Source organism: Ascidiella aspersa, chromosome 2, assembly GCF_963924565.1.
Source record: "Ascidiella aspersa chromosome 2, kaAscAspe10.2, whole genome shotgun sequence".
NCBI classification, from domain to species: domain Eukaryota; kingdom Metazoa; phylum Chordata; class Ascidiacea; order Phlebobranchia; family Ascidiidae; genus Ascidiella; species Ascidiella aspersa.
The window spans coordinates 38,908,528-39,052,706 of record NC_139448.1 but is presented as its reverse complement, the minus strand read 5'-3'; the positions used below and the strand labels follow the sequence as shown (position 1 = coordinate 39,052,706).

General features: G+C 37.3%; 8 protein-coding genes and 1 pseudogene across 10 annotated transcripts; 3 read left to right on the top strand and 6 right to left on the bottom strand.

The window, feature by feature from the left end:
- Nucleotides 1-1,457: 1,457 nt before the first annotated feature.
- Nucleotides 1,458-3,484, bottom strand: LOC146165691 (uncharacterized). The gene is made up of 2 exons (XM_083381001.1): nt 1,513-3,484; nt 1,458-1,466 (listed from the first exon to the last, which is right to left on the bottom strand). Exons 1-2 carry the CDS (start codon nt 3,205-3,207, stop codon nt 1,458-1,460), a joined length of 1,704 nt encoding a protein of 567 aa, XP_083237127.1. The 5' UTR covers nt 3,208-3,484.
- A 46,048-nt stretch (nt 3,485-49,532) lies between these two features.
- Nucleotides 49,533-52,347, top strand: LOC146165690 (uncharacterized). The gene is made up of 4 exons (XM_083382682.1): nt 49,533-49,688; nt 49,916-49,986; nt 50,642-50,800; nt 51,075-52,347. The coding sequence occupies exons 1-4, from the start codon at nt 49,578-49,580 to the stop codon at nt 51,370-51,372; spliced, it is 639 nt and encodes a 212-aa protein (XP_083238808.1). The 5' UTR covers nt 49,533-49,577; the 3' UTR covers nt 51,373-52,347.
- A 14,698-nt stretch (nt 52,348-67,045) lies between these two features.
- Nucleotides 67,046-68,555, top strand: LOC146165689 (guanine nucleotide-binding protein G(I)/G(S)/G(O) subunit gamma-7 pseudogene; annotated as a pseudogene). Its single transcript, XR_014494561.1, has 2 exons — nt 67,046-67,107; nt 67,744-68,555. The product of XR_014494561.1 is annotated as a guanine nucleotide-binding protein G(I)/G(S)/G(O) subunit gamma-7 pseudogene (transcript).
- A 5,019-nt stretch (nt 68,556-73,574) lies between these two features.
- Nucleotides 73,575-87,051, bottom strand: LOC146165688 (protein NEDD1-like). Its single transcript, XM_083381431.1, has 13 exons — nt 86,926-87,051; nt 86,449-86,573; nt 85,942-86,013; nt 85,265-85,405; nt 83,842-84,031; nt 81,680-81,863; nt 80,852-81,044; nt 80,311-80,407; nt 79,778-79,852; nt 78,850-79,098; nt 77,632-77,952; nt 76,577-76,748; nt 73,575-75,559 (listed from the first exon to the last, which is right to left on the bottom strand). The coding sequence occupies exons 1-13, from the start codon at nt 86,936-86,938 to the stop codon at nt 75,382-75,384; spliced, it is 2,010 nt and encodes a 669-aa protein (XP_083237557.1). The 5' UTR covers nt 86,939-87,051; the 3' UTR covers nt 73,575-75,381.
- Nucleotides 87,016-88,667, bottom strand: LOC146165687 (putative tRNA pseudouridine synthase tag-124). The gene has a single exon (XM_083381432.1). It carries the CDS (start codon nt 88,643-88,645, stop codon nt 87,104-87,106), a length of 1,542 nt encoding a protein of 513 aa, XP_083237558.1. The 5' UTR covers nt 88,646-88,667; the 3' UTR covers nt 87,016-87,103.
- Nucleotides 88,668-89,639: 972 nt separating this feature from the next.
- Nucleotides 89,640-91,699, bottom strand: LOC146165686 (tRNA pseudouridine(38/39) synthase-like). Its single transcript, XM_083381568.1, has one exon. It carries the CDS (start codon nt 91,341-91,343, stop codon nt 89,640-89,642), a length of 1,704 nt encoding a protein of 567 aa, XP_083237694.1. The 5' UTR covers nt 91,344-91,699.
- A 107-nt stretch (nt 91,700-91,806) lies between these two features.
- LOC146165685 (polycomb group RING finger protein 3-like) lies at nt 91,807-95,327 on the bottom strand. Of its 2 annotated transcripts, none has more exons than XM_083381569.1 (5): nt 95,177-95,327; nt 94,249-94,404; nt 93,428-93,560; nt 92,912-93,068; nt 91,807-92,345 (listed from the first exon to the last, which is right to left on the bottom strand). In XM_083381569.1, the coding sequence occupies exons 1-5, from the start codon at nt 95,292-95,294 to the stop codon at nt 92,217-92,219; spliced, it is 693 nt and encodes a 230-aa protein (XP_083237695.1). In that variant the 5' UTR covers nt 95,295-95,327; the 3' UTR covers nt 91,807-92,216. The 2 variants fall into 2 exon arrangements, with proteins under 2 accessions (XP_083237695.1, XP_083237696.1); XM_083381570.1 differs by having other exon boundaries at nt 92,912-93,035.
- A 3,574-nt stretch (nt 95,328-98,901) lies between these two features.
- LOC146165684 (lysosomal alpha-glucosidase-like) lies at nt 98,902-116,391 on the top strand. The gene is made up of 23 exons (XM_083381000.1): nt 98,902-99,124; nt 100,988-101,152; nt 101,654-101,677; nt 102,237-102,287; nt 102,758-102,886; nt 103,176-103,279; nt 103,660-103,854; nt 104,580-104,728; nt 105,141-105,276; nt 105,828-105,971; nt 106,276-106,426; nt 107,174-107,412; nt 107,756-107,887; nt 108,164-108,277; nt 109,102-109,218; nt 109,748-109,832; nt 110,255-110,369; nt 111,053-111,221; nt 111,984-112,218; nt 112,758-112,914; nt 114,078-114,357; nt 115,379-115,522; nt 116,332-116,391. The coding sequence occupies exons 1-23, from the start codon at nt 98,902-98,904 to the stop codon at nt 116,389-116,391; spliced, it is 3,318 nt and encodes a 1,105-aa protein (XP_083237126.1).
- A 22,269-nt stretch (nt 116,392-138,660) lies between these two features.
- On the bottom strand, nt 138,661-143,709 carry LOC146165683 (origin recognition complex subunit 5-like). Its single transcript, XM_083381158.1, has 10 exons — nt 143,517-143,709; nt 142,964-143,146; nt 142,561-142,635; nt 142,084-142,195; nt 141,582-141,709; nt 140,772-140,911; nt 140,195-140,360; nt 139,436-139,597; nt 139,036-139,148; nt 138,661-138,807 (listed from the first exon to the last, which is right to left on the bottom strand). Exons 1-10 carry the CDS (start codon nt 143,706-143,708, stop codon nt 138,762-138,764), a joined length of 1,317 nt encoding a protein of 438 aa, XP_083237284.1. The 5' UTR covers nt 143,709; the 3' UTR covers nt 138,661-138,761.
- Nucleotides 143,710-144,179: the final 470 nt, after the last annotated feature.

The following is a 144,179-nucleotide window of genomic DNA, read 5'->3' as shown; positions in this document are numbered from 1 at the left end:
ATAGGGTGTATTTACCGCCGCAAGTTTAAATGCGAAATCTTAAGGCAGTCTACGCCTCTCTGTTAGCACCTGTCGTGCATCTTGCTCCAACCAGCATACTACCAACATCAGGCCTAAACATCTAGCAAAACTTTCGATTAAATAGTTTGCATATTGAGAACATAATAGTGTTTTTCATATTGTTTAAAACTACAGATTTAAAGCCTGTTTTAACAGTGATTGCTCGGCCCAAGCCATGGTAAAAAATTACCGAGTAAAAGTTTGCAAAAGTATAGCAAACCATAGGCGTTAAACCATTTTTAGTCTTCAAGAGAATAATAATATTTGCTTTACAAACACGTAAGCTGGTCAAAATTTAATAAAATGACCATACGCATTATCTACGTAAATTCTATTTATCAAATATATGTTTCGATCATTCCCCAAATTCTACGCCATATTTGAACCCCTTTCGCATCAAAGGCATAAGTTAAGTGGGGAAGTTTTCGGCCCATATCTGTTTTTGCTTGCAGAAACAAGTTAAGGAAAATAAAAAATAAAATATATAATATAAAGTACACAACACAAAATATTAAAAAAAAAAAATAAAATAAAGTAAAAATTGAAAATAAACACTAAGCCCTGAAAATATACCCCCTGACAAAATATACAACAACCGCTCCCCCGTCTAGTTCTTTTTTGGTTTCCTATGGTTTCCTATGGTATGTTTCAGACCGATTTTTGTACGAAGCTTTATAGAAAAAGTAGACATCGTAGAACCTTCAAATTTTCAGACATGGCGTAGAGTGGTATGTAGGTGCTTTGTAAAAGTTTATGAGGCTGCAACCCCAGGGGCCTTTGCTTGGGGGGTAAAAACCTGAAATATTGCGTTTTAGCACTTTGTAGCTAACGACTGCCATCTAGCAGCAGAAAAACTTTCATACAGAATTCGTTCATATTCGCTTGCTTTGTCCAGCTTGTGAAGTGACGAAGCGACTCACCGCCTGCTGCGCTTTATTGTCTCGCGCGTGAGACTTTCATTGTGCGAAGTGGCACGTCCTAAACTGGGCTCGTGCGACTTGCATTTTAAAACGAGGCTTCTCTTTAGTAAAATTACTTAATGCGGTTAAGAAACATCTTATTTTACCGCCGCAAATTTAAATGCGAAATCTGGTGGCAACTCTAATCCAACATATCAACACCAGGCCTACACAACTTAAAATTGTGTGTTGATATGTTGGATTGGAGTAACATACTATACAGGTGCAAATAGCAAATATTCTCCAAATACGATTTTTCCAATATTCTCCAAATCGTATTTCATCGTATTGTCGCGGTAATACACAAAGAGGTAAGGCCGTGAATAAAGTTTCACCCACCGTACAATTAACGGAGGGAAGCATTGCGAGTAGAGATGTTCAAAGCAGAATATCGGCGACTCATTTATAATGCTTGCTTTCAATGCGGCGTTAGTTTTTTTAACGTATCTGGAAGAGGTAGTGGATGTCGATGGAGTGCCAATTGGAGATTTACCGTGGCTGAGTAATCCCCGCAAAGTCTTAGCCGTGGCCTGTTGTGAGTTGACAACGGTGCTTTTCGAACAGGAACCATCGGTGTACCCCAGTCATTGAACTTGACTGGAGTCCAGATTCCTCGGGCAATTCCCGCGTCATATCCACGGGCAACATCTTCTTGTAGCGCAAATGGCACAGAACGGTGCTTAAAGAAAACCGGTTTAGCCTCCGCTTGAAACTTCACTTCAAGCTCTAAACCTTTCAAGCAACCCAGTTCAGGTTTGAAAATGTCTTTAAACTCGTTGCAAAGACCTCGGCAAGCATCTTGTAAAGGCAGATAGAGTTGGTCGCCCGAAGTAACAACGGAATTCACGCAATCTTTGGAAGATGAATGATGCAGTATGTCGTCAACCGAAATCTCCAAAGAACATATGGCATTGCGACCAAGCAAATTTAAGCATGGAACTTTCGTGACAAAGAAATCTTGATCAAAGACTCGACCACCATAAGTAGTTGGCGTCGTAAACATACCCAACAAAGGCACTGGGTGCTCTGTCGCAGAATTAAAACGTCGATCAGGAGCGCCAAGCTTAGGCGACCCGATTCTCTTCCAATCGTGGACAGACAAGAAATTTCCACTGGTTGCTGTATCCAGCTCAAATTCGCAAAATTTGCCAAAAAGTGATACCACAACCTTCAACTTGTTTAGTGGGGAACGAGTGGAAATTGACTTCAGCAAATGAACATTCGTCCTCGAATTGACCACATCGGACTTCTTCTTACGGCAAGCATCTTCAGTATGACCTATACGATTGCAATATCGACACGTCGCATTCTTGTGACGGCAAACCGGCGCAAAATGACCAGTTTTCCCACAGCGATAACACCGGGCAGCTTCTTTGGGCTTCTCATTCGGTGCGGATTTTGTAAACTGCTTCTTGGATCCGCGCACCATACGCACAGAACCGCTCGTCCCATAGACGGTTTCCTTGGCAACTTGCGCCGCATCCTCCGTCTGCATGGCAACCTCAATCGCACGAGAGAAAGTAAGTTCATCTGACTTGAGTTTGAACATGGCCTTCAACACCGCTTCATTGGATATTGAACAGATGAGCCTGGTTCGTAAAGCTTCATCCAACGGATCTTTGATAGAGGTGAAATCGCAAGTAGCAGCATCGTGACGAATACGGGCGGCTAATTCTTGCACCGTTTCACCTGGCTTGCGCTGCATGTTGCTCCAAAACCGAAACCTTTCGCGAATAATAAAACGCTTGGGATCAAATTGATCTTTCATGAAGCCTTCAATCTCATTCATTGTTAGATCGTTGACGTCTTTCGCTGGCGAACTTTGTCCTGCTAAATTGGACAGCAGCTTGCAAGTTGTCGTGGTTTGGTTCGTTAAAAACACTTGGGCAACCCTCTTCTCGGATATTGCATGAGCCTTCACAAATGTTGAGAAGCGAGACCAGTAGTCATCCCACAATTCTGTCGTAGAATCAAAGGGGTTAAAGCTAGGTGCAGCAACATTAGAATTGGTAACAGCGGGACCAGAAGACTTTTCCAACACAGACAGGATAAGATTCATTTGCTCTTCATGCTGTCGTTGTTGTTCTTCATGCTGTCGTTGTTGCTCTTCATGCTGTCGTTGTTGCTCTTCATGCTGTCGTTGTTGCTGTTTCATCTGCTTCTGCATCGTCTCCAATAGCTTCTCCATATTGACACAAACGTTGAGATTGAAACAAGTTGTTCAGTTGACCGATCCCATCCTCGTCGCCAAAAACTCTGTTGTGTTTTCAATCACGTTTGCGCCTTGCTTCTTTACAGAGTCCAAATAAGCACAGTTTGTTGTAACTTAAGTTGTATTCAGTCGAAATCAGTAAAATGGAATGGTAACGTAGTAGTAAGTGAACAGCCTTTTATAGGCTCACGAAGTAATTACAAACACACCAATTACATTCCTGCAGTAGGCACAAATCAAGCGCGTACACACACACAACGCATAGCAATTAAAATAATACAAGAATGCCTCGAGCCGCGTGCTCGGGAATAGCGCGACCAATAAAATAACACAAGAATGCCTCGAGCCGCGTGCTCGGGAATGGCGCGGTTGCGTTCCACAAGAAGAATAATAATATTTGCTTTTCAAACACGTAAGCTGGTCAAAATTTAATAAAATGGCCATACACATTATCTACGTAAATTCTATTTATCAAATATATGTTTCGATCATTCCCCAAATTCTACGCCATATTTGAACCCCTTTCGCATCAAAGGCATAAGTCAAGTGGGGAAGTTTTCGGCCCATATCTGTTTTTGCTTGCAGAAACAAGTTAAGGAAAATAAAAATCAAAATATATAATATAAAGTACACAATACAAAATATTAAAAAAAATAAATAAATAAAATAAAAAAAATAAAATAAAGTAAAAATTGAAAATAAACACTAAGCCCTGAAAATATACCCCCTGACAAAATATTTGTAATATGCGATACGTGAGACTTTCATTGTGCGAAGTGGCTCGTCCAAAACTGGCCGCTTTGAACAAATCTGTAGTGAGCTTGAAAAAAGTGTTGTTCAATTAGGAATTTCAAAGTATTTTTGTTAAATATTTCTTCTAAATGTAATATGCGTTTGGTATTTCCTGATAACCTTTGACCTGAAACGAGGCAAACATGATTCGACGAAAACACACCAGTCAGGAAAGTTGTGGCTAATTACCTTCGAAGTTTGGCGAACAAAGCGCAACTCGCTCCCAGCCTTAAAATACGTGCGTCAGCTGATGTCACTTGATACAACTGAATGGAGCTTGTCTCGCCATCCCATCGCATAGGAGCAGCTTGGAACGAGAATTCGCCCAACGCAACGCTTCTCGGCTTGTTGTTTACCCCTAAGGTTGATTCACATCAGGCGTGTTTTGCGCCTGGCCTCAGCGTCTGTTGTCAACGCTAGCGTCATTAAGTCCACATATTTTCGCCAAGTTTGGGTAAAAGCTTTAAAATAAATAAAAGTTTGACAAAATTACGGAAGCGACCTTTATGAGCTTTATGTATTGTCTCACACTGGGCGAGTTTTGCGTCCGGCGTCAAGCTAGCGTCACCCACCAGTTCACCCACAACGCGTCGCCAGCGTTAACGGCAAATTCTTAGGTGCTGACGTTTTCCGTTAACGTCTTGTGTGAGCTAAACTTTTCGCATTTGCAGGGTCAAGACCCAGCAGGTGGTTTCTTGCCGTCTCGGGCTCCGTTTCTATCTCGTGAAGTTGACTTTGCCCGACGGGTTCAGTCCTAGCCGAAGCTACATGTACATACTTTGTAGTAAATTTAACCTTTTAAATTATGTTTTTTTACCTTTTTAAAAAAAAGTCTCCGGCTTAGTTTGACCAAATATTTAACAAAAACACAAAGAATTCTTGCAGGAACTTGCCTTAAATCCTTGGTTCTTAAACTGGGGGCCGTGAAGGGTTTGCAATGGCAGACAATACAAGACAAATCAAGCTAGTCAAGCGTAACATAGCAGGTGGACTTTCCGCATATTCAGATCACATACCTCACGCATAAAAGGTCTAAATCAACAAACGTATTGCACGATTCATTATTGTGCACTTCGAAGAGCAACTTCTCAGGGAATTATGCAACGATATCCGTAGTTTCGCAGATAACCATGCGAGCATGTTTTCCCACTAATTACATGTTACGTACATAGGTTGTTTTACCAAACAAATAACGGCAATTTCACCCTTTCGCATTTAAAGGTGCGTCCAGGACAGCAAAGGGCAACAGAACGTAGGTGATTTATTTCTTACTGGGGTCGTAATTCTGTTGTATGGGCTCCGTTGTACAAGTGCAATTGTCGTGTACCGAGGCGTAGCTATAAGTAAACATTCTTTCTTAATTTTTTTCTTCTTAAGGGGCCGGGAGAACTATAAGTACGCCAAAAGTTATATTGTTTGGGGTCAATTTCCTTGCTTCGAAACCCCAACAGTTGTACGGGTTGTGCTGTATACCTCTAACAATACTCTGAATTCAAAGCACGTCTAAACATTGTAACTGTAGTGGTTTTATATAAAAGCGCTTGATACTAGATTGATAAATAACGACATTTCTAACCAGGACTGCGAATCGGAATCGGGACTCGAGTAAGACCACGTAAAAACAAGTGTGCGCATGCGCAGTACCAAATTTTGAAACTGATATGACTGCCAACTTTAAATTGTAAGTGCGGAATAGCGTATGGTGGGTATTTTCCAACCATGTAGTGTGGGTGGATGAATCATATGACACCCCTATCTGTGGTTTGCTGAATATTACTTAGTTACAAAATTAGCGAAATATATAGGCTGGAGAGTCTGTGCCGGACTCGGGACTCGACGGAATTGCACATTTGGCCGGAGTCGGACTCGGGTGTATTTTTTGGCCGGAGTCGGACTCGGGTAATTTTAACCGTCTTCGCAGCCCCAAAATGTGCGGCTATTAACAACTGGTAGTTTAGTCACTACATTCGCTAAAGCAAACGAAGAGAAAAAAATATAATTTAACTTACCAACACCATATAGGCTGCATTTGAATGTTAATGTATATTAGTAAATTCGTATACTTTTAATATTTTTCTGTACAATTATATTAACAATATAATTTTTAAGCCGGATTTTTCCATGCCTATTTGTGTGAGAAAATACTTTAAAGATTTTATTCTAATCGTTTTCTTAGTTCCAAAGGGTGCATTTCTGTTGAACCATTAGTGGGAAACATTTTTGTTAAAGCGACAGACTCCGACCATGTGGTAAGTATGACCCGCCTTCAGCATTCGGCAAAAATCCTGGATGTCAATCAAAACGCCCTCCCCTTAATTAGCATCTTACTTTTCGAACAAAGAAATCGCGCGCTCAGAATAAACGCACCGCGCGTCAGTTGATGTCACTCTACACAAAATAGAAGCGCTCGGGACGTTGGGATTGCAACAATTGGATCGCTGTTGTTCTTTGTGACGAAATAACGTTCCTTTATTGACGTTGGCGATGAATGTGCTAGCTTGGAACCCAATTGTTGGCTGAGCATGGGAAGGGTTGTCTTTGTAGCGTAACACACAGTACTTTGACGTCACAATCGCATCAAAATATTGCCGACTCACACGCCCCAAACAACGCTTGCAGAACTGACCAATCAGCGACGAGCGTTGTTAGGGCGACAAGCGGGCCGTTGCCTTCGAAACGACCGCGGAAGAACACCTTTTGTGCAGGAAATCTATAAAATGGCGCCAACTTTCAAAACTTTTTTAGTTTAAGAAAGTTATGCCTTAGAATGATTTTCTGTTATTAGATTAGGGTTTAATATCGGTTAAAAGAAATAAGTATTAGTTTATGCCAGTTATTAATATACTTATTGATTATACGATATACCCCGAGTTGCCCAGGTTAATTAGGTATTCACTAGTTCTAATATTACTGGGTGTTGTTTCGACGATATAAAATAATTCTGTTGCAATAAACGCGAAATTTTGCAAACTCTACCTAATTTTTCGGTGGTAAAACAAAGTTTAACTGCCAACCTGTGGACCCCTAATCACTTTTACATATTATTGTACCATGTGCGTGAAGTTTGTTGAAGCCTTGTGTTAATAATTAAAACAAGTGATTGTGACTCAAATAAAACCAAAAAATGTTACCTATTGCGTAATATCTTCGGTAGAGTGCTAAATAATTCATTAAGCAAGCGAATATGAACGAATTCTGTATGGAAGTTTTTCTGCTGCTAGATGGCAGTCGTTAGCTACAGAGAGCTAAAACGCAATATATTGCACCAACTTTTCCCCGCGCGTATCAAATTTGACTTTTAATTACATTGGCGTTTTGATGTAGTCTTCTCACACCAAAGGTGACGTGCGCATGACAACTATAAGCATAGGAAATTTTTCGTAGCATGAAACTCTCTAAAATCAATTTTTTTCAAATTAATTCACTGATGTATTATTTAATGATGAACATTAACAAAAAGAGCATAAGAAATATGTTTCGTAAATTTGAAGGTTTGCCAATCTAATCATTTTTTTTCGCGCTACGCCCGTTGCTTCCTTGTTGTAGTGTAACTAGACTCAGTTTCACTACGTCAAACATTTGGGTTTGTCCCTGATTAGGAGTTATTATATTAAAGTGCTTAGAGGCCACACGTTTTTCTAAAAAATTGTTAGCGGAAATTTAATACGGCCCGCCGAGAACTTGCTGAGTTTGGTCTGGTCCGCGACTTGGTAAAGGTTGTCGACCTCTGTCTTAAAATTAATATTGCCCTCTGAAAAATCCTTAGATGTGAGCCTTATAATATTGAGTTTCCTCAAACGATTGCGATGAGACGTTGGACATTTTTTAGTGATTCGCGCCAAAAAAAACATTACACACCTTGCCAGTAATTATTGCACTAAGAAGGCGCAATAGCGGACGCTTGTTGAAGGGGTTATGGCGGGGAATTGGTGGGGGCTGCAAGCCCCATATTGGTTGCTAAATCATATTTGTCATCTGAATGAGACATCAAAAGTAGTAAAACTCAAGGCTTCTTTTCAGTTGTGTTACAGAACCCTTACTGTTTAAAAACGCATAACATGTAGATCTGTCTTAATGAATGGAAACACAATAAATTACTGTTGTTTTTTTTAGCAAAGCTATTTTATTAAAAAAATTCGAAGTATTTGGGTCGCGAGACCTCGGTACTAGCAATTTTGGGTCGCACCAAAAAGTATTTGCGGACCCCTGTATTAGGCACATAAACTTGTTTTATATATTGATCGAGATGTAAGGCCGTGGATAAACTTTCACCCACCGTGCAATTAACGCAGGGAAGCATTGCGAGTAGAGATGTTCAAAGCAGAATATCGGCGACACATTTATAATGCTTGCTTTAAATGTGGAGTCAGTATTTTTTCGGGCGACCAATTACTTTGCGATAAGCTTCGCCTAATAATGAAATGTCAATAGGGTGTATTTACCGCCGCAAATTTAAATGCGAAATCTTAAGGCAGTGTATGCCTCTCTGTTAGCACCTGTTGTGCATGTTGCTCCAACCAGCATACCAACATCAGGCCTAAACATCTAGCAAAACTTTCGATTTAATGGTTTGCGTATTGAGAACATAATAGTGTTTTTCATATTGTTTGAAACTACAGATTTAAAGTCTGTTTTAACAGTGATTGCTCGGACCAAGCCATGGTAAAAATTTACCGAGTAAAAGTTTGCAAAAGTATAACAAACCATAGGCGTTAAACCATTTTTAGTCTTTAAGAGAATGATAATATTTGATTTTCAAACACGTAAGCTGTTCAAAATGTAATGAAATGGCCATACACATTATCTACGTAAATTCTATTGATTAAATATATGTTTCTATCATTCCCCAAATCTACGCCATATTTGAACCCCTTTCGCATCAAAGGCATTAGTTAAGTGGGGAAGTTTTCGGCCCATATCTGTTTTTGCTTGCAGAAACAAGTTAAGAAAAAAAATAAAATATCAAATATACAATACCAAATATAACATAGAAAAAATTAAAAATTAAGTAATAAAAAATATTACAAAAAAAAAATTGAAAATTAAAAATGAAAAAAAAAATAAACACCAAGCCCTGAAAATATACTCCCCGAAAAAAAAAATATAACAACCGCACCCCCGTCTAGTTAGCTGTGTTAAGCAATTAATCCATTGACGTTTGGTTCATGGATGAATTTTAATTGTCAGGCGTCTATGCTTATTACTTTAAAACGTCATCACAGCATTGTTTAAAAGGGCAGAACCTGGCCACATGTTGGTTGTATCTCGACTCGCTCTTCTCTGAGCCTGTGTCCGTAGAGCGACGGTTTTCTGAAACGTGATGCTACTTAAGATGAAGGTTGATTGAAATGAAACGATTAGTGCTTTATGACATCTCGATTGACAACATTTAGTATCAGAATGTCAGTTATCGAATACTAGGGTGGTATCGGAACTCGTCCGATACTAGGTTGGTATCGGTGCTCGTCCGATACTAGGTTGGTATCGGTACTCGTCCGATACTAGGGTTGTATCGATACTCGTCCGATACTAGGTTGGTATCGGTACTCGTCCGATACTAGGGTTGTATCGCTACTCGTCCGATACTAGGGTGGTATCGGAACTCGTCCGATACTAGGTTGGTATCGGTGCTCGTCCGATACTAGGTTGGTATCGGTACTCGTCCGATACTAGGGTTGTATCGATACTCGTCCGATACTAGGTTGGTATCGGTACTCGTCCGATACTAGGGTTGTATCGCTACTCGTCCGATACTAGGGTGGTATCGGTTCTCGTCCGATACTTTGTTGGTATCGGTAGTCGTCCGATACTAGGGTGGTATCGGTACTCGTCCGATACTACGGTGGTATCGTTACTTGTCCGATACTAGGGTGGTATCGGTACTCGTCCGATGCTAGGGTGGTATCAGTACTCGTCCGATACTAGGGTGGTATCGGTTCTCGTCCGATACTTTGTTGGTATCGGTAGTCGTCCGATACTAGGGTGGTATCGGTACTCGTCCGATACTAGGGTGGTATCGTTACTTGTCCGATACTAGGGTGGTATCGGTACTCGTCCGATACTAGGGTGGTATCGGTTCTCGTCCGATACTTTGTTGGTATCGGTAGTCGTCCGATACTAGGGTGGTATCGGTACTCGTCCGATACTAGGGTGGTATCGTTACTTGTCCGATACTAGGGTGGTATCGGTACTCGTCCGATACTAGGGTGGTATCGGTACTCGTCCGATACTTGGGTGGTACCGGTACTCGTCCGATACTTGGGTGGTATCGGTACTCGTCCGATGCTAGGGTGGTATCGGTACTCGTCCGATACTAGGGTGGTATCGGTTCTCGTCCGATACTTTGTTGGTATCGGTACTCGTCCGATACTAGGGTGGTATCGTTACTTGTCCGATACTAGGGTGGTATCGGTACTCGTCCGATACTAGGGTGGTTTCGGTACTCGTCCGATACTAGGGTGGTATCGGTACTTGTCAGATACTAGGGTGGTATCGGTACTCGTCCGATACTAGGGTGGTATCGTTATTCGTCCGATACTTTGGTGGTATCGGTACTTGTCCGATACTAGGGTGGTATCGGTACACGTCCGATACTAGGGTGGTATCGTTATTCGTCCGATACTTGGGTGGTATCGGTACTTGTCCGATACTAGGGTGGTATCGGTACACGTCCGATACTAGGGTGGTATCGTTATTCGTCCGATACTTGGGTGGTATCGGTACTCGTCCGATACTAGGGTGGTATCGGTACTCGTCCGATACTAGGGTGGTACCGGTACTCGTCCGATACTAGGGTGGTATCGTTATTCGTCCGATACTTTGGTGGTATCGGTACTTGTCCGATACTAGGGTGGTATCGGTACTTGTCCGATACTAGGGTGGTATCGGTACTCGTCCGATACTAGGGTGGTATCGGTACTTGTCAGATACTAGGGTGGTATCGGTACTCGTCCGATACTAGGGTGGTATCGTTATTCGTCCGATACTTTGGTGGTATCGGTACTTGTCCGATACTAGGGTGGTATTGGTACTTGTCCGATACTAGGGTGGTATCGGTACTTGTCCGATGCTAGGTTGGTATCGGTACTCGTCCGATACTAGGGTGGTATCGTTACTTGTCCGATACTAGGGTGGTATCGGTACTCGTCCGATACTAGGGTGGTATCGGTACTCGTCCGATACTAGGGTGGTATCGTTACTTGTCCGATACTAGGGTGGTATCGGTACTCGTCCGATACTAGGGTGGTATCGGTACTTGTCAGATACTAGGGTGGTATCGGTACTCGTCCGATACTAGGGTGGTATCGTTATTCGTCCGATACTTTGGTGGTATCGGTACTTGTCCGATACTAGGGTGGTACCGGTACTCGTCCGATACTTGGGTGGTATCGGTTCTCGTCCGATACTTTGTTGGATCGGTACTTGTCCGATACTAGGGTGGTACCGGTACTTGTCAGATACTAGGGTGGTATCGGTACTCGTCCGATACTAGGGTGGTATCGTTATTCGTCCGATACTTTGGTGGTATCGGTACTTGTCCGATACTTTGGTGGTATCGGTACTTGTCCGATGCTAGGTTGGTATCGGTACTCGTCCGATACTAGGGTGGTATCGTTATTCGTCCGATACTTTGGTGGTATCGGTACTTGTCCGATACTAGGGTGGTATTGGTACTTGTCCGATACTAGGGTGGTATCGGTACTTGTCCGATACTAGGGTGGTATCGGTACTCGTCCGATACTAGGGTGGTATCGTTATTCGTCCGATACTTTGGTGGTATCGGTACTTGTCCGATACTTTGGTGGTATCGGTACTTGTCCGATGCTAGGTTGGTATCGGTACTCGTCCGATACTAGGGTGGTATCGTTATTCGTCCGATACTTTGGTGGTATCGGTACTTGTCCGATACTAGGGTGGTATCGGTACTTGTCCGATACTAGGGTGGTATCGGTACTCGTCCGATACTAGGGTGGTATCGTTATTCGTCCGATACTAGGGTGGTATTGGTACTTGTCCGATACTAGGGTGGTATCGGTACTTGTCAGATACTAGGGTGGTATCGGTACTCGTCCGATACTAGGGTGGTATCGTTATTCGTCCGATACTTTGGTGGTATCGGTACTTGTCCGATACTTTGGTGGTATCGGTACTTGTCCGATGCTAGGTTGGTATCGGTACTCGTCCGATACTAGGGTGGTATCGTTATTCGTCCGATACTTTGGTGGTATCGGTACTTGTCCGATACTAGGGTGGTACCGGTACTTGTCAGATACTAGGGTGGTATCGGTACTCGTCCGATACTAGGGTGGTATCGTTATTCGTCCGATACTTTGGTGGTATCGGTACTTGTCCAATACTAGGGTGGTATTGGTACTTGTCCGATACTAGGGTGGTATCGGTACTTGTCCGATGCTAGGTTGGTATCGGTACTCGTCCGATACTAGGGTGGTATCGTTACTTGTCCGATACTAGGGTGGTATCGGTACTCGTCCGATACTAGGGTGGTATCGGTACTCGTCCGATACTAGGGTGGTATCGTTACTTGTCCGATACTAGGGTGGTATCGGTACTCGTCCGATACTAGGGTGGTATCGGTACTTGTCAGATACTAGGGTGGTATCGGTACTCGTCCGATACTAGGGTGGTATCGTTATTCGTCCGATACTTTGGTGGTATCGGTACTTGTCCGATACTAGGGTGGTACCGGTACTCGTCCGATACTTGGGTGGTATCGGTTCTCGTCCGATACTTTGTTGGATCGGTACTCGTCCGATGCTAGGTTGGTATCGGTACTTGTCCGATACTAGGGTGGTACCGGTACTCGTCCGATACTAGGGTGGTATCGGTACTTGTCAGATACTAGGGTGGTATCGGTACTCGTCCGATACTAGGGTGGTATCGTTATTCGTCCGATACTAGGTTGGTATCGGTACTTGTCCGATACTAGGGTGGTACCGGTACTCGTCCGATACTTGGGTGGTATCGGTTCTCGTCCGATACTTTGTTGGTATCGGTACTCGTCCGATGCTAGGTTGGTATCGGTACTTGTCCGATACTAGGGTGGTACCGGTACTCGTCCGATACTAGGGTGGTATCGGTACTTGTCCGATACTAGGGTGGTATCGGTACTTGTCCGATGCTAGGTTGGTATCGGTACTCGTCCGATACTAGGGTGGTATCGTTACTTGTCCGATACTAGGGTGGTATCGGTACTCGTCCGATACTAGGGTGGTATCGGTACTCGTCCGATACTAGGGTGGTATCGTTACTTGTCCGATACTAGGGTGGTATCGGTACTCGTCCGATACTAGGGTGGTATCGGTACTTGTCAGATACTAGGGTGGTATCGGTACTCGTCCGATACTAGGGTGGTATCGTTATTCGTCCGATACTTTGGTGGTATCGGTACTTGTCCGATACTAGGGTGGTATCGGTACTTGTCCGATACTAGGGTGGTATCGGTACTCGTCCGATACTAGGGTAGTATCGGTACTTGTCCGATACTACATAATATTGACTGATTACTGTAAAGGTATTACTTTTAGAAATTAGTAAGTTAATAATGAAATGCACGCAAGATTTCTAAAAAGCAAACTTTTTATCAAAAACCTGTGTAGTTAATTATCAATATAAAACCTAAAATGTAAGTAAAAAAGGCTTTATAATGAATCACGGATACTCTGGAAAAACTCTCAGGCAAGTTCTGATCGAAATCGTGTCGGACAGAAGCAACTATGTCATAGGCAAGGTTTATAACTTTAAATGGAACGAAATACTTTTGTTCAAACTGAAGGCAAGCCCAACAGATGGGCAGCCAGGCAACGGGATGATATCGTTCAATTATGGTGGAGACAAATGGTCTGCTCCGAAATGGAACTACCTTTTGAAACAGGCGTTGGTTGACGACTTCCCTGCTGTATATAAAGGTTTCTTAGCAAGTCAGACTTGTCCTGACTCAACCAATCCACAATTCCAGGCGTTCGTTTTGCTGCAGTTTGAAGTTGCTCGCAGAATGGATAGAGATCGGGATACTATACCGAGGAGAGATGACGTAATAAGTGCTATAGATATGGTGCTAGAAATAAATGAGGCCGGGTGTTATTCCCGCTTGGTAAATATGTTTCAAGGCGATAAACTCAGCGATGAGCGTCTAGAGGCTTTTAAGCAAATTAAGCAAATTTACCGAGATCCAAATAAAGCTGGTCTAATGTCAATGAAGGCTTTAGGAGACGCTCTCCCTAATATTAAAAAGTAACATAACGCTTTCTAAATTTCTTGTAAATAGTAATCCTGCACTTACAAATTATATCTTGTTTATTATCTTGTTCTACAAAGTAAAACTCTGATAATCTCTTCAAAAAATCTTTGGCATTTTATTTTTGACAAGTTTTTAACTTTATATATTTCCATAGTGATCTTAAGACCGTTTATTTATTAAAACAGATTCGAATGAATTAAGTGTTTCAGCTCATTTTCATAGTGTGTTTATTTGATGTTTTTGGCTTTTACTATGATCAAATTCGTCTGTTAATTACTGTGAATTCCTAATCATTGTAAAAACGAATGTTATACTTTAAGTCGCCAAATATATACAGAGTAAAGTTTTTCTGGGTACGCATGAAATGTCAGCAAGTTTAGAGACAAACTTAAACATCAGCTAATACAGTTTCAGGTATAAAAGGCATGTTGTTTAATACAGTCTCATTTATTTAAATTCGTCATATTGCGATACCGATAACCGATATATTTTTACAAAAATATCGTGAATCGATACGATACCAAATGACGTCATGAGAAAGGTCAAAAAAGCAAACTTTATGAAGTTTAAAGTCTTAACGGTTTTTCAAGGTTTTGTGACAAAAATTTTGATATTTTTAAAGACGAACTGTCAGAAAAAGGAAATTACCAACAGCCCGCTTGGTAAAAAGATCAAAGCAGAATATATTAAAAAAAACTTCATGTGAATAACAACTCCGTCAAGTTAAATGAACACAAAGGTTGCTACAAACTTTAGGAAGTTGTGAACAACAAGTAATTAAAAATTAAAAGTTATCTAATAAGGTAAAACTGAAGTCAAAACGTCAGTATTACCAAACGGCAACGCACAATGAGACCTACAAAGCAACAATACATGAAGCAGATCTTCAATACCATAGTATTAAGACCAACGACATAATAAAGTCATATACGCAGTAATATCTGCTTCAGAATAAGCTCTAAATTCTCTGAATAAACCCGTCGAAATAAAACTAAATTCATCGCAATAAAGCCAAAATTTATCGAAATAAGGTTTGAATGGCCAAAACAACTTCTGAAAATGTATTAAGAAGGTGGTTAGATCTTCGTTCAACTAGTACCACACTTGCCCTGACATAGAATACTTACAAACGTTCGCGGCGCACAAAAATATCAAGCTTCATGGTTGAGCGATCAAATGGCACGCTTGAGTGGTTGCATTGTATTAAAGCTTGGGTCGGATGGCAACACGCAAGGCAAAAATATACCAAATTATTAAGCTTTGCTAAGTGGATAAATTCAACCAGAAATCAAGAATATTTTCCTCTGCATGAATAACCCACAGCCCCCGTGCCATATTTAACAGTAAGTTGCTATAAATAACCAGGGACTCATTAAATCCTAGTAATGCAATTCGTTTTAGTGGAATTTTGCCAAAATCCCACCAGTGACATGGTTCGAGGTGAAATATTGCCGTGTTAACATAAAAAAATGGCATTTCTGGACTAATATCACAAAATAATGGCGTTGGAACAATTTTAGCGTAGGATTTCGGCAAAACAATCTTTGGCGGCCACAAATAATAAAATGCATTCGAGGTCAGAAAAGGACCGACAGTTTAAAGTAACCTGCAATCATTTCTGATTTTGGCACATTTTACAAAAAGTTTTGTTATTGTAAATGAATAAATATATACTTATTCATTTGTAATAATATCTTAAAAATAAGTACCGACATCTTGAAAAAAACAAGGTAACAAAATGACATCTTTAACATATTAAAATAAACATACACAGAATGCCTCTAAAACACAACTATATGCTTTACATTTGAACCGCGATTTGGCAAAACGAATGTGTTTAATTTCATTTAACTTTATCAATATTTGTTGTGCAAGTTTGATTTCAGGAAAATCGGGTTTTAACGCTCGAGAAACTTTTAAAGTTCAGAATATTCCTGAATCCGCTCTTGTTGCGTAACAACATTGTTTAAAAAAAAACGCAGTCGATGATAACACTTACTGTAGATTTAACAGCGGCCGCAAATCGTTAAAGTGCATACAACATGAATTTGATATCGTACCCTGTTGGTTTGCCGGCCCATGAATAAAAAAGGAACAAAATGTCATTTTTATTATGGTATTTTATAGTCTTTCAAATACATTCATTTATTTCAAAAGCTAAAAATTAAATATGACATGTTAAGTGCAATCATTGGCGAATAATATTTTTATGTTTTACAAAAAAGCATTAAATCACAGCAAAGCTTATGTTTGTGGAGCAGTGATTCCCAAACTGTGTGCCTCGAGAAATTGTCAAGTGTGCCGCGAAACTTTTTGTAATTTTGGAAAATAGAGTATTTGTATTACAAATAGGCACACGCGCAAGTATTTTAGGCTTAAATACGCACTATACCCATTAGAAATAAATCACATTGAGACATTTACATATAGTTTGTCAGGGCGATTGTAAAATGACTCTATTGTTGCTCTGTTAAAAGTGTGCCGCGAAATACTTCATATATTTTTAGTGTGCAGCGGGCGAAAAAAGTTTGGGAACCACTGTTGTGGAGTGACAAGACAAACACTTGGCAAGTTGTAACATGAATTGAGCTTGTTTGGCTCATTCAACATTCGCGAATGATCATTGTGTACAAGTTGTGGACAGGCACGCCAAACAATCGTTAATGAATTACGACTTTAAAGGGCGCATTTGTGAAATCGTAAAATACTTTGTTTGAAAGTCACAAGGATTTCAAGTTGCTCAAAAAAGCAAATTTTATTGGTTGTGCAAAATACTTGCTTAATGTTTTCTAAAAGTGACTGAAAATTTGATTTATTTTAATTTTTTAATTTACGCTGTTTAATTTGGTAAAAAAAGATAGTTTCCAATTGGAAAAAAGCAAACATTTTGACGGACCTGCAAAATTTATCCCGGTAGGAAGGTTAAGAACCACGGGTCTATACAATAAAACAAAGACGGCGTTTGGAATTACAAAAAACAAGAACTATTGTGCTGACTTGCCTTGGTAATGAGCCAACTCAAACTAGTTTAAGTTAGAATTTGAGTCCACTAAGGTTTTCTGAGTGAAAATTGTAATTTGACACAACCGTGAATACAGCCATAGTTGAATTTACAACCGACAACAATTAGTTCATTCCGGGGTAGACTTGTCCCAACCTGAACCCGCATGTTTGTCATCCGTTGACGTAAAGTCGTCAGTGTACAAATTGTGGCTCAGCTGAAGCGAGGTTTGATTAAATAAGGGTTTAAACAACGCTTCAGAAATGTAATCATTCGCTTACACGCTTTGCTTAAAAGACGCACCCAGGAAAGTTTGTGAAAATGAAATATAGTTTGAAAACTGATTTACAAATGTTTTCAAATTATTTACCAAGATTTTAATTTTTGCCTTTCATGGACCCCAAAATATATTCTTCTTGGGGCCATTGAACCGGTTTAAGAACCCCCGGTCTAGTGTGACGTAACATATGAAAATAAATTATATTTATGGTACAGAATCCTGCATATGACGTAACTATTGTCTTATTGTTTATAACAGGCCGACTAACTACGAGTATTGTTGTCATGGCAACATTGCTTCTGGTCGCTTTCTCGGGACAATGGTGGTGGAAGTGACGTAACAAACAGGTCCTTTGTTGGATTTATCGATGAACCTCTGCTGTAAATAAAACGCTTTTCGTTGATCTTTCTTCGTTTCTAGTTTAAAATGTTAGGAAAAGGGGATTGCTATCGTATTTTTCCCAGATATAAAGAATCACAAATTATTAGCTCTTTTGACCAATGTGAATTGACTAAAGTCATTGTGTCAAATATTTTGGTGTATGTTGCGTTTTTGTTATTTTTAGATGAGTTATTGCTTTTAATCGAACACATTCACCCATTCTAATAGTTAAACACTTTCTGTTTGAAAATAAAAAATCGTGGGTCGTCTTTACGTCAATAAACACACATTCTCTTAAACGTTTTGCGATATTATTGCGCATGAGGTTTGTAATATTTGTGAATTTATAAAATGCTATTTAGAAAGTCCTTTGTGTTCACATTCTTACAGAATTGATCAGTGTTTCAACGACTAAATCAATGACTAGATTTGCAAGTGTTTTTAAATGAGTATTTCATCTTCAAATTTCTGACTGGTAAGGATATCAAAGTCCATACAGAAGTAGGTTGCATTTTGAACGTTTCGAACATCTCTTTATTCATTTGCAACATCTGATACCAACAGTAGGTAGGGCAGAGGTCGGCAACCTTTCGTAAGCAGGTTGCCAGTTTATGAATAAATTCAAAATATCAACAACTGGCGTGCCAAACATTTTTTACGCTTGGTTTTGCGCTAGCAATCAGTGCTGCGGAGCCGGTTAAAAACAATCTTAGTCCGACTCCGTCAAATGAGCGATTTCGTTGAGCCCCGAATCCGGCTCAGACTTTCCAGCCTGTATCTTACCGATTTACGTAGGAAAAATAAGATTGACACTCATAGGGGTCATAGAAAATACACCATCATATGCTGTTCCACCTTAACAATTTAAAGTTATCTGCATTATCAGTTTCGAACTTTGGTACTGCGCATGCGCACACGTCGAACTCTGGTAGTTTTACCTGGTCTTATTCGAGTCCTGAGTGCGACTCTCCATCCCTGCTGTGATCTGAAATCTAATTTACGAATAATCTGATCTCTAATTTAAGCATCTTATGAGCAGCCATATTAAACCTAAAGTTAGATTCTGTAAAGATGCCCTAACCATGCTGAAAAAAAACGAACTGTCACGAAAATAATGTGCCCGCTATTTTAGAACATACTTTGGCTGTTTTCAGGTCGTTTTTAGCTTGCTTTTCAGTCGCATAAAAACACATATGCTTACTTTCAATGTAGAATGCCCTGCTTTCACACAGCGAACATCACCCCAATTTTAGGGTATTGTGACGTAATAGGAACGGTTAGTCGTAAACAACAAGTTAAGCGCTTACAAAATATAATGTTAAACACAACAGTAAGGACACTAATTTGTGACACAAACTGGAAATGTGCAACCATTTAGTTAGCGCTAGTGTTAGGGATGTATTAATAATGTTAATGATGTGGTAATGATGTAATGATTGCACTTTCTTAAGGTTATATAACGTGCGCGTTAAATCATTTGGTGTGCCTTGAAAATCATCTAGACGCGTGCCAGGGGTTTCCGGCCCCTGAGGTAGGCTATACCTACTTCTGTATAGGCTTCGATATTCTTACTACAAGCTCCAACTATTATGCTCTAAAACATTGACTACTTTCTAAAAAGAAACAATTCCAGGTTTAAAAACACAAACGGGTATGTTACGATATTATTCAACAACCTTGTGATGGTTAATGTTGTAAAGTTCGGTTAAGTTTACATTATTTTGATGAGCAATAAGTTTAAACGTTTGACAATTAAAACTCAATCATGAAACAAACGTCTATGGGTCAATTACTTACCACAGCTAATAAATAAACCTCATGATGTATTAACGTAACAATAGTGCGTTGGTGGTTCGACGTCACAATGCACCACGCGATTGTTCCTGTTGCTTGTGACGTTGCGATTTGTCATTGGTGCGTCATGTGTTTATCGGAATGGTGAAATGCTTCATGAGAGGACAAAATCAACTCTGTGACGTTGCGATTTGTCAATATCATGCGGTTTATTTATTAGCTGTGTTAAGTAATTAATCCATTGACGTTTGGTTCATGGATGAATTTTAATTGTCAGGCGTCTATGCTTATTACTTTAAAACGTTATCGCAGCATTGTTTAAAAGGGCAGAACCTGGCCACATGTTGGTTGTATCTCGACTCGCTCTTCTCTGAGCCTGTGTCGGTAGAGCGACGAATTTCTGAAACGTGATGCTACTTAAGATGAAGGTTGATTGAAATGAAACGATTAGTGCTTTATAACATCTCGATTGACTACATTTAGTATCAGAATGTCAGTTATCGAATACTAGGGTGGTATCGGAACTCGTCCGATGCTAGGTTGGTATCGGTGCTCGTCCGATACTAGGTTGGTATCGGTACTCGTCCGATATTAGGGTTGTATCGATACTCGTCCGATACTAGGTTGGTATCGGTACTCGTCCGATACTAGGGTTGTATCGATACTCGTCCGATACTAGGTTGGTATCGGTACTCTTCCGATACTAAATTAATATGGGTATTTCAAACCGCGATTTCAGAGGGTTTACGATAGAAGGCAGCTTTTTTCAACTTTGAAAAAGCAAAAAACAGTAAGTTACCAACCAAATGTAACCAAGATTTCTAAAAAGCAAACTTTGGCTTATTAACTTTATTATTTCGCACGTCGATTGAGTTCATTATTTGTCTACTTTCGGCAAAGGTCTGGACAAATATACCAACGTAAAAAAAAGGAAAACAGTTTAGCAGCGGCTGAAATGTCGTCGATAAAATGTCAGGAATAGTAAAAATCATAACGATTTAAAGACAAAAGTGTTTTTTTTAAGCTATACCAACTCTAGTGATAACGTGTTTTATAATCCAACAAAATACGCCAAAGGGATGGAACCAGCAGCTGCCGAATTGGTGAGTTGAACAACTACAAAATAAATCCCACACATACAATTGATTTAATCGCCACTCAAATAGGCAGATGGTTCCGCACCTCCAAATATTTTTGTGTGAAGTTTTTTAAAAAAAATACCGTTTCAATAGAAAATAATTTGTTTGGTTGATGATATTTCAAGTAACGTTCCTTGGAAGTTGAGTTGGGTGAGAATATTCTACTTTATCACTTCTAATCACAAGTTCATTGAAAAAAAAATCACAATAACATTTTTTTATAAAACAATAATTACAAAATGTAGTACATTAAGCACATAAACCGATGCTTCGCCATGTCTTAAGTAGAAACTTAATCTTCAAATCATTTGAAACTTTTAAAAGGAAACTTTCACGAGTTAAAAACACACTTGTCCACTTTGTAGCTTAGTGGGTATAGCTGAGAGGTAAAACTAAACCTGAACGGCGTTCCAGTAAAACAATATAATGTTGTTTATTTGACAATTTACCCCCAATAAAACAATCTCCTCGTCACGCAAATGCTTGTGCCATCTCCTACAATAAAAACCAAGGTTTTAGCAAGATCCCAGGTTTATTAGAGGGCAAATATTTTATTGCGTAACTTGGTGACGTCATCTATAAAAGTTTTGCGTTTCGGTGTAGAAGTTGCTCTATTTTCACCCACAAGAAAGTAACATTCCAGTTGAAGCTTGCCTCGTCTAATTTACCTTTGCATTTACGCAGGACTACAATGGAGCGACTCTTAGACAAGACTTCGTCAAAATCGTGTCTGACAGAAACAACTACGTCAAAGGCAAGGTTTATAACTTCAAATGCAGCGGAAAGGTTTTGTTCAAACTGGAGCCAGACCCAACAAAGTGGCAGCCAGGCAACGGGATGATATCGTTCAATTATGGTGGAGACAAATGGTCTGCTCCGAGATGGAACGACCTTTTGGAACAGGCGTTGGTTGACGACTTCCCTGCTGCATATGAAGGTTTCTTAGCAAGTCAGACTTGTCCTGACTCAACCCATCCACAATTCCAGGCTTTCGTTTTGCTTCAGTTTGAAAGTGCTCGCAGAATGGGCAAAGAATATAAAAAACCAAGTAGAGAAAACGTAATAAGTGCTATAGATATGGCGCTAAAAGTAAATGAGGCCGGGTGTTATTCCCACTTGGTAAATATGTTTCAAGGCAATTGGCGTCGACAGGCTTTTAAGCAAATTAAGAATTACAAAGATCCAAATAAAGCTGGTCTAATGTCAATGAATGCTTTAGGACAGTGTTTCCCTAACTTTTTTAACAATTAGGGTTTTATTAACAATTAGGGTTTTATTATCTTGAACAAGATAAGTGTTACGTCATAAAAGTGTGAAACCTCAAATTAAAGGTAACCAAAACGCAACATTACAAATTACCCAATCTTAAAGTTTTAAAAGTTGAAAGTTTTCGCAAATTTATACGTATGCTGAAGTTAGTCGCGTACCACCTAAAAGCCTCTCACGTACCACCGGTGGTACGCGTACCACAGTTTGGGAACCACTGCTTTAGGAGACGCTCTCCCTAATATTAAAAAGTGACATAACGCTTTCTAAATTTCTTGTAAATAGTATTGATCCTGCACTTACAAATTATATCTTGTTTATCAACTTTTCCCACAGAAAAGTAACATTTTGTTAATCTCTTCAAAATAATCTTTAGCATTTTACTTTTGACAAGTTTTTAACTTTATATATTTTCATAGTGTGTTTATTTTACGTTTTTGACTTTAACTATGATCAAATTCGTCGGTTTCTGATTTCAATCAATTCGTTTAATGTTTATCATTGTGAGTTGCTAATTATTGTGAGTAGCATTGTAAGTTTAACGAATGTTATTCTTTAAGTCGCCAAATATATGCAGAGTAAAGTTTGCTGGGTGTCACATGAAATGTCAGCAAGTTTAAAGACAAACTTAAACATCAGCTAATACAGTTTCAGGTATAAAAGGCATGTTGTTTAATACAGTCTCATTTATTTCAAAAATATATTTTTAAAACGTCATATTACGATACCGATAACCGATATATTTTGACAAAAGGTATCGACGATACCAAATGACGTCATGAGAAAGGTCAAATAAGAAAACTTAATTAGGTTTTAACGTTCAAATGTAATTTTTTCAAGGTTTTATGACAAAAATTTTATTATTTTTAAAGACGATCTGTCAGAAAAAGGAAATTACCAACAGCCCGCTTGGCAAAAAGATCAAAGCAGAATATATTAAAAAAAACTTCATGTGAATAACAACTCCGTCAAGTTAAATGAACACAAGGGCTGCTACAAACTTTAGGAAGCTGTGAACAACAAGTAATTAAAAATTAAAAGTTATCTAATAAGGTAAAACTGAAGTCAAAACATCAGTATTACCAAACGGCAACGCACAATGAGACCTACAAAGCAACAATACATGAAGCAGATCTATAATACCATAGTATTAAGACCAACGACATAATAAAGTCATATACACAGTAATACCTGCTTTAGAATAAGATCTAAATTCTCGGAATAAACCCGTCGAAATAAAACTAAATTCATCGCAATAAAGCCAAAATTTATCGGAATAAGGTTTAAATGGCAAAAACAACTTCTGAAACTGTAGTGAGAAGGTAGTTCGATCTTCGTTTAAACTAGTACCACACTTGCACTGACATAGAATACTTAAAACGTTCGCGGCGCAGAAAAATATCAAGCTTCATGGTTGAGCGATCAAATGGTACGCTTGAGTGGTTGTATTGTAATAAGGCTTGGATCAAGCAACAACAAGCAAGTTAAAAAAAGGCTCACCAAGTAAAGCTTTGATGAGTGGATTAATTTAATCAGAAATAAAAGTTGTTTTTCTCTACATGAATAACCCACAGCTCCGTTCTAATATTTAACTGATAGTTGCAATAAATAACACAGGGGTTATTATATATATATATATATATATATATGCAAACCTTCACGTGGTACCACTGTTAACGCTCTTGTGAGCAACTAATTGCAGCGCAACTTCTAGCAAGCTCAAGGGGTAATTAAATCCTATTTATTGCTCATGTTGTTTAATTTATTTCTACCGATTAACTGCTTAAGGGGTAAAAAACTAGATTTGCTGAGAGACAAATATAAACCAGTCAAAATAATTCTATACCTTTGCAGGAATAACACAAAGTTACCCTCTCAGTTCTCATATTTAACTAAACAAAAATTGTGGATTAACAATTTGCAATCAAAAATTAATTAAAACCGTCACCGCCTGATTCTAAGCTATTTACATTCACCCGAACACCAAAGGCAAGATTACATTCCACTTTCTTCTCAAAATATATTTTGCGTGGAATTTTGCCAAAAACTAACCAGTGACGTAATTTAGGGTAAAATATCGCCGTGTTAAAATAAAAAATGGCATTTCTGGGGTTCATATCGCAAAATTTTGACATAGAAAAAATTTCAACTTTGGATTTTGGCCAAAAAAATAGTTGGCGGCTACAAGTAATGGAATGCAGTCGGTGTCAGAAAAGGACCGACAATCGAAAGTAGCAGCTGTAATTTTCGTGGATAGGTTATTGCAAGCCAAGAGCGACCGGGAGTGTTTTAGCAGAGAGACAATTCTGAGATTTGCATAGTTGGCTGTGCGGCCCACATTTGGGCCGCGTCCCACAGTTTGCCGACCACTGGCTTAGTTTTATACCTAGTTGTGGGCCGCATGATAGCCGTACTTTCATTGCACTTTATTTTAAAAGTTGGTTTGTCATAGAATTTTTAAATTGGCTCAGCTTTTAAAGGCCCAGGTGTCTAATGTGGTCCAACAACCTTGTGATGGTTAATGTTGTAAAGTTTGGTTAAATTTACATTTTTTTGATGAGCAATAAGTGTAAACGTCTGGCCATTAAAACTCATCCATGAAACAAACGTCAATATATTAACAATAGGGTGTATCTTTATAGAATCGCCTACTCATTTATCCCAGTCGTGTTGCCTGCGAGGCTGTAGTGCTTTTCATTGCGTTTTTAGTCTATTATAATGTTTTAATATTTTATTGTTTACTTTTATTGGTTTGTTGATGGCTGCGCTCTGATTTTATTTATTTGTACTCTTACAGGAACTGATGATGCCACTTTGGCGAAATATATTTTCCTTTAAACAAAACGTCTGATCCTGTTTTTACTCATGTTTTTAACTATGAGTTTTACTTGTCAATATATTAATTACTTAACACTGCTAATCATCAGACCTCATGATGTATTAACGTAACAATAGTGCGTTGGTGGTTCAACGTCACAATGCACAGCGCGATTGTTCCTGTTGCTTGTGACGTTGCGATTTGTCATTGTTGCGTCATGTCTTTATCGAAATGTTAAATATTTCATGTGAGGACAGAATCAACTTTGTTGCAACGAAACTTTATAGCTTTCCTACAAGGCAACCTAACAAATACACAACAAGAACTCTGGAAATAGAAAGCAAATGTAACTAAACTCATTTTAAACCCCAACGTTTGTTCCTAAAACAAATTCTTCTAAAGGAATTGGTATAATTTCAAGTGTTGTACTGACTCCACATTTCAACAACTAAACATAAAACGTGTACAGAAAAAAACAGTTGAAAAAATAGAAAAATACATTCATCGGGCAACTAGTAGTGAGTTGTAGTGAGGTCAGCTTTAAGATGACAGTTTTAATCATGAATAAAAACATTAAAAACGAAGTTACCAATGTTAGCAGCTTGACTTGGACTTGAGTTATTTTTCAAAAGACCTGAATGGGAATTATTTCAAAATAACTTGTTTACAACACTGCCTCTTGATAAAAAACATGTAAAAATATATTATGTGGCACTGAGAGGTTTAAACCTGCAAAAAACGTTAAAATTAACAGATGTACATTTAAATAATTGCCCAGGAAACTTGAAATCTTTTGGTGTTATTTTAATCTCAGGTCGTATTATAACGAATAGGATTTACCAAAAGATTGATATTGACTCGTGTTGATTAGTGTGAAATACATGAAAAGGATGTATCTCCATGATTTCACAGATAAATTTACAGGAAGTTTCTGCTTGTCGGCACCTGCTTCGCTAATGCTTGATAAACAAGAAGGTACAACACCATTTTTGTTTTTTCATTTTTAGTTGTTGTCAATAACTTTGGTTTTAGTTCGCATAGTGCATAGTGTGCAATAATAATTTACCGGCAACCCCAGGCTTTGCAACCCTTGGCTATAGAAATGCCGATTTTCTTGTTTATTTGTTTGGCTGTCTTGTAGAAAAGCTATAAGTTTCGTTGCTCTGTTGGAGTTGATTTTGTCCTCTCATGTGCATTTCACCATTCCGATAAAGACATGACGCAACAATGACAAATCGCAACGTCACAAGCAACAGGAACAATCGCGCTGTGCATTGTGACGTTGAACCACCAACGCACAATTGTTACGTCAAAATATCATGAGATTTATTTATTATATGGGCCGAAAATTTATTTTCGGGACATATCTTGTTTTTGCCGCTATTTATATGGGCTGAAAATTTATTTTCGGGACATATCTTGTTTTTGCCGTTATTATATGGGCCAAAAATTTATTTTCGGGACATATCTTGTTTTTGCCGTTATTATAGGGGCCGAAAATTTATTTTCGGGACATATCTTGTTTTTGTCGTTATTATATGGGCCGAAAATTTATTTTCGGGACATATCTTGTTCTTTTTTGGTTTCCTATGGTTTCCTATGGTATGTTTCAGACCGATTTTTGTACGAAGCTTTATAGAAAAAGTAGACATCGTAGAACCTTCAAATTTTCAGACATGGCGTAGAGTGGTATGTAGGTGCTTTGTAAAAGTTTATGAGGCTGCACCCCCAGGGGCCTTTGCTTGGGGGGTAAAAACCAGAAATATTGCGTTTTAACACTTTGTAGCTAACGACTGCCATCTAGCAACAGAAAAACTTTCATACAGAATTCGTTCATATTCGCTTGCTTTGTCCAGCTTGTGAAGTGACGAAGCGACTCACCGCCTGCTGCGCTTAATTGTCCCGCGCGTGAGACTTTCATTGTGCAAAGTGGCACGTCCTAAACTGGGCTCGTGCGACTTGCATTTTAAAACGAGGCTTCTCTTTAGTAAAATTACTTAATGCGGTTAAGAAACATCTTATTTTACCGCCGCAAATTTAAATGCGAAATCTGGTGGCAACTCTAATCCAACATATCAACACCAGGCCTACACAACTTAAAATTGCGTGTTGATATGTTGGATTGGAATAACATACTATACAGGTGCAAATAGCAAATATTCTCCAAATACGATTTTTCCAATATTCTCCAAATCGTATTTCATCGTATTGTCGCGGTAATACACAAAGAGGTAAGGCCGTGAATAAAGTTTCACCCACCGTACAATTAACGGAGGGAAGCATTGCGAGTAGAGATGTTCAAAGCAGAATATCGGCGACTCATTTATAATGCTTGCTTTCAATGCGGCGTTAGTTTTTTTTCGGGCGACCAATTACTTCGCGATAATCTTCGCCTAATAATTAAGCGTCAATAGGGTGTATTTACCGCCGCAAGTTTAAATGCGAAATCTTAAGGCAGTCTACGCCTCTATGTTAGCACCTGTTGTGCATCTTGCTCCAACCAGCATACCAACATCAGGCCTAAACATCTAGCAAAACTTTCGATTTAATAGTTTGCGTATTAGGCACGTAATAGTGTTTTTCATATTGTTTAAAACTACAGATTTAAAGCCTGTTTTAACAGTGATTGCTCGGACCAAGCCATGGTAAAAAATTACCGAGTAAAAGTTTGCAAAAGTATAGCAAACCATAGGCGTTAACCATTTTTAGTCTTTAAGAGAATAATAATATTTGCTTTTCAAACACGTAAGCTGGTCAAAATTTAATAAAATGGCCATACGCATTATCTACGTAAATTCTATTTATCAAATATATGTTTCGATCATTCCCCAAAATCTACGCCATATTTGAACCCCTTTCGCATCAAAGGCATAAGTTAAGTGGGGAAGTTTTCGGCCCATATCTGTTTTTGCTTGCAGAAACAAGTTAAGGAAAATTAAAATCAAAATATATAATATAAAGTACACAATACAAAATATTAAAAAAAATAAATAAATAAAATAAAAAAAATAAAATAAAGTAAAAATTGAAAATAAACACTAAGCCCTGAAAATATACCCCCTGACAAAATATTTGTAATATGCGATACGTGAGACTTTCATTGTGCGAAGTGGCTCGTCCAAAACTGGCCGCTTTGAACAAATCTGTAGTGAGCTTGAAAAAAGTGTTGTTCAATTAGGAATTTCAAAGTATTTTTGTTAAATATTTCTTCTAAATGTAACATGCGATTGGTGTTTACTGATAACCTTTGACCTGAAACGAGGCAGACATGATTCGACGAAAACACACCAGTCAGGAAAGTTGTGGCTAATTACCTTCGAAGTTTGGCCAACAAAGCGCAACTCGCTCCCAGCCTTAAAATACGTGCGTCAGCTGATGTCACTTGATACAACTGAATGGAGCTTGTCTCGCCATCCCATCGCATAGGAGCAGCTTGGAACGAGAATTCGCCCAACGCAACGCCTCTTGGCTTGTTGTTTACCCCTAAGGTTGATTCACATCAGGCGGGTTTTGCGCCTTGCCTCAGCGTCTGTTGTCAAACGCTAGCGTCATTAAGTCCACATATTTTCGCTAGCGGCAAATACGAGCTAGGAGGTGATTTACCCTAAAATATGGTTACAGGCCGAAAATTGAAAACAAAAGTGCTGCTTAAAATACACCAAGATTGGGTAAAAACTTTAAAATAAATAAAAGTTTGACAAAATTACGGAAGCGACCTTTATGAGCTTTATGTATTGTTCACACTGGGCGAGTTTTGCGTCCGGCGTTAAGCTAGCGTCACCCGCCAAGTTCACACACAACGCGTCGTCAGCGTTAACGGCAAATTCTTAGGTGCTGACGTTTTCCGTTAACGTCTTGTGTGAGCTAAACTTTACGCATTCGCAGGGTCAAGACTCAGCAGGTGGTTTCTTGCCGTCTCGGGCTCCGTTTCTATCTCGTGAAGTTGACTTTGCCCGACGGGTTCAGTCCTAGCCGAAGCTACATGTACATACTTTGTAGTAAATTTAACCTTTTAAATTATGTTTTTTTACCTTTTTAAAAAAAAGTCTCCGGCTTAGTTTGACCAAATATTTAACAAAAACACAAAGAATTCTTGCACGAACTTGCCTTAAATCCTTGGTTCTTAAACTGGGGGCCGTGAAGGGTTTGCAATGGCAGACAACACTAGACAAACCACGCTAGTCAAACGTAACACCGCCGGTGGACTTTACGCATATTTAGAACACATACCTCACGCATAAAATGTCTAAATCAACAAACGTATCGCACGGTTCATTATTGTGCACTTCGAAGAGCAACTTCTCAGGGAAATATGCAACGATATCCGTAGTTTCGCAGATAACCATGCGAGCATGTTTTCCCACTAATTACATGCTACGTACATAGGTCAGATTTGTTTTACCAAACAAATAAATGCAATTTCACCCTTTCGCATTTAAAGGTGCGTCCAGGACAGCAAAGGGCAACAGAACGTAGGTGATTTATTTCTTACTGGGGTCGTAATTCTGTTGTATGGGCTCCGTTGTACAGGTGCAATTGTCGTGTACCGAGGCGCAGCTATAAGTAAACATTCTTTTGTAATTTTGTTTCTTCTTAAGGGGCCGGGAAAACTATAAGTACGCCAAAAGTTATATTGTTTGGGGTCAATTTCCTTGCTTCGAAACCCCAACAGTTGTACGGGTTGTGCTGTATACCTCTAACAATACTCTGAATTCAAAGCACGTCTAAACATTGTAACTGTAGTGGTTTTATATAAAAGCGCTTGATACTAGATTGATAAATAACGACATTTCTAACCAGGAATGCGAATCGGAATCGGGACTCGAGTAAGACCACGTAAAAACAAGTGTGCGCATGCGCAGTACCAAATTTTGAAACTGATATGACTGCCAACTTTAAATTGTAAGTGCGGAATAGCATATGGTGGGTATTTTCCAACCATGTAGTGTGGGTGGATGAATCATATGACACCCCTATCTGTGGTTTGCTGAATATTACTTGGTTACAAAATTGACGGAATATATAGGCTGGTGAGTCTGTGCCGGACTCGGGACTCGACGAAATTGCACATTTGGGCCGGAGTCGGACTCGGGTTTAGTTTTTTGGCCGGAGTCGGACTCGGGTAATTTTTAACCGTCTTCGCAGCCCCAAAATGTGCCGCTACTAATAACTGGTAGTTTAGTCACTACATTCGCTAAAGCAAACGAAAATATAATTTAACTTACCAACACCATATAGGCTGCATTTGAATGTTAATGTATATTACTAAATTCGTATACTTTTAATATTTTTCTGTACAATTATATTAACAATATAATTTTTAAGCCTGATTTTTCCATGCCTATTTGTGTGGGAAAATGCCTTAAAGATTTTATTCTTATCGTTTTCTTAGTTCCAAAGGGTTCATTTCTGTTGAACCATTGGTGGGAAACATTTTTGTTAAAGCGACAGACTCCGACCATGTGGTAAGTGTGACTCGTCTTCAGCATTCGGCAACAATCCTGGATGTCAATCAAAACGCACTCCCCTTAATTAGCATCTAACTTTTCGAACAAAGAAATCGCGCGCTCAGAATAAACGCGCCGCGCGTCAGTTGATCCAAATAGAAGCGCTCGGGACGTTGGGATTGCAACAATTGGATCGCTGTTGTTCTTTATGACGAAATAACGTTCCTTTATTGACGTTTGTCGATGAATGTGCTAGCTTGGAACCCAATCGTTGGCTGAGCATGGGAAGGGTTGTCTTTGTAGCGTAACACACAGTACTTTGACGTCACAATCGCAACAAAATATTGCCGACTCACACGCCCCAAACAACGCTTGCAGAACTGACCAATCAGCGGCGAGCGTTGTTAGGGCGACAAGCCGGTCGTTGCCTTCGAAACGACCGCGGAAGAACACCTTTTGTGCAAGAAATCTATAAAATGGCGCCAACTTTCAAAACTTTTTTAGTTTAAGAAAGTTACGCCTAAGAATGATTTTCTGTTATAGGATTAGGGTGCTTTAATATCGGTTTAAAGAAATAAGTATTAGTTTATGCCAGTTATTAATATACTTATTGATTATTCGAAATACCCCGAGTTGCCCAGGTTAATTAGGTATTTACTAGTTCTAATATTACTGGGTGTTGTTTCGACGATATAAAATAATTCTGTTGCAATAAACGCGAAATTTTGCAAACTCTATACCTACTTTTTCGGTGGTTAAAACAAAGTGTAACTGCCAAGCTGTGGCCTCTTAATCACTGTTACATAATTATGTTGTACCATGTGCGTGAAGTTTGTTGAAGCCTCGTGTTAATAATTAAAAAAAGTGATTGTGACTCAAATAAAACCAAAAAATGTTACCTATTGCGTAATATCTTCGGTAGAGTGCTAAATAATCCATTAAGCAAGCGAATATGAACGAATTCTGTATGGAAGTTATTCTGCTGCTAGATGGCAGTCGTTAGCTACAGAGAGCTAAAACGCAATATATTGCACCAACTTTTCCCCGCGCGTATCAAATTTGACTTTGAATTACATTGGCGTTTTGATGTAGTCTTCTCACACCAAAGGTGACGTGCGCATGACAACTATAAGTACGAAATTTTTCGTAGCATGAAACTCTCTAAAATCAATTTTTTTCCAAATTAATTCGCTGATGTATTATTTAATGATAAACATTAACATAAAGAGCATAAGAAATATGTTCGTATTTTATGTAGTGTGTGGAAAATGCGTCACGTCTCCTTGCAAATTTGAAGGTTTGCCAATTTAATCATTTTTTTTCGCGCTACGCCCGTTGCTTCCTTGTTGTAGTGTAACTAGAATCATTTTCACTGCGTCAAACATTTGGGTTTGTCCCTGATTAACAGTTATTATATTAAAGTGCTTAGAGGCCACACGTTTTTATAAAAAATTGTTAGCGGAAATTTAATACGGCCCGCCGAGAACTTGCTGAGTTTGGTCTGGTCCGCGACTTGGTAAAGGTTGTTGACCTCTGTCTTAAAATTTATATTGCCCTCTGAAAAATCCTTAGAAGTGAGCCGTATAATATTGAGTTTCCTGTAACGATTGCGATTAGACGTCCGTCATTTTTTAGTGATTCGCGCCAAAAAAACATTACACACCTTACCAGTAATTATTGCACTAAGAAAGCGCAATAGCGGACGCTTGTTGAAGGGGTTATGGCGGGAAATTGATGGGGGCTGCAAGCCCCATATTGGTTGCTAAATCATATTTGTCATCTGAATGAGACATCAAAAGTAGTAAAACTCAAGGCTTCTTTTCAGTTATGTTACAGAACCCTTTTTTTTTAAAAACGCATAACATGTAGGTCTGTCTTAATGAATGGAAATAAAATAAATTACTGTTTTTTTTTTAGCAAAGCTATTTTATTAAAAAAATTCGAAGTATTTGGGTCGCGAGACCTCGGTACTAGCAATTTTGGGTCGCACCAAAAAGTATTTGCGGACCCCTGTATTAGGCACATAAACTTGTTTTATATATTGATCGAGATGTAAGGCCGTGAATAAACTTTTACACACCGTGCAATTAACGCAGGGAAGCATTGCGAGTAGAGATGTTCAAAGCAGAATATCGGCGACACATTTATAATGCTTGCTTTAAATGTGGAGTCAGCATTTTTTCGGGTGACCAATTACTTTGCGATAAGCTTCGCCTAATAATCAAGTGTCAATAGCGTGTATTTACCGCCGCAAATTTAAATGGGAAATCTTGAGGCAGTGTACGCCTCTCTGTTAGCGCCTGTCGCGCATGTTGCTACAACAAACATACTACCAACATCAGGCCTAAACATCTAGCAAAACTTTCGATTTAATAATTTGCGTATTAGGCACATAATAGTGTTTTTCATATTGTTTGAAACTACAGATTTAAAGCCTGTTTTAATTTTGCTTGGCCCAAGCCATGGTAAAAAATTACCGAGTAAAAGTTTGCAAAAGTATAGCAAACCATAGGCGTTAAACCATTTTAATTCTTTAGGAGAATGATAATATTTGCTTTTCAAACACGTGAGCTGGCCAAAATGTAATAAAATGGCCATACACATTATCTACGTAAATTCTATTTATCAAATATATGTTTCGATCATTCCCCAAAATCTACGCCATATTTGAACCCGTTTCGCATCAAAGGCATAAGTTAAGTGGGGGGGTTTTCGGCCCATATCTGTTTTTGCTTGCAGAAACAAGTTAAGGAAAAAAATAAAATATCAAATATACAATACCAAATATAACATAGAAAAAATTAAAAATTAAGTAATAAAAAATATTACAAAAAAAAAAAATTAAAAAATTAAAAATTAAAAAAAAAATAACACCAAGCCCTGAAAATATACTCCCCCAAAAACAAAAATACAACAACCGCACCCCCGTCTAGTTAGCTGTGTTAAGCAATTAATCCATTGACGTTTGGTTCATGGATGAATTTTAATTGTCAGGCGTCTATGCTTATTACTTTAAAACGTCATCGCAGCATTGTTTAAAAGGGCAGAACCTGGCCACATGTTGGTTGTATCTCGACTCGCTCTTCTCTGAGCCTGTGTCGGTAGAGCGACGGTTTTCTGAAACGTGATGCTACTTAAGATGAAGGTTGATTGAAATGAAACGATTAGTGCTTGACAACATTTAGTATCAGAACGTCAGTTATCGAATACTAGGGTGGTATCGGTACTCGTCCGATACTAGGGTGGTATCGGTACTCGTCCGATACTAGGGCGGTATCGGTACTCGTCCGATACTAGGGCGGTATCGGTACTCGTCCGATACTAGGGCGGTATCGGTACTCGTCCGATACTAGGGCGGTATCGGTACTCGTCCGATACTAGGGCGGTATCGGTACTCGTCCGATACTAGGGCGGTATCGGTACTCGTCCGATACTAGGGCGGTATCGGTACTCGTCCGATACTAGGGTGGTATCGGTACTCGTCCGATACTAGGGCGGTATCGGTACTCGTCCGATACTAGGGCGGTATCGGTACTCGTCCGATACTAGGGCGGTATCGGTACTCGTCCGATACTAGGGCGGTATCGGTACTCGTCCGATACTAGGGCGGTATCGGTACTCGTCCGATACTAGGGTGGTATCGGTACTCGTCCCGTACTAGGTTGGTGTCGGTACTCGTCCGATACTAGGGTTTTATCGGTACTCGTCCAATACTAGGTTGGTGTCGGTACTCGTCCGATACTAGGGTTTTATCGGTACTCGTCCAATACTAGGGTGGTATCGATACTCGTCCGATACTAGGGCGGTATCGGTACTCGTCCGATACTAGGGTGGTATCGGTACTCGTCCGATACTAGGGCGGTATCGGTACTCGTCCGATACTAGGGTGGTATCGGTACTCGTCCCGTACTAGGTTGGTATCGGTCCTCATCCGATACTAGGTTGGTGTCGGTACTCGTCCGATACTAGGGTTTTATCGGTACTCGTCCAATACTAGGGTGGTATCGATACTCGTCCGATACTAGGGCGGTATCGGTACTCGTCCGATACTAGGGCGGTATCGGTACTCGTCCGATACTAGGGCGGTATCGGTACTCGTCCGATACTAGGGTGGTATCGGTACTCGTCCCGTACTAGGGTGGTATCGGTCCTCATCCGATACTAGGGTTTTATCGGTACTCGTCCGATACTAGGGTGGTATCGATACTCGTCCGATACTAGGGCGGTATCGGTACTCGTCCGATACTAGGGTGGTATCGGTACTCGTCCGATACTAGGGTGGTATCGATACTCGTCCGATACTAGGGCGGTATCGGTACTCGTCCGATACTAGGGCGGTATCGGTACTCGTCCGATACTAGGGTGGTATCGGTACTCGTCCAATACTAGGGTTTTATCGGTACTCGTCCAATACTAGGGTGGTATCGATACTCGTCCGATACTAGGGCGGTATCGGTACTCGTCCGATACTAGGGTTTTATCGGTACTCGTCCAATACTAGGGTGGTATCGATACTCGTCCGATACTAGGTTGGTATCGATACTCGTCCGATACTAGGGCGGTATCGGTACTCGTCCGATACTAGGGTGGTATCGGTACTCGTCCGATACTAGGGTGGTATCGATACTCGTCCGATACTAGGGCGGTATCGGTACTCGTCCGATACTAGGGTGGTATCGGTACTCGTCCAATACTAGGGTTTTATCGGTACTCGTCCAATACTAGGGTGGTATCGATACTCGTCCGATACTAGGGCGGTATCGGTACTCGTCCGATACTAGGGTGGTATCGATACTCGTCCGATACTAGGGCGGTATCGGTACTCGTCCGATACTAGGGCGGTATCGGTACTCGTCCGATACTAGGGCGGTATCGGTACTCGTCCGATACTAGGGTGGTATCGGTACTCGTCCAATACTAGGGTTTTATCGGTACTCGTCCAATACTAGGGTGGTATCGATACTCGTCCGATACTAGGGCGGTATCGGTACTCGTCCGATACTAGGGTGGTATCGGTACTCGTCCAATACTAGGGTTTTATCGGTACTCGTCCAATACTAGGGTGGTATCGATACTCGTCCGATACTAGGGCGGTATCGGTACTCGTCCGATACTAGGGCGGTATCGGTACTCGTCCGATACTAGGGCGGTATCGGTACTCGTCCGATACTAGGGTGGTATCGGTACTCGTCCAATACTAGGGTTTTATCGGTACTCGTCCAATACTAGGGTGGTATCGATACTCGTCCGATACTAGGGCGGTATCGGTACTCGTCCGATACTAGGTTGGTATCGGTACTCGTCCGATACTAGGGTGGCATCGGTACTCGTCCAATACTAGGGTGGTATCGGTACTCGTCCGATACTAGGGTGGTATCGGTACTCGTCCGATACTAGGGCGGTATCGGTACTCGTCCGATACTAGGGCGGTATCGGTACTCGTCCGATACTAGGGCGGTATCGGTACTCGTCCGATACTAGGGTGGTATCGGTACTCGTCCGATACTAGGGTGGTATCGGTACTCGTCCGATACTAGGGTGGTATCGGTACTCGTCCGATACTAGGGTGGTATCGGTACTCGTCCGATACTAGGGTTGGTATCGGTACTCGTCCGATACTAGGGCGGTATCGGTACTCGTCCGATACTAGGGCGGTATCGGTACTCGTCCGATACTAGGGTGGTATCGGTACTCGTCCGATACTAGGGTGGCATCGGTACTCGTCCAATACTAGGGTTTTATCGGTACTCGTCCGATACTAGGGTGGTATCGGTACTTATCCGATACTAGGGCGGTATCGGTACTCGTCCGATACTAGGGCGGTATCGGTACTCGTCCGATACTAGGGTGGTATCGATACTCGTCCGATACTAGGGCGGTATCGGTACTCGTCCGATACTAGGGTTTTATCGGTACTCGTCCAATACTAGGGTGGTATCGATACTCGTCCGATACTAGGGCGGTATCGGTACTCGTCCGATACTAGGGCGGTATCGGTACTCGTCCGATACTAGGGCGGTATCGGTACTCGTCCGATACTAGGGTGGTATCGATACTCGTCCAATACTAGGGTTTTATCGGTACTCGTCCAATACTAGGGTGGTATCGATACTCGTCCGATACTAGGGCGGTATCGGTACTCGTCCGATACTAGGGCGGTATCGGTACTCGTCCGATACTAGGGCGGTATCGGTACTCGTCCGATACTAGGGCGGTATCGGTACTCGTCCCGTACTAGGGTGGTATCGGTCCTCATCCGATACTAGGTTGGTGTCGGTACTCGTCCGATACTAGGGTTTTATCGGTACTCGTCCCGTACTAGGGTGGTATCGGTACTCGTCCCGTACTAGGGTGGTATCGGTACTCGTCCGATACTAGGGTGGTATCGGTACTCGTCCGATACTAGGGCGGTGTCGGTACTCGTCCGATACTAGGGTTTTATCGGTACTCGTCCGATACTAGGGCGGTATCGGTACTCGTCCGATACTAGGGTGGCATCGGTACTCGTCCGATACTAGGGTGGTATCGGTACTCGTCCGATACTAGGGTGGTATCGGTACTCGTCCGATACTAGGGTGGCATCGGTACTCGTCCGACACTAGGGTGGCATCGGTACTCGTCCGATACTAGGGTGGCATCGGTACTCGTCCGATACTAGGGTGGCATCGGTACTCGTCCGATACTAGGGTGGTATCGGTACTCGTCCAATACTAGGGTTTTATCGGTACTCGTCCGATACTAGGTTGGTATCGGTACTCGTCCGATACTAGGGTGGCATCGGTACTCGTCCGATACTAGGGTGGTATCGGTACTCGTCCGATACTAGGGCGGTGTCGGTACTCGTCCGATACTAGGGTTTTATCGGTACTCGTCCGATACTAGGGTGGTATCGGTACTCGTCCGATACTAGGGTGGCATCGGTACTCGTCCAATACTAGGGTTTTATCGGTACTCGTCCGATACTAGGTTGGTATCGGTACTCGTCCGATACTAGGTTGGTGTCGGTACTCGTCCAATACTAGGGTTTTATCGGTACTCGTCCGATACTAGGTTGGTATCGGTACTCGTCCGATACTAGGGCGGTATCGATACTCGTCCGATACTAGGGCGGTATCGGTACTCGTCCGATACTAGGGCGGTATCGATACTCGTCCGATACTAGGGCGGTATCGGTACTCGTCCGATACTAGGGCGGTATCGGTACTCGTCCGATACTAGGTTGGTATCGGTACTCGTCCGATACTAGGGCGGTATCGGTACTCGTCCGATACTAGGTTGGTGTCGGTACTCGTCCGATACTAGGGCGGTATCGGTACTCGTCCGATACTAGGGCGGTATCGGTACTCGTCCGATACTAGGGCGGTATCGATACTCGTCCGATACTAGGGTTTTATCGGTACTCGTCCGATACTAGGTTGGTATCGGTACTCGTCCGATACTAGGGCGGTATCGGTACTCGTCCGATACTAGGTTGGTGTCGGTACTCGTCCGATACTAGGGCGGTATCGGTACTCGTCCGATACTAGGGCGGTATCGGTACTCGTCCGATACTAGGTTGGTATCGGTACTCGTCCGATACTAGGGCGGTATCGGTACTCGTCCGATACTAGGGCGGTATCGATACTCGTCCGATACTAGGGCGGTATCGATACTCGTCCGATACTAGGGCGGTATCGGTACTCGTCCGATACTAGGGCGGTATCGATACTCGTCCGATACTAGGGCGGTATCGGTACTCGTCCGATACTAGGGTGGTATCGATACTCGTCCGATACTAGGTTGGTGTCGGTCCTCATCCGATACTAGGTTGGTGTCAGTACTCGTCCCGTACTAGGGTGGTATCGGTACTCGTCCCGTACTAGGGTGGTATCGGAACTCGTCCGATACTAGGGTGGTATCGGTACTCGTCCCGTACTAGGGTGGTATCGATACTCGTCCGATACTAGGTTGGTGTCGATACTCGTCCGATACTAGGGCGGTATCGGTACTCGTCCGATACTAGGGCGGTATCGATACTCGTCCGATACTAGGGCGGTATCGGTACTCGTCCGATACTAGGTTGGTATCGGTACTCGTCCGATACTAGGTTGGTATCGGTACTCGTCCGATACTAGGGTGGTGTCGGTACTCGTCCGATACTAGGGCGGTATCGATACTCGTCCGATACTAGGGCGGTATCGATACTCGTCCGATACTAGGGCGGTATCGGTACTCGTCCGATACTAGGGCGGTATCGGTACTCGTCCGATACTAGGTTGGTATCGGTACTCGTCCGATACTAGGGCGGTATCGGTACTCGTCCGATACTAGGGTGGTATCGGTACTCGTCCGATACTAGGGTGGTATCGGAACTCGTCCGACACTAGGGTGGTATCGGTACTCGTCCCGTACTAGGGTGGTATCGGTACTCGTCCCGTACTAGGGTGGTATCGGAACTCGTCCGATACTAGGGTGGTATCGGTACTCGTCCCGTACTAGGGTGGTATCGATACTCGTCCGATACTAGGTTGGTGTCGGTCCTCATCCGATACTAGGTTGGTGTCAGTACTCGTCCCGTACTAGGGTGGTATCGGTACTCGTCCCGTACTAGGGTGGTATCGGAACTCGTCCGATACTAGGGCGGTATCGGTACTCGTCCGATACTAGGGTGGTATCGGTACTCGTCCCGTACTAGGTTGGTGTCAGTACTCGTCCCGTACTAGGGTGGTATCGGTACTCGTCCCGTACTAGGTTGGTATCGGTACTCGTCCGATACTAGGGCGGTATCGGTACTCGTCCGATACTAGGGTGGTATCGGTACTCGTCCCGTACTAGGTTGGTGTCAGTACTCGTCCCGTACTAGGGTGGTATCGGTACTCGTCCCGTACTAGGGTGGTATCGGTACTCGTCCCGTACTAGGGTGGTATCGGTACTCGTCCCGTACTAGGGTGGTATCGGTACTCGTCCCGTACTAGGTTGGTATCGGTACTCGTCCGATACTAGGGCGGTATCGGTACTCGTCCGATACTAGGGTGGTATCGGTACTCGTCCCGTACTAGGTTGGTGTCAGTACTCGTCCCGTACTAGGGTGGTATCGGTACTCGTCCCGTACTAGGGTGGTATCGGTACTCGTCCCGTACTAGGGTGGTATCGGTACTCGTCCGATACTAGGGTGGTATCGGTACTCGTCCCGTACTAGGGTGGTATCGGTACTCGTCCCGTACTAGGGTGGTATCGGAACTCGTCCGATACTAGGGTGGTATCGGTACTCGTCCCGTACTAGGGTGGTATCGGTACTCGTCCCGTACTAGGGTGGTATCGGAACTCGTCCGATACTAGGGCGGTATCGGTACTCGTCCGATACTAGGTTGGTGTCGGTACTCGTCCAATACTAGGGTGGTATCGATACTCGTCCGATACTAGGTTGGTGTCGGTCCTCATCCGATACTAGGTTGGTGTCAGTACTCGTGCGATACTAGGGTGGTATCGGTACTTGTCCGATACTTGGGTGGTATCGGTACTCGTCCGATACTAGGTTGGTGTCGGTCCTCATCCGATACTAGGTTGGTGTCAGTACTCGTGCGATACTAGGGTGGTATCGGTACTTGTCCGATACTAGGGTGGTATCGGTACTTGTCCGATACTTGGGTGGTATCGGTACTCGTCCGATACTAGGGTGGTATCGGAACTCGTCCGATACTAGGGTGGTATCGGTACTCGTCCCGTACTAGGGTGGTATCGGTCCTCATCCGATACTAGGTTGGTGTCGGTACTCGTCCGATACTAGGTTGGTGTCGGTCCTCTTCCGATACTAGGTTGGTGTCGGTCCTCTTCCGATACTAGGTTGGTGTCGGTCCTCTTCCGATACTAGGTTGGTGTCGGTCCTCTTCCGATACTAGGTTGGTGTCGGTCCTCTTCCGATACTAGGTTGGTGTCGGTCCTCTTCCGATACTAGGGTGGTGTCGGTCCTCATCCGATACTAGGGTGGTGTCGGTCCTCTTCCGATACTAGGTTGGTGTCGGTCCTCTTCCGATACTAGGGTGGTGTCGGTCCTCATCCGATACTAGGTTGGTGTCGGTCCTCTTCCGATACTAGGTTGGTGTCGGTCCTCTTCCGATACTAGGTTGGTGTCGGTCCTCTTCCGATACTAGGTTGGTGTCGGTCCTCATCCGATACTAGGTTGGTGTCGGTCCTCATCCGATACTAGGTTGGTGTCGGTCCTCATCCGATACTAGGTTGGTGTCGGTCCTCATCCGATACTAGGTTGGTGTCGGTCCTCTTCCGATACTAGGTTGGTATCGATACTCGTCCGATACTAGGGTGGTGTCGGTCCTCTTCCGATACTAGGTTGGTGTCGGTCCTCTTCCGATACTAGGGTGGTGTCGGTCCTCTTCCGATACTAGGTTGGTATCGGTTCTCATCCGATACTAGGTTGGTGTCGGTACTCGTCCGATACTAGGTTGGTGTCGGTCCTCTTCCGATACTAGGGTGGTGTCGGTCCTCTTCCGATACTAGGTTGGTATCGGTTCTCATCCGATACTAGGTTGGTATCGATACTCGTCCGATACTAGGGTGGTGTCGGTCCTCTTCCGATACTAGGTTGGTATCGATACTCGTCCGATACTAGGTTGGTGTCGGTCCTCTTCCGATACTAGGTTGGTGTCGGTACTCGTCCGATACTAGGTTGGTATCGATACTCGTCCGATACTAGGGCGGTGTCGGTCCTCTTCCGATACTAGGTTGGTATCGATACTCGTCCGATACTAGGGTGGTGTCGGTCCTCTTCCGATACTAGGTTGGTGTCGGTCCTCTTCCGATACTAGGTTGGTGTCGGTACTCGTCCGATACTAGGTTGGTATCGGTTCTCATCCGATACTAGGTTGGTGTCGGTCCTCTTCCGATACTAGGTTGGTATCGATACTCGTCCGATACTAGGGCGGTATCGGTACTCGTCCGATACTAGGGTGGTATCGGTTCTCATCCGATACTAGGTTGGTGTCGGTCCTCTTCCGATACTAGGTTGGTATCGGTTCTCATCCGATACTAGGTTGGTATCGATACTCGTCCGATACTAGGGCGGTATCGGTACTCGTCCGATACTAGGGTGGTATCGGTTCTCATCCGATACTAGGGTGGTGTCGGTCCTCATCCGATACTAGGTTGGTATCGGTTCTCATCCGATACTAGGTTGGTGTCAGTACTCGTCCGATACTAGGTTGGTGTCAGTACTCGTCCGATACTAGGTTGGTGTCAGTACTCGTCCGATACTAGGTTGGTATCGGTACTCGTCCAATACTAGGTTGGTGTCAGTACTCGTCCGATACTAGGTTGGTGTCGGTCCTCTTCCGATACTAGGTTGGTGTCGGTCCTCATCCGATACTAGGTTGGTATCGGTTCTCATCCGATACTAGGTTGGTGTCAGTACTCGTCCGATACTAGGGTGGTGTCAGTACTCGTCCGATACTAGGGTGGTGTCGGTCCTCATCCGATACTAGGTTGGAGTCAGTTCTCTTCCGATACTAGGGTGGTGTCAGTACTCGTCCGATACTAGGGTGGTGTCGGTCCTCATCCGATACTAGGTTGGTGTCAGTTCTCTTCCGATACTAGGGTGGTGTCAGTACTCGTCCGATACTAGGTTGGTGTCGGTGCTCGTCCGATACTAGGGTGGTATCGCTACTCGTCTGATACTAGGGTGGTATCGGTACTCGTCTGATACTAGGGTGGTATCGGTACTCGTCCGATACTAGGGTGGTGTCGGTCCTCATCCGATACTAGGTTGGTGTCAGTTCTCTTCCGATACTAGGGTGGTATCGGTACTCGTCTGATACTAGGGTGGTATCGGTACTCGTCCGATACTAGGGTGGTGTCAGTACTCGTCCGATACTAGGGTGGTGTCGGTCCTCATCCGATACTAGGTTGGTGTCAGTTCTCTTCCGATACTAGGGTGGTGTCAGTACTCGTCCGATACTAGGGTGGTGTCAGTACTCGTCCGATACTAGGGTGGTGTCAGTACTCGTCCGATACTAGGGTGGTGTCAGTACTCGTCTGATACTAGGGTGGTATCGGTACTCGTCCGATACTAGGGTGGTGTCAGTACTCGTCCGATACTAGGGTGGTGTCGGTCCTCATCCGATACTAGGTTGGTGTCAGTTCTCTTCCGATACTAGGGTGGTGTCAGTACTCGTCCGATACTAGGGTGGTGTCAGTACTCGTCCGATACTAGGGTGGTGTCAGTACTCATCCGATACTAGGTTGGTGTCAGTTCTCTTCCGATACTAGGGTGGTATCGGTACTCGTCTGATACTAGGGTGGTATCGGTACTCGTCTGATACTAGGGTGGTATCGGTACTCGTCCGATACTAGGGTGGTGTCGGTCCTCATCCGATACTAGGTTGGTGTCAGTTCTCTTCCGATACTAGGGTGGTATCGGTACTCGTCTGATACTAGGGTGGTATCGGTACTCGTCCGATACTAGGGTGGTGTCAGTACTCGTCCGATACTAGGGTGGTGTCGGTCCTCATCCGATACTAGGTTGGTGTCAGTTCTCTTCCGATACTAGGGTGGTGTCAGTACTCGTCCGATACTAGGGTGGTGTCAGTACTCGTCCGATACTAGGGTGGTGTCGGTCCTCATCCGATACTAGGTTGGTGTCAGTTCTCTTCCGATACTAGGGTGGTGTCAGTACTCGTCCGATACTAGGGTGGTGTCGGTCCTCATCCGATACTAGGTTGGTGTCAGTTCTCTTCCGATACTAGGGTGGTGTCAGTACTCGTCCGATACTAGGTTGGTGTCGGTGCTCGTCCGATACTAGGGTGGTATCGCTACTCGTCTGATACTAGGGTGGTATCGGTACTCGTCTGATACTAGGGTGGTGTCAGTTCTCTTCCGATACTAGGGTGGTGTCAGTACTCGTCCGATACTAGGGTGGTGTCGGTCCTCATCCGATACTAGGTTGGTATCGGTCCTCATCCGATACTAGGTTGGTGTCAGTTCTCATCCGATACTAGGTTGGTGTCAGTACTCGTCCGATACTAGGTTGGTGTCGGTCCTCTTCCGATACTAGGTTGGTGTCGGTCCTCTTCCGATACTAGGTTGGTGTCGGTCCTCTTCCGATACTAGGTTGGTGTCGGTCCTCTTCCGATACTAGGTTGGTGTCGGTCCTCTTCCGATACTAGGTTGGTGTCGGTCCTCTTCCGATACTAGGTTGGTGTCGGTCCTCTTCCGATACTAGGGTGATGTCAGTACTCGTCCGATACTAGGGTGGTGTCGGTCCTCATCCGATACTAGGTTGGTGTCAGTACTCGTCCGATACTAGGTTGGTGTCGGTCCTCTTCCGATACTAGGTTGGTGTCGGTCCTCTTCCGATACTAGGGTGGTGTCAGTACTCGTCCGATACTAGGGTGGTGTCGGTCCTCATCCGATACTAGGTTGGTGTCAGTACTCGTCCGATACTAGGTTGGTGTCGGTCCTCTTCCGATACTAGGTTGGTGTCGGTCCTCTTCCGATACTAGGTTGGTGTCGGTCCTCTTCCGATACTAGGGTGGTGTCAGTACTCGTCCGATACTAGGGTGGTGTCGGTCCTCATCCGATACTAGGTTGGTGTCAGTACTCGTCCGATACTAGGGTGGTGTCGGTCCTCATCCGATACTAGGTTGGTGTCAGTACTCGTCCGATACTAGGTTGGTGTCAGTACTCGTCCGATACTAGGTTGGTATCGGTTCTCATCCGATACTAGGGTGGTATCGGTTCTCATCCGATACTAGGTTGGTGTCAGTACTCGTCCGATGCTAGGGTGGTATCGGTACTCGTCCGATGCTAGGGTGGTATCGGTACTCGTCCGATACTAGGGTGGTGTCGGTCCTCATCCGATACTAGGTTGGTGTCAGTACTCGTCCGATACTAGGGTGGTGTCGGTCCTCATCCGATACTAGGTTGGTGTCAGTACTCGTCCGATACTAGGTTGGTGTCAGTACTCGTCCGATACTAGGTTGGTATCGGTTCTCATCCGATACTAGGGTGGTATCGGTTCTCATCCGATACTAGGTTGGTGTCAGTACTCGTCCGATACTAGGTTGGTGTCAGTACTCGTCCGATACTAGGTTGGTATCGGTTCTCATCCGATACTAGGGTGGTATCGGTTCTCATCCGATACTAGGTTGGTGTCAGTACTCGTCCGATACTAGGTTGGTGTCAGTACTCGTCCGATACTAGGTTGGTATCGGTACTCGTCCAATACTAGGTTGGTGTCAGTACTCGTCCGATACTAGGGTGGTATCGGTACTCGTCCGATACTAGGTTGGTATCGGTACTTGTCCGATACTAAATAATATGACTGATTACTGTAAAGTCATTACTTTTAGAAAATTGTAAGTTAATAATGAAATGTACGAAAGATTTCTAAAAAGCAAACTTTTTCTCAAAAACCTGTGTAGTTAACTACCAATATAAAACCTAAAATTTAAGTAAAGAAGGCTTTATAATGGACCCAACAATACCCCTCGGATATTCTGGAAAAACTCTCAGGCAAGTTCTGATCGACATCGTGTCTGACAGAAGCAACTATGTCATAGGCAAGGTTTATAACTTCAAATGGAACGAAATACTTTTGTTCGAACTGAAGGCAAACCCAACAGATGGGCAGCCAGGCAACGGGATGATATCGTTCAAAGATGGTGGCTGGTCTGCTCCTAAATGGAACTACCTTTCGAGTCAGGCGTTGGTCAACGGCTTCACTGCTCCATATAATGTTTTCTTAGCAAGTCAGACTTGTCCTAACCCAACCGATCCACAATTCCAGGCTTTCGTTTTGCTGCAGTTTGAAGTTGCTCGCAGAATGGGTGGGGAACAGGAAGGTATACCAAGTAGAGAAGACGTAATAAGTGCTATAGAAATGGCGCTAAAAGTAAATGAGGCCGGGTGTTATTCCCACTTGGTAAATATGTTTCGAGGCCATGAGCGTCCAGATGCTTTTAAGCAAATTAAGGATTACGTATATCAACAAGCTGGTCTAATGTTAATGAAGCCTTTAGGAGACGCTCTCCCTAATATTAAAAAGTAACATAACGCTTTCTAAATTTCTTGTAAATAGTAATCCTTACTTACAGATTATATCTTATTAACTTTTCCAACAGAAAAGTAACATTTTGTTAATCTCTTCAAAATAATCTTTAGCATTTTACTTTTGACAAGTTTTTAACTTTACATCTTTCATAGTGTGTTTATTTTACGTTTTTGACTTTAACTATGATCAAATTCGTCGGTTTCTGATTTCAATCAATTCGTTTAATGTTTATCATTGTGAGTAGCATTGTAAGTTTAACGAATGTTATACTTTAAGTCGCCAAATATATGCAGAGTAAAGTTTTTCTGAAGGGTCGCATGAAATGTCAGCATAGTGTTCAAACAAACTTAAACATTAACGAAAAAGTATAGTTTCAGGCATAGAAGGCATGACGCTTAATACCCTCCCGTTTATAACGGCTTATTTTTGAAAGACGAACTGTCAGAAAAAGGAAATTACCAACAGCCCGCTTGGTAAAAAGATCAAAGCAGAATATATTAAAAAAAACTTTATGTGAATAACAACTCCGTCAAGTTAAATGAACACAAGGGCTGCTACAAACTTTAGGAAGGTGTGAACACCAAGTAATCAAAAATTAAAATGATCTAATAAGGTAAAACTGAAGTCAAAACATCAATATTACCAAACGGCAACGCACAATAAGACCTACAAAGCAACAATACGTGAAGCAGATCTATAATACCATAGTATTAAGACCAACGACATAATAAAGTCATATACGCAGTAATATCTGAAACTGTAGTGAGAAGGTAGTTCGATCTTCGTTTAGACTAGTACCACACTTGCACTGACATAGAATACTTACAAACGTTCGCGGCGCAGAAAAATGTCAAGCTTCATGGTTGAGCGATCAAATGGGACGCTTGAGTGGTTGTATTGTAATAAGGCTTGGATCGAACAACTACAAGCAAGTTAAAAAAAGCTCACCAAGTTCATTAAGCTTTGATGAGTGGATTAATTCAAAGAGAAATGAAAGTTATTTCCTCTACATGCATGACCCACAGCTCTGTTCTCATATTTAATTCTTATATTTTTTTCTTATCTTAGTTGCAATAAATAATTTGGGGTTAGCAAATCCTTTTTATGCAATATATGTTCATTAAACAGGTTGCTCATGTTGTTCAATTTATTTTGACCGATTAACTGAGTCAAATTATGAACTGGAAATAACCTGCATTTACCTAAATTAGTTTCAATAAAAATGTTAAAACGTGGTTAAAACTATTACCGCACTTGCACTGGCATAGAATACTTAAACGATCGCGGCGTTAAACAAGCTTCACGGTTGAGCGGTTAAATGGTACGCTTGAGTGGTTGTATTGTAACAAGGCTTGGACCGGGTGGCAACAAGGCTTCAGTCAGATCACAACAAAGTAAATTAGGTTCTACAAAGTCTAAAGTTTAATTTATCCAGGAAAATAATTGCTATTAGGTTGAAATTTTCAATAGTTATTCAGAGTGACAGTTTATAGTTTTAGCAACAGCAAAGTCAAATAAACATTGCAGCTAAATGATTAAAAGTTGTAGTTACTATACCAAAGCCCAGCATTTTAAACGTTTGATATAAATCTTAAGGTAATGGCTTAAGGTTATAGTTAGACGTAGAATGAAGGTAGTAATTTCAACGTTTCGAGATGTTGAAAATGAATAACGAAATATTCGAAACATTCAAAATGCTACCTACTTCTGTATGGGCTTTGATATTCTTACAAAGCCTTTGATATTTCTTCTCAAAACTTTCCTAATATTGAGGAAAGCTATAGTTTTTACCCTAGCTGTAATATTTACATCAGTCATTTTACGCTTTTTGTAAATCCGATCATCGATTAAAAGACAGTCCTGATGGACAGAATTGTTTAAGGAGGGAGGCGTTTTGCACACTTAATACGCTAAATTACTTGTTATTATTTATCGAACGCTTTAGAGTTTATTTGAAAAGCAATCATGGAGGTTCTTGAGTGCACTATTCACGGATCTGTAATGTAGCTTAAAATCCAATTAAATGAAGATGATACAATTGCATCACAACGTTTGAATCAAGATGATGTCGATCTGTTCGGCCCTTTTGGCTTTGCAATTCATATCAAGCTATATTGCAGTTCTTTCTGAAGCATAGCTTAAATACAACGCTCTGCAAAAATAATTACACAACTTCCGTATTACGTCACAATTCAATTAGGTTTATAACACAGGAAGTCAGTAAGCAACTTAACACGGTCACCGTAACGTCAAATAGTGTCGAGTTTGACGTAACCTTACAGTGGCGTGGTTCTCGAGTTAATTTCGTAAAAAAACACACGAATATTTACAAAATTACGACAGTGGTGTATTTTGTTCCCAGATCAAATGGTAAACAATTGGTTCAAAGCACTTTACTACCTTTTAGAAATTTCCTTAAACACATCAGCGCCAAGAATTGCAGACTAACCCACTGTGTTAGTGGCAGGGCTGCGGAGTCGGTTAAAATAAACCCGAGTCCGACTCCGGCCAAAAAAATAAACCCGAGTCCGACTCCCGAGTCCCGAGTCCGACTCCGGCCAATTGTAAGATTTTGTCGAGTCCCGATTCCAGCTCTGACTCTACAGTAGGTCTACCATATGTCCTCTTTTGGGAGGATGTGTCCTCTTTTCTCAAGAAAACTGAATGGTCCTCCGAGGACGCTCAAAAATGTCCAAATGTCTTCTCTTTTCGCATTTCGAGTTAGTTGCATATACTTTTTTTTTGCGCTAGCTCTAAGTTAATATTTAATATTTGCAATGATTCTAATGGTTTCGCTGTGTTGGACAGTGTACACCACTGTTAATGCGCTGTACAAACTCTGTTTTTGCCAACTTTAACATTAAAACGACAAACTTTTTCGCGCGAATCGATAATGTTTTTGCAATATTGCTGCTGTATTTGTGTGTTATCACATCTTTCGAAACACGATAACGCAAAGTTTAATTTTTGCGCTTAAATTTTTATTAGCGCTGACATCGCAGCCTCACAATCGCAGCCTCACACAAGCCCACACGACACGTTTGTCAAAATCATCTCGTGCACGAGCAATTTGTTGTGTGCCCAATGCTAAAATCCTCCTGAATTTACAGTTTAGCGCCAATTAAACCCAATATTTTTCGCGCTTTGCGCGACCGACGACAAACGTTACTATTTTCAAGTTGTCTCAGTGATATTTAATTAAAAATGCCGAAGTGCTTTTCGTAGAGAGAGGAGGCGCAAGGCATGGGAAAATTACCAAGGGGCACACGGCTGAAAAAGATTAAGAACCACTTGTCTATGGCATCAGGTGGTTCTCAGCAGACGCTTTCTTTAAATTTAGACAACAACAAAGCAAAATATAAGCTATACATTATAATGCTGAAAAGGAAAACTCTGTTTACTGGTGAGTACGCCAGAAGTATCCGTGTTTCAGAAAAGGACGTGTTAATTTCAAAGCTGAATGCAGTACTTGGATATGGCACGTTTTTCTCAAACGTAACAATTCTACTTTCGTTTTACTTGCAGGCAAGAAAATGTCCTCTTTTAAGGTGCTGAAAATATGGTAGCCCAACTCTACAGCCTGTATTTTTACCCATTTACGCAACTAAATTAAGGTGGATTTTTTCCAATCCACTCATATTGATGTCATAAATTATCCACCCGCGCGCATTACATGGTTAAAAGATATTTTACCATTTACTATTAGACTTTTACAACTTTCATTTTGCCGCCTTAACAGTTTTAAAATTTGAAACTGCGCATGCGCACGTCGGACTCGGGACTCGGGTAGTTTTACGTGGTCTTACTCGAGTCCCGAGTTCGACTCCGACTCCGCAGCCCTGGTTAGTGGTGGCTTAAATTCAAATTTAAGAGGTTATTGTTTAAATACCAGGTGGCACGACAACAAATTGCATTGAAGTCTAGACAAGCGTCCGCTCAACTTCACCAGGTCGAAGTAGTAAACTGAAAACTCAGACAAATCGGGCCGTGGTACCACTCATAAAACTTTGACCATAAAAGCACTAGATTAAACACGACTAGTCAACAAAATAGGGTTTAAATATTCGTGTTTTTGTTGCAGATACCAGGACACGTCCATCTTATTATTTTAGCATTGTCATAGTGATAAGATGGCTCCAAGGTCACAAAAGGTCAAGGTCAAAAGAGCGAAAAAGCCCAAAAGCAGCTTGGGCAAAATCACCAAAACGAAAACAGAAAAACTCCCAAAAGTTTCCTGCAGGGTAACATAGAAATCAAACAAATATTGTTGTTTATTATTTGTCCGCATTTTGTACATAAACAATTCCGTAGCTTTATTGCAAGGTTTGTAAACGTTTTCAAATAAATAATTCCGATAGTATGAAGCTATCCAATAGCAAACCTACATTGTGCATACGTAATTTGGTATCGAACCAAGTGGTAAAATCGGAAACACATACGGTATCGTAAAAGTTTAATTGTTGTTTAGAGCTACACGCCCTTCTGTGATTGGACGGGAGAAGAATTCGGGGAGGGTTTGTGTAAAGATACTGACAATGAGTAAGTTTAACATATGTTTAAAAAAATGAGCACACCTAACACATATCTGCGTATAATCCGTATAGAGGACGGATTAAATGCGAAAAAAGGCGCGGACGCAAAATGTGTAATATAACAACTATACTCTTGCTATTAGCTTATGCATCAATTGTAATTTTTCTGCAATATCTGTTTTAGTTAATGAATTTACTGACGTTTTAATAAGATATACAGGAAATGTTTATAAGGAAAAATGACGTTGCAGTTAACAAGGTGAAAAAATATAGCATTAAACAATAAAGAAAACGTGGAACACGGTTTACAAGACGAGGCGGGAAATACGCGATAAAGTCTACACCAGCACGTGTTCGATTGTGTTTTTCTTTATTGTTTTTTGACTGCTATATATTTTTTTCGCCCAATTACAATATCATTGCTCTGATGAAGATTACCTAAATAAGTTTTTTTTTTTAAACGTCGGTGCATTTAATGCAAAAAAATTGCCGGAAGAACAATTTTACAATTGTAATATAAGGTGATAATTCACAAATGCAGTTATCCAGTAAAATATACGACCAAGCTTATTCGAAAGATGAACATTTTATAATTTGTTTTTTTTTTTTGGTACATAAAGGCCTAACTTACATTGTAATCCATGCATATAAATATTCTCCAGCAACTGGCATTGGAAAGAACGCACAGCATTCTACTTTTGCCTCCAGCCAATGATTCCCTTGCTGGGGATTTATGTGGTGAAGAAAGATAAAGAACCCAGAAGCGGGATTGTTGTGTTCGGAAAGGAAATAAGACCTACATGGGACGACCTGTTTGACAGGTGGGAAGTAAATTCCGACGCCATTTTGTGTCTAACTAGGTCGTTTTAAAACTAAATGATTTGTATTTGGAGGCAAGGTTTGAACTTGGTCATAGCGTGAAATTGAAAGCGCTGTTAAGTGCGAGTTATAATTGTTAAAATAGGTTGTCAAAGATTTTCATTTTTCAAGGGTACGAAGAGACAAAAAAAACACGTTATTTCTAGATTTTGTGGATTTTTGTAGAATACATGGGGATTTACTTTCAACATCCCCAATAATAAATGCACCTTACAGCAACATACTGGCGCCTGGATTCGCGTCAAAGTACCAGGAGATATTGAAGAGCAAAGTGTCGGACCTCAACATGGGAGTTAGGAGCAAAGTCCTCCAAGCGTTCACCATGATCCAGTTCGAGATTGCCCGTAGAGTGAAGAGGGAGAATCACAAGAAGTTTCCCACCAGGGAACAGATCAGGGAGGCTGTGGAGGTGGCTATAGAGAAAGACAACGTAGAAGTTTACAGGAAAATGGTTGAAGTGTTTTGCGGGGAGAAGAGGATTAAAGCTCTTAAAGAACTCATGGACGAAAAGTGAAGGATGTAATTCACTGGGAAAAAGTTGATGTAGGGAGTTTCGTAATTTTGGAATGTTAGAATTTCGTATTTTACCTAACAGGTCACCTAAAGATGTTTACCTATTTTTTTTTTGCAAATGCTTTAAAAATACTGAAAGTGTTTTGAGCCCTAAATAGAAAAATCGTTTTAAATTTTTACTTGACCTAAATTTACTTGTTGTCTTCTAAACTTAAAACAACAGAAAATAATCGATATTTTTTGAATGTTTTTTACGTTGGGTAAATAAAAAGTGTAATTTTTACGTACAGCGAATTAATGGTATCGTTTGCTCCTTTTGTATTTTTTTTACACTTTTTAATTTAATTCGTGATTTCAACGGATGGGAAAAATACAAGTTATGTTACAAATCAGGAAACTACTTGTTGTTTTTACTCAATTTATCAACTTTTACTCTACTTTCATTTACTTCGCTGTTTTCTTTGATGATTTTTGTTATTTTCTGTTTTACTTAAAACCGTGAAGTTTTTTGTTTTCTATATTTTTTACCTTGTAAATATCTAACTTATGCTTTATACTGATCTTATATATTTTCAAAGTGCTTGTTAAATATTTCTTATTTGATATTTTATTTTTATTATTATTTAGAGTTTCATTAAATAATATACGAACCAAACAAACAAAACTGAATTTTTATAAACCCATAATACCCGGCTACTCGGCTAGGTTTATTTTACCAATAGGATTATAGATACAAGCAGCCGATATTATAGCTCTTAATTTGCTTTTCATGTGTTTTTTATCTTAATATGTTTTGTATAAACTTTTGATTATAACGAGACGGTTTTATTTTAACATCAGTTGCACTAAATAAAAGATCTTGATTGCAACCCACACAAATAATATTTTCATTATGAAGTTTAATGTGTACATTTGGGCATTTGTTAAGAACTTGAAATGTTACCAAGCTGCCATATAAAAGCTTGATTTTAGTCTTCTCGCCAAATATAAATCGCTCCTAGAATTGACTGCTTAGTTTTATAATCAATTCGTAGTTTGAATCAGTTTCCTACTTCGAACGGGGTGTTTTCTTGATTTACAGAAGATATCAGTTCAGTAATCAAACAGAAATGGGTTAGACACTGAATAAATATCAAAGCCCATACAGAAGTAGGAAGCATTTTGAACGTTTTAAATAAATCTTAGATAATGGCTGAAGGTTGTAGTTAGACGTACAATTAATTTTAAAGCCCATATTGACGTTGATGGCATTTTGTAAACGTTTACTTCTGCATGGACTTATCCATTATAGGCCTACGTCTAACTAACTATATATATAGTGACTAGAACCTTCAGCCGTTATGCTGCAAAAATGGTTGGTTTTAAAATCTCGTTTCCCGCAGCAGCGTGTGTGATGTTCGCCTGCCATATGCGTGCCTCGAATTACGTTCCCCTGCTGAATTATTGATGCGACGCTGCATTGAGATTGTGGTGCTGTGGATGCCTCTCTATACTGAGGTTGTCTGCTGCAAGCATCAAACAAGAAGGGCGAGGTTTAGGCTGTCTCGTCTCTTGTTTAGGGAGGTTATGTCGTGCAATGTAGGATGAATCAATTGTTACACTTAGTAAGAATTTACAGAAGTAGGATCATTTTAAACGTTTCAAATATTTCTTTAAAATATAAATATTAAAAACGTTCAAAAATGCTACCTACTTTTGTATGGGCTTTCATATTTGTCCTATGTCTAAATACAACCATTATTTTATGGTTTATTCGTAATTAAAAGACATTTCAATACGTAAATCAATTCAAAGATGTTTAAAGACTAAAAGGTTTCTAATGATTCAAGACTTTAATGCAACCCTGCAAAGGTGTGTACGAAGCAGCCAGTTATATCACGTTATACGAGGCTGTGGGTTGCCTGGCGTTGGTTTGTAATTGATGGCTTCCTCTGTGCTTCTGATTAATATAAGAGAAGTGCTAGACAGGCGTTTCCTAAGCTTGAAGCATTCATCAACTAGCTGTGCGTATACTGCGCTGTGTAAACCTCATGCTGGTGTTTAATAAGTTAAAGCAGAGCTACAGGATATTTGTACTACATACCAAGCGTCTAAAGGTAAAAAAAATAGTCGTTTGAATGTAAGGATTGTGTTTTTTATGGCTAGGCACGTAGTTAAAGGCGAGACTCGTAAAGCTAACTGTTTAAGCGATCACGTACACTATGCATGGATCTGTAATGTAGCTTGAAAATGAATGTCAAAGCCAAATGAGTCGAGTAAATCGACATCATCTTGATTAAGACGTTTCGATACGAACTTGATACAAGTATATCTATAGTCCTATTTGGCTTTGACTTTCATTTTAAAGTTTAGTTTAAGCAAGCTGAAGCAAAGTTGTGGTTTTATTGACGTGGCGAGTTTTAGTAGATTTATATTACCCGCTGATAGAAACTAATGGCGATACTTTTGTTGTGGTCATATCTCCACTATTCCAACTGTCATTGAAATTTTTTAAATCAACTTAAAAATAATGGAAACCAAAAAGTTTCGGCCACAAAAGTTAAAGGTGGTATTGATGGTGTTGGGTTATATAAGTTAAACAAGAAGCCTGATTTAAGTTAGTGGCTTAATGCTAATAAACACCAGACATGCAAAGATAATATTAACTCATAAAACAATTAACCTGAAGCTTTAAGGTTCTTGGTGAGTGGGTGTACAACAACTGAAACACACCAAGCGTTCGGAAATAAATAAACTGAACTTTTAGGGCAAATGTTGTGTTTTTAAATGCTACAGATAAACCATATACGACAGCCCTTAAATCTAATACGCTTAAAATCTAACACACCCGTCGCCCAATCGCCCATATAGAAGTAGGTAACATTTTCGTGCGTTTAATTCTGTATGGCCTTTGACGTTCCTACTGCGTCCAAATTAAACCTCCATCTATTACCTTTGTTTATGCTAGAAATAAAGTAGTTTGTCAAATTAAGTAACTTGTAGGGGCTATAAGACGAACACATTTATTAAACAATTGTAAATCATTTCATCTTATTTGTAAATATAAAGCTAACACTTAACCAGGCGATTTCCTAGTTTTATTTTCTTATATAAAAATGCTTGCTTAATGCGAACAGTTTTGCAAAAGTCGATAAACATCTCCCATTCAGCAAACTAGCATAAGTAGATTTATTAATATGCCAAAATGAGCTTCTTCCTTCAAGTTACCTGTGTTGTTAAGTATAGAAGGTTTAAGCCCGACCTTTCAGCACGACAGTGATGCGACTCGAAAGCTGTCAGTTTTAACGGGAACATGTCGTACTTGTCCGAGTGGATTAAAACCATCCTGTGCATTATACCTGGTCTATATTGGGCGCGATGCATTATACATGAAGTCTGAAGTCTTATTGGGTGTGGGTCAGGCATGGAAGGTCTTATATAGGGATGTGCTAGGACAGAGCTTCTTATACTTTTTGCCGCACAAAGCAAAGAGGCGCTTGAATGTTAAACCGGCAAATTTTGCGAAAGTTGTTTAATAACTCTGGTTTCACATAAGTAGGTATCATTTTGAACGTTTCGAATAACTCTTTATATTGAAAATGAATAAAGAGTTATTCAAAACGTTTAAAATGCTTCCTACTCATATATGGTCTTTGTTATTTTTACTACGTCTAACTACAAACTCCAACAATTATTCTTAAACCTTTTGTTTTGTCCAGCTAACTAAACGTTAGTTTGGAAATGTAAGTATGTCAGCATCTACATATATTCAGTTGTTTAATATGTCACAAATACGAATTGCATTTAAGTGGCAGATTGTTAGGTGCAAATTCATTGACGTTCAAAAGCGAAAAGTTAATTTGAAAAGTTAATTGATTGCATTTCCAAGGTTATACGTTTCAGACAAAGTAAAACTTCATATGATCAGCAATTGAATTCAGATTTTTTTTCTAAACTGCTAAAGGTAAGCGTTCTCTAAGACAGGGATTCTCAAATTGTGCGTGGCGATGCCCGTTTGTACCTAACTTTAAGAGCGGTTATAGAATGCTTACAAATATTAATATTCCAAAACTGCCGAAAACTGAATAATTTTAACTGACAAACAAATAAATAAATTGGCTTTGATGTAGGAATTTAGTGAAATTTCTATTATTTGGTGCTTCGCAAGTCCAACAACGTTTAGCAAAGGCGAAAAAAAAGTATAAGCAACTGCTCTAACACGACTTTCAGGCCGCGCAAAATATTAGCAAGTAATAACGAATCCATTGGGCACCTTTCACCAGAGACCAATAATAAGTGATTGATGAGCCCCATTTGAGCGAAATAATCAATACTTTGACCCGAAATGGACAAAATAGCGGCGTCTGGTTTGAGCTTGGGCAATGCCAATTTAACCGGGATGTCCATTGATTTTGTTGATCAGTGAGGGCAGATGTTCGGCTGATAAGGTGCGGTGGTTTGTGTTCTGCCATTTACAAGCTGCTAATTGCTTATCCATTGGAAGGATTACTGTAATAAGGTTATACGTTTCATCAAAATAATTCAGTGTTTCCCAAACGTCTTTTTCTGGAGACGCATTTGGAAACGTTTTGTTGAACTTTCGACGCATCTATAGCGATAGGAATTTTATCAGAAAACCTTATCAATTTTGTAATAATAAGCAAGAATGTACATATCAAGTGGCATTTAAAACTTGAAAGCTTTTTATTACCGCACTCATCAGAGCATCTCTTATCTCTTACTCAATAAATACCTTAAAGCCAGGATCGACCGACAATTTACACTGGAGCTAATAAGCAAGCATATACAATCAACGGAAGCCTAATATATGGGGCAGGTGTTGGGGATTGGTGACAAACCAGCTGAAATACAACTATCCCAATATATTGAACCGCCTGGCAGGTGTATATAGGACGTAGGTCGTAGGTGCATTGAGGATTAATAACAAAACAGCTGATTCGGGAGAAATGTGGCTTTACAAAGGTAGTATTTAAAAAGATTCGTAACACCAGCTTGTTTTGTAAAGTTGCTGCAAGAACTTAAAATGACCAGTTAATTGCAGAGAATTCAGGGTTTTCAAGAAATTGACTTTAGTTTATTAGATATTTAAAAATATTCATTGACTTGATTTATTGCTTCTGTTACTTGTTTTTAAGGGTGCATTTTTTACCTAATTTTTAACACGAAAAATAGTTTGTCTGTAAAGTGGCAAATGTTGTAACGACCTCATCTAGTTCACTGTTTTCAAATTGTCATTCGCAAAAATGGCGTGACTGGATTTGTAGCAATAAGTGGTATTTTGATTGATTTAACATGCCTAATTATTGCTACAGATTTAATGTTTTTGTTACATAGATTTTAAGGTTGCATTTTTGACCTAAATTTGACTGCTAAAACAGTTTGTTTGTGTTATCTATAATTTTTAAAACTTTTCAATGCAACTCGGTCACTGTTTTCAAACTACTTTGTTTGACTTCATTTTGTTGAAAACTGACTTGATTGTAACTAATCGTCTCTGTTAAATAATTTATTTGGCAATCTTGGCTTTTTTTTGTTATTTTCCTCCACGTCAATCAGTTTGCTTAATATATTGGGTTTGAGACTTGGTGTTCTTACTCAGAAAATTATCAATTTAATTTGACGTTTATTTTTATTGACATTTACTTGCATCAGCAATGACCTTGAATTAGACGTGATTTTTATTAAAAACGATTTGCCTGGGTCTTAAATCACTTAAAATTGATTTGTTTGTCACTTTAGGTTGTAGCTTTATTGAAATAAAGTTAGTTCAGTTGTGAAGTTGCTTAAAACAAGGTACATTTGCATGTTATCATAAATATAGAGGTTCAACGTTTTCCAGTACTATTAGCTCCATATTTTTTCTTCTGTTATTTTAACTCAATCATCTACAGGACAAAGCGTCCAGCGTTCTGCATAAATAGTGTCGGAATGTTGTTTAAGGCCAAGGCTAGAAAACAAATTGGCCGTATTGTTTCTTTTTAAAGTTTTTTTTTTTTAATTTTGAAATGTTAGCGGGAAATGTATTGAATGAACAATTTTACGTTAAAATGAGAACACACATATAAACGTACTTCGAGACAATATTTATTGACTTGATTAAAATTGTCGTAAAATGTAGAAAAATACATATTTATTTAACAAAACCCAGAGCTTTAAAAAACTGTTGTTCAGTTTAAAATTTCACCAAAATTTAATTTTCCGACAATATTCAACCGGATTTTAAGTTCATTAGGGCAAAGTGCGGCGAAAAATTAACCGTATTTATTCCGTAAAGCTTAGTTTGCCCTTCAGAGTTCTATAAGTTTGTTGTACGTTATAACATCTGGCAATAATGCGTGCTTGTAAAATTTAACGCTTTAATTCGACGAATTTTTGACGGAACAAAATTTCGCAAACGTTTTCTCCTTCAGGCGAATTTTAAATAAGCGGGAAATTTTGACAACAAATATTTAAATCGGCCTGGTCACCCAGTTGTTTAAGAGGAATAAAACATGATTTGTTATATTTCGCGCTGAGAAACTTTGTAGGTAAATAAGTGGGCGCAAAATAAATTGTTTAAAAAACACTAAACATAAATCGAAAATTTATTGCGCTAAGCCAGGCCTAATAATAATCGAAGGACAGCTCTGGTAATTGTATTTCCTCTCCAACGTTTCGGCAACCTATTTAAGTCGCTTTATTTAGGGTGAATGACGTCAAACACTGTTTAGAGCGACGAAGCATTGGAGCACAAAAATTATTGCCAGTTGGCTGTTTTGATCACTAAACATAAAAGTCAAATATTTGCTTTAATAATTGAACTAGAGAATAATGGCTGGAGGTTGTAGTTAGACGTAGAATGAATATCAAAGCTCATACAGAAGTAGAGGTAGCAGTTTGAAGGTTTGGAGTTAATCTTTATTCACTTTCAACCAATGCATTTAATTTGTTGTACTATTTCTGATATTATCTTTATGTGTTTATAGAGTGCCAGAAGATAATACAATGCGTAAATCAACTGCGAGTCTAACTTTCAAGATAAACTCGCGAATAAGTAACTAACAGCGTCGCTTTATTTCACATCCGATTAAGAGCCCGGTGTCGATTGTTGTTCAAACAATGTCTGTTTGTTAGCAATTATTACGTCACTGTTTGAAAACAAACAGCGAGCTAGAAGCGCGCGAGGCCTAGATTTGACTGACGCGAGAATTTAAACTTAGCTGAAGTTGCTTCTTAGCAAAAGTTGTGGCTACAAAAGCAAGAACAGGATTTGAGGCAATTGGAATTGTTTGGCCGTAGAAGGAAAATCAAGGCATATGAAGCAGTTTGCATTTAGTGTTGAAAATTAAACTGGGCTTTTGATATTCTCACTCAAACCATTATCTTAAGTTTATTTATTCACAAGTACTACTTACTTCTGTATGGGCTTTGATATTCATTCTACGTCATACTATAACCTCCGACCATTGTGCTGTCAAGAATGTGTTTGTGTTGGTTTTGAGCTGCTTTTAGGAATTAAGTTTCAGGTCAATTTAGCAAACTGTGCTGACATTGCGTGGTAGATATTTGTGGGCAACGCCTGGTTTTGACTTTGCCATGCGTTGTCATATCACAATCATCACAATCATATAAGCGCAATTAAACTTGATCTGAGCTAGCTTCTCCACGTTTAATTCCCTTTTTAGCTAGAGAATTTAGCTAAGGTAGTTATTAAATTTTACTTCATTACCCTGTCTCTAACTCACACATGTAGGCAGTGTTGTAATGACTTAAGTCAATATATTAACTTAAGTGCACTTAAGGCACTGTTTTCATATGATTTTGACTAGGACTTGAGTCATTTCAAAATGACTTCTTTACCAAACTACAATGTTAGTCTTAAGATTTTTTTGTTATTTTTATTTGAGTTATTTATCGTATTCGTACGAGTTACTGATTTAATAACGTTTTATTATGTTAATGACTTGACTAAATTTGACTTGGACTTGACATTATTTTTTGCAAAATACTTGACTTTGACTTAAGTAATTTTGCAAATGACTTCACACTGCATGTTGATCGTAAGAATTTAAATGATATGAGCCCATTTTTTACCTCGTTTTGAACTCGCTTGTTTAGCAGCAGACCAACAAAACCACCTCGGTCGTTTTTGATTTGTATTGATTTTAAATGGGGCGAATAGAGCGCCAGAAAGTGGATCCGAAAAGTCAATACACGCTGCGAGATAACAGCAAGTAAGCATTCGTGCAGAAGCTAGCGGTGTTACAACTAGCAGCTCTGCTACATCCTGTCCCTACTGTGATGTGGGCTGCTGACAAATGCTCGCTTCCTCTGTGCGCAGTTGTTGCTGTTTAAGGTTGCAACAGACGTAATGCTGCTGCTGTAGGTACAAGTTGGGCGGGGTTTGGCATGTGCGTGTGATTGTGTGTGTATGTGTTAGCTGTATAGTAAGGTTCAGAGGTTCAGAGCTAGTACTCTTGACAATTAGCTAAGGTGAAAAATGCAAAGTCATGTAAGGTGTGCAAAAGACTCAGTTTTAAATAAGGGACACCTTTGTAATTTATAAAGTCAAAGGTTCGATTTCATAATTCGAATGAGTTTTGTTACTTCTTTTGCATAAAAGAATCAACCTTAGTACGAATGGTGAAAAACAAACGATTTGGGTTGCACATCAATGATGAAGTTCGGACAAAGTACGCAATCGAAAATTATTTTGTTTAGATGTTAGGATTAATATATTTCACTGTCGATGAGCATCATGGGTTTAAATTTAAAAAAAGATTAATTCGTTTAAAGTTTTGCGCTATAGTTTTAATAATGAGCAAAATCGTTAAATACAATCAAATATAATCAAATATTAGGTAACTCAATCACAGCTAAGCACTCCGCTACAAATATTATGTTGGCTTAGTATTGTTAAATGATATGTGCAGTTTGTAAATAAATGTTGAACCATATAACACGATCTCGCGTTTAGTTGCAACGCCTGAACACTCGCAACCAGTCAATGTAGTTGGAGCATCAGCTGCATCTGCTGGTATTAGGTTTCAGGTTGTTTTGAATAGAACGCCACTTACACACAGTAGAGTGCTCGCAATGGCAGCAGAGGTTGTTTTTAGTTGCTTGGTTTTACTTACTAAGTGGTAATAATTTTACTGGTTTTATTTATTGACGCTGCAACATAATGGCTGGAGGTTGTAGTAAGACGCAGTAAAAATGTCGAAGCCGTTTCGAACAACCCTTTATTTATTTTTAACATAGTAAGGAGGAATTTATTCTAAGACAAAGTTATTCAAAGCGTCCAAAATGATACTTCTGTATAGGCTTTTATATTTATTGGCTTGTTTGTAACATAAAAAGAAATCAATCGCAATATTTTTTTGTACCAATGCTTGCTTTAAAATGTACATATCAGGAGGCAATAATATATTTGCAAGCATTTCCTTACTTCAATTAGGTTTAAATAAGAAACGTAACTATCGTGCGACGCCCTTGGAAATTAAAACGAAGCACAGCTTGAGAATCTCTGTTTTAAATTATTACATCGTTAAGCGTTCTGGACAAAAAGTTGAATGTACTAAAATAATTTGGGTGCAAATGCTCGGCAAACATATTGTTGTACAATATATTGGTAACTGTATAAAAAGTTTATGGATCAAATAGCGGAGATTGAATCTGAACAAAAAGAAGTCGATTTGGGTTTTCTAATAAATGACAATGGCTTAGCAATGGGTTTGTAAAACTTTTTTAAAAAAACGATGCCCACTTAAATCGTAATAATGCTGAGTCACGATACTCAAAAGTTTAAACAAAATATACTTTATAATAAATCGCAAAAAGTGCCTAAATTCTGCCGGTGACGTCACAACATTATGTTAGTGACGTCATAGTCTAATATTGTTGACGCCATTACAATATTGTAAATCCGAAGTAATTTTAAATATAGGGCTAATTTCTGAATGAATTTCCTAATCAATATCTTGTTTAAATATATTTAACAACTTGTCAAAAGAAAAATTGCCCTATAAGGTTAAAGCGGTTGTCATTTGTGAAAATGTCGCCTAATTTACAAATATTTGTATAGCGACATTATTTTGGAGTTTTTAAATATAAAGGTCCGGCCAGATCGAACTTTCGAAAGAATAAATAGAACCTTATACGTCTGCTTACCAATGGTTAAAGTTTGCTTCCAATTGAGAGTACTTCAGCCTGTCTCGCCACTATACAAACAAAATTATGCGAAAAGTTTCCGGTTAACCGGCTGGTGCAAGTTTATTGGCAGCTTCCATGTGTAAATAAGGCTGTTGTAGTATAGTGAGGTTGTATGTATATAACTTACAATGTTACTGACGGATTAAAATTGTAGCACAATGGCTGGATGTTGTAGTAGGGCGTAGAATAAATATCAAAGCCCATACTGAATTTGATATTATTTTGAAAATGTTTCGAATAAATCTTAAGATAATATTTGGAGGTTGTAGTTAGGCGGAGAATTCATATCAAACTCTATACAGAAGTATGTAGCATTTTGAACGTTTCGAATAAATCTTAAGTTGATGGCTGGAGGTTGTAGTTTGATGTAGAATGGATATCACAGATCATACCGAAAGGTGTCATTTTGAACGTTTCGAATATCCCTGAATACAGAGATACCTACTTCTGTATGGGCTTTGATATTCATTCTACGTCTAACTACAACCTCCAGCCATCAACTTAAGATTTATTCGAAACATTCACAAAATTTATACAGAAGTAGGTATCATTTTGGACGTTTCGAATAACTCTTTATTCATTTTCACATCGATGTTGAAAATGAATAAAGAGTTATTCGAAACGTCCAAAATGATACCTACTTCTGTATGGGCTTTGATATTCTTATTACGTCTTACTACAACCTCCAACCATTATGCTCCAAAATTCACAAAATTATTCTTACTTCGGTATGAGGTTTGGTATTTCTACTACGAATTAAGATCGTGTTGAGTAAGAATTTAAACCCAATGTTAAACTAGTATTTTTTGTTAAAGTTATTAAATGATAAAATGATTTAATGAGAAACCCGTATAATATATATTATTAACACTGGGAATCAACCGTTGAACGACGGTTTGTATCAAATATTGACGAGCTTTGGCGCAACCGTGCTTTATCAGGTCGGAGTGGCTTGTAACCAAATTATTAAAATTTGTCGCTAAACAATTCCACCTGATTTCAGGTTTAGGATTAGTTAAAAACGGCTACAATCAAAGATTTGTGTTTAACATTGGAGTAGTGTTATTAGTGCATTGGTCGAAAGATTGATTACATGTAATACTGAGTTGTTGTCGTCATATATTTACAATTGATTGGCTTCAAACATTCAGTATTTGTGTTTAATGGATAAAATACCATATTTCATCTCGTTGACCTGTAATTTGCAATAAAACTTTTTTTTTCCGTCCAATTTGATTGACTTGTGTCGCCTGCGGGCAATTATAGCTTAGAGCAACAGTCGTACGAAAAATCAATTATATTTAATGAAAATAGAACTGCACAATGCGTCTGTTAAAAGCATCATCGTCTATTCAACTGACAGATATAATATCGAACTGAATGCTTATCAAAATAAATCACCTTCCCGTTTGCGAATAAATTACGACCATGGTTTGAATTGAAAGGAGTGACATTTTAGACTGAACTAAAACTTATCAATTTTATAACGTAAGACAAAACAAGCTGAAATACTTCCGGAAGTTAGGGATCTCCCGCAGACAACAAAATGTAAAAGAATATTCCTGCTTTCGTATCAGAATGTTAAGACTAATTTAAAAAAAAAAACAGGAATAAAACAATAATTTCTTAAAATTTTACAGAAATGTTCGAAACAAGAAACTGATGATGCCTATTTCTAAGGCGAAATATATATTTCTGTAAAAATTTAAAAAAATGATCGTACGTTTTATACCAGTTTTTATAAACAGTCTCAGAGTCGTATGACAAAACATGCAGAGAATTGCACTGCTTAGCCCAAATGACTTTTTGGGTCATTTATTTAATGTTGTTTTTCTATTAATTTTCGTGTATAGGGATATACTGCATGTTAAATAATAGTATTTATTAAAGGCTTGACGAAATAACCGTTCAGTTTGTTTTCAGTTTGTTTAACGTCCTTCCTTCAAATTACTAAAAGTATATATACAACGCTTTTTTTCATATTTTGAGGACGATTTCTAAATCAAACGCAACTTGGTGCTCACTAGAATCAGTGCAATTAAAATATAAAAAACGACAGTTTTCCAGCTAGCTTTCAACAAACATACCGTAACTTGTTTGACTCACGGCAGAATTAATTATTAAAAATAAAATTTTGTTGGATGTTTTGTTATAAAAAAACAGATTTTAGAAGCTAGACTTGAAGTAAACTTGATTTCGACCAAAAACAGAATTTGTGGAATTCGATCAATTGGTTGATGAAAGTATAGATTTAATGGAAAACAGAATTTGTGAGTTCGCTTTAAAGCAAATCATAACTCATTTGATTATACAGTTTTTAATACGTAGATAGATAAAATAGAATTTGTGGAATTCGATCAATTGGTTTACTAGAGTAAGAATTTAAAAAAAAAATTGTGAAGCTATAAGCAATTATGATCCGATCATATGTTTATGGTTGGTTCGTCGCAACACGGACCTCGCGGTCAAAAGCATTTGCGGTCGTTTCAAATTCGCTCGTTCGCTGTTTGATTGACGTTTCGCCAAACAGGTGCTCGATTAAACGCGAGCGCTGCATTGTGACGTCACACGCTGGCGGGTGTGACGAAACGAACGGGCGATTATTTGGAGGCGCGAAGGGAAATGAAAAAGGGAAACGGCGTCAGCGCGATTTATCACACCTGCTGCGCTTTGCATTAAGTTGTGGCAGCGCAGTTAGAAGTGGGCGTCGTTGTCAAACTGAGTGCCTAGAGAGAACGACTTTGTGAGAATATCAAAGTCCAAATAAAAGTGGGTGGCATTTTTAACGTTTCGATTAAGTCTTAAGATAATAGCTGGAGGTTGTAGTTAGACGTAGAATGAATATCAAAGCCCATGCAGAAGTACAGTATTTATGTATTTATAAAGATTTATTCTAAACGGTCACAAAATGTTACCTACTTGCGCATTGGTATATTGCCTATCTTGTGGTGATATATAGTAATAGTATAGATGCTGTGTTCGCAACTTAATACGTTAAATGTTTGCTGTTGTGGTCCAACATATTTACTTCCCAGATGGCAGAATAAAATTGCATTTAAGTGACTTGTGGATAATTTTCATCTTCTTAATAAAGTATATAATTTCCCGAAAGTATACAGCAAAAATAGGAATAAACAAACCAGCGAGGCGATGCCCTAAGACACCATTCTAATAAAGACGTTTTTACGTTGTTGTATTTTTATATTTGAGCGTTTTGTTTCTTACGTTTATTGCTTTGGTGAGAGCATTTAACAGGAAATTGACACTTCAGCTAGAGTATTACATTGCGCAATATTTATTTGCAAATGCCCAGTAAAAATGATGGAAAACGGAATGATTAAATCGTGCTTTTACTTCGTGCCGATAAAATGGTTGCTGTTGGCAGGAAGATGATTATTCTACTTACTCTGTGGGCGACTAACAATTAGTATGTGACGAATCCATTTGCCGACAATTATGGATGCATTACCAGTTTAGAAAGCTTTGGATGTGAATATAATAATGAGATATTTGCTGCATAGGATGGACCGTAATGCATTTGCAATGGTAGAACTGCTGTTGTTGTTGACCAAAGTGGTTGTCAGCTGAAGCGGCAGCAAGTTTAGTAACTTTAGTTTAATTTTTGTAAGTTATGAGTTTTTCTTCCAAATTAAGTGAAGTGACGACAAATATTGGACAGATTATTGCGGCTAATAAACCATCAATGCTAATGTACTAACTTTTTAATAAGATTTTACAAAATATCGTTAACAGTAAAAGTTGTGTGGTTTAACACAGGGCGAAAATGATATAATTTATTTAATTTATATAGAACTTTTTTAGTTATTTTTGAAAGTTTTGTATTTTAATAAGTTCCTGTAATTCACTAACAATACTTTTTAAAGCCGTATTTGTGTCATTCTTAACCTGGAAAACAGGTGGAACGGTTCAGCGACAATTTTATTGCAATGTTGACAAACTTAAGTCAATTGTCTGTTGTCTGATAAAGCACGATCGTGCGAAAGCGTGTCAACATAGTATATAATTTATCCTTAAACAGTGGCACCTTATTTACTGACTAACCAAATGGCAAGAGTTTTGCAGTGAAAGTATTTGAAAAAATTAAAATAACTGCTTCAAACATAAAAACAAAATTATGCGAAAATAATATTAATTAAAAAAACGTCGAAGCTTTTAATGCCTGAAACGCGCAATACAAGGTGCTAAGAAAGCCACTGTACGCTCACATTGACAGACATGTGTCAGTATAGAATCCAGGCGGTAACGTGAATGACAATTATAAATAATGTTGAAAGCCTGTATCCGTCATCCAGCGTGCGATACACTGCACATTTTGCCCCATAAATAATAGTTTGGTGGGCTTGGAAAAATAATAATATGTAAATTATTCGAACAGTGCACAGTAACTTTCCGAACACCTCCTAATATCGGTTCGCGCAGGGCTCGAAACACTAATTAAGCTGTCATTTCGAACCCTGTCTCCAACCACTAACACCTAGAACCACCGACGTCGAGCGATCGACCTTGCGTGACGTCATAAAGCCCAATTTTGTCTGACAGGGAAGGGGGGATCGATAGGGGAGGGAAGGAGCAATTCCTTGGGGTGCGAATTGCGGATGGCAGATGGTTGTTGTAAGAAAGTGACAGCAGTTATGGGAATATTCTTTACATTGTTAAGAATATCTATTTGTCTTTATACATACATATGATTGTTTTTGTTTTTTTAATGAATTTCGAAGCCAAAAAGATCGTGTATATCAACATTATCTTGATAAAAAAGTTTCGATACGAACTTGTATCCTCATCATGTAATGTGACTCAATATATCCAAACCTCACTTATAAAAGGTAGAGCGCATATTACAGTCTGTGCATAGTGTACCTAACACTTCTGTAACATGATTGACAACCAAAAAAGTAAATACTGTAATTTCTATATTTGAATAAAAGCAAAATTTTATAAGATGGTTAGACGTGGTTGGCGAATAATTTTTGCTGCAATGTTGTTGTTTTTGTAACAGTGATGTAAGACTATCAACTTCAAAAATAATTTGCGCATTACGGTTTTGTATGATGTGTTGTGTGTATTGCGATCTGTTAGAGCCATTGTAGCGGATTATGTGGAACACGAAATATTGCGCACATGAGTCGTGGTTTATCACTTATTTGATGGACACAAAATGTTCTTTTTATCGTGGTAGTTATATTTCTAAATATACAATACCTAGTTTAGCAGGGCTATATCACAGTATATGCCCATATGCATTACCTGTAAATATGCTGTTGCTACCAGGCATAGTATATTTAAAATCGGTTTGTCTGGCATATATTTCTCAAACCATCGTTTCGGCTTACTATACGGCAAGCCTTCGTCAGGGACTGACACACAAAGCCAACAGGACGCTTATTACCTGTGGGTTACATGTCTCAGTATACAAGTACACAATCCCTCTTAATGGATTACTAACAGCGTTTCTATTGTTTAGGATCTAGTTGTTAAAATTCTGTTTTTATGGAATAAAGCCGTACCGGACCAAATTCACAAGGTGAGTGGTAAAAACTGAAACTTTTATAATTTGAGCCAATAGTTTTAAGTAAAACGCAGTACGGCATGGGTTGCTTTTAATGGCTGAAATACCTATAATGATTGGTATTGGACAAGAAATGACCTGATTCGATCCACTGCCCCATTTCTCTTCGAATATTGACTAAACATTGCATTTTATAAAAAAATATTCGAAGAGATTTATAAAAAACTTTGTAGGCTTTTGAAGACATGAACAGTATAAATGTCGTGGTTAACAATAGTTTTAAGACTGTCTTTTAACGGAACTTACTAAACACACACAAGCTTGACTATTTTTCGCAGAATTCTGCCACAAATCGAACTATGTAAATTATGTTTGGCCTAACCTCACAGAACAACTTGTAAATAACTCAAAAAACAACGTTTTTGCGGAATTGCAGTGCAAATAAAAGGATGTAAAACAAGTTAGGCCGGGTAAAGCAAGTCTTCTTAAAAAAAACTCAAATATCAACTTTTTTCCGCCGGAATTCACTACATTAAATAAACAAATGTAAAATATTGGTCGAATAAAAGACATGCCAACTCAAAAACCCTCAAAAATGCAACTTCGCAGGATTCTAGTACAAAAGGATCAAAAACAACCTTTTTTACGCAGGATTCTACTACAGCAAATGGCCAGCAACAACAAAGCAATGAGAGACCTCGAAAAACAACTTGAACAGCTTCGTCAGGAGAACAGCACCGAACGCATCCCGGTGTCACAGTCGTGCAAGGAACTGCTCAACTACTGCGACTCGCACATCAATGATGACTACTTCCTCTGCAAGACGGAGAAGACAAACCCTTTCAAGGACACCAAAGGCCCCTGCATGATCCTGTGAACTTTTTTCATGACTCATTGGCACTATACTTTTTGCTGACGCGCCATTTTTACGTCACTATTTGGTCCCCGTCGGTATTTTGTGAATTTTTTTCGTTCTCGTGTAAAAAGGACCGCGTTTTTTCAGGTTGTGTTATATTGAACAATGTTTTTTTTTAACTTGCCCCCATTTCAACATTTTACGAAGTTTAGATCGAATTAACACTTCCCATTAAAATTAAGCTGTTATCCCTTATAACTAAACAGTGCCACCTTATTTCCACATTTATAATTAGGCAAATACGTCAATCAACAAAGATTACTAAAAGTAAATATCTTTGCAGTTATACAAGTTTCTACGTTTTAGAAAAAAGCACGGCGTTTTTTTAACATTCATCTTTTCTGTGTACTTAAAACCCGTCTTATTGTAACTTAAAGACCCCAACAAATGTTTCTTCAAGATGTTTCTATGATTTCCACGTGCTTCTTGATGTTCGTGTTTATAAGGAAACTTGACCAAGCTACAAATTTGCACTTTACAATTCCGCGTTTTGTTTTTTAGACTTCCGTTACACAGAATCAGCAATAAGTTTAACTACAACAGTAATACTCCAGTTCCCTGCGAATGATTATTGCGCTTGTATCAAAATTAAACAAAACTAAACCTAATCTGTAACAAATGTAAACTTTAGAAAAGACAAAATGCACTCATATAGTTCTTAGAGAAGATACACAAGACCCAAACTCGAAAAAAGATAACTAAACTAATAAAACGCTTAGAAAAGAAAATCTATATTTATACTTATTTCTTAGAGTAAATAATCTCAACTTCTTTTAGAGAAGAAAAACATCGATCAACGTCCTGTGAAAATTTATTTCGTTTAAACCCTTTTAGCAAAACCAAACAATAAAGAGTCTCATAAAATCTGTAACAAACAAATCTAAACTTTTAATATCTTAGAAAACAAAAACTAGACTTACGTAATTTCTAAAGAAAAAACAGCCTTTAGCTTTGGTACTTCAAAGTAGCAAAATAAAATTAATAAATAGGCAGCGAAAGGTCGCACGATGGACACTTAGAGTGCCAAAAGCAACCCTAGTGAAAACTTTAAGAGTGTACAAGCAGACTTATCTACGGATGTGTTATTTTGGATTGGCTGTTAAACTATATTAAAAAATCTAAAATTTAAAAAACAAAAAGGTGCCATAATGTTTCGGGCGTAATGATTTTGACACCGAAGATATTTTTCTGTTTTAATAGGCGAAATGTTCACCCCTCAATTAAAACATGCAAAACGTTCACAATGTTTACAAAATCAGACGCAAATTTTACTGAAGCACTTAATTAGTAAAGCACCAAAGTCAAATTCGAAATATATTAAAACTGTAGGAAAAATGACAAACTACTTGTACTTGCTCAACAGCGCCACCTTACGAGTGATCACAAAATCGTTATAGCGCCACCAAGCGACGACATTGATTACGCCCATTTTTATGAAAAGTTAAAATTTTGCCGGTTGAGGAGGTCCATAAGCAAATAAACCACTTGGAATGTGGCTAAATTTAATTACCGCTAACTTTTCATTGGACCACTAAGTTCATATCACTTCAAGCAAAACAAACCGGATCGCGTTGATACGACAATTTGGTCTAATTAAACCAGGTGTCCCAACCTGCGGTTCGCGTACAGCTGGTGGTACGAGAGGGTTTTCAGGTGGTACGCGAGTAGCTTCTGATTTATTTCACAAAAAAATGGATTCACAACTTTATATTTTATTTATCTGTTTTTTTACAAAAAAAATTTCCCGAAGCCTATTCATTGTTACGTAACTATCCCTGTTGTTTCGTACCATTACGATCTTAAAATACAGGTCACTGAGGTCATTTCAATTGTCAACAAGGAGCACAGTTGCTTTAAAAAGCTGTTTAACGCTGTGGCGTTAAATTTGTCAAACGTTTGCTCTTGATAAATATCATCAACTGTTTGATAGCTTAAGCTACAAATAGCGTTACATAATGCTATTCTAGGCTAAAAATAGATCGGAGTAAAATGTTCAATAACAGTTACATGGATGGTACGCGAGATCGTGAAAAGGTTGGGCACCCCTGAATTAAACAAATGTGTGTACCTGTTTATTGTTCCAATAATTAAAGTGTGTATTGTCATGATACCTAGTGATATGCCAGAAAGTACTACAAAATATATGTTAAAATACGACATTACTGTAAGAAAACTTAAAATCTACACAAACAATTGACTTTTTAAGTTAAATAACAAAAAAACATGAAATTTTAACCAGTCTGCAAAAAGCTAGGCTGCTTTTCGTTGCTAAAATGTGAAACAAAACAGCTGGCTCCGTGTTTAGGTCAACCGTTTTAACGTCCTGTCGCAACAATAATCTTGTTAATACACCCCTGACCTGCCTATAATTGTTAGCGGAACCCCAGCAATCACTTTATAACACAAAGACCGCGACAGTCTTCGCGTTTATTTATCATATTTCTTATTACAGATATTTCGGGCTAAAAATATATATATTTAAAACATACTATAGTGACCGTTTTTTTATTATACTTAAACTGAAACTGCTATGTTCATTAGTAGCAAGGTATTTTATAAACACATTACATGACAAATAACTACAAATTGTCGACAAAGGTACTGTGCAAGGAAAAAAACTAAAATACAAATTACAGTTAATTAAAAAAGAAATACCAGGTGTAATTAGTACACCGAAAAGCCATCGCAGACTCACCGAATCTGTCGATCAATGATGCAAGCAAGGCAGGCTAGAAAAACAACTATACTATTGATACGTAGCCATACTCGTAGGCCAGAGAACAGCTTCAGAAGGGCTAGATTGTTACACACTTATGTGTATATATATAGTGGGTATATCTTGCACAAGGTATAATTGTAATATTTGTGTTGTAAATTAAGCGCAAGCCAATTAGAACAGCCCGCGGAAGCACTATGCGTGTATTAGGTCGGTTGTACTGAGTGGCAGGCCACACACAGAACACCCGGTCATGCTGCTGTTTTGGCAACCTGGCATACTAAAACCTTCTTCCCTTGGATGTGTGCGATCGATAAGAAGCGAAACACAGCACAGAGAGACGTTTCTAACCTGCGGCTCTTCTGCCCGATGTAAGGCTGTCGCGTTGTTGAGAGAAGGTATGCAAACATTATTTTGGAGTCACCAGTCAAGGCTGAAACTGTAAAGTTAGTTTTTTTAAACCTTGTTTTTCTTAAATTTTGAGTTAATTTTAAGCGTACGATGATGTTGCTTGAATAGTTTGTAAAAGTGTTACGTTTTATCAAGGGTGTATTCTGTAAAGAAGGTATTTACAATCTACCAACATTAAATTGGAGTCAACAGTAAAGACAAAAATGTTTAGTTACATAAAGGTATTTTTTATCTAATTAAAGGTAGTCTCTGATTTGTCGTTAATTTGTAGGTTTTTTAGGCGTACTATATTGTCGTTTGTTTATAAAACTGTATCAGTGGAAGTTAAATTATTTAGAGAATGCATCTATAGATATTAAGTTTTGAGGAGAAATGTAAAACGCAGTAAGTTAACAAAACATTCTTCACAAAGATCAGGACTAATGTCAAAGTTAGATATACTATTGGATGTAAATACGTATATTCCGCTTGTAATTACATCATCAGTGTTGCATTTCAGTGAATTTATTGATTGTCGTCATTCAATTAAAAAAAACAAAAAAAACAACAACATTTTATAAACATTCACTTCTAAATGTTTTTTTGCTGTTGTATTGAGACCTTACCTTGCTTTTCTTGATTTTTCAGGTTCTTGTGCGGGTGCAATAATGCTGTTAATCTATTGGTTTGATCAGTAAACGCATTTTCGCTTTAAATTGTATAAACAGAAGCAGAAGCCAAATCTACTGATCCATTTCTACAGCAATTATTCAACAACAACTGGCAAACAATCCCATTGTTATTGAACAATCAGCGCTGATTGTTGCGTCATGGAGGCAAGTAATAATGAGGGCGGGAAACGTGAAGGACATGGACAGAGACCAGTAAATGGCGAAATTGAACTGATTAGTACAAGTCAAGCTTGCAAGGATTTAATCAACTATTGCCAAACTCACGCACATGAGGATTATTTGTTTCACCGAACTGGCACCAACCCGTACAAAGAAAAACGAAAGATGTGCAGCATTTTGTAAGACTACAAGAACCAAAACTACAACGCCAGGGTGTTTTAAAAATTTTATCACGCTAGCGTTGCCCTGAGGCTATGTGTAGTTTGATTTTAAAAGTACATTCCAGTAGTCGCGACATAAATTGTAGGTTGGCCGCCCAACACATCTCCAAAGGCTTCTTCTTGCTGACTTATCGGCAAAATAATCGATATGACTTAAATATCGATCGGTGATTAGCAAGGTCTCTGATCAGTCAATGATAAGAATTTCGCAATCTTAAAGCCAACTTATTATATCCCTTTGAAATGTGCTGTCTGTATGTATCATTTCTCGACTGGCGTTGTTTAATTTTGTTTTGAATATTTTGAGCATTATTTTAAGATTTTATCGACTGTTTTTCGCGTTGCAGTGTTTTACCATCTCAATGTATTGTATTTGATTCGTGAGCGTTTTTTTTAAATCAAATAAAATCCATGAGTAATAACTTGCCAACAATATAACTTCAAAAAAATCTGCACTCAGCTGCTGGTTTATTTCCAGTAGTTTGCAGGACTTTTGGAAACTCTTACAGTTTATCCACGTTTAAAGTATTCCGTCAGTGACAATATGACTCACGCCGTCCTTTGTAAATTATTTATACTTGTTACAGGGAATAGAGCGAATATTACGACGGCATATTCATACCAGCATATTCCACATTACTATCATACCACATTGTATTTTAGTTTTGAACTGCGTGTAATTTTACCGACGTTTTAAATGCATCTGTTATTCATTTTATCGCCACTGCTAAATAATTAAAAAGCAACTGGACTGTACTTTTAATGGAATTGTTGACCGAAATGACCGTGCATTAAATATTAAAGCTCCAAAAATGGATGTCATTTACTTTTTGTGTTGTTTTTGGTGATAGAACCAGCAGTAATTTCACTGTTAGCCTAATAAACGTAAAGCTCATATTTTTTGGAATAAGCAATATAAGAATTGCCCCATATATTTTATAAGGTTTTGACTTTATGTAACCCGAACAACAATAGCAGGTCTACTTTGTAGCTGTTAGAAGGTCCACTTTTATTGCGTGTTAGTTTCTTGTGGTACAGAATATGTCGAAGTCAAATTAACTGCTATTTTATTCGGACTTTTTGCGCCTTTTAACAAATGATTTACTTCTCCTGTTACTGTAAAGACTGTTTTTGCAGACAAAATGACAAAATTAGAAGCTATTGTGCGCACAATATATTTATGTCTGCTGGGAGAAACAAGACAGACGTTCCTGTGTATTTAGATCTCGTAAACCCAATAACCATCTCGCGCCATATTTGGAAGCAGCTTTACCATTTCCCGCCACTTTCCATTGTCCACCTTTTAAATCATAACAACAATTATGACGTCACTTTCAGGAGGCACGCTTTTAAATTTTTCAAATTTAATTACAAAAATGCGACGAAATAGAAAAGGATAAAGACACTTTCAAGGCAAAAGGCACAATCGCGTCGCGAGCACCGTAAACGAAGGCCACTACGTCACAATAACAGGCTGTTACGTCATAAAGCACTACCATTGATAAGGCGCTTAATAATGCGATGGGTGGTAATAAAGCGGGGGTTAAGGTCATGGAAAGGTCACAACAACTGAATGAGGTTGTTGTGTGGGAACGGTGTTACCAGAAAGCACAGGGCATGTTTAAAGCAGCAAATATGAAGTTTGTGCGAAGATTGTGAGCAGTCGGACTTATTATTTGTGCAAAATGTTTAATTTAAGTTAATCCAATAAAAAACATTCCGCAAAGATGTAAACAAAAAGTTAAGAAAGAATTTGTATTAATTAGGCATTTTTCTAACGTTAATACCGCTCTGTTGTATTATTTCTCACTCATAGGAAATCACTGTGCTTGGTTAACCAGTGAATAGGGCTGTAAATTTCGCAGTCACAACCAAACCGGACTTTGTTAAATTACGAAAATGATCGTACATATTTATGCAACTTTCACATTTTAGGCGAACTTGGACCACACTGTGTAACGTTTAGAGAGTTAAAAAACGAATATTTGAGATTTTTAATCAAACTCATTGTATTTACCGAGATTTTAAAAAGAATAAATAAGGAAAAATGTGCTTTAATGCCAAACACTTTATAAAACGCATCTAGAAGCCTGTTTTAACAGAACCTTGTGTAGCACAGGCCTGTTCAATCAACAAAGCAACAATAAATCGATAATGTGATCACAATCCGCATTGTGACCATTCTCCGTCACAATGCTCGCCTCTCTACGTCACAAACCACAGGCTTGTCACCAGTTTATGACGTCAAGCGTGGCGGCCAACAATCGAGTTCTAGAATGAGGCGAATGGGATTATATTATTATTATGACGAAATAATTGGATTGTTGTGTTTTGGAACTTGCGCAAAATTAAACAATATACCCTGTTACGTCATAATAAGCGCCCGAATAATGCAAACAATGGGTCATTTTTTGAACTAAAAAACTTGCATTTATTAATGGATATAATTTTAACCAAATTAATGATATATTTAGATTCACATAACTAATGTGGTGGCCAGTACATTTTGTCTGAATACAACTTTTTTCAGTGTTTTTGAAAAATGTTTGAACCAGGGCTTGTGAAACTGAAGGTCACTCAACTAGGTCAACAATAAATCGTACTTTTTCTCCATTTATGGTCGTCATGAATACTTAAGGCAAAATTTAATCCATTCTACCATAATTGAGATTTGAAGATCGTGAATTCCTGGTTTAAACAACAACGCGGTTTCACATTATGGTAAAGAGGTAAAACATTTGTAAAACAAGTAGGGATGTCCGATAATATCGGATCGGAACCGATACCCGATGCCAGTGGAAGTATCGGTGATCTTCCGATAATTGTTTTATTTGTGCATTGCGATTCAATTTAGAGTTTTTATCAAAAGGTAAATTTTTGAGATTAAATTACATTTAAATTTAATAAATAGGCTTTCCAACGCAAAAGCAAATATCGGTATATTCTATAAAAAATAGATTTTATTAATTCTATGAAAAAATATTTATTTCGCTTATTTGACCATAGTGATGACGTCATGGTTTATCGGATCATTTTGCGCAAAATTTCGGGTTTCGGGAAAAAATACCAAGTATCGGATAACCCTTGTGACTTGCTACAACCATGTGAGCTAACTCGACCAAAAACACATCAAAAAAAACGACAACTGAAAGACCCAAAATGGCGACCAAACGAGCGACCACCGCGTGCGACAACCTAAAACGTCCTCCTTAGTCTTTCGTTCTCCTCCTTCAATCTTTCGACCTCCTGAAGAAGTTGCTCGTTGATCCCGCATCTTTGCTCCTGGATCAGAGTCCGGATGGTGTCTTCCTGCTGGAGGAAGAGCTTCACCATCACAGTCATCATCTCGTTCGTCTGGGATCGAAGCTCGTCACTAGAGGGAAGCAAAAGAGCAGTGATGGGATTTTGATTTAACTCAATTCGCGGTTTAGAAAAGTTGCTTAGAAACAGCTCAAAATTCACCCCTAAGTACATCACTAACTGTCCAAATAATTTCAACCCTAGCCCATTTTCTAATCCCACCCATTACCCACCAATAACCTCAAACAGAGTATAACGGTCTGGTGGCAAAACAGCGGCGCCGTTAGTTCCTCGACACCAAAACGGCCGATGCGAGGCCGATGGCCCCCAATCGACCCATACCCTCTCCATACAGTTTCAGGCGTTATTCTGGCAATTTAGGCTTTTTTTCTGATGAATTTAGGACTTTTCCGACATGCTTATGTCTTATTCCGACGATTTTAGTTCTGATTTCGTCGTAGATATTACTCCGTATATGTCGTTGGCCTAGAGGCAAATGACTTACATTAATGTTAAATGTTTTATTCAAAAACATTTTTGTAAAAAACATTCTTTACCTCGATTATATTTTTGGGGGGTTTTTATGCAAATTATTGCTTGGAAAAGAATAAATTTAGTAATTTCAATAGTAACATATATGTTTAATACCAATGACTTGACTTGGACTTGACTCGTAAATACAAACGGCTAGCATTTGTGCAGCAGTTTTTATCTTTTGTTTTTTACGGCTTGCTCTTAAGAAATCTCTTACTGCTTGCGCAAAGATGTTGGTTTCACTAGAGATTTTTCTATTTTATGCCACAATTTTTTTTGTTCAGCATCATGCAAAATTAATATGCAGAAGAAAAGTTAAAAAAGTATATATAGGTGGGTAAACTGAAGTGTTATTTGGATTTTACTTTCTATTAACTTAAATTATTACTTTATTTCAGCTATTTAAACAATCGGTATCGATTATCGGTCGGTAATAATATAAAAGTGTATCGGTCAAAAAGTATCGGTCGATTTCTAATTTTAGCCTTACCCTTATAAAAACAACTTTATCGCGCTTTGAAGCGATCCGATACATTAATTATCGGACACAACTCACCCCATCTCGTCGACAAGTTCCTTCACCGTATGACGTAAGTACTCGGCCTGGTACTGGAACGCTGTGACGTCACCACTGTTGCCGCCAGCAACCGCCGTCGACACGCTCGACTGGTCGCCGACGGATGAGAGCTCGGTTTGTGTGACGTCAGATGGAACGCGCGAAGCAGAGTCTGTTATGCATTATGACGTCATATAAATGCCATCGGTATTGTAATAGTTGTCGTCTTATTATATATTTATTTTAAACATTTTAAAATTGTTGCTGAACTTTGTTATGCAAGTGAGAGTTAACGTTTTAATGTAAATAACTCTTGCAACTAATTCTGTATTTTTAAAGACATTCTATTGCTTATTTACCAGTTTCTATAAGAGGCGTTATTATTGTAATGGCTGCAGTTATATTTTCATCATTTCAGAGGTCTTTAAAAGTTTTATTAGTTTTTAATATTTTAAAATTGTTACTTGACTTTAATAAGGAAGAGTGGATGACAGTTTTAATGTAAATAACTCTTGCAACTAATTCTGCATTTATAAAGACCTTTACCTTTGGTAAAAACGGGGCCCGCCTCTACAGCCTGTATTTCTTTTTCTCTAGAGCAGGTCTTTTTTTTCCTTTAATAAGTTGGTCGTAGGGGTGTCATACAACTAATCCACCCACAATACGTGGTTGGAAGTATTCAACCACATGCTAGTTCACCTTGACGTTTTACAGTTTGCGGCCTTATTAGTTTCGAAACTTGGTCCTGCGCATGCTTACTCGAGTTACAAACCCGACTCCAGTCTAATACACCGACTCCTTTAAGTCCTCTTTGTAAATGGTCGTATTTGTCCTGTACTAAATAGGTTATTCAGATGGCACTATATAAAGACAAAATGTTTTAAAATTTTGCACAACCGTGCTTTTACATTTATTATTTCTACTTTGACCTGATGAAGCACAGTTGTGCGAAAGCTTGTCAAAAACTTAATACAATTTGCCTTCATACAGTGCCACCAAATTCTCCATTAAATACAACGATCGCAAATCTCTGTTTCCACCACAAATGTACTCACTTGCATCTGACGGGGTCCTCCGTTGTTGAGCGACTTTTGGAACAGAGAGAGTAATAGAAGAAGAAGAGGAAGGAACAATGGGATCAACATCCACAGGAGGCTTCTGCAGTGGTTGCCTGGCAACAGGAACATCCGGGGCGAGCTTGTTCTTGATGACCGGCATCTTCGGATCCTTCTTGCCAGGGGCGGGCTCCTGGGGGAGGTTGTTTGATATTCTTAGGGGGTGCGGGGAGGTGCGCGTGTTGCTCTGCACCCCTGCTGCCACTGGAGTGCGCTGTTTCACACCTATCTTACTCGAAGCGGCGACCGGTGATAGCAGATCTGGGATGCAACGTTTTAAAATTAAGATATTCGCATAAATCTTAAGATATGGCTGGAGGTTGTAGTAATACGTAATAACAATATCAAAGACCTTACAGAAGTAGGTATCATTTTGAACGTGTTGAATGACTCTTTGTTCATAGAAGGTATTGATTGTAAGTGTATATATACCGCTGAGGCAGACGTCCGAAGACGGAAACAAAGAGAAATACACTATCTAAACCGGGTTGTGCGGCGATTAGTAATATTTTTGTTCAACCATTATGCTCCAAAAAATTATGAAAATAAATGTTTTTTGTTGCTTAAGTAACTTTTTTGATGGAGACCCAAAAAGTTAAAAGTTTTGAACACCGATGTACTTTTGTTGGTGTTGAGACACATGTTGGCACCTTAATACACGGTAAAAGTCTGTACTTTATTAACACGTTTAACAAGTATCATGTTGTTATTGATTCAAATTACATTAGACCGATGTTTAATGACCTTTTTATTTAATTCAGACGCATTGGTTAAGAAGAGTGCTTTAGGTACTAACAACAAAATAAATAAATGAAATCATATTGCATCAAAATATATAATACTTTTATTAATTTATATTGCTGTTTATGTTCAAAAAATTCAATAAATAACGACTAAAGTAGGTATTAAACATAAAAATATTTAAAATGCAAAAATATTCCAGATTTAGTAAAAATATCGCCCATATAGAAGTAGGTAGGTTTAAAACCTTTTAAATATCTCTTTATTCATTTTCACAAAACATTTATCTACATCTGTATGGAACCACAACCTCCAGCCATCATGCTCCAAACTTGTTTCCAGACTTGTTAATGAACCAGTTAATCACAAACCTCTCTTGTATTACAGTTATTATCTTTTATTAAAAACACTTCTCACCATCGCAATAAGACCCAACAGTGTCCCTTGATGAAGACAGCACATTCCCGGTGAGATTTGAAAGATGCTGACCCTCTTGTGACATCACAGACATGTTTCCGAACACGTCATCGCGCACAGGTGATATGAGCCCTCCAAGGTCGTCCACATTGTGGTAGTTGAACCTTCCAGCTACACTTGGCGTTGAATTAACGTACTTGGGGGCTGGCGCTGGGGTCTTGCTGTCCAGTGGGTAACCGTTGCTTGGTGCTACAAGTATTTCAAATTGTTACAATCGTTTGCAATAAATGACTGAGGTTTTAAAATAGGTAAAAAACAATAAGGTTTTGCAAAAAGTAAACATTATTGAAGTTTTATAAAAGATAGAAATCATTCAGGTTTTGCAGAACGTAAAAATAATTTAAGCTTGGTGAAAAATCGTTATCTGCGGTAAAAAAGGTAAATAGTTATTCTTTTACAGCAACACTTTTACAGTTAGATTTGAAATAAAATGCAGCGTTTTTTAGTTAAAAGATACCAGACTTTTAAAATACAGCCAAATTTTATGCCTGAAATATAAAATGCTGTTACAGAAACCAAGGTATTTGACTTTGCAAGTCATACATAGACCATATAGATTTACATAATGTTGGCCACATCATAATATGCGCTTTAGGAATTATTTACATATTACATAAAAAATATCTCTATGATTAAGCAATTCACTAACTTAACCAAAATTTTGCATTACTACAAAATAAAAATAAAATTATCCCTTAATTTGAAAAAAAGATTTATGTAATTATAAATATAGAACTGTTTAACAAAACCAAAAATATGTTTGAAAATAAAACGTTTGAACAAAACTAGAGATTTTGGTGTTAGTCTTTTTAATAATACAAAGCTTTTTATTGCAGTAAAGTAGTAGCTGACGAGCAATTGTACCAACCTCCATTTATTTGTTGTTTTTGTGTAGCTGGTGTTTCCATGATTTTAGGTTCAAAATCACCCCTTCCATGCCGTTCTGCAGTAATACAATGGAAAAATCAAAATCTGACCCAAATAAGTAGCGATACTATCACTTGGTATTGGGTATCGGTGCTAATCCAATATTATTATTAGGCACCTCTGGTTGCAATACAGCAAACATAAAACTTTATTAGGACTTTTTATGTTTATTAGTTCCAAACTCACATGCAAAGGATTAAAATACAGACTAATACAAATAGTATAGTGTAAAAAAAAATATTAATTAAATATTGATTAACAGACAGGCCAGTGGTAAAAATAACAAGTATACCAAGGAGTATTTACTACTGCCACAAAAATTTGTTTATTTAAGCATTAAATCATATTCCTCTAGCATTATTTCCTAATTTTTCATGAAACTGATGGCAAGAATTACTATTACTTAAAAGTAAATCATTTGAGTGGCATAGTGTTAATATAAACATATTACTTTATTTGTTAAAAAAAACTTACTGTCAGTATTTACAGCTTTTCTGACCAAAGGCGTTTCTTCCCCGATTAAACGTGAATCTTGTCCGTTTTGGGTTTTGCGACTTTTGGATTTTTTCACCTTAAAAAAATTAAAAAAAATTAGGTCCAGTGTAGAGTATAAACAACAAACCAATGCATAACACAGTGACATTGTTTTAATGTTCTGATTAAACAATATTATGCTTTGTTGATATCACAATGATTTGGAATTAAAAGTTAAACATTGTTTAACAGTAGGATTTGTGTGTAATTTCCTATGTGAAAAAAGGATATAAATCACAATATAATTAAAATATTTTTTTTTGTCATTTTTTTTGGTATAGTATAATGGATTTATTGCATTAAAAAAAGTTAATAAAAGGTTGCCAAAATACAACCATACAATTAAGAGAAACAACATTAAAATATTGAACAAAAAACATCTTTTAACAATGATTTAGTTGCTCTCTGAAAATAACTCAAAATGTTTTACGTATTTATAAAATATTCATAAGCAAATAGTAGATGAATGCTTATATCTTACCTTGATAATATTTTCACAGACAAGTTTTTGCACCGAAGTTGTGTGTGCCGCAACGTCCTTGACTGCATGACTCAGCGAACGAAGGTCAAACTGGTATATTTTGCCGAGCGATGACCCAGCAAAAAGTGAAACTCCATCGTGGACAAAAGTTACTGAGGTCAAAGGTTGATCTACGACGGTCTTGTTGATAACTCTGTATCAATATAAAATAACTGATTATCTGCTAATTAAATCTATATAACTAAAAACAATCAAGACATAAATGTACTCGGAAAACATCACACATTACTTTCAGTCACACCATTTGTAACAACTGTTTCTTTCTTTTGTTCTCAATATTGCATTTATTTAATTTTAATGTTTATCTTCTTGCCTAATAATTTTTATTAAATTTATAAAAACTTAATATTTTTCAGGTTTATTCAGAGGAGATGCACCAAAAAACATTGATTAAAACCTTATCTATAGAAATTACTGCAATTTTACGATTTTCAATTTTTTGTATCAACATCGGACTTCTTAAACTGAAGCTAGCATGCAAGATGCGTGGTTATAAACCAAGTTAATGTTACAAAAACAATTTATAAGAAATAGCTGTAATGAATAGCATAGCGATAAAATCTATCACAGTCAATGCTAAACTGTTACTTTTCTGTGTGTACTTTAAAGTGGTAAAACTAATCACGATTTTGTAAACCACATACTTTGACTTTGGTTAAGAAAATGATGCTACTTTAAATATTATCGGGGACAAATTTAAATCGTTATATAAAAACTGGTGTTAGGTAAGAGTTAAACTCACGCCCTTCGTAACTAGCCACCACTTACTTGTGTCTTTTAACGTCATAAACAACCAGGTGTTTATCAAGTCCTACAGAAGCGAAGATTAGATCGTTGAAGTGGGAAAATGAAAATGACATTGCCGGTGCTTTGTGGACTTCAATAAAGTTGTGGTAAGTTGTTTGCTGCAGTGAGTCCCATAATGTAACACTTCCATCGTCCAATGCCATCCCTGTGTATAGTATATACATTAAATTTTTAAGTCTGCTTTTTGTAGGTGTTAAAAGTACAGAACATCGAGTAGAGAGAGAATTATTTAAATTTTGCAATGGCGCTTTTATAGTGAGCCCTCAAAACCATGGGAATACCCAGGACTGGGGAACTGGGCCTTGCAGAGTACTACATTCAGAACTGATAATAGCCGACAGTGAGATACTTGCTAACAATTTATTGTGCGTTTATTAATTATATCACACAAATATGAGTGGATTGCTAAATATGCACACTATTTTGGTTGCGTTAATGGGGAAATACAGCCATGAGGTTGGAGCCAGATTCCGGATTCCGAGGTCGGATTTACCATTAGATTTTGTCCAGAGTCGGACTCATTTGTTTTAAATCAACTCCGCAGCTCTGGTCTTAACAAAAGTTAACATAGCCTTGCTTGTTATATGGCTAAGTATAGTGTATCTTAATGGCTAAAATAATATAAATTTGTGGTTTAATATTGATTGAATCACAAATTAGCTTAAAACTTGTATATTTACTTTAATGCAGGGGTTCTTAAACTGGGGTCCATGAACCACATGGGGGTGCGTGAATCAGTTTTAGTGGGTCTACAAAGGCCTAATTGAAATATTAGTGTAAATTTAAGAAGTAATCATTTTTTCAAAGAAAGCAGTTTAATTAATAACTAAACGACTTTGCACTGAATGTATTTAGACTCCATTTCACTTTCACATTTTTTTAGACCGAAATCAACAGATTTATAAAGTTCATTTGTATTGTGACGTCAATTTATAACGCCATTTTTTGAAAAAAATTGCCTATCTGGTCCACGCAACGTCAAAAAAATTTTAGGGGTCTGCGGTGAAAAAAGTTTAAGAACCCCTGCTTTAATGTAAATAACAATATTTAATTCGGAACAACATGCAAAAATAATCTCATTTACTTATATAAAGCTAAAAAAAGTTTTTTTTTCTAGTTAAAAAAAAGATAATTAATAACTGTCAAAGTTATTTTGTAAAAGCAACTGCGTTTTAATTTGTAAATAATTTTATCAATTTGTACATTTAGTGTGAACTCATCTGTTTAAATATGAAGAAAACCAAACAGAAAACGAACTATCGGCAGCACATAAATATGTATGTGCTTGGTAATAGGTTCACTATTTAGAGGCTTATTACTGTACAAACAAGTTTAACAAGCCATTCACAAGATCCAGCCTATAACAACAATACATTATGAATAGATGGTTAACCAAGGACAGATTACTAGAAGAAGATTAACTGCATTTATAAATAGGGGTAAAGTCACTTTGTTGACCAAAATAAGGATGTCTGAAAAACCAATTCCAACAAAACATTTACACAACAACATATTGTGAGATGTAGGTAGACCTTCAATATACTGAAAAATCTTGGAAATAAGGACGCTATGGCAGCCCTTTTTATCTTACATTCCTAAAAATTGGTAAAATAGTAAGATTTTTAATATTTTTATTTAAAATAACAGACAAGAAGTAAATAACAAGTTTAAGTTACTAAAAACATTTGATTTAAACAGTCAATAAAACAGGAACACAATTAATTCTTTTATAAAATTGCGTTCTTTTGATCAATTGTGTTTCATCAGGACAACGCAAGTAAAGCAAAAAATTAATTAGGTTGCCAATTGTGCAGCTTTGTATTAAGCTTTAGAGCAGGGGTTCTTACATTTTTATGTTGCATCCATTTGACATAAATATTGAAACTTGCACCCCAATTTGCTTTCACTGTCAATTTCAAACATAGAATGGCCTGCATTAAATATCCAATTAGCCAATGTGTCATGTTAATATAAATATGAAACTGACAATACAAAGGGCTCAAAATGTAGGTAGTTAGGTATTTTAAGTCCATTGTGCCCCCTCGCTTACCTCCCAAACTCTGCTTTAGAATGAGATATCTTTACAGTTATCAAAAATATTAATAAGCTTTAAATCTGTTTACCCAACAGTGAATGTTTCCACGGTGAGAAAACCATCGACCTGACTGCGTGACCTTTTGAACTCATCTGGGGTTGCATTGTGACATCAGAATTAAGGTTCCTTATCACTACACTGCCTTTGTTGCTACCACTTGCGATGTACGTCTCTGTGTCGTTTAAAGCGATGCAAGTGATCGGGTTTTTATGAGTGTCCTGAAAATCACAACAAAATAACATTTAAATATTATAAAATGTGATGAGAAATATGATAGTTAGTATTTTTTAGGGTTGGCAAGCCTGTCAATTGACCGGCCAAATACAGTCCGGTCAATTGACCGCGCTTTATTTAACCAGTCAAATACTCATATTAGATTCAATTGTTGTAAATTTGAGTTTTTAATAATCCTGGTTATAACTTTTTATAACAATTTAAATATGAAATGGTAGGTTTACCTGATGCAAACACATGTTCTGTGGTAATAAAGTGTTTGTAATAGCAAAGTAGATTTATTTATTTAGAATAAATGCAGGTATATGAAGAATCGCGTTTGTCATAAAAGAAAATACTAGTTGGGGTATACCACAATCTGAGGCAACCTAGAAATTTAGAAGAACCAAATGCTTTATCTCCTATGGACCCTGGTGATGATTTAGAACAGTGTGGTCCAACTGCAGGCCCTTGGCCCACGAGTTACGTTTTTTTGGCCCGCGAACTGATAGTCAGCTTTGCTTCCATCTAGCAATATCACTTCAATATTTGTTACTGTAATTGACAAAAAAAACTTTATGAATGATCCTTTGTGATTTGTAGCACCACTAAGCAAAAGTGTATAGTACATATAGTTATTTTGAAACCTTACGGTTAACATTGCATTGATTAATTTGAAGTGGATTGGAAGAAAATCATCATTTATTGAATTAAAAAAGCTTCCTTTTTTTTAAATTATGTTATTAATTTTAAGATTAATTAAAAAAATAACTGAAATTAGTTGCAAGAGCAAATAGTTTAGTTTTGTTTACTTTTTAGTTTGCAAGACCACACAAATTAGGCAAATAGTACTCTGTTACCAACTCATTTAAACTATTTTTTTATTAAACTGTAAGATAGCTTAACCAGGTAATTTCTATAACCAACATAACTAGACAATACAGTTTGTAATACTGTATTTCCGCAGGTCATTTTATTTGTATTCAAGACTACTTTTAAAAATTTACAACACAGGTGGCAGGTGAAATGCGAAACTGCGCGCATTAAATCACACATGGTCTTTGGTATTTCGAAATACTACATTACAAATACAGTCGTGGTTCAAGACCTAATCATTTTAGAAAGTCAAGATTTTTTCTGTGTAAATTTGTACAAATTCCACAACTTTTCATGCTTGTTTAAATATTTCAACGGTTATTAAACAAGTAAAAAATTGGAAACTGAGTAATTTTTTTCACCTTGTATGCTTTGCGTAGCTTTCCACTTTCTCTGTCCCATACATTTACATCTCCAGCGACGCCGGCCGAATAAATCTTCTTTCCACTCGGAGATAATTTCACACAAGTTTGACTTTCACCCAACGCACACTCACATACAACCTGAGCAAGACACAGTTGTCACATTGGTTAGGGATTTTAAAATACAAGGGATTCATTTTAAGTATTTGTAGTCATTTACAAATAACCAATGAGAAGCACTAAATGGATTTAAATCATACTGTTATAAACTATAAAAAAAGAATACATAAATGGTATCCTTACCTAATTATTAGCAATTAAATGAGGTTTAACTTGAATAATTAAAAAAAAATGACATTTTTTGCAAAAGTTTAAATTTAGTATTTTATAACAATAATAAAATACACTATATATTGCTTAATAAGCCCTTTAGGGTAAATCCCCACCTGTTAAGAAACATTGATATAAGGTTTGCCAGGATAAGCTTGCAAAAACACATAAAAAGGTAAAAACTTATTTGCATAATTTCTCTACTTATCAACCTTATAATAATTTGTTTTAGTTTCAAAGCAGCCTTCAGAAAGAAAAATATTTGAACTAATTTAAATTGGTTAAAACTTAACAAATCAGTAATAGTCTATTAAATACGGTAATGTCTTTAACAATTAGAAGTTTACCTTCGGTTTGTCAACATGTTTCCAATCACAGACTGAAACTTTATCCCCAACAGATGAGGTGCTGCAAATTATCTGCAGCAATAAAAGTACAAAGTTATACACTTGTTATGTATCAGATTTAACATGTAACTTTAATCACCAGTTAATTTATATTACCATAAAATTGGACTTGAGGTTAAATAACTTGAAATACAACATTAATACGATGCAAGATATTACCAGCAAAATAGTTTTGTTTTATAGTTTATTTCATAAAAAAATTAGCACAAAAAAATTGCCAAGAACTAGTATATTATTTATCTAAAAAATAGTATATACTAACAGCATATCTTTGTCATAGTAATTTGTTTTTTAAAATATAGCACAGTTTATGCAAACACCTATACCTTTAAAAAAAGGATTAAATTTTTAACCAAAACCGACTTATAATACTCCATATAAATGTATATATATTTATACATTAATTTTTTGTACACATACATTTCAAACAAACTCATGCATTATTACCGAGTTATCGCTCGACCAGCAAACATCCTTCACATTTCCCTTATGGTGGTTGTACTGCTTTACAACTTGTAATGTTGAAGCATCCCATAACTTTATGTTCTCACCAGCCGATGCAAATATTGTTCCTGTGAAAACGAGATAATAAAATTCCCAACAACCTTCAAAAATGGAATCTAAAAGGATTTATATTTTATGAGGGTTGAGATGGAATTAAAATTTCGCCAGTCGGTTAACTATTTACCATAAAGCCCTCACCCTGACAAAATTACAATTGATAAAATTACAATTTCCAAATTTCCTAAGAATTATTTTGAGTTAACCTGCCTTTCTATTTCTGTTACATAACTTATATAAACTGCAACATATCAACAAATTAAGACCTTCAGTGATCTGAGAGCATCAACCAATTTTAGCTAAAAAAAAAAATTTTATTGGTACAAAATCTCAACCTTGTTCATAAGTACAGCAAATGTTTACCTGATTCTGGCATAGTAGCAGCAAGTTTCAAACAATTATATGCATTTTCATTAATTTAGACTCATTACACTCACAGGTTATACATCTGTAGAATAAAAACACAAAATTGATTCAAAAATTTTAAAAGACAAGTTTAACTAGAAGCCTAGAGCGGCATAATTTAGAAAAACGCAAAAACTCAATCTCCTTTAATAATTTTGCAAGGTTGTGTTTCTTGTGATGGTGAATGCATTCGTTTGCGATCCAATGTCGCAAGATGTTCTTCCACAGATTTGCATTTCGTGCGTTCGAGCACTTTTTTATAAACCTTATGTTGAAGCGAGCATGGCTGTTTGAGGAATGTGTAGTTCACTCCATGAGCAGAACATTGCTCTCCGACAGAGCTGTTCAAATCTTTGATAGTGGAACTTTCTTGATCATTTACCCCCATAAAACCCCCAACTTCACCCGATAAAGTTGTTTCCGTTTCGTTTTCCAAAGTGTCGACAAGTTTTTTCACCATAACGGTTTTAATTGCCAAATCACTCCAGTAGTTTTGGAAGTGAGCAAGAAGTCGTACGGCGGTTAAGCGATCCAACTTAAAAACAAGCTTCTTAAACTGTGCGTCAAACAAAACAAGAGGATACGCCGGTGATAAATCGTAAGCCGGTCGTCCTGGGTATTTCTCGATGTCGAGCAATCCTGAGACTAACTCCGGTTCTTCTTTTCCCATTCCGACTAGAAACAAAACCGACATCATTTGACGAACTTGGTGATAAAGAAATCCTGATGCAGAAATCGTTGCGCAGCAAATCGAGTACATATCATCTCCGCTAACACGTTTAACCGAAAACTCATAAATCCTTCGGACAAAAGTCTTGCAGCTGGAAAGATTAAGTTTGCAGAAGTTTCTGAAATCGTGAAGTCCACACAAAAGTGAGCCGGCTTGGTTCATTTTGTCAATATCAAGTTTTCCTAGTGGGAAGTAGTAATTGTAAACACGATGCTTGCAATTCCATCGAGCAGAGAATGTTTGATCAACTGGAGTCCAACCTAACACACGAATTTCTGGAGGCAGGACTTGGTTTAACATCAACACAAAGTCAAAATCTGGAATATCTTGATCAATTTTTGCTTCTTTTTTTTTTTTTATCTCTTTTGACAGTATTTCTTCTTCAAGATCTGAACCCTGATGATTAGAAGGACTATAGGATGCCTTTTCATCAATTTTCAAACCATTGGATGCTTTATCATCTTTACTTAAATTTATATCTCTCCATTTTGAAACCGAAGGACCCTCGGTAAGTCGTGTTCGAACCAAAACGCTCATAACTTGCGAGAAAGCGCTCACACCTTTGTCCGTTCTTCCACAGCGCGTGAACTTTACAGGAATGTCGTCACCGACAAGTCGAACCTGTCTCAAAGCCGTTTTCAGTATTTTTTCGATTGTGTCATCTAAATCATCATTTTCTTGTAGTCCGTCATAATTCCAACCTAGATACGCAACTTTGAGTGCAATATGTCGATAGTTGCAGTTTTCAAAGTCGATTTTCTTTTTTGTTTTTGCTTTGTTCCGTTTTTTTGGTTGAAATTTATCGAGCATTAGTTGTAAATTGGTCGGAGCCCGCTGCTTTTCGTTTTTAAGAAGTCGATAAGTTCGCTGCAAAGTCCAGTATTTCTCGATTAGCTCTTCTTTTGATAACTGTTGGAGTTCATCTTTCGATATGAATTTTTCAACCATTTTAATCAAACAGTAACTGTTTAAAAATATAAATAACTTCGGATAGGATTAAAAAAGAAAGGGTAAAAAATAAATTGCCTTTTTTTGCTTAAATGTATATATTTTGTAAATAATTGAACTCTATGTAATCAATTAAAGTGATAGACAACAGAATCAGAGTGTTTCTGTACAATTGTTTTCAACACTTATCAAGTTATCCTTTCAATCTTTCACTTTTTTTTATATATTATTCCCAACTTAGAATTCTAGGATAGGATTTATCTATTCATCATTAAATACACAAAACAGAATCAGTTATTATACAACTTCGACAGTTTCTTCGTTATTTACACGAAGCAATAGGTCTTTGCAGTTTGCTTTATTTTACAAAAGCTACATTTCGTTGTTACCTTATCTCACCACCTCCTTTGAAATTAATACCACAGGCTTTGTTTACCGATGCTCTTCAAGGTAATTCTCACAGCTATGTTTAAAACGTTATTTTTTATAAGTAAATAGGACGTAAAAATGAAAATGCCATTTTAGAAAAAATGAATTCTATTACTCAAATGTTTTATCTCGTTGGAAATTCATTTAGTTTTTAAAATATCTAAAAATTGAACGAATACGCGTGAATATAACAAGACGGTTATTCCCCCGTTTCGCAAACGTAATTTAAAATGTTTGCGCGCGATTTTTTTATTTTAACTTTTTGTATAAATATACACAATTAAAAAACTCCCTTTTGATTGTTTAAAATATATTAACTTTTTCTTAACACATTTTTCTAAAACAATTGTGTAACACTTTTAAACATTTCCCTAAGATAGCAACTCCTAGAGTCTAAAGCTAACACTCCTAAAACAAAATCTATGTTAACATCCTAACCAAAATATTGTTTGTTACTTCAATAATTGTTTCAACGCTGTGGTAAAATTCTAGAGACTCTTCCACAATTCCTGTAATGCTAAAAAAGCACAAAATAAAACTGTTCTTTAATTTATTAAGGGGCAAATCAGTTTTTTTGCATTTTTCGTTTTAAAAACATTTCCATCATTAATTTATCATCAAAAAGTCTTCCATCTTTCATTCGTTTTGGTGTCTGTTGGCTGCGACGTTTCTTGCTTAAAATTGAAGTGTAAGAATTAAAATTATACATAGGACAAATCTTTTTAAAGAACTCATTATGCATCTCATGGTGATTGGTCTTGAACTCAGCGTTTTTGTCCAGAATTTCTGGCATTTCACAATCTTGTATTTGCATGTTGTTTAAATTTGTATTGTTTTGCAATTCTAGTGATGCTTCATTTGCTAATTGAGTGATCAAGTCTTTTACCATTGCCCCTTTAACAGCAAGTTTGTACCAATAAGCGTATAAATGGTGCCGTAAAAGTTTGTCATTAACGTGACTCGAATGCCAGTTTAAGTTCTTAAACTTTGTCTTGTTTAAAGTTAGCGGAAACGCTGGAGAAGTGACAAAATTAGGTCGTTTTTGTGACGAATCAGTGTCCAATGCAGCTTTTATAAGATCGTGGCTTTCTTTTCCCATCCCTATTAAAAACAAAGTAGTCATCATGTAACGGACTTGGTGGTAAGCAAAACCAGACACGGAAACGGTTGCACAGCAAACATCATTTACACCACTAGGTGGGGTGGATATGTTTGACACAGAAAAATTATAAATCTCTTTCACATAATTTACTGCATCTTTGTTGGCGTCGCATAGATTTTTAAAGTTGTGGATTCCACAGTAAAGTTTTGCAGCTTCATTCATTTTTCCAACGTCAAGATTTCCTCGGATAAAGTAGTAAGTGTAGGAACGTTCTAAGCAATCAAACTGTGCGTTGAAATTATCAGCTACAGGAGCCCAAGACAAAACCCGGATTTCTGGTGGCAAAACATTGTTAAGCATAACAGGGTAATCATATTCATCGAGAGATTTTTTCGTTGCGCTTATTGAATGATTAGTTTCATCTTTTTTATCAGATTCTTTAGAATCTAAGGATTTTTCAGGTTTTAATTCTTGATGGGCATCAGATAAAATATTATCAACAAATACATTCCTAGTCGTTCTTTTTCGGATTAAACCTTCTTCAGTCTGAAAATCATTCATTTTATCTTGAATTAACTGCTTTGGGTCAACCCACTTTGTGACATGGGGTCCATCATTGTGTTGTGTTCGTACAAGAACTTGCAAAACTTGTCCGAATGAGCTGACCCCCTTATCTGTTCGTCCAGATCTTGCGACTCGAATTGGAAGTTCATCGCTGCAAAGTTTAGTCAACATCAAAGCATCTTTTACCAATCCTTCAATATTTCCTGCTTTATCACGTTCATAACTCAGTCCATTATAATCCCAGCCGAAATATGCAACTTTCAACGCAACATATCGATAATTGCATTTTAAAAAGTCAGTATTTTCAGCAACCATTTTATGCTTTGCCGTATGTTTCTTATCTGGTATCTGACATCTCTGTGTAGACTCCGTTTTGTTAAGTCTGTTTTTAGTCATCAGGTACAAGTTTTGCAAATGCGCAAACTTCTGCAATATTTGGTCCTTTGAAAGCAGTTTCAAATCGTACAAATCTTTTTTAGTTAAAGCTTTATTGAAACCAGATTTATCGTCAGTTGAAAAGCATGCCTTGCAAGCAATGTATGCTTTATTTTTTAGGAATAGGTTGGATTTTCTGACAACGCATTTGACACAGTTGGCGCACATTGCATTTTAAATAAATCACAAAATCCAGTAAAAAAAACGAAAGCAAGTTTAAAAAAAACTTATTAAACAGCAGAATATTACGTCCAGAAACAAAGACTAAACAATCTCTTAAAAATTCGAAATTTGATTAAAATGTGATTTTCGGTTGAAATAATTGATCTCGTACGAAACAAAGTGGTATTGAAAACAAACAAAATAATTTTATTTGTTTATTCCCAATTTTTTTAAAGAAAAACCTCCGAATATGTTCTGCGTAATATCACCGAAGTAAAAGCTTTCAGGGGCTGTCCCAAGAATGAGAATATTTAGTTACAGTTTTTTTAAAAGAGGAGTATGTTAGCCTCACATCATTTAGTTAAGCGATTCTTAACTGTATTTGTGGGAACATTTAATAACAATATAAAGGGTTATATAACTATTTAACACACTGTGCTTCAAATTAACTAATCACACACTTCATAAATCCACGAAAAAAACACAAGTTTATTTTAGACACAAGATTGCACACTGACCGTTTAAAAGTGGATAACACGAGAATGTAAAACACAGAAGTTTGGTAATAACACCAGTCGATATAATTAGTAGCAAACATGCAAAACAGATTCAATTTGTGTAAAACTCACTTCACTGTAACCACAGTTTCTATGTAAGTCAAACCGTCAAAGCTAAAATCCATTAACAACAGTTATTAATTGTGACAAAATAAAAAGTATAAAGTGACCATTGACTGTTAATAGCAGCACAAACTGCGTCATACCACTTTGCTAAAACAAGCATGCATATAAAAGTCCTTTAACACATAACTGGACCAAATAAAAATAATTTCAGTGGCAAAAATACTAATAAAAGCATTAAAAGTTCTCGGTAAAAACTTCACAGCAAAGTTATTCTCGGCCGATAATCGAGGTAAAGTGGTGGTGTGCGTGACCTCCATCTAGTGGCCATTATGAACAACAGCGTGTGGTCTTTTCCTTGGATTTCCTCGTTACACAGAATATCAAGCTGCGAACAAAAGTTCTACATTAGATTATGTGCGTGTTATGGAAAGTAAAAAATAGCTAATAATGCTTCATATAAAACAAAGTGAAAATGATGCTTAAAACAAGATCTTTACAACATATACTAACACATTTTATTTTCATATTGTATTTTGTATATTAAATATATTAGAATGATTAGTATTGGATGTTGATATCAGTTGTCTTTTTTAAAAACACTACTTTTTACTTTAGCATTAAACATCTCACACCACATCTAATGTTAAAGTTGACACAACACAGGGTTAATTATTACCTGGGAATTTCCTCAAAAACTACTATTTTATGACTTAGGAAACACAATTATTTAGTCAGAGTCGGGTTATTTTGCTGAAGTAAGACGTATAACTACCAGAGTTTTACATGCGCAGTAGCAAGTCTGAAATGATAAGGCACCACATTGTAAGTCGTAAAGAATAGTCTATGATGGAAAACTTTCCAACTATGATTTAGGGATGGATGAATTATATCATATGACCCCCCTATGAGTGGATTGCAGAATATCCATCCTATTTTAGTGGAGTAACTTACATCTCCGTGTCTGTTGATTCCCAGTCCCAAATGTTTGGCGAGGTATTTCTTGAGGATTTTGATGGTTGCGTGCACCGAGCACTGGATATAGGGCCTCGGTAGATGCTTCAAGGAACAATTGGCGCTACGAAGAAACACATCGACTTGCTCATCAAGCCTAAATAAAACAATCAACATTGAGCTACAGCGCAACTGAAATGGCACAAATTTTTTTTAAATTAATAGGGAAGTCTAGAACGAGAATATTTTTCTGACCAGGGAATAATAATGCTCCACAAAAGATAATAAACAGTTATTAATAGTTTTATACACATAAATGTTTGTTGAATATATACAGGTAGATGCAGAAAATTTATTTCATGTTTTGTTCGTTTGTTATATAAAAAATGATTATTAAAATTCCACATAAACCTACTTTCCCGCCTATATTCATCAGTCCTTACAACAATTATCAAGCCCTCTACAAAAAAATTAACAGCAAAGAACTGTAGTTATACAAAACTTAAATTTGGGTACCGGTGGTAATTTTGTTGCTTTCCATCATCCACAGAAAAGTTGCGATTTCTATGTTCTGGATAACTGTCTACGACACGAGTAGGAATTGACATTTTGTGTTGTCGGTAAAATTTTAATCTTCTTTTCCATTCTCCTGCAGGAAAAATAAATAAACTTCTTTACAAGGTGAAATGTTTTAAAAAAGTTATTGATTAATTGTAAAACCATGTTTTTCTAAAAAATAAAATGAAATTAAATGGTTGCATTTTTCAAAATATACTAATATTTTTTTAATTTCGTTTTCACATATTTTTTTATCAAAGAGCAGCAGAGAGATGTATTTTATATCGAGTTATGTTTAATGGATTTTGTTGAGTCCCGAGTCCGGCCCGGACTCTACAGCCTGCATTCCGCCAATTTACGCAACTAAAATAACGTGGATATTCAGAAATCCGCTTATAGGGGTGTCGTATAATTCATTCACTCACAATATATGGTTGGAAAATATTCCACCTTTACAATTTCCATTTGGCGGCCATATCAGTTTTAAAATTTGGTACTGCGCATGCGCATGTCGGACTCGGGAGTCGGGACTATGGTAGTTTTACAAGGTCTTACTCGAGTCCCGAGTCCGACTCCGCAGCCCTGGTGAAAATAAGAACTATTTTTAGATCTAGTATGTGTTTTCCCAAAAGATCTTGCCCTTCAACAAAATATAGGTTGAAAAAGCAAAACCCTACAACATCAGTCAACAAGTTGTAAAAAATTAAAAAAAAAAAACAGTGTGCTTCTCAACATATTTTAAGGTCTGTGTCAGAAAAATAAGAAAATATTGTACTCACTTTCTTGAAGGCCTGGAACCAGTTTTTCCACAATATCCTGCATTGTGCGGTCGTGAGCAATGTACTGCAGTGGATGGCTGTGATGGATCAATAAGCCGCAGTTTGGACAATGATGGTTTTCATTCTCAATTCGAGATATTAAACAGCTTCGGCAAACTGAACAAAAAAAACAATTTTAGCTGTAGTTGAGCATTTCGTAGAAAAACGCCCTGAAAGGTGAATAAAGCACACAAAATGTAAGCAATGCTTACTGTTTATGTAGTAATTTATTAACTACTATGCAAATTTTAATTAATTAAATGCATTACAGTCGCATAATTTTCATTGTAACACTGGGCTAGAATCCTACCACTTTATTCTTTACAGTAACGCAACGATTTGAAAATAAAGAAGAGATAAATACGGGAAAATAAGTATAATAATATTACTTATCCACCCTAACCCAAAAATGTTAGCAACATAAAACTATGGACAAAAATGTGAAGGATTTTAGACCACAGCCATCCTGTTTCCAATCTGGCTTTCTTTAATGGTTTAATCTAATCCAAAACATAAAAACAACTACAAGATTTTTAAACTAAATAAACATTTTATATTAAAGATCACAGAGAAACAAAAAAAGGTTAAAAACGATTTAAAACATCTTTATTTAAAAAAACAGAATTACTATCGCCTTTTTAAGTAAAGTTGTTTTACATCTTTTATACCCTTTGTGGTTCAACAACTAGAAGTGTTGGAACAGGCTTAGATCCCATTATAAACAAAAAAAATAATAATAATAATAGTTTGTTAACTTTTAAATTAAAGTTGCATAATATATTTATTCGATTAACTATTATTTTTATAAAGTCTCACAAAATATAACAAACAGAAGTAAAAGTAAAATATAAACAATAAAAAAGTTGGCATTTTAATGTAGATAACTCACATGTGTGCAGGCATTCAGTTATAGTTGTAGCATCGATGAGATATCCTCCACAAATTGAGCAAATAATATGCTCGTTTAAATCACGCAACTTAACTTTACGGTCTAACTGCAGCTCCATGACACTTCAAAAAATAAAATTGATAAAAAGTTAGCTTAACTATATGAAACTAACCTACTAAAGTTTGTACTTTGTGGCAGTTTTACTGAGAATTTACCTAAGGCAATACAACTTGAAATATTTGATCAAATTCAGAAACAAGTTTAGTTATACACAAAACTGTGGCTAAAATGCAAAATCTGGGTAAAAGTGAAACTATTTTTTACATTTCAATCGACAACATATTTTAACGTCGTTTTTTTAAATTATTGTTTATATGCAATAACCTCAATGACAACCTAATAATTTGAACCAATTATCGGTTGTCACTTTCAAAAACGCGTTTATATAAATATTCTGTAAAATATTATTGATTTATGTTTGGGAAGTTTCCCCCAAGACAAACGAAGTTATTGTGACGAAACAAAGCAAGGTAAACATTAAAGGCAATTACGTAAAGAAGCTAAGCAGTTTGTATTTAACAGCGTATTTATTACAAATATTCTATTACTTTTTGTGTTTAAATTAAACCAAAGTGTAATTTACCAATAACAATTTATAAAAGTTTCAATACCACAAAGTTAAAGATTTATTTAACATCAAGATGAGTATCTTCTACTTTGCTTGTTGACGTATTTGACATTTTAACCATGTTTGTGTCGCGTGTCGCGCGATTCATGTCGCTAAGTATTTTGGATTGGGACTAAAAAATAAACGTTTATAATAAATATTTTTTGTTAAACAATACACACGAAAAACTAACTTTTAAAAAAAGAAAAAGCTGAACGCATTAGGTCTTACATTTCTTTAATCCAGGGGTCGGCAACCTACGGCCCGCGGGCCGGATCTGGCCCGCCAGTGAAAATCATCCGGCCCGCGACCTCTTTTTTTAAACTAGACACAAGGCCATGCATCATATTTTTAACTTTTTGAACCATACGAAAATGCAAAAAATTTTCGCGCTTCGCGCGAGTCGTCTTGTTTCACTTTCAACTACACATTTTCCTTTTAAAGGAGTCTTCTAACACCAAATGGCCGTGCGCATGAAAACTATCTAAGTGGAAACTAATCGTAGCATGGAACTCTCTAAAATGAAAGTTTCTCCAACTTAATCTTTTCTCCGATGAATTCCGTCTTTTATGATAAAATTACACCAAAGGGTATCAGAAATTTGTCTAATTCAGGGGTTCTTAAACTTTTTTCACCGCGGACCCCTAAATTTTTCTTTTGCTTCGCGTGGACCCCTGTGGGCAGGAATTTTTCAAAAATGACGTCATAAATTGACGTCACAATCAAATATCCTGTTAGAAATATGATGATGATTTAAGTAAAATAGAGTCTAACATTCAGCGGTGAAAACTTTTATTTTTAATTAAACTCTTTTTTTTACGTTGATTACTTTTTAAATATACACTAATATTTTAATTTGTCCTTCACGGACCCCCTGAATTTAGTTCACGTACCCCCAAGGGGTCCATGGATCCCAGTTTAAGAACCCCTGGTATAATTTAACTTTTGTGTGTGCGCAAGTTTTTAGTGTAAACTAGATATTTTTATTTAAATTGCATAAAACATTTAGGTCCGACCCCGATTTAGAATGATTAAAAACCACACGTTTTTATAACAAAATTTTTGTGGAAATTTATTACGGCCCGCCAATAACTTGCTCAGGTTGCTTTGGCCCGCGACTAGCAAAAGGTTGCCGACCCCTGGTTTAAGCGAAAGCCAAAAATCTTTCTGTAGTCTAAAATAGACCAAAAAAAGCGATTTCGAATTTGGTTAGGGACGTCGCTTTATTTGACTGGATCTGCCACGGCTTAATCGGCTAATTCCCGTCGTCCTTCGAATATTATTCATTCAAAGAAACCAATATTGGCTTCATAGCTTTAAATCAAATGCCATCTTTTTGCGGGTTTATTTGTCAAAAGCAAATCAACTGAAAATGAATCTGTCACATATTCATAAAAGTAATTAGTTTGTGCAAACTAAAACAAGCACAAACGGGACATTTATTTGCCTCATTTTGCTTGCCATACTCAGAGGGCCACATTATGTCATAAAATTGGTAATACAAAATCCCCTTATTTACCCTTCATACAGACTTTCTTTGATCGTCTGTTGTGTTAATTGATTTTTAGGGCCATTGCGACATTACCATCTGTAAAAATTACTAAAAAATACATAAAAAAAGTGCTTAGCTTGCGATTCTAAACCTATTACGTAACCAGCATTGCTCCATACATCGAAGTCACGTGTCACCAGATGTCATTTTCCCATCGGTTAATTACAGCAAACTGCAAACACTTGATTAAAAGTTGTAAGATCAGCAATTTCTGCACGTGGAACAACCTCTTTTAAGCACAAGTTTAATCGAATTCAGAGTTAAGTTGATCGATGATCGAAGGTTCGGGTTAGGGAACGTAATGTTAAATTTAATTATAAAAATTAGTTAATTTGTTCTTGTAGTCAATAAAAGTGATTCCAAAAATTTAGATTTTTTTTATTAATTTTAGCCACAAAAGATAAGTTTTAAATTGCATATATATTTGTAATAACAATGCAAAGTTACCTTCTATGAAGCTAAAACACTGACTCAGTCATGATTTAATCGGCATTTCCAGTCGTTCTTGGAACGTTATTCATTAAAATCAACCGATATTGGCTTGATAGCTTTGATCAGCTGCTGTTTTCCCGCGGGTTTATTTTCCATAAGTTAATTAAATGAAATATGATTCAACTTCTTTTATATACTGGTGTCAAGAAATTGTTATTCAAGAAAAAGAGAGAAATTATTGACACAGTTATACTTTAATTATACTCAGGGGCCACTTTTGATCTTTATAGTGGTAAAACGAACGCCCCTATATTCAACCTGTTAAGCCTTGCCATATGTCGTTGTTTGTGGTGGTTTGTGGTGTTTATTGGATGTTCAGGGCCATGGCGACATTACCATCTGTAGAAAATTATAAAAATACCTTAAAAGTTCCTTAGTTTGCGATTCTTAACCGATGTATGTAACCAGCATTGCTCCATACACCGGAGTTACGTGTTCACCAGATGTCATTTTCCCATCGGTTAATTACAGCAAACTGCAAACACTCGATTAAAATTTGTAAGATCAGCAAGAAATTGGAAACTACTTTTTTAAGTACGAGTTTAAACGAATTTAAAGTTAAGTAGATTGTATGTATCGAAGATAAGAGTTAGTAGCAAAATCATATATTTCTTTCCAGGTTTTAGATATGATACTAAATATAAAGAAACGTATGTTATTAGTATCAATATGAGGGGATTTCTTAATTAATATTGCAATAGCTGCGGCGAGTAAAAAATTATCATTTAACTGGCAAAAACAAAAATGCGTTGACTATAGTTGGCCACACTTAAGGGTTGTTGTGCTAAACCAAAAAATGATGCTAAAAAAATGAATTTGTTATATACCGAAAAAAATGTTTTTTTTGTCAAAGTGAAAACCATAAGATAGGCCTTACTATGAAAGCCGAATAAATATTAAAAAAAACAGATTTGAGTAATTTTTGTTTCAAGTACAAAATTAAAATTTTAAATAATTCAATTACTTTTTTTTTTACAATTTAAACTTTTCCTTGAACAAATCCCCCAGCAGATCATGAAAATAATTCTTTCCCTTGCCGGGATTTTATTCCTGGCCATTCCGGCCACCTTGGCCTACACGGCGGCCAACTGCCCCTCCATGGTTCCCGAGTGGAACCGGATCGACTGCCACCCGGAACCCGGTTCCACCGAAAGTTCCTGCGCAGCCAGGGGGTGCATGTGGTGCGAGGCGAGCGTCGAAGGACCCCCCTGGTGCTTCTACGATGATGACGCAAGTAAGTGGAAAATTTATTTTGTCAGTTTTGTAAACAAACTAAATCCATGGATTGACTTGTGTTGAAATTAAAAGGTTTTTATCGAGCATTTTTGTAACTAAATTGGATTTTTTATCTTTTTTTAACATAAAACAATATTCTTGCTAAATTTTGCATTTTGCTGTTTTTTTGTTGATTTAAAAATTCACTTCTATATAGTCGCTGTCATTTCCCTAACGTGAATCTGTCAGGGTCTGCAGCTTTTTGGAGCTCATTTCACTTTGCGTTTGCGTCATGTTGAGATAACTTCTAATTCGAGTCAGTTTGAATAAAGACAAGTTAAGTCATTATTTGTGCAAGTCAATTTTTAAATCAAGTCCTTGTAATAAAAATAAAACGCTATACTATTATAATTAGTAAACTCGTCCGACACACCTCCACTAAGAAACAACAAAAACTCAACGTTGCAAGCAAAATTATTTTAAAAAAATAACTAAAAATGTTGTTATTTGTCCAAAGTACTTTCATCCAAGTTATAGTCTTTACAACGCTGCTTTTTAGACCCACCTTTTTATATGACGTTTATTCCGCTCTAAAGTTTTTAAAGTAAACATAAATTGAGTTAAAAATATCTTTAAACTTGTGTAATTTTATTTTGAAATATTTTTTTAAATTATAGATACCCAATTTTTTTTGGTTTTATTTCATAACCATATTAGAAAATCAAATATTGTTCAGATGAAAAAATGTAGACCAGGTCATTTTAGATCCATAGGAATTAACGTTTGGTAAATAACCTGGGCGTTTTGGGTTAAGCAAATACACCACTAAAAATTCATAATTTGGAAAAAAATTTGTCGCTCTTGTCAAACACAGGGTAAAATTTTAAAGATGACGTCACTAATTTACGTCATGGAACAAATAACCTCTAAAAATTTACTGTGATTAGTTGTAAGTGGGATGTCCGATGGAACTTTAGTTCGACACAGATAGTTTTAAATAAAGTGTTAACAGCAAAAAAGTGGCGCAACTGAAAAAATGTCGGTTTTAAAGGGTGCACAGGCCCCTAAAATCAAACATTACCGAAAACTCAACAAACGTCGCAAAATACTAATCTCGTGTGTTCGCAGCGCCAACTAACGACGAGTGTACAACGTGTAATATATGTTATTTAAAACCGTCACTCTACCAATAGGTAGAAATCGGTCTTTATGTGTAAACGGAGTATTTTTGTAAGTCGACGATGTTTAACAAAGTCTAATTTCTACTGGATGTTACAAAAAATTGGTAACATTCGCCAAGAAAGTGTATTCTGAATCAGTACCACGCACACCATGCTGGCAAAATGGCAACAACGACCCATCTCTGAAGCACAATTGGCTGCGAAGTCGGTTAAAAACAAACCGAGTCCGACCAAATGTGCCCTGAGTTAAGATCAAACTCAACTTGTACTTTAGTTATTTAACTAAAAAAATATAGAGATTTAGCAATCCACCCATAGGGTATACCTAATCCAATCACAATATATAAGGTTGAAAATATTTCACCACATATATTCTATCATACAATTTACAAATTGCGCACGTCGTACTCGGGTAGCCCTACGTAGTCTTATTTCACCCATTTACGTAACTAATTACGTGCATATTCAGCAATCCAGTCATAGGGGTGTCATATAATTCATTCACTCACAACACATGGTTCGAAAATATCCACCATATAATATTTCACAACTTACAATTTTCGGCCTTATCAATTTCGAAATTTGGTATTGCGCATGCGCACGTCGGACTCCCGATTTCTCCACAGCCCTGGTGCAAATAAGGCCTACCATGTGCAAACATTGCCAGAAATAAATCAAGCATCAAAATACTAACCTCGTGTACTCAACAGCGCCACCTGGCGGCGAGTGCACATCGTGTAATTCGTGCTCGAACAAATTGGATTGCTACCCTGAAGCTGGATCAAGCGAGGGAGGCTGCTACGACCGTGGGTGCCTCTGGTGCCCATCTAATATAAACGGAGAACCTTGGTGCATCACGCCCTCAGACGGTAAGGTCCTGGGTTCGAATCCCGGTGAAGGAGAGGGTGCTTGGAAATTGTTTTTGCGCTTGTAAAGTGGTTGTGGTTGGAGTTTCTGTACCTACAATACAAGCTGTAATTAGCTTATATGGAAAACTATTTAGCATATGTCATTTCTGTGATACTGTATAAAGCAATATTCCATTCTGAGAATATTTCGACTTTCTTGTATGACTCATTGACTTATACAAGAAAGTCTAAAGTATATTGCTCCAATTTGAATTCATTGTCGTCATTAACTTTCAACCTCTTTGCTGGAGTGGAACCCTATGGAAACATGCCACTGGCTCGAGGAACCCCAGTGCAATAATTTGGTTGTATCATGTATGCATGCAGCTAAACAATTTAGAAGTTGCGCAACCCTGGTTGAAAACCATGTAGGCTATAAGGGCGAGGAGAAATCTTCATTTTAATATATTCAGTTTGCATTCCTTCTAAAAAATGTTTATTTTAACATTTATTTTGTTTCAGGCGTTTCTACAACTCCACCGACAGGTAATCAACTGTTGATAATAATGCAAATGAGTGTTTAAATGCACTTGAGGCAATGTTTATAAAAGACACGGCAAAAATGAATTATTTCGGCAAAATTGCTTTATTTTTTATGAAAATAACTTTGTTTAAATTAAACTTTTTGAAATAAATACTTTTATTAAAATTAGTGCATTTATGTCTATTAATGAATGTAACAAAATGCTACACTTGTTTTGTTTTTGCTGCGAAATATGGACACGTGTTCAATGATTTTATAAGTTAACATTTATTTATAATTTGACTTTTTTAAATGACCTAGACTTGCTTTTTGTCGCAAAATACTTGACTTTGACTTAAGTCGTATAAAAAACACCTTTTAGCAATATTCGAATTTTTTGAACTTTTTTTTATTTTTTTAATATTTATTTTTTTTCTTTGTTAACATATACTTATATTTTTTCATTTTTTAGCCCTTCACTGGTAATTTATTTTTAGTTTTGAAACTTGTATTTATTTTTCCTGTTTGAACACGTACTTTTATTTTTCTTTAACATTTATAATCATTGCTATTTACTTGTAGGAGGATCCACAACGAGCCCGGCTGTGACAAACACGCCACCTAGTGGAGGAAGTAAGTACAATTTGACTTTAATCTTGACTTTTTTAATTGTTTTAAAATACTTTAATTTATATCTGCAACCGCTAATTCTGAACAGCATACTTAAGCAAGGGCATATCCGTTTTTTAGGAATTTAAAGGCGATTATTTTAGGAGTTAGAAAGCCGTTTCTGTTTGAATTACAGCTTAAGGAGACAATAAGCTTAGCTTTTTTCAGAAAAACTTAAAAAAACCTTTAGATATTAGTATTAATATATTCAAATCCTGCTGAAAAATTTGGTTAAAAAGTAAGGCTTTGGTCAGATTAGGTTTCTAACGAAAGTGTGTAAATTCAAAAGTACAAGATGGACCTAAAATTCAAAATGTAAAATGTCATCTAATATCTTAATTAATTATTAAACCTATACCTTATGCAAATTGTGTCATTTAGTATTAAAAATAGGTTTATGTCACATTTAATAACTGATTACTTACCTCCTCCAGGCTGCTCCATCCAGAGGTTGGATTGCTTCCCGGAAGCAGGATCCAGCGAGTCCGGATGTTACAGCAGAGGATGTCTTTGGTGTCCATCACAAGTTGCAAATGAACCCTGGTGCATCGTGCCAGAAGGAGGTGAACATCTTATTTTTATCCAATAAGATTTATAAACGTTATAAATAGAGATATTGTTGTAGTTAAATCAGTTTCAGTATAAAACATGCCTCGTGCCTCGCAAACAAACATTTAAACATTAAATAAATGTGTTTTCAAGTATGAATGGACAGTCAATTTAAAAATGGTTAACCTGTCAGGACTTGCGTTTTAAAGGTTCTCCAAAACAAACCAGTTCTAGGCTCTTGAGTATATATCTTACAATTGCTTCGACAAAATCGCCTGTTTTATAAACCGACTATTTCACCAGGCACTCTACCGCCATCTACCGGAGGTGAGTGTCCCTCTGATATTCCGGTGGAAAACCGTATCGATTGTTGGCCAGGTGGTGGCGCTACACAGGCAGGATGTGAGGTGAGACAAAAACTAAATATATTTAATTCGGCAAAATTGAATATTTTTTACCTATTTAACAGAAATTTAACAAAAAATGCCATATATAGGAACAAGCAACTAAATCGTCTTTGAAATAAATAAACCATATTTCAGGATGCTGGTTGCATCTGGTGCGAGAGTAGTGCGGCATGGTGTTTTTTCAACACCACAAACTTACCAGAAGCCAACTGAAACCCACAATACACCATATTTCAGACAACTGACACCCTACTTTAACAAAATGCACCAAAATTCAGGATGCTGGTTGCATGTGGTGCCAGAGTAGCGCGGCCTGGTGTTTTTTCAACACCACAAATTTACCAAAAAACAAATAAAAAACAAAATACACCATATTTCAGGATGCTGGTTGCATCTGGTGCGAGAGTAGCGCGGCCTGGTGTTTTTTCAACACCACAAACTTACCAGAAGGAATTCCCGACGAAGATCGAGTGAACTGCATTCCCGAAGGAGGATTTTCCCCTGCCACGTGTGAGGAACGAGGATGTGTTTTCGCTAGTGCGAATTCGCCGGACGCGCCAATGTGCTACTTCCACGTGGGTTGACCTTGAAGTCTAAATGACGTTCAAAGGCTTGTTAGTAGAGAATATGGTACCAATAACACAATAGCAAACTTTGTTGTTTTTAATACTATTATCGTCATAGGATTAAAACGTGCTTAGTTCAAGTCTTGAAAACTGGCTAATTGTTTACACTAGTTTTAAAAACGTTTACTGGATTCGTAAAATATTCTTTTAAATTTTTACTTAAGACTTATTTACACTGGCAACGGTCAAAACATCGACAGAAATGTTTCCCAATTTGGTCTGTTGGAAAATTTGTTGCTTTCATTACAGAAACTACAGTTTGGCTACTCAGCTTTTAATATAATAACAAAGCCATATTTTTCCAAAAAAATTTGGCTTAGTTTGAGCATGTAAAAAGTATTCTGAACGCCAATCCACGTGCTTTCAAAAACTACATAAAAATTGTTGTGGCTTTGCGATTTTTATAAATATTACTCTGCTTTAATTATTGACTTGTCAAAAAAATCCTGGGCACAGCTTGTAAAATCGCTATGTAGGCTAAAAAACTTGCATTTCCCTATAGGCGAGTTTTGCCAAGCACCCATATTTTGCAAAAAGTGTTATACGAAATACGATTCATTAATTATGTTCATTTTATTTAATCTTCAAACCTTCATTTTAAAATTTAAGTGCCATAAGGTTCGTACCTCAAGTTTTATCAGATTTCGTTTTATTATTTCACCCGATGAGCGCAGGGCGACGGTTACGGATATCGGATGAGAGAAGAGCCAACAGCTACATATAACGGCTACCTCGTTACGCTTGATCGCATCCAGGGTTCGACCTTGTTCGGGAATGACGTCGACACTTTGACCTTGCAAGTGACCTTCGACACGGAAAGCAGGTTAGCGATGTTGTAAACAATTTTTTTTCTCGAAAAGTCGAAGAAGTCTTTTTGACTAAATAACAAATCAAATCCTTGTTAAAGAAATTACACGTTAATATATTAAAATTGGTCTCACTATGAGCAATAAATCAACTAAAATACTAAAAACGTAATATACACCAAGCAAATTGTTTTATGCGCAACAATTAAGATATATAACCAAATTTTATAGCAAGTGCTGAATGAAAACACTTCATTTCAGCCTAAGTCATTTGTCTAAAAGACTTAAGTCAAGTCATTTGAAAACAGTGACTTAAGTGCATTAACTTAGTTACAACACTGATACTATTCAACTTAACTTGCCAGGTCATTAAACTACGCCACATTAAAAAAGTAACGCCTTCTTACCCTAAACTTGTTGTTCCCCCAGACTGCACATCAAGTTCTTCGACCCTGCTAACGACCGGTTCGAAGTACCCCTCGAAATTCACGGAGCTGACCCCTCACCCCCTGCTGACCCACTCTATGACATCACATTCGTCAACGACCCAGTCTTCTCCTTCAAAGTAATCAAGTTGTTTAAATAAATTGCCGAAGCAATAATAAGACATACATCATTTTAATTAAATTCTACGCTGTCATATTTAAACTTGATATTTTTTCCGCCGCAAAAAAAGGTTGAGAAACACTAATTTAAAAAATCCGAAAATACCATTATATTTTCCAATGAACATTTTATTATTGGCTGTAGTGTATTTGGGGGACGTAACTGATTAGAAAAAGGTAAACTTTTTCATTCATAAAACGTCGCATTTTTAAACCTGGGCTGTGGAGTCAAAAATGACCCCATAAATTTAAGTCACAATACTAATAGACTTCAGAAAGATACTGATTTCGGTCAAAAAATTTGAAAGTGAAATAGAGTCTAATTCATTCAGTGCAAAACCGTTTTATTTTTGATTACACTAATTTCTTTGAAAAAAGATTACTTCTTAAATATACACTAATATTTCAAGTTGGCTTTTATTGGCCCCCCAAAACTAGTTTATGTACCCCCAAGGGGTCCATGGACCCCAGTTTAAGAACTCCTGATTTAAACGTCCTCTTATTTATCCAGGTGACCAGGAAGTTAACCGGTGCTGTCCTGCTGGATACTTCTCTCGGGGGATTCACCTTCAGTGATCAGTTTCTTCAGTTTCCCACCAAAGTTCCATCGACGACAATCCTCGGGTTTGGAGAACACGAACATCAAACTATTAACGTGAGTTGCTGAATACAACGCTACTGGCTTAATATGTCCTGAATTCTTTAATTATTTCCTTATTTGACATGTATCAATGGCAAAATAAGCCGCAACGGCCTGGAATAGTTTAACATACCCAGGTTTGTCATTCTGTGCAAGATTCATTTTATGTCATGGTTTGTCTTTATCTCACAACTTACTTTAGGTAATTGTATATTTTTATATGGTTTTGTGAGTAAGTCGTATAAATATAAGGTTGTCCCCTATTTCAAATTTTAACTCACTTTCCCACTTACTTTACATTATATATTTTTGTTCCCAGCACTCTTTTGATTGGTCTGGCTGGGGGATGTGGAGTAGAGACCAACCTCCGGACCCCAAAGCCAACCTCTACGGAGTCCATCCCTTCTACATCATGGTGGAAGAGGATAACAACGCACATGGAGTGTTCTTCCTAAACTCAGCAGCACAAGGTTCGAATAAGTACTAGAAAATGTCAAAATCGTTGGAATAAGTCCCCCAAAATGCCAAAATCGTTAAAATATGTCCAAAAAATGTTAAAATCGTTTAAATAAGCCCAAACAAAATGTCAAAAACGTTGGAAGAGCATCCTAAACGCAAAGTACAAAGACAAATGTCTTGTCAGTGGTTTAAAAGGCAAATCACAGGTTTTGTAAGACGTGAATTCATTGAACTTACACAAGATGCTTTCGCAGAGGATGACCGAAATCAGTAAGCGTGTTCAGGATTGTAGTTATACCGGTATGACCGGAGGTGGTCAGTTCGAACCTCGCCGCAGGCTAGTTGCTTTTCTTAACCAAAAATATCCAAAATATTTGTTTAAGTTTCATCAGATAACGCATACACTAATAGTGACTAACCTTAACCAACCCCCATTGGTGTTCAGACATAACCTTGACACCAGCTCAAGTGGTTAACAACTATAAGTTCCATAAAAAAGTATTTCAACATCTTATAAATTAAATTAAGGTTTATTTCTTCCGTTTGCCTCAGCAGTATATATACACTTACAATCAGTGCCTTTTTACGACGTTGAAAATGATTAAAGATTTATTCGAAATGTCCAAAATGATACCTACTTATGTATGGGCTTTCATTCTACGTCTAACTACAACCTCCAGTCATTATGCTCCAAAACTTAAGTTCGAATTTTTTTTTATATATTTAAAAATTGACCCCAAACCTCCTTATTTTTCCAGACATAACCCTGACCCCAGCCCCAGGACTGGTTTACCGAACAATCGGGGGTATTTTGGACATCTACGTGTTCCTTGGACCCGAGCCCAACTCGGTAGTGGAGCAGTACAGCACCGCTGTAGGGCGCACCTTCATGCCCCCCTACTGGTCCCTTGGCTTCCAACTATGCAGATACGGATACGGTTCGCTGGCTAAAGTCCAGGAGACTGTGTCACGCATGGATGCTTACGACATACCGCTCGTAAGTCACATAAATAAGGGAACGAATTTTTAATTTTTTGTCAAGAATTAAAAAAAACAAAAAGCTATTTTGGGCGGAACACTTTAAAAAGATTTTTGTTGTGCTTTTGATATACTTGCTATATGGCGAGTTTCATTTAATTCGAGAAAATTCTTCCCAAACACATTCTTACTTGGCCGCTTTTAAATATTTTGAGTTCCTGAGGCCTGAACATGAATTTCAAGTTCTGCAGGTTTTCTGAGAGTTTTTTTACAAACTGAGTTCGACTTTCAGCATTGTATCAAACCCAAAAATCATTGTGACCGAGTCAAATATCTATAATATTAAGTCTAAACCAACACAGGACGTTCAATATGGTGACATTGACTACATGGACGAACAAAGGGACTTTACCTACGACCTTGAGACGTACGCTGGCCTCCCCGAATATGTGGAAGAACTGCAAGCTGGGGGAAAGCATTACGTCATCATTTTGGTACGTCATCAAGTACAAACCAGTGTTGGAATAATTAGTCATTGTTATGAAATGACTTGAGTTGACTTAAGTCATTATTTTGAAATGACTTGTTTAAGTAATTGTTTTATAATGACTTGGCTTAAGTCATTGATATTAAATGACTTGACTTAAGTCACTATTTTGAAACGACTCAAGTCATTGCTATGAAATATATATGTATATATGTATGTATGCATGTATGTAATTATAGACACAAAATGGCGACCGATTTCAATTTATACTTTGGTGTTACAGGACCCGTGCATTACAAAGGACGACCCGCCGGGGACTTACCCTGCTTACGACATCGGCGAACAAATGAAAGTGTGGGTCATGAAGTCGGACGGGGTCACGCCCTTGGCTGGAAAGGTCAGTTCAAGGTCAAATAAATCAAGTGCCTGATAAAATGGACATTGGATGAAATGACACATTTTTGGAGCCTTTATTTATTTCTTGGCATCGCAGTGGTAATTTTAAAAGGCAAATAACTCTATTAAAATTTCTATTCCCTAAATGTTGGATATTTTTATGTATCAGTGAACTCACTTGGCTTCCCATTAAAGTTTTGTGAACTGACATGTTTTTGCATTGTTTAGATTCGAGTAATCTTTCGATTCGACCCGAAGCTTATTAACTTTAGTAACTTAACTCCGCTCCCATTTTATAAAATATTCAAGACCGTACATTAATGTTTTGCTAACTGCGGATTTAAAAAAAAACACTTTGTGAAAGCCATAATGAAGTAAACCGATTAATTGACCAATTGGTATGTAATGCAAGGCAGGCTACAAAACTCACCTGTAGTGAGGTTCGAACCCACGACCTCGGTAAGCCTGGCCCTTCTCGTACAAAATAATAGATAAAAAGTTATGCAAATACACAAAAAGTCCTACTTTTAAATCCATACTATGCTTCAATATGTTAAAATATTTAAGCTTTATAACAAAAAAGATGACACATGGTGGTTAGAAGAAAATTTTCAGTTATTAGTAGTTTAATGTCTTAGCACAAGCGAGTTCTTTTAATGTGTTTCATTTTTTTACTGAGCAGTGTCACAGGTTTAAACGACGCAGCTTTTCACGGCTAAACCGACGTACCGGTAACCTACATTAGTTTGTTTCTACCCATATTAAAGTAAAATGTTGTTGACCAGTGCTCAAAACTGACCCACATCCTGTATCCACCTTCCACAGGTCTGGCCTCCCGGTGAGTGTGTGTTCCCTGACTACACGAACCCAGACTCTGAACCTTGGTGGACCGAGCAATGCAAGGACTTCCACGACATCATCAACTTTGATGGGCTCTGGATCGTGAGTTTACGCCAGTGTTGTAATGACTTTTAATTACTTAACTTAAGTCACTGTTTTTAAATGACCTAAATTTTTGAGGAAGATGACTTGAATTGACTTAAGTTTTTTAAACAAATGAATTGCCTTAACTTAAGTTACTGTTTTTAAATATACTTGACTGGTTATTTTTTACTTGAGTTATTGCAAATAATCGGACGAGTTTGTCAATTTTAACAGTTTAATTTTTGTAAAAAGGATTTTACTTCTCTAATTTATGCTCCAATTATGACTTAACTGGGAATCGACTTCGTATTTCTTAAAAAATAGTTGACTTGGGCTTAAGGTATTTTGCAATCGACTTGACTGGGGCTTCAGTCATTCAAAATAACTTGTTTAGAACAATGGTTTACACGTATGAACAAATTATTACAGCTGATGAACAAAATTAAGTTACAAATTAAAAATGGCTTCCAAAGCCTGCAGGCTTGGCACCAACAAGTAACACAATACTAGGCTACATCATCACTGTAAAACCATGTTTTGTTTTCAGGATATGAACGAGCCGGCGAACTTTGGATATGGAAGCGTTGAAGGGTGCGAGGAAAACAACCTTAACAACCCGCCATATGCTCCAAGTAATTGCATGACAAGAAAACTAAGTTTTAGGGCCCGTTTACACTATAGCTGCGCTGAGCCGGGCGTAAAAATCGCTCCAAAACGTTACGTTTTTTCCAGCTGCTCGGGGCTTGAGTTTAGTGAAGCGTGGAAAGCTCGCCACAATAGATTTTTTTACGCTTTGCTCAGCTTGGTGAAGCTGTAGTGTAAACGGGCCTTTACAGACAACATCATACAATTAGGCTTGATATTGACTATCCTATTAAAGACAGTAGTTCCGAACCAGACTTTTTTTTTAACGTGGGCAACAAATGTTAAATGTAACATTTTATGTTAAAATAATTATACAAAAAAAATTGAAAAAACTCTTTTTAATTGATGTATGAACGACATTTTAGTGGTTTTAAAAAAACGACCCCCCTAACAAACATTTTTATCGCAGATATTTGGGGGACTCTCCCCGACAAGTCTGTTTGTCCGGACGCGAAACACACAATCGGAAGCCATTATGACGTACACAGCTTGTATGGATGGAGTCAAGCCAACGTCACAATGATGTGAGTGTGATGACATAATGTCGAACTTTTTTTGTTAAATCTTTTCAACGATTTTAAATGATTTCTAATAACTTTATTGTCTTGTTAATTGGAACACTTATATTTCGACTTGACTTGTTAGTTAAATTACCTGATTTTGACCGCTTCTAACAACCTGAACATTGTTGTTTATTTCACCAAAACTTTTATTTAAACAAGTCATTTTGAAACCACCACGGTCCAAATCAAGTCATTTTTAAAAGAACCTTATTCCAAGTCAAGTCTTTTTGCTAAGTCAAGTCATAATTCGAGCAAGTCCTGTCATAAAAAATAAATGTTAAACTATTGAAATTGGTAAATTCGTCTGATTATGGGCAATAACCCAAATAAAAAATAACACAAAACGCAATATATAGCAAGCCTAATTTTTATGTGCAAACTCTCAGATGAGTAATTCAATTTAAAAAAAATGCTTTATGAAAACACTGCTTTACAACCTAAGTCATTTTGCCCAAAATACTTAAGTCAAGTCATTTGAAAAGAGTCAATGACTTGATCCGAGTAATTACAAAACTGCTTTGTCTTGTCACTGTTACAACTTGACTCTAACAATTTAAACCAACTTTTTCCTTGCATAAACCTTGTACTAAGATCTGCGGACAATTTAAACCAACTTTTTCATTGCTTTCACATCTTCTATTAAGATCTGCAGTGGCGACCACAGGCAAGCGTCCTTTCGTTGTCAGCCGAAGCACGTTCCCTGGTTCAGGTCAATGGGCAGCTCACTGGTTGGGAGACAACAACTCAGATTGGCACGATCTCAGGATGTCCATCATAGGAATGCTTGAGTTCAACTTATTTGGGATACCATACGTGAGTTGATCATATAAATATTGCAAGTTGATCATATCAATGTTTGTAACACTGTTCGTGAGTGGATCATATTTGACCGCGAGTCTACACTGAAATAAAAACTTTGACGTCGTTTATTATGTAACCTTCATTTGTAGAAGCATCAAATGGGTATATTCGTGAGTGTAATACGACATGGATAATTCACCTTTCACCTAAAAGCATTCCATAAATAAATTTAGGTGAACGTTTTTTAATATTTAGAAAGTAGCAGTGCTGTAATGTCTTAAATCACTGACTTTACTTAAGTGCACTTAAGTCACAGTTTTTCAATGGCTTGTCTTGAAATTGACTTGCTCGGATAACAACTTGACTTGGGACTTGAACAACCGATGACTTGGACTGTGACTTAACTAGTTATTTTTACAAAACTTGACTTTGACTTCAGTTAATTTTTAAATGACTTGGCTGGTACTTAAGTAATTTCAAAATGACTTGTTTTCCAAAACCACTTGAAAATAGATTTGGTTATTCCTAAGAGATTTTCTCACAGACAATACATTTGGCTTATCTTGAAAGCTATACATTCAGCTCAAGAACAATTTGTTTTACGGTGCTTTTTAGAACTTTTTTGAACCTGAATTACTAAGTCAAAATCGTTTTCAGTTTTAAAATGTGTATTTTTTTACCACAAATGCATCCAGACCTTGCTAATTTATCCAAACATCTCGCCAAAACCACTCGAATTAAACCTAGCCACCATGAACGGTTGTTTTCACACAGATCGGTGCCGACATCTGCGGATTTAACGGCAACGTTGACGAAGAGTTGTGTGCAAGATGGATGGAGCTGGGAGCCTTTTACCCCTACGCCAGGAACCACAATGGCATCGGATACAGCGAACAGGATCCAGCAGTTTTCGGACCCGATTTTGCTCAAAGATCAAAGGACGTCCTTCTTATAAGATACACCCTTCTTCCTTATCTGTACACCCTCTTCCATAAAGCCCATGTAACTGGTAGGTTTAACACACAAAAAAAATTGAATACTACACAAAACTGCTGGTGAAAAAAGATATAAAAACTTTCCAAACCAAATTTTATCGAAACTTTTCAAAAGACTTAACCGGACTTCCTCCGTCTAACTACATTCTTCTTCTTTACATACAAATCCCGTGCAACCGATACTTTTAAAAATACGCGCATATTTACAGTAGTGTGGAATAGAGATGTTCCATGCGATATTCTTCCAATATTTTACAGATTCAACTGTAGTAAACTTGCTCCTTAATTACTTGAATTGTCTTGAATAACTGATGTTCTTCACTGAGACTTTTTTGTTTTTGTTGTTTTATAACTGGGACTTGAATCATTGAGTTAAATATTACGAATTACATTTTACTTTAGTGCTTTCATTGGGGCAACTACTGGCTTGAACTTCATTAGCTATTTAGAGAAAAATAAATGATTAGATTTCCATGCGGCGTGTTTACAACATTGTGCTACAACTCCGTTTTTATTATTTTCAAAAAAATTCAACCTTTACATTTTTGTTCAGGTCGCGGAGTGGTGCTTCCCCTTTCGTTCGAATTTATCCACGACAAAACGACTCACAGCATCGATCAGCAGTTCCTCTGGGGACCCGGATTGCTGTTCTCTCCCGTGCTTTATCAAGGCGAATCTACAGTGAACGCTTACTTCCCTGACGCTAGATGGTGAGCTTAAATCAGTAACCAAACTTTTTTTTATCCCGGCGAAACTTTAGTGCACGGCTACTCAACTATTTTTAGCAAAGGTCCAGTTACAAAAGTTGAAAATTTGCTTAGGTCAGTTATAGCTCTCATGAAATAATTTACAGTCAAACAAAATGTAATACGGTATAATTTACATATGTCCTTTGCTTCGAATGAGAATTCTGTAAAAATGTTCGTTACTAGAAAGAGGTATTCAATGAACAGCAGGAATTGTTTGCCAAGAAAAAAACAAATCACAAGTAAATACTGAGACAGATAAGGTCCGGATTCAACACTAAAAAGGTCCGGATTCATACCGCTGTCCGCCAGTTGAGTAGCCCTGCTTTAGTGGAACTTCGCGGTTGCTAGATGGTGAGCTTAAAGCAGTCACCAAACTCTTTTATAAAGGGCGGGTTAACTTTAAGGCCGAATCCCCACCAGTTAGTCAAACACGCTTCAAAGCAAACTGTTCGAGCCTAATGAACTGGAACGGTGTTTCTTTAGTTATCGCGTCTCTATCTTGACCAAATCTTGACACAACGCAGTCAGTTACGAAAAAAAAAATCGTAAAAATATCTTGCACAAGGTCAGCAAGATTTTTCGATTAAGATGTCATAAAACAAGACGGAGAAAACCTGCTGTTTTTAGTCAATTAGGCCTTCATGGCCCCTTGAACTAATCAAAGTAGCCCACAGGAGCCAATAAGTTTAAAAACCATTTGCTGAAAACTTGCTGTTTTGGATGAAACGAACTTAAAATTGTTCCTAAAATCGAATTTTGATTGAAAATAAGACAAAACAGCAAGTCCAGCCACGCTAGTAATTAAAGTCAGACAATTTATTTGAGTGGGAATAAAATACACGGGTTATATATATTTCGCCAGCATACCTAAGGAAATAACCAAACAGTATTCAGAAGATTAAAACAAATTTGGAAGTATATTTTGATTCTTTGAATGCAACTTTTAAATCTTCCGTATTTTCTTTGATGATTTGGATGCAACGTTTAAATCTTTTCTGATACAACATTTAATTTTTTTTATGTAGAAACTACAGGTTAAAAAAACATTTTTTAAAACCAAAAAAAATTCGAAGTAGAATTTGATGCTCAACTTTTAAATATTTTTCATATTTTTTTCTGCCCAGGTACGATTACCATAATGGGGTCCAGGTTGGGGCCCGGGGAAAGTCCCTTTCAATATCTGCGCCACTCGGCACAATCCCCATCCATATTCGAGGGGGAACAGTTATCCCGACCCAGGAACCGGCCAAGAACACCGTGGCGTCCAGGAAAAACCCTTTCGGCCTCATCGTGGCCCTGGACGACCAGATGACGTCATCAGGGGAGCTGTACTGGGACGAGGGGGATTCCCTGACACCCCTAGAATCAGGGGCGTACGCGCTCTTCAAGTTCACGGCCCAGAATGTGAGTTTATCGTAACCGGGGCATAACTGGGGCGATAGAAAATAGTTATTTATTAAATTGGCCAAAAAAATTGTTAGTTTTTAATTCAACGTAAGTTAAAAAATTTTATATAATTTAAATTTAAAAAAATGTACAAAATGCACTTTAGTGTCTGAATTGATCAAAATTTCCCAAAACAATTTCAAGGCAAAATCCGATACGAAATATATGTAGGAATTTCAGGCACGGTTTCCGATTTCTACTTCGTATGGTGAATTTATCAAAAGTAGCAGGTTAACACTTCTCAACACTGAAGCACGTTTTGGTAAGAACAACCGCTCCGACACTTCTATAGTTTTAATCTTTTTTCCATATCGTAAGATCCGAGCAAAACCACAAAAGTCGTAAAAAAGATCTAAAACAACTTTATTCAACAAGAGCCTGGAATAAACTAATCTTGAAAGTTTTACTTTAATTTATTTTGTTTGTAGGAGCACCCATTTGTTGTATAATCGCAAAACCGAAAATGTCAGCTGTCGTGATAAAATGACAAGTGTCTGATACTCCTTACATAAACCACATTTTTTAAATCAATATAGAAAGTTAAGCTATGATTTGCACCCTACGCAGCAAAACAAACTTAAAGGTGAACTTATCAAAACACAGCAGGTTAGCAACTGGGGGTAACCGAGTGATTAATGTTAAAGTACATTTGGACTTAACAGCCAGAAAAGAACAGCTTTGAGCCTTTAAATTTTTATATGTTTTGTTTGAGTATAGTAATAACTTTGTTGTCGCAATACTTTGTCCAAAATATCGGGTTTTGGAATAAAATGTCCATTTTTTCCCGATTTCCTAAAAAACATTTTTCGTAAGAATAACATTGAATGTTTTACTTTCATCTTTGTTTTATTTGAGCATAGTAATAACGTTGTTTGTTATGCGATCGCGATACTCTTTGCCCGAAATTTCCAATACCGGATAATTCTTATATAAACCAATTTTTTTCCCCATTTCCAACAAACACAACTTTCTTCCACAGAACGAACTGACCACGACCACTGAAGGAAGCGCTTCGATCATGTCCGGGGTGCTCATGGGTAAAATACAGATCATGGGGCTTGAGTTTGCACCAATCAGTGTGAGGGTTAACGGGGTACCCAAGCAGTTCAGCTACAGCAGCGGGGTAAGAAACAACACTTTGCTGCTGTTTTTGTTTGATTTTATCTGATTACGTCATCACTTATGGCGTGTGCTTTGGGCAAACATAACGTTTGGCATTTTTTAAACTATTGTAAAATCTGTGGAATACTATTTTAAAACACACATATTTTTTAGTGTAACGCGGAAGAAAGGCGTTTTTTGAGAACACACAATAAGACCTACAAAGCACTAATAAATACGTCATCACTTATGACGTGTGCTTTAGGCAAATAATGTTTTTAGACTGCTGTAAAACCTGTGGAATTTTTTTATGAAACTTGTACTCATAAAACTGCTTTAGTCCAAAAAATAAGAAAGGCCTCTTTTGTAAAGATCCTGTATCCAACTAAAAACTAAAGTTTTTGAGATATGAATAAATACGTTAAGTATAACTAATTTCAAAACCTCTATATTGGCAACAATAAGACAAGAGACAGACAAGTTTTTTGTGAAACATTTGCAACAATAGCAGTCAATAAGATCTCGATATCGCTGGCCAATTTAGCGGCTTCCTTACCAAGCTAGAATAATTTGAAACTTTAAGGTAGGGCTGAGTTAAGATAGTTTAAATATATTACGGCAGAGCTGATGTCATTTTAGGCCTCCTACTGTGGCGGCCTTGATGTTGAGGATGCAGTTTAATTTTTGCGTTCGATAGTTTGTTTATTTGCGCTAATTCTTGTGTGTGGCAAATAAAACTTACTTCACAATTACAGCTAACTTAAGTAGCATCTTGAATTAAGCTAAAATGTGGTTTAATTTGCTTTTTAACCTTCACTGTTACAATCGCAGGTCGCCACCATTGATTCTGCAAACGTCATAATGGATTCTTTCTTCCGAATCGATTGGTGATCGCTATGACGTAATAAATAAAAACAGTGGACGCCTTGTTCTGAGTCTCCATTTTTAAAACAACGGATTTCTGTTTAGTTTCGTAACTTTTCAACGTAGTTTCTCTTCTGTACCAAGATAACATCACACCAAAAACAATTTAGAAGAATATTTCCCCTTTGTAATACCACCGGAGCCTTGAGCCTTTTGGGGACAGGGTTAAAGGGTCTCCGGCATTATATAATTCTTCAAGTGTTTTTATATATAATAATTCTATTTTCTTTTAATTTCGATTTGTAAATGAAAATACTATTAAAACAAATGATATTGCTTGCGCGGCTATTTGTAATTGGAATATGTTTTTTTAACAAAAGTTTTGGCGGCACACTTCAGTTTTGCAAACACATTCTTCACCAAGATAACCTCACACCAAGAAAATATTGTAGCGTGCATTAGATATAGCCCAAGTTCACTTTTGCCCAGAACGCTCTATAGTTTCAAAGTAAAATTCGATAAAATTTCTAAAACTAAACGACAAATGCCTATAGCCAGTGGCAAAATAAGGCTCTTCAGTAAAATTTTTTTTTTTTAGTGGGATTCATCAGGCCATGCCATCCAACTAATATTTTTTCCAAGTTTACTTGTAAATCCAAGACGAATGTTTGTTTTTCCTTTAATAAGTATAAATATAAGGTATTCCTAGCATATCTGTGTACGACATCGAAAAACAATAACCTCATGTTTCTAACGTTTATGGTTGAGAGGAAGCATTATAACGTAATGTTTTCCGACAAAAAATATTATTCCTATTTCACCCCTTGGTATAACTGTACAAATTAATAATAGAACAAATAATGCGAGAAACCTACACCCTTGATAGGACAATTTGGGGAGTAGAATATGATTCTTTCGCTCACAGAAGCCCATATCTAGAAAGAATAAACATCAAACCAGAGTGGAGCGGACAAATATTAAAAAACAAGGAAATTTATTTAGAACTGGAGGTTGTAGTTAGACGTAGAATCAATATGAAAGCCCATACCGAAGTAGTAAGCATTTTGTGAACGTTTTAAATATTTTAGACTTTGAAGCGAGTTATTTAAAACGTTAAAAAACGCCACTACTTCTGTATAGTATATTTTTAAGCCTGCATGCTCAGTTAATCAGTTAATTCCACCGATATTGCAAGTTTTCCATTAAGTGAACAATAGACGTTTGCTTGCGCGCGACGCAAAACGCGACAGGAAGAACAGGTGTACATCCGTTTTACGTCACAATGAACAACATTCTTCCATAATTTTAACGCGGCGTCTTTAGCGGACTGAGGTCTTTGTTGTTGACATCTTACAAACGTAGCAAGAATCATTTTCTCTCAAATTTATAAGGTTAATTTTGAGGTCAGTAAAAGACAGGCAAGTGTTAACATGTATGCCGTTATCGTGGGTCAGTACGAATGCAAGAAAGGATAATATGACGTTTAGAAATTGCTTTACTAAACGACAGAGTAAATTTTATAAAATGGCGCTCGTATGTATTTAGGCAGTCTACTAATGTAATGTTGCTAATCGTGCCAAGGTTTAAATAAATAATTATAAGAGGTTTATAGCGTATCAACAAAGTTGGTATAGTAGCAGGTGTGTGCTTAGATTTGCTGTTTTTATTTTAATTAGTTTATCCTCGGTTTTCACATTGTGTTTTCAATCACGTTTGCGCCTTGCTTCTTTACAGAGTCCAAATAAGCACAGTTTGTTGTAACTTAAGTTGTATTCAGTCGAAATCAGTAAAATGGAATGGTAACGTAATAGTAAGTGAACAGCCTTTTATAGGCTCACGAAGTAATTACAAACATACCAATTACATTCCTGCAGTAGGCACAAATCAAGCGCGTACACACAAACAAACAACGCATAGCAATTAACATAACACAAGAATGCTTCGAGCCGCGTGCTCGGGAATGGCGCGGTTGCGTTCCACAACAGCGGGGATAGTTGTAGTCAGGAGTGAATAATCACATTAACGAGATAAAATTTGAAAAATATACATAAAAAGTTATATTGTTGTCGTTATGGCTTTAAACATGATGTTAGCTATGGTTTTGTGTTGAAAGGATATTTTACCTTTGTCGCATTATTGCGGAAATTTTTAGTAAAGTTTAGATTGCTTCATAGACATGTATGTGATTAACTAAAGTGTTTAAGTTAATATTGTGTTTTTTGTTCTGTTGAAAAGCAAAACTCTGTTATTTACCAAGCATTTAATCTAGCATCTTGTTTACGAATAAGATAAGAGACGGTTACCCACTTTTAATTGCGTAGTGCAAGGGCTAGACTAATGTAAATATTTTAATTAACAATATTTATTACGTTGGTACAAATAATTACGCGACACAAAAATATATTCTGGCCATATTGCTGTTGACCTTTGGTCGAGAAATTCGTTAATTTGCTACACCGATTAAACCGCTATGCTAGTTGTCTATATAGTTGTTTAACATAAGATATTGTTAACTGGTAAAATGCAGTTGGGAATGTCTACTTTTGTTTATGCGTTGCTCGCCTTGTGCGTTGGAGCTAAAGCAATATGCGCCAAAGATCAGTTCGAATGTAGCGGACCAGGTGGCTGTGTCAACCAAACTGAAGTTTGCGACGGGCGGAGGGATTGTCCTTATGGTGAAGATGAGACGAAATGCGCAAATTGCAAACCAGGAGCGAAGATGTGCGATAATGAAAGGCAGTGTGTTCATGAGAGTAAGCGGTGCGACGGGGAGAAGGATTGTAGGGGCGGTGGTGATGAGATAAACTGCACAACTTGCAAACCAGGAGCGAAGATGTGCGATGATGGGAAAAAGTGTGTTCACGCAAGTGACTTGTGCGATGGGCGGAAGGATTGTTACGATTGGAGTGATGAGACGAACTGCAGCAGTTGTGGAAGTGGCGCAGTACATTGCAACGATGGACTTCAGTGTGTTATCGAGGAATACAAATGTGACGCTCTGCATGGCCCCCAGTGCTTGGACGGCAGCGACGCGTGGTTTTGCAGAGCTTGCCAGCAACAAGTGGCTAACAGTAGGATCCAGTGCGTCGGACGAAAGGAGCCTTGTGACGATCGGAGTGTGTATGTTGGCTTTTTGGAGTGGGATAAGGTAACTCTTTGTTCAAACGAGACAAGCAAAGCCAATTTTCAAGCGATCCACAACAAGACGACTTGCCGCCAACTTATGGGGCCGTGTGAAGGGCGGATAGACAGGGTTTGTGGGAATGGACAGTGGGTTTGTGAGGAGGGAATGCTCACAAGTTTGTCACGATGCAGTAACGGTAATCTCATTGCCACCGATAAATATTGCGACAACTCCATTAGTTGCAATGATGATGAAATCAAAACCGGGCTGGGATTTAAATGCTCGGGAACCAGCAGAAAGGGAATTTGCGTTTTACCGCAGATAAACATCTACAACGATAAAGCTCAATGCGCTGATAAGTCAGATATTTGCTTCGTTGATGGACAATTCGTTTGCTTCTTGTGTTTAGATAAACGACTTGTTGTTTCTCAGCAACAAGTTTGTAACGGGGTTCCAGACTGCTACGATCTTTCCGATGAATGTTTGTGCGACGACCAAACAGTTTGCCATGATATCTTGGGCGACGCTAGACACACTTGCCCTCCCAACCAAATACATTGCCGCAATGCATCGGACTGCGTGGATATGGACAAAGTGCTTTGCAACCCAGAAGTCAGTTGTGTAGGAGAATCCAACACGAAATATTGTGGGCTAGCTAAGAATGACGGTGAAGTAGATCACATGTATTGCCCACCCATCTTCTGTTCATACCCCGCACGCGCCACGAAATGTGACGGCAGACCTGAATGTTGGAACATGGAAGATGAATGCAATGGTTGTGAGCCTCGACCAAAGTTCTGCGATGTGGAGTGCATTAGTTGGAGAGCTAGCATAGGAAAGGCATGCGAGGGCGTGAATGAATCATTCTGCCACGAACGTGGATTGTGCCCCAAGCGTCACGATTGCGTCAGTGGAACGCTTACCAGCATCAATGTCAACAACCTTTGTGATGGAACAATAGACTGCGACGACGGATCGGACGAGGATACGACACGATGCAGTGAAACGAGGTTTTACTGTCGCAATGGAAAGCCCCTGTCGGTCGACATCAACTTGGTTGAAGATGGATTCCCTCAATGTTCGGACGGAAGTGACGAGTGCCCGCCAATAAGTAAGCGAAGTACCACTTTCTCAAATCAAAAGGAAATGATCGCCAACCCTGTTTACAGAGCCTTTTTCTGGTTAATGGGGTTGGCGGCTGGCATCGGGAATTTAGCGGTTGTTGTTATTACGATAAGGGACATTGTAAATAACAAGAACGCAGATAACTTCACAAAAAGCACCTACATATTTTTGCTAAGTTTGGCACCTGCTGACTTTCTCATGGGGATTTATCTTATTGCAATAAGCATAAAGGGTTTACAGTTTTCGGGGGATTATTGCTCGTTTGACGCACTTTGGCGTACAAGTAGCACCTGCTCCATTCTTGGGGTGTTGTGTGTTGTAGCTACCATGGCCTCTTCTGGTACTATGGCTGTCATGACAGCGTTTAGACTTGCAACAGTTTACAAACCGTTTATCACCAGAACAATGGAGCTAAAGGGGATTTACATTTCATGTGCATGTGTTTGGCTGTTTGCATTTTTATTTTCACTTCTGCCTTTGTTTGATTACAGTTCAGGATATTTTGTTTCTCATGTTTGGTTTTCAAGTAGATTTTTTAAAACTGATCAAGTCCCTAAACAAAATATGGTTGATTTAGCCAATAAAATAAAGCCACATAACATGACGTCACTCCATTGGCATGACGTCACTCATCTAATAAGCAAAACCTTCCCCAATCAACCGATAAAAGGAATACTTGGTTATTACGGTGAAACTAGTGTTTGCATACCCAGACTGTTCGCCTCTGCAAATGACGCTTCTTGGCAGTATTCTGTGTTTCTTATCACACTCAACTTCCTGCTGTTCATTTTCATGCTTGTGGCTTACACACTCATTTACATACGAAGTAACAAAATGGCTAAATCTAGAAACAAGCAGCCCAACAGCGAAATGCAAAAACGTATTTCTCGCTTACTTATTACTGACTTCTGTTGCTGGATCCCAATGTGTGTGCTTGCTTACTTGGCTGTTTCTGGTGTTCCACTCCCCAATGATGTTTACATTATCAGTGCTGGTATTTTGCTTCCCATTAACAGTGCATTGAACCCCTTGCTTTACTCCACATTGATAGACAGGTGCACTGTTAGATTGGAGAAACTTAAAAAACTTAAGATTCCTGCCTTAAGCAGAAATAAAGAAGGGAACGTCATAGCAGAAAGTCAACTTTAAGTCCAGAAATAAAAAATATATAGAAATCATGATTCATTTGAATACCATTTAAATTAAGGAAAACCATATAAACACACAAAAGTTGACTGAATTACCCCTCACATACTTTTAAATACTGGAAAATCTTCGTGCTTATTTAAGTTTGATATATTCACCATCGCTTTATGTTTCTGTTTATCAGTGAGTTTGTTTTAAATATGGTAGTTTGAATTTAATCAAATTGTAGATTTTATATTCAATATGTGTGATGTGTGCATTTTGACAATATTACCATAATAACAATGTAAAATCTTGTGATTCTTTTCACACAAGCCAATGGAAAAACATAAGGTGAAAGCATTAGGATTCACAAAATAAAACCATTTTCATTCAATGGCTGGCATGCCTTGTGTTAGGAATAGGAAATACTACCTCAGTGTAAGCCATTGTTTACAACGCGAGCCTATAGCGACACCTAAATACGCTTTCCATCAAAGCTTCCAGTCTTTATAGCAATGTTCCTTATACAACGGGAAGTGTTTTGTTCAATATTCGTGCTTTAAAATTGAAAGGCGTTTCTTTACTGAAGCAATTATTAAAACATTTTTAGAGTGGTTAAGAAACAAATTATAACAAGTTTTTTAAGAATCTACATGCAAGCTTTGGATGAAAAATGCTAGAAATATAGAACATCTAATGCTGAAAAATTATGGTGAAAAAATAATGGGAAAAATGGCGTAATATAAAAGGGAAAATAATGGAAAATATGATGGGAAAAATCAGTGCTTCCGGTAAAAAAATGCTCTTTTTCCACCAGGCTCTGCCGCTCTGAAATTTCACATTTGCGTGTGTCTGTATGTAAATGTGTGCAAGGTGCGCAAAGACTTAACGCGAGCTTAATAGTAACTCATGATTACGTTTTCCATAAAGCTTCCTGTCTTTAAACGAATAGAAATGCTCCCTATATACCTTGAAGTGTTTAGCTCAATTATATTAGCGCTGTGTGATGCATTTAATAAAAAACAATCTTGTTACTGATTGTTGGAAATAACATGTACCGGCATCTACGTTTAGATACTAGCTTGTCATTAAAAATTGGTTTCAACTGAAAATAAGGTTTTGTGTAAACCTAATATTTCTACTGGAAAAAAAGCTGAGTAACACAGTGTGTCTTCAACGAAGGGGATTTGCCATTTATTTACTTGATCTGATTTAAATATATTTGGCTTGGTTTGGGTTCCAACCGGGGCGCCGCGGCACCCTGGGGTACTATTTGTAATGCTCAAGGGTGTCGCGAGGTAATTGGGTTCATTTAAGATTGACATTTTGGCTCCGAAGGTAGCTTAACCTAAGCAGGCCTTACCGTAATGACTCACATCACGGTGAGTCGCGTCCATTTCATGTTCAGCATCCTGTAATAAACTGAGCCAAACCCAGGCTTGCAAGCTGTGGACGAATCTATACCTGGGAAATAACACAACAGTGGGTAAAATCGCGTGAAGCTTAAAAACACATCACATGATTTGAAATTTCTATTTAGTGACACGTAGTGCAAACGTTTTGGCATAAGTAAAGTGTCATGCATTTGAAAAACATATTTTCGTATTATTTATGCCTCTTGACGAATATCTCACGCTATCCGTAACATTAACTGTTGGTAATATGCTGATGCCGTATTTATCTTCCATAATCGTTGGCTACAACATGATGCTAGCAGATTAACATGTTACAACGTAATGTGCAATAGTGAACCCCAATTTGGAAACTAGCGTAAAACTTTTTGAAAATTGATAAAAACAACATTAACATAATTTAGCCTTTAAATAATAATGACATTTTAAAAGGTTGTTTCATTTCTTAATGTAAACACACTGTCCAATACAAAACAAGGCCATTGATTTTTACAGTTTTATTTTTATCCTATAGCTTATATAACCTTATGCTTCGCTGTCCTATCTTCGTTGCAGCATCAAACACTTACACTGACAGATTATTTAGCTTTATCCAATTCTTATCAATGTAAGTTCACTATGTTTGTTACCAAAGATAACTAAGATATCACTAGATAGAAATCGCTCTTCTGGTTTAAACGAAGTATAAACCGACGTTACAGCAGCAACATAAGCGCTCAAAGTGTGCATAGCGTTTGTAAACGTCCTAGATTTTCGTCCTGGAAATTCAATTTCTGTAGCCCAGTTTTTTTAGTTCTCCAAAAGTGTTTAAAAAGTGACCAAGTAGGCACGAGGCAATAGAATCCGAAAACTATGTCTTTTAACTAAACGTAAAGTCTGTTTTTTTAATTTAATGTTTAGTTTTGCTCATTTTAATACAAACGTGTTTAGCCTAAAGGCGCTTCAAGAAAGTTTTAAAAGCCGAAATGGTTTGTTTCAGTGGCTATTGCAAGTAGTTAATAGGCAATTTTGTACTGGGTAAAGATAACGTGATAACGTGCTGGAATTTTGTTAGGCGCCTATGGGGCACAAATAACAGCTAACCTCATCAGGGTTAGTCAAACTAACAAAGTATTAAAATAATAAATCTGGACCACGTAAAAATTAAGGCGAACTTCAACGAATAGAAAGGTTGAGGCCAGCATTGCAGAATGCTGGCGACTTGGCGACTATGTCGGCCGAAGAATCAGCCAGAAAACCGAAGAAATTAGTGCAAAAAAATTAGGTAAAAAAAAAAAAAATTTTGCGCCTTCGGCGCTACGTTTTGTTGTCCAATTTACTTAATAGCCTTGTTTATCGCCAAAACATGGCAAGGTTGTAGAAAATACGCATACAAAGCCAAAAAATAAAAATAATATAAAAGTAAAACTAAAAAGGTAGTCTTTTTTGAAGCACTGCACTATGCCCTGTTATAAATTAGCCTCCCAGAATCTACAATCGTAAACTTTTTACTTCATAAACTTAAAAATGAGGTTAGCGAAATTTGTGTTTTTTGTCTCTTATCATGTCTCATGATCTACTCTTACTCAATAATTTTTGTTTTAGCCGTGAATTTGTCCATTTTGCTTCAAATAATACTCACCTGTGTGAAAAGGTGCGCTGTTGGCGGAACACGGTCGTCTACGATCGAGTAAAATATCGCCATCATGCAGTGGAGCGGGAAGGCGTGCGGCCCCCGCAAGTGGGCGTTCTTGCGCTCGTCTTTCTTCATCGATTTAAGAGTTTTTCGCATCCGACCAGCGTTCTAAAGTAGAGAAAATTGTCTCTAAATTGAACATATAAATAGATTTAGACCAGCGCGTTTTAAATTTTTCCGTGTGGGACAATTTTGAAATCTTTAAATTTTATATTTAAATATATCTCCATAAAAAGAGGGCAAAAAATGTTTGCGTTTTCTACAAATTCTTTATTCGTTTTTAACACAGTTTTAACGAATGCAACTGTTTCTGTGTATTCGGTTTCATATTATAGTACAATTAACAACAACAGTCAATGATTATTACGACGATAAATATAATATTTGTATTGTAACGATTAAACAATGGTAGTTTTATATGGATTTGATGATTTTTTCGGTTTAGCGGTGAAAATTATAGATACGGCCCATAATCCAACTAGCAGTTTAGGGAACTTTAATTGCCATAAGTATACAAGAGCATAAACAGTTGCTAACATCCAAGTGGTTGCTTTAAATAAGCTGCATGTAAAGATGTCCAATAATATCGGATCGGAACCGATGCCCAATTACAAGAGGTAGTATCGGTAATTGCCCGGCCCGATACCAAATTAATATAGAAATTTCAGCCATGGGTTGGAAACTTATTAAAACTAGTAAGTTAACACATGAAAGTAAGAGAGTTCAGACTAAAGGCAAATTTGAGCTTAATAACCTGAAAAACAACCTTTTCATAATCTATGTTTCTTTGACCACGGCAATGACGTCATTTGCTATCGGATCAGATGAATGTTGGTTAATCGCACATCTCTATCTACAACAATAACAACCATTAAAAAAATCAATATACACACAAAAAGCCCGAACCTTTACAAAGAACCTCCTGTCTGTAGTGGAAGGATTGTAAGATGTAAGCTGATATTGCAGGGGCGGCCAACAAGCGGTTGTTTAACCGGGTTTATGCGACGCTTTGGTTCATGTTTTATGTCAAACTTTTTTCGATTGTAAGTTAAGATTAATATCTATTGTTTTTAATATCCCTTCACTGTATGTATGCCTTCTGCAAGGTTACAAGTTAATTTGACCTGAAGAAGATTACCTGGATAGGTTATCGAAACGTCAGCGCTGAATGCATATTTGTCAGAACAATCCTCTTTATAATTGATATAATGTCTGGCAGAAATAGTTGATTTATCTATTGTTATTACTGATAATATATCAGAAGCTTAACAGCGTGATTGTATTAAATATTGTTTAACAAATCCCTATTGTGAATAGGAATTGGCGTATGTTTAATTAGAGTGAAATATTTTTGTTTCCTTTCAGTATAATTCGATGCGTTTCAAACTTTCAATTACTAGCCGAGATAACAACTTTGGGTTTAATCATTACGAACAAATTTTCAAAGGAGTTTCGTGTTTAAACTGCGAGCCCAACTCAATTAATATCCGTTTCTATTGTTAACTTCAGTCGGAAACTTATTAGTTTAATAACTCATAATGTCAGACGTGCACAGCAAAACGAATATATGAGGATGAGCATAGAAAGTTTGCAACATAGTAGGAGAAGTTTTATGTTGAACGTAACTACATTCTGTCTTATTTGTCAGGCGCCATTAGCTCAAGATTCAATCATCAGCGTCACCTCAACTACTTCCATTTTATTACATAGGCCTTCTTATTATCTATAAAGTACGGTAAGCAGTCTATGAGATAAGCCAAAAGGGAAAAAAATAAAATAGGCCTTTCAGATTGTAAATTATGAAAACACCCTGTACTTTAGTTAGAGCTGGATGGAAACACGCAATAAGACCCACAAATCAAGAACATCTAAATCAGAATAATCTATATTACCAAAGCACTAAGACCAACGACAGAATAAAGACAAATACGCAGTAATAACCACGACTGAACGAGTCTACAATCTAAAAGCATCTGAATAAAACCTAATTTTTTTAAAGTAAGACCAATTTAACGAAATAAGGCCTTAATGGACAAAATAACGCCCAAAACTGTAGGGAGAGGGTGTGGGATGGTTGGGGACCTTTTTGGAATCGGCCGTTTTGGTGTCGACGTTTAGGCGCCACTGTTTTGGAACCGGATTGTTTGCCTCTGTTTGGGTTAGGGTTGAACATATTAGGGGAGTTAGTACTGTACTTACGGGTGGGGTTTGGAGCTAGGTAAAAGGTCGTAAAGGCCTTATTCTGGCCATTTAGGTTTTATTTCAACGGATTTGTGACATATTCGAATATTAGGTATTCGTCCTGTTTGGGTGTTTTATGCCGAAAGTTTAGTCCCATTTTTTGACTTATTTCTTATTGGATGTTGTTCTAATTTCGGTCTTATGGCTGGCGTCCCGCTGGATTTTTAGCTATTCCTCTTACTACGTTAGCGAAGAGCCAATATCAACCATTGGGATTTCAATGAAAGGGCAGCGAATCCAGTCATATTGTTCAGTGTTTATTGATCGCAAATAGTAAATCAATTTTATTTCCTTGATTCTGTATTGAAAATATAAATCTGAATATTCATTTTTGATTGAAGAATCATCTCCAAACAGCCTAACTCAACTTTCCTTTTCCAAAATTCTTTTTTTAAGAAAATCTTTAATTTTATTTGTGGATGAAATAATGTTTTTTTTTTATTCTACATTTACAACTTTAAACTATTCAAGTGCGAACTCTATCGTTTACCAATCAGTCAATTTAGCAACTTGTTTACAAATAAGATGAAATGCGGTTACCCAATTTTAATTTGAGTAGCGCAAGGTTTAGACTTAAAAAATAAATCATTTAATAACTTTAAATATTTTTTTCGAATAATATTTAATATATTCGGTACGAAAAATTACACAACACAAAGTATATGGATGTTTCTGCCATATTGTTGTTGGCCTTTAGTCATGGAAATTCGCTAATATATTACGCTGATTAAACCCCTATGTTTGCATTGGTTGTTTAACACAAGATATTGTAAACTGGTAACATGCAGTTGGAGATGTTTACTTTTGTTTGCGCGTTGCTCGCCTTGTGCGTTGGAGCTAAAGCAAGATGCGCCAAAGATCAGTTCGAATGTAGCGGGTCAGATGTGAAGTGTATCAACCAAACTCAAGTTTGCAATGGGTGGATAGATTGTGGGTGGGGCCAGGATGAGACAAACTGTAAAACTTGCAAACCAGAAGCGAAGATGTGCAATGATGGAAAGATGTGTATGCCGGCAAGTCTGTGGTGCGATGGGTGGGAAGAATGTCACGATTGGAGTGATGAGAAGAACTGTACAACTTGCAATGGAGGAGCTAAGATGTGCAATGATGGAAAGATGTGTATGCCGGCAAGTAAATGGTGCGATGGATGGTGGGATTGCTACGATAAAAGTGATGAGACGAACTGCGCCACTTGCAACGGAGGAACCAAGGTGTGCGATTATCGGAAGCAAATGTGCGCAAGTTTGTGGTGCAATGGAATTGGGGATTGTAACGATAAGAGTGATGAGACGAACTGCAGCAGCTGTCAAAGTGGTTTGGTACATTGCAACGATGGGCTTCAGTGTGTGAGAGAGAAATACATATGCGACGGTTCGCCCATTTGCATGGACGGTAGCGACGAGTGGTTTTGCAGAGCTTGCCAGCAACAAGTGGCTGACGGTAGGATCCAGTGCGTCGGACGAAAAGAGCCATGCCATGATCGGAGTGTGTGGGTCGGAAATAAGTAGGTTAAGGTAACTCTTTGTTCAAACGAGACAAGCAAAACCAAGTTCGAAGCGATCCACAACAAGACGACTTGCCGCCAACTTATGGGGCCGTGTGAAGGGCGGAGAGACAGGGTTTGTGGAAATGGACAGTGGGTTTGTGAGAAGGGAATGCACACAAGTTTTTTTCGATGCAGTAACGGTAATCTCATTTCCACCCATGATTATTGCGACAACAAGATTCGTTGCAATGACGATGAAATCAAAATCGGACTGGGATTTAAATGCTCAGGAACAAAAAAAAGAGGAATTTGTGTTTTACCCCAGATAAACATCTACGACGATGAACCGCAATGCGCGGACAAGTCAGATATATGTTTCGTTGATGGACAATTTGTTTGCTTCTTGTGTTTGGACAAACGACTGGTTGTTTCTCAACAGCAAGTTTGTAACGGGATTCCAGACTGCTACGATCTTTCCGATGAATGTTTGTGCGACGACCAAACAGTTTGCCGTAATATCTTGGGCGACGCTAGAGACATTTGCCCTCCCAACGAAATGCATTGCTACAATGCAACGGACTGCGTGGACATGGACAAAGTGCTTTGCAACCAAAAAGTCAGTTGTATGGGAAAATCCAACACAAAATATTGCGGACTAGCTCAAAAAGGTAAATTAGATCACATATATTGCCGATCTGCCATGTTTTCGCTCCCCGAACGTGCCACCAAATGCGATGGCAGACCTGAATGTTGGGACATGGAAGATGAATGCAAAGGTTGTGAGCCTCGACCCAAGTTCTGCGATGTGGAGTGCATTCGTTGGAGAGCCAGATATAGAGTGGCTTGTAAGGGGATAAAATCAGGGTGCGACGAACGTGGATTGTGCCCAAAGCGTCACGATTGCGCCAGTGGAACGCTCACCAGCATCGATGTCAACAACCTTTGTGATGGAACAATAGACTGCGACGATGGATCCGACGAGGATACAACGCGATGCAACGAAACGAGGTTTTACTGTCGCAATGGAAAGCCCCTGTCGGTCGACATCAACTTGGTTGAAGATGGATTCCCTCAATGTTCGGATGGAAGTGACGAATGCCCGCCAATAAGTAAGCGAATTTCCACTTTCTCAAATCAAAAGGAAATGATCGCCAACCCTGTTTACAGAGCCTTTTTCTGGTTAATGGGGTTGGCAGCTGGCTTCGGAAATTTAGCGGTTGTCGTTATTACTATAAGGGACATTGTAAATAAAAAGAAAGTAGATAACTTTACAAAAAGCACCTACATATTTTTGCTTAGTTTGGCACCTGCTGATTTTCTCATGGGCATTTATCTTATTGTAATAAGTATAAAGGGTTTACAGTTTTCAGGAGATTATTGCTCGTTTGATGTAATTTGGCGTACTAGTAGCACCTGCTCCATTCTTGGGGTTTTGTGTGTTGTAGCTACCATGGCCTCTTCGGGTACTATGGCTGTCATGACAGCGTTTAGACTTGCAACAGTGTATAAACCATTTATCACTAAAACAATGGAGTTAAAGGGGATTTACATTTCATGTGCATGTGTTTGGCTGTTTGCATTTTTATTTTCACTTCTGCCTTTGTTTGATTATAGTTCAGGATATTTTGTTTCTCATGTTTGGTTTTTAAGTAGATTTTTCAAAACTAATCAAGTCGTTAAACACAAGATGGTTGATTTAGCCAATAGCATAAAACCACATAACATGACGTCACTTCATTGGCATGACGTCACACAGCTAATAAGCAAAACCTTTCCCAATCAAAAGATAAAAGGAGTATTTGGTTATTATGGTGAAACTAGTGTTTGCATGCCCAGACTGTTCGCCTCTGCAAATGACGCTTCTTGGCAATATTCTGAGTTTGTTATCACACTCAACTTCCTGCTGTTCATTTTCATGCTTGTTGCTTACATACTTATTTACATACGAAGTAACAAAATGGCTAAATCTAGAAACAAGCAACCCTACAGCGAAATGCAAAAACGTATTTCTCGCTTGCTTATTACTGACTTCTGTTGCTGGATCCCAATGTGTGTGCTTGCTTACTTGGCTGTTTCTGGTGTTCCACTCCCCAATGATGTTTATCTTATTAGTGCTGGTATTTTGCTTCCCATTAACAGTGCATTGAACCCCTTTCTTTACTCCACATTGATAGACAGATGCACTGTTCGATTGGAGAAACTAAAAAAACTTAAGATTCCTGCCTTAAGCAGAAATAAAGAGGGGAATATCATAGCAGAAAGTCAACTTTAAGTCCAGAAATACAAAATATATAACAATTATGGGTCATTTGAATACCATTTGAGATAGGGAAACCATATAAACACACAAAACTTTATTGAATTACCATTCACATACTTTTAAATATTGGAAAATCATGCTTTTTTATGGCATAAATATTCACCATCGCTTTATGTTTCTGTTTATTAAGGAGCTTGTTGAAATATTTTCGTTTGAATTGTATCTAAGTCCAGTCTTTATGTTTAATATGTATGATGTGTGCATTTTAAAAATATAACCATATAACATTTTGAAATCTTTTGATTCTTTTCACATAAGTTAATAGAAAAATATTCGGTGGAAGCTTCATGAATTACAAAATTAAACCAGTCTTAATCAATGGCTGGCCTTGTATCTAGGAATAGGAAAAAATAACTTAGTGTAAGCCATTGTTTAGTGTTTGCTTTATCACACCAGAGTTGACAAACAGCCATTGATGTAGTGATGAGAGTAAAACGTAAACAGTGTGCGCTTTTGATTTTAACACAAAGACATAATGCAGGCCTATAGCAATGTTGTATATTTTGGGAAGTGTTTTTCCAGTATATAAAACTCAATTGTTTCTTTACAGATTAAATTACTGGCCAAATATCAAATCTATTTTGAAAGAAAAAAATGTACATTTTACATTTAATAATACGGTTTTTAAAAATTCACTGAAATTTAAATTGAAAAAGTATTTTATTTCATTCTACTTAGATTAATATTAAGTCTAATAACTGCTTTTTTATGAGAGCGCAATGCATAACCCAGTGGTTCTTAAATGTTTTTAAAGTGGAATACTTTGTATGAACCAGGTTCAGCATGAAACTTTAGAGTTGATACAATAAAACAAACAAACTTAAAAAACCTGATGTTTCAGCAAATGCGAAACTGGAATAAGGCCTAAATAAATTTAAGAACAAGTTGTTTTTTAAATTAATATGTCTTCATTAAAAAATAATTCCATTTTTCAAATAATCCACTAAGAAACTAATGAGATCTTCATGTACAACTTACATGGAACCCTGTATCACTTTTGCCATTAAAGCAGGTGCTAGTCTTTTTTGTAGTAGGCGATATAACCTACATGCTTTGTGTAACCCAGTGATTATTAAACGTTTTCAACCAGGCTCTACTTTGTTTTTTTTTAAATATGACAGGCCCCACTAGACCAGCTGTTCTCAACCTGTGGGCCATGGCTCACTGGTGGGCCATAAGAACATTTCAGGTGGGCCACAGACCATTCAAAAAACCTAGATTTGTGTCACTATATTTTGTTTAGGGGAATAATGGATTGTTCTGCTGTGTTTTGTTCTAAACCTATTTTACCTTTTTTTTTCATAAAACTATTGGGCGACCAAATTTTTTTCAACGTAAATGGGCCACAAAAGAAAAAAGGTTGAGAACCACTGCATTAGAAATATGTCAGGCCAACTAGACCTACTAGAATTTATAAGATTATGTGATAGTACAACATTTTGCTACAAAAAGGGATGTTTAAAATAAAATCTGAGTTATCCTAGAATGAAGGTTTCAAATTTAACCAGAATATGGAAATGGAATCCTAGTACATTTTTTTTTATTTACCTTCATTTTTTTCGGGTTGATTAATAAAAAACACACTTTCAGTTACAACACATCAATTAATCGCAAATTGATCTGCAAACATAACTGTGTTGTAATCAAAAACATTATTACAAATAATTATTATCCTTTACAACTAAAATTTGAGGCAGTTGTTTAAATTTTGTTGCATAACTGCATAAAAACACAAAATAGCAACACCAGGTTGCTGCCATAACTTGATTGGCATAACAATTGGCATTTTCCCCTATGTAGTGAGCGCAATACAAGACAATGAACTCTCAACAAATTCAGACGGTTTTATAAAAAGACATTGTTGTATAATTTATTGTGACGTTTTAATAAAAACTAAGGTATAAGAATGAATCTCAACTTCTGAATGTTGGTAAACCCAGCAATAAAAAAAGTTGACAAATTGACAAAAAGTATCCAAATAGTTCATACATTTGATAACTCTGTTTATTTTAGTGCCTAACAAGCACATTAAAAAAGTTCTGTCAGTTTTCAGTGGGCTCGCAGACCCCCTGGAACGTTCTTCCTGGTTGAGAACCACTGATTTCAAGCAAGTGTTGGTACTTTATTCTAAATTGTCATTCGCGATTGTCTTATTAAGCGCAACCTTCATAAATCATAAACAACTAACGTATAGCGGTTCGAACTACCCGCTATAAACAGAAAAAAACTTGGCTGAAAACCAAGAATCCGATATTCTACTTTCAACATCACTATGTACAACTAAAAAGTAAAATTAAAAAAATTTAGGTAATAAGTACATTCCAAACTCACTGTTTTAGCTTAATTTCAACAAGCCTTACCGTAATGACGCACATCACAGTTTGTCGCGTCCATTTCTTGTTCAGCTTTCTGTAATAAACTGAGCCAAACCCAGGCTTGCAAGCTGTGGACAGATCTATACCTAAAAAAAAAAGTGGGTAAAACGATGTTTGCGGGTTTTCGCTGAATAACATGTTTTGAAGTTGCTTATCACTTATTTAATTATCCAAAAACACAAATAAAATTTTGATATTTTATAATTATTTTGCCATCTCCAAAATTCACAAAATGTTTTGTAGAAAACAAAAATAATCTGTTTTAGTAATTAGTTTGATCAACAAATTACCTAAAATATTACAGTTTTTTACTCTCACAAAGCACAAAATACAGTATGATATAATTTTATTCACCTTTTGTAGCAAAGCTTGGATCACAAGCGAGTTATCTTTGATGAAGATTGGTGGATTGCCTCGCTCATTATATTGAAGTGGTATATATATATATATATATAATGCAATTTTACAGCTACACCTCTGATTATTAAATCGCTGAAACACATTGAATTAAATTCTATAGATAGATGTACATAAGCGTCAAGTCTTCAATACATTTTATAGCATATATTTCCCCTTTAGGCAGAAATGAGGGTTTTCATTAAACAATTTTTAAAACTTACCAAATTTAGAAAAAACTCATTAACGCTAAGATATATATGTATACAACCAACACACTAAAATTAACTATAACATATTATACTGTAATTTACACACTCTAATATTACGTTCAACTTACTGTTCATTACAATCCTACAATAATCAGACCCAAACCAGGTTTTGTATCACAAGGCACCCGATCCGTCAGAAATCAGTGCATATCTAAGCAAAAAGGTCTATGACAATCAGCGCATCCTAAGGCAGAAAAGTCTAGACTTTTAGACCTTGAGGTCTTGGACAATGCACTGATTGTGAGCCCTATGCAGATTTGGTTTGTGAGCGTTCACCCCATCCGTCAGAAATCAGTGCAGTTCTAAGCAAAAAGGTATACGACAATCAGTGCATTCAAAGAATCAAAAAGTCCGACTTTTAGGTCTTGGACAATGCACTAATTTGCATTAACAAATGTGCATAGGAAGATTAAGTTTAACAATACTTGACCCAACCAAACCCAAACGCTAGCCAGCGCCCTAACCCAAATAATGTGCGATAATTTAATAATTATAACGCTTCAGGCCCCAATACCTCAATTTGTGACGTAATAATCTTAAATGCAATTGACGAGAAACCATCTTATGCCCATCCGAGTTTGGGCTTTTTTCCCCAGCATTTAAAGAATTATTAAAATAACGCACATTATTTGGGTTAGGATTCGGGTTAGCGTTAGGGTTTAGGTGGGTCAAGTGTTATTAATCCTATCTCATACTTTTTGTTATCTTTTCTGAACTTTTAATGAATATTTTTAATTAATCTACGCCGGGAGTTTACCTAAAGGTCCAAATCAGTGCATTGCCAGGACCTCAAGGTCTAAAAGTCTAGACTTTTCTGCCATTGGATGCCCTGATTGTCGTAGACCTTTTTGCTTAGAAATGCACTGATTTCTAACGGATCGGGTGCACAAGGGGTTAATTTTTTTTTTTTTTTTTTCAATAATTTTTTTCATCGAAAAAGAATTAAAATCTTTAAAGGTAACATCACATAGTTATGTTATACAAAAACGCTAAAACAAGTAACCTTCGGAAAACTAAGGTTGTCATACGAGATGGCGAAAATATTTAGAGAAACCCAGATTGCAATTCAAAAAACCTAGGTTTCACAAAATAAGCCTAGAATACTTTTTTTATTATTTTTATCTTGTATTTCTCGCTTGGCACCTTCCTAATGCCAAGTTGGAAGTACTTGTAACATTTGTATGTACTTTATTTAGCTTTGTATACATCAAATAATGTTGTAAAAAATTACACGCTAGGTCAAAATTTGTCAATATTTTTGTAAGTTAAAATCGGTAACTAAAACGACATTACAAATACCCAATCTGAAAGTTTTAAAAGTTGAAGTATGCTGAAGTTAGTCGCGTACCACCTGAAAGACCCTCGCGTACCACTGGTGGGACGCGTACCACAGTTTGGGAACCACTGCTGTAAAGGCTACATTGATGTTCAGTATGCCCTTTTTACCACCATGAAATACAATTTTAACTTAAAAAAATATTTAAAATGTTATCACTTACTCTAATCATCCTGGATACAAGGCTATTTTGTTTGTCAAAAAACCTAGATTATTTTTTTAAAGACCAAACAACGTGCATTTGAACTGTATGTGCAGCTGGCTTACAATCCTACCACAACAAACAGTATTTGGGTTAGGGTGCGTCAAGTAATATTATTAAATAACAACACTTGTAACCAGCACCCTAAGCAAATATAGTTCGTTGATTTAATAATTGTTTCAACGCTGTGAGTCAAGGCGTAGAACAAGAAGGTACTTCTTAGTTGCAAACTAATTCGGTTCCGAATCTTCGAATTTAGGACAAATAGCCTTTTCAAACTATGCTACAGCTCTCTGGTCTAAGGTGCATATTTCGTCATAGTGCACCTTCGAATGTAAACCACAAAAAAAATTTGCCGGAACACCTTTCGCAAATTTTCCGACTTACTACCTCACAATAAAACGACAAAACAAATAATAAACCTAGCACAGGGGTGTCCAACTCAAACAAGCCGGCGTGCCAATCCCGTGCCAAAGTTTAGCAACTATTTTTTTTAATATTAAAACCGCTTTTATAAAAAAAATAAACAAAGTATAGTGTTATAATATCAGAAGTAATTGTTTGTTGTCGTAATTGCTAGGATTGTTTTGTATTGTGAATAAACAATGACAATTGGCTGTACAACAAATTTAGCTTTTTTGACAATTGGCTGTATTTGGGGGGGGCTTGCGTGCCATTTTTTGTCACATGTTGGACACCCCTGACCAAGCATAAACAAAGTTATAAAAACTTTTTTCACAAATTTATTTTTCGCGCCAAATGTCAACAACCAGCACTTTAACGCTCCACTGATTTATTATTGAAAGTGGCGTTGTCTTTTTACGCTTACTCCAAAACGTGATTATTCATTGATTGGAGTTAGCGTTGGGGTTTACATTTGGGTGATGGTAGTATTATAAATTATTTTCCGGGTTTTGCATCATTTAGTGTTTTTTTAGGAAATCGATTTAAATTACTTTTCACGCTCCACTGGCCGCAGGCCCGCAAGATCACACTTTTACACTTACACCAATACGTGAATATTTATTGATTTGGGTTCTCGGTTCGGAAGGTGCCTATAAGTTATTTCACCGGATCGCTTTTTTACGCTTGCACCCATTAATGATTACATGGCGATTTGAACTACTTTGGTGTCCAAGTGAATAACCTCTTCGCTTATTATTTTCAAACAAAATAGTTTGGTCTTTACTTTTGATAGATATTATAGCGTTATTAAATACAACAAAGCAGAAACTTGTAATGGCGCTGTTTTTTTAATACCCGACACATCCTAACCCAAAAAAATGTTATCCGACAATGCGTGGTAGGATTCTAGACCAGCGCTCTTGTGATCATTTAAAAGCTGGATTTGAAGTTTCTGGTTTGAATTGATTTTATATTCAACTCAAGCACACAGTCTGTTTAAAAACTGGAATAATGCATATATTTTCCAAAAAATGTTTTGTTGGTCGATAATTTATTAGAACAGACAATAACAATTAACTTTCCTTATAAACAGTTAAAAAATTAAAAGATTTAAAATTACAAATACAACATCACTTACTGCTTTTAAAACAAAAAAGCGTAGTTGTTTTCACACAAAGTCAATAATCATTAAAGCTGTTTAAATTTTGTGTAATGCAAAATCGCAATAATGGCGACTTTCAAACCCCCACAAAAGAAGAAAAAGACAAGTTGTCTTGGATACAAACCCTTTCCAATTCCAACATCCACAATAACACAAAAAACACCCTCAGAAGGGGAATGGAATTTTTACGATTGACACCTTGCTGAAAATTGTGTGCTGGTTAGAAAAGGTGGTGACGCACATTATTTATTTCAACTTGTTGATATATATTTAACATGCACTACACCAGTGTTGTAATGAGTTAAGATCCTATTTATATATTTTTTTTTGAATATTTTGGGTATAGCTTGACTTGGACCCTGTTTTTTTTATTTTTTGATAAAATAGGGTTTATTTTTCACCAATTTAATTTTCCTGTAAACAGTTTCCTTTCAAAATGTTATGCAAATCGAAATATCACTCAGAACTTCACGAGTTTACCGAGAACAACAACATGTTATAGTTTTTATTTATTTTTTGATGCAAATGACATGACTTTGCTTTTATTTTACATTTATTTGACAAATTGCTGGAGCTGGAGTCATTCAACGGGACTTGTTTACAACAATGCCCAAAACTTGGTAAAATAAATCCAATTTAAAAACTCTTTGGCCTAAAGGTTAATTTATTTGCTGGGTAACATTTTATCTTTGTAGGGCTTCTTTGGAAAACATCTGGAGGTTTTAAAAACTAACGAAAATCTTGAAAATAAAGAAGTTGACAGAAGGGGACCACAATATAGCTGTGTTGGACTGCGTTAGTGTTGTTGTTACCTTTAACACTAATATTTGTTTGGCGTGTAGAGGAACGATTGTAAGTTTTTTTAAACTAACTTAGGTACTTCTTTTCATAGCTCATTAATTTCAATGGAGTCTCCAACCGAACATTTTCCTGGATAACAATATCCGCATTACTACGACTTGCGACTACAGTTTCAAAAGAAGTAATGCTGTGTTACGTACTTGTGCCTGAAGATTTAACAGATGAAGATAAAGCTTCACCGGAATGCATAACAAAACTACAGATCCAGGAAAGGATTATGTCGCGTTGGTCATCAAATAAAGACAAGGAGCGCGAATTACTCGATATTGACTGTGATTTTTAACGAATCCAACATTAAAAATATGTATGCAAAAAAGTTAACAAAGCAAATTTGGCCCCAATAAGCTAACGCCCCTTTCAGAAAGATAACCGAACATTTTAATTTTCTTCGGATCCAACTTTGTCAACGGTATTTTTATAGTTAAAAATGGTTTATGCCCTTTAAGTTATTTAATAATATTTTGCGTTTTTTTTTTAAATCAGAACGTTTTAGTCCACAAATCTTTTAAAATAAATTCATTATATAAATTTAGGCAACACAGCAAAAAAAAATGTGTTGTAACCACTAACTTTGAATAAGACTAAAAAATGCTTTAAAAGCAACTTTCTTAGAACAAGCAAACTTTGAATATACATTTCTTGGCTTCAAATCTCACGATTCTCCGAATAAAAACCTTTCTTCACAAAATTTTTAGCAACTTAAGCACACTGGGTACCCTATGCAAACCAAAAAGTGGAACAGAACTCATTGAAAGTAGAGATTTTATTGAAATAAATATAAATTTAACACAGGCATTGTAGGAAGAAGCAAAAGGCAAAAGAACTTGGTAAATTGTGACGCGGTAATGTATCATTGTGACGTAATAGCAAGGATGCATCATACGAAATCGTAGAGATATCGCAAGACATCGAAACTCACGGTTCTGCGAGATAAGATTAGAACAAAAAATAAAGTGATTAAATAATTTAAATGAATATAAAGTCTAGAAAAAAAATAAGTGGCCTAACGCAAAAAATAGTTTAAATTAGGGAGAATTTAAGAAAACATTGTTGTGTCTATTTGTAAAACAAATAGTTGTCATTGAATAAACTTTAAAAACATTAAGGTGTGAGCAAGAAATATTTGAATAAAAAGCGTCCAGGCAACTTACTTAGCAATGTTGGTGATGACGTCGAGTGAAACCACGCATTTATATCGGGGACTGTCGATCTGGTCTTCGTGGCCCATTTGAGCCAAAAGGTGGAGAGACACCAGCGAAGTTATCTAAGTACAACAAAGTTGGCATGTTGCTCTAACCGACTAACTAACAATTCTGAGGTAAAAAACATGAATAAAAAGAAAATTAAAACAAAAAAAATTAAAAAGCTAATGATTTTAGAAGCACTGCATTTGACCCTGTTTTAAATTCGTCCCTCAGAATTTACAAGCGTAAACTTCATAAACTCACAAAAAGCCTATCGAAATTACTGTTTTTTATGTTTCTGATGTCCTACTCGATAATTTTTGTTTTTAGTTGTGAATTTGTCCATTTTTCTTCAAATAATACTCACCTGTGTGAAAAGGTGCGCTGTTGGCGGAACACGGTCGTCTACGATCGAGTAAAATATCGCCATCATGCGGTCAAGCGGGAAGGCGTGCGGTCCCCGCAAGTGGGCGTTCTTGCGCTCGTCTTTCTTCATCGATTTAAGAGTTTTTCGCATCCGACCTGCGTTCTAGAGAGAAAAAAAAATGTGTTTAAATTTGCGTTTTGCAAATTATTCAGCCAAGGAAAATTTTTAAATTTTATTTTTATACATCCATAAAAAAGAGGAAAAATGTTGGCGTTTTACACAAATTCTTGATTCGTTATTACCACAGTTTTACCGAATGCAACTGCTTCTGTGTATTCGGTTTTCATATTATAGCGATTAACAACAACAGCCGGTTATTATTAAGACGATAAATATAATATTTGTATTGGAACGATTAAACAATGGTAGTTTTATATGGATTTGAAGATTGTTCTGTTTAGCGGTGCAAGTTACTATAGACAACTAATGCCCAATTACAAGAGATAGGATCGGTATTTGTCCGGCTCGATACCAAATTAATATAGAAATTTCAGCAATGGTTTGGAAACTTATTAAAACTTGAAAATAACAAAGTTAACACTAAAGGCAAATTTGAGCTTAATAACCTGAAAAAAACACCTTTTCATAATCTATGCTCCTTTGACCATAGTTATGGCGTTTTTGCTATCGGATCGGGTGGAATTTTATCCACCACACATCCAAAGCTTAAAGCAAATATACACACAAAAATGCCCCAACCTTTACAAAGAACCTCCTGTCTGTAGTGGAAGGGTTGTAAGATGCGATGTAGGCTGCTATGAGAAGGAACTTGGAGTAGAACGGGAGCTCGATGATGCTGCGAGACTTCGAAGCACGATTCGCTTCTTCATCTTCTGGGTTCTCATGCTTCCGCTGCCATTCGTCACTAAAGAAAATAAATTACATTTTTTCATGTTTTACAAAAATCATTGAATTAGGAAAACCTACCAAAAACAAGAGTTCTTGGTTATCAATATTTATCAATTTGCCCCAAAGTAAAAAAAGTTTAGTCAGTAAAAATGCAATAATAATTACTAATATTTTATCTGAATCTTTATTTAAAGCAACAATTGATTTAAGTCACTCTTATATCATAATTTCTTTGTTTTAAATAAAACTGCCTTATTTTGCATTCTCCTTAAAAAAAAAATTGGAAAAAATGTTGACCAAGTAGGCATTTAAAATTTTTTACTACCATCAATTTAATACCAAACTTTTTATTGATGATTAATAAACGAGGCAATAAAACCTTTATTATTATGAAAAAAATAATCTTGCATGAGACTTTTTGACAAACCTTGAGACTTTTCTCAGATAAAGTTGCTGTAGAGCTTCTTTAAAATGTGGCTCAGCGTTTTTCCACAATTTGTGTTTCTCATCTTTGCTCACTAAACCCTTCTCAATTGGCTGGCAGTAGATTTTATAGTTAAGGTCCGCCTGAAATAAGGCGAAATTTAAATTACTACTACTCTACCAATATATGTAACATTATGTGTCTGAATGATAGATACCTGTCAATTATGTGCAACTGTAGGAAGGGCTATTTTATCATTATAATTAATTGTAATTTACAATAAACAAAGTTTATAAATATGCCGCTTCTGTCAGCCACAGTATATAACTAAATTAACTATACATGCTTCCAGCAAATTCTTATTTTATCCAGCGCTGTGTTTAGGAAGTCGAAACGTCGGGTAAAATAGGTGAAAATTTGACGAAAGGTTATAATTTTGGCATAATATTTCAACTTTATTCATTTTCAGCGTTTGTAACAGTTTAAAAAATATTTTTTTTTTTTGCTGGGGGGGGGGGGGGGTCCACACCCTAGCGAGAGATGTTGAACACACACAGAATGCTGACTTGAATTAATATTTATGATATTAGTTATCAAGCTCACCAGATGACTTAGTTCCCAAAAGTCAATTGAAAAGAATGACTTAAGTCGAACACTGGATTATACTGTGTTGTTAGAACAATGTATAAAATAAAAGTTAACCTTAAACATACCTTGTTGCCCAACAGCTTAAGACACCCTTATTGTTAGCAAGGACAATTTAACACACAAAGAAAAGATAAATCAAAATTTGCAATAATAGTTAAAGCTCACCAGATGACTTAGTTCCCTGAGATCTCTACAAGCAAGTGAGAAAACAGCGAGGACCATGCTGATGTAATGTCGGTAGAAATCAGCTTCAACGTCGCGACGAAGAAAACATAAGACCGTGGCGAGCTCATCTGGTAAAAAAAAGAGAAAAAAACATTTGTTTTTAATGTTTAGAGAGATTTAAAGCTTTTTGTGTGTGTGAAAACAGCAACACATACATCAGTTTGACTAATAACATTTGGGGCATGGAAAGATCTTAATAAAAATATCTTTTTTGAGTTTCTCTTCTCCGTAATGCAATGATTTCTTTCTAAATAATTTAATGTTCTGGGACCCTGGCTAGTTTTGATCCTTTACAATAAAACTAATTCAAAATAAAAAAATGCCATTAAGTGCTTCAGGTATTTCCACCAATCTGCGTACTCCAGTTTGGATTACTGCTCTCACCCAATGTGTTAGTCTTGGAAATAAATACTTTCAATCGACAAGAAATCAAGTTTTAAACCTTTTGTATAGTCCGGGAAGAACATGGTGAAGGGCTGACGGATTCCGACTCCGCTGCAGAACTTTTCCCACGGAAGTTCGCTCATAAACACAACACACAGGTTTAAGGACGTCTGGAACATAAACACAAAAAATGGTGTTTATTATTTTGTTTTATTTTCTGGTGTTTTTTTATTTTACTACTTTTTTTTTGGTTTTAATTTTCCTTTAAATCAAATCTTTTTAATAACAATTGTAAAAACTATTTTTCAGAGTGTGTATGTTTGGCATTAAGATTTTACTTAAGTAGAAAAATTAATTTAGTTAAAATCAAGTTTTTTTAGAAGACACAAGACTTGAATTTAAACCGAAAAAAATTCAATAGTGCTGCATTAGGCATTTCAATGTTTTTGTTAAGGTTTTATGCAAAACAGAAAATAATACCACGCAAAAGACAAAATTGAGCAGAACCAATGATTGAAATTCATGTTTTCCTCACCAATTCTTGCAGGTTGACCAGGGCAGGCAATAAATTAACTCCTCGATCTCGTAACCTTTCAGCTTTGTCAAAAATCTATGAACCAACATTTTATTGTGAAGCTTACTTTTTGTTAAGGAAGAAAATTTTTAATGCTAAATGCTTTTTCTTGATTGTATTTAGCATTTTATATTATACACTTCTTAATATAACTTGAACTGAATTTTTAGACTCTTTCAAAATTTACATATCAAAAAATATATATATGTTGATAACAAATTTTACCATGATGTAAAACAGACATGATACATTTATTGTAACTGTTATTTTGTTTAAATATTTCAAATACGGTATTCTATTTGAATTACTGTGGTATAAGTTACTGTAGAGAGCTCTGTTGTGTAATTAGTGTTTGAAATTTTACCAAGTACATAGTTTCAGTCAATTTTCTTTTTGTGTAAACTTGTTTCAAGCGTCGAGCGAAATCATTCATGTTGTCACATTTTGAAACTGCTGAGTCACCATCCTGGTCTAACTGCTGCAAAATCTCACAGAATAATAGCGAGTCGGCAAAAAATTCAACACAATTCACCAAAGCATGAGGCAACTGCAAAACAATATTAAGATTTAATTTGCGAAGTATCATAAACAAGCAATTGCATTATAAACAATAGAAAGAAAATAAAATTGCATAAACATATATAAATAAATTAAAAATTTAATAAAAAAATTGTATTATTTATCACCAATTTGAACAAATAAGAAAAAGTATTAAAATAGTTTGTTAAAAGATTTTCAATAAAAAAAAAAAGTTTTACCAATTTTAAAAATTTATCACAAAATGTCAAACTACTAAAAATTTTACAATTATGTAAAAAAATCTTTGAAACAAGTTAGTACTTTTAATAAATTATCAAATATATATCCTATTCTAAAATAACCAACTGTAAATATAAAGCAAACTAAATAGTTATTACTTGCAATTTATCGATCACATGTGAAAGAACAACTGATTTCCCAGTTGAGGAATGTCCGTAAATAAACAAGGAGGGAACAGTTCGGTGGTCGGGTTTGCCAAATATCGAGGTAAGCTGGTCAATTTGTTTCTGACGAGCGGGAAGCTCAACTTTGTCACTTTCATCGACTTCTGTTTCTTCATTTTTAGACATTTTTAATTTGATAAATCCCTAAAAACAAAATCAAATTTGTAGGACAGGGGTAATTAGTTTATTAGCACGGAGGACACCAATTTATTAAGGGCTCGATAACTAAAGAACTGAAGATCACACACCGGATATAAAATTTTATGTTTTGAACTTATTTCACTTGTTTATTATTAAACAAATACACATAAAAATATATTTACCAAAATCTTCCTAAATTGGTCGTTTAAAATTTAGCTTAGATTTACATCCGCCAAATATTTTTAATATAGTATTAATAACCAAACTTTGGAATCAATAAATAAAAATACATCGGCATTGAAGTAATAAAATAAAAACGATCATGGTTCAGTTACCCCGGACTTGGAATCTCAAAGTCAGCTGTTAATTTTTTAAATGTAAATCAATTACAGCGAATACATGTTCCACAAAAAATCATGTTAGCAAATAACTTTGATTGTTGATCAATTGGTTTTA

What these genes read in the sequence shown, in the direction of transcription:
- LOC146165691 (XM_083381001.1), bottom strand. Translation starts at nt 3,207, where the DNA reads ATGGAGAAGCTATTGGAGACGATGCAGAAGCAGATGAAACAGCAACAA.
- LOC146165687 (XM_083381432.1), bottom strand. Translation starts at nt 88,645, where the DNA reads ATGGTTGAAAAATTCATATCGAAAGATGAACTCCAACAGTTATCAAAA.
- LOC146165683 (XM_083381158.1), bottom strand. Translation starts at nt 143,708, where the DNA reads ATGTCTAAAAATGAAGAAACAGAAGTCGATGAAAGTGACAAAGTTGAG. An exon ending in TATCTGAGAAAAGTCTCAAG is followed by an intron (nt 140,361 to 140,771) that starts GTTTGTCAAAAA and finishes TATTTTCTTTAG; the next exon opens with TGACGAATGGCAGCGGAAGC. An exon ending in ACAGGAGGTTCTTTGTAAAG is followed by an intron (nt 139,598 to 140,194) that starts GTTGGGGCATTT and finishes TTTTCTCTCTAG; the next exon opens with AACGCAGGTCGGATGCGAAA.
- LOC146165684 (XM_083381000.1), top strand. Translation starts at nt 98,902, where the DNA reads ATGAAAATAATTCTTTCCCTTGCCGGGATTTTATTCCTGGCCATTCCG. An exon ending in CTACACAGGCAGGATGTGAG is followed by an intron (nt 103,280 to 103,659) that starts GTGAGACAAAAA and finishes ACCATATTTCAG; the next exon opens with GATGCTGGTTGCATCTGGTG. An exon ending in CCATAAAGCCCATGTAACTG is followed by an intron (nt 112,219 to 112,757) that starts GTAGGTTTAACA and finishes ATTTTTGTTCAG; the next exon opens with GTCGCGGAGTGGTGCTTCCC.
- LOC146165690 (XM_083382682.1), top strand. Translation starts at nt 49,578, where the DNA reads ATGGCTCCAAGGTCACAAAAGGTCAAGGTCAAAAGAGCGAAAAAGCCC. An exon ending in TCCCAAAAGTTTCCTGCAGG is followed by an intron (nt 49,689 to 49,915) that starts GTAACATAGAAA and finishes ATTGTTGTTTAG; the next exon opens with AGCTACACGCCCTTCTGTGA. An exon ending in TGGGACGACCTGTTTGACAG is followed by an intron (nt 50,801 to 51,074) that starts GTGGGAAGTAAA and finishes TGCACCTTACAG; the next exon opens with CAACATACTGGCGCCTGGAT.
- LOC146165685 (XM_083381569.1), bottom strand. Translation starts at nt 95,294, where the DNA reads ATGGAGCTGCAGTTAGACCGTAAAGTTAAGTTGCGTGATTTAAACGAG. An exon ending in AACTGAATGCCTGCACACAT is followed by an intron (nt 94,405 to 95,176) that starts GTGAGTTATCTA and finishes TTTTTTGTTCAG; the next exon opens with TTTGCCGAAGCTGTTTAATA. An exon ending in GAATCAACAGACACGGAGAT is followed by an intron (nt 92,346 to 92,911) that starts GTAAGTTACTCC and finishes TTTTGTTCGCAG; the next exon opens with CTTGATATTCTGTGTAACGA.
- LOC146165688 (XM_083381431.1), bottom strand. An exon ending in TGTTGGGTCTTATTGCGATG is followed by an intron (nt 77,953 to 78,849) that starts GTGAGAAGTGTT and finishes GTTGCATCCCAG; the next exon opens with ATCTGCTATCACCGGTCGCC. An exon ending in GAACTTGTCGACGAGATGGG is followed by an intron (nt 75,560 to 76,576) that starts GTGAGTTGTGTC and finishes GCTTCCCTCTAG; the next exon opens with TGACGAGCTTCGATCCCAGA.
- LOC146165686 (XM_083381568.1), bottom strand. Translation starts at nt 91,343, where the DNA reads ATGTGCGCCAACTGTGTCAAATGCGTTGTCAGAAAATCCAACCTATTC.